At 48.2% G+C, this 140,335-nt stretch overlaps 4 protein-coding genes, 1 long non-coding RNA gene, 3 other non-coding genes and 1 pseudogene across 12 annotated transcripts; 1 reads left to right on the forward strand and 8 right to left on the reverse strand.

Moving 5' to 3' along the window:
* Positions 1-4,386: 4,386 nt before the first annotated feature.
* Positions 4,387-7,468, reverse strand: LOC119820361. The gene is made up of 5 exons (XR_005286489.2): positions 7,329-7,468; positions 7,005-7,076; positions 6,863-6,918; positions 5,302-5,387; positions 4,387-4,562 (listed from the first exon to the last, which is right to left on the reverse strand). It is a non-coding gene; the product is annotated as an uncharacterized LOC119820361 (long non-coding RNA).
* Positions 6,454-6,585, reverse strand: LOC119806094. Its single transcript, XR_005284126.1, has one exon. It is a non-coding gene; the product is annotated as a small nucleolar RNA SNORA9 (small nucleolar RNA).
* Positions 7,469-19,160: 11,692 nt separating the features above from the next.
* LOC119806077 lies at positions 19,161-19,261 on the reverse strand (annotated as a pseudogene).
* Positions 19,262-19,912: 651 nt separating this feature from the next.
* Ccm2 (CCM2 scaffold protein) lies at positions 19,913-80,179 on the forward strand. 3 transcript variants are annotated; one of them, XM_038342178.1, is made up of 10 exons: positions 19,913-20,040; positions 48,008-48,181; positions 64,802-64,885; positions 65,331-65,514; positions 69,982-70,118; positions 71,544-71,679; positions 76,450-76,507; positions 77,039-77,177; positions 77,852-77,990; positions 79,543-80,179. In XM_038342178.1, exons 1-10 carry the CDS (start codon positions 20,011-20,013, stop codon positions 79,821-79,823), a joined length of 1,362 nt encoding a protein of 453 aa, XP_038198106.1. In that variant the 5' UTR covers positions 19,913-20,010; the 3' UTR covers positions 79,824-80,179. The 3 variants fall into 3 exon arrangements, with proteins under 3 accessions (XP_038198106.1, XP_038198117.1, XP_038198112.1); XM_038342184.1 differs by lacking the exon at positions 19,913-20,040 and adding an exon at positions 37,312-37,410; XM_038342189.1 differs by lacking the exon at positions 48,008-48,181 and having other exon boundaries at positions 19,933-20,040.
* A 35-nt stretch (positions 80,180-80,214) lies between these two features.
* Nacad (NAC alpha domain containing) lies at positions 80,215-89,050 on the reverse strand. The gene is made up of 9 exons (XM_038324310.2): positions 88,984-89,050; positions 84,507-86,428; positions 82,835-84,419; positions 82,600-82,709; positions 82,451-82,522; positions 82,079-82,225; positions 81,829-81,972; positions 81,582-81,704; positions 80,215-80,445 (listed from the first exon to the last, which is right to left on the reverse strand). The coding sequence occupies exons 1-9, from the start codon at positions 89,048-89,050 to the stop codon at positions 80,215-80,217; spliced, it is 4,401 nt and encodes a 1,466-aa protein (XP_038180238.2).
* A 9,072-nt stretch (positions 89,051-98,122) lies between these two features.
* Tbrg4 (transforming growth factor beta regulator 4) lies at positions 98,123-106,687 on the reverse strand. 3 transcript variants are annotated; one of them, XM_038329197.2, is made up of 13 exons: positions 106,583-106,687; positions 105,911-105,992; positions 104,401-104,860; positions 102,865-103,191; positions 102,092-102,263; positions 101,680-101,837; positions 101,195-101,305; positions 100,943-101,005; positions 100,584-100,728; positions 100,093-100,335; positions 99,853-99,964; positions 99,626-99,740; positions 98,123-99,136 (listed from the first exon to the last, which is right to left on the reverse strand). In XM_038329197.2, exons 3-13 carry the CDS (start codon positions 104,803-104,805, stop codon positions 99,035-99,037), a joined length of 1,953 nt encoding a protein of 650 aa, XP_038185125.1. In that variant the 5' UTR covers positions 104,806-104,860; positions 105,911-105,992; positions 106,583-106,687; the 3' UTR covers positions 98,123-99,034. The 3 variants fall into 3 exon arrangements, with proteins under 3 accessions (XP_038185125.1, XP_038185126.1, XP_038185127.1); XM_038329198.2 differs by having other exon boundaries at positions 106,579-106,661; XM_038329199.2 differs by lacking the exon at positions 100,943-101,005.
* On the reverse strand, positions 101,931-102,061 carry LOC119806087. The gene has a single exon (XR_005284120.1). It is a non-coding gene; the product is annotated as a small nucleolar RNA SNORA5 (small nucleolar RNA).
* LOC119806088 lies at positions 102,439-102,575 on the reverse strand. The gene has a single exon (XR_005284121.1). It is a non-coding gene; the product is annotated as a small nucleolar RNA SNORA5 (small nucleolar RNA).
* A 10,487-nt stretch (positions 106,688-117,174) lies between the features above and the next one.
* LOC121677180 (whey acidic protein-like) lies at positions 117,175-118,608 on the reverse strand. The gene is made up of 4 exons (XM_042055055.1): positions 118,521-118,608; positions 117,966-118,100; positions 117,490-117,651; positions 117,175-117,293 (listed from the first exon to the last, which is right to left on the reverse strand). The coding sequence occupies exons 1-4, from the start codon at positions 118,606-118,608 to the stop codon at positions 117,175-117,177; spliced, it is 504 nt and encodes a 167-aa protein (XP_041910989.1).
* Positions 118,609-140,335: the final 21,727 nt, after the last annotated feature.

A 140,335-nucleotide genomic window follows, 5' to 3' on the forward strand; every position in this document is an offset into this window, starting at 1 on the left:
GAAATTCAAGGTCGTATCTTACTGTATAGCAAGTCTAAGATCAGTCTTGGCTATGACACTTTGTATCAAGAGGTGCTGCTGGGAAACAGGGTGTGGTGGCACATGCTTTTAGTCCCAGCACTCAGGAGGCAGAGGCAGGCAGATCTCTGAGTTTGAGGTCAGCCTGGTCTACAGAGTTTAGGACAGCCAGGGCTGCACAGAGAAACCCCGTCTCAAAAAAGAAAAAGAAAAAACAATCAAAAAAGTGTTGGGAGGGACTGAGGCTGGAGGGTTGCCACAAAATCAAGGCCAGGATAGTCAACACAGTGAGTTGAAGGCCTGCTATAGCAAGACCTGGTCTCAAAACAACAGAAAACTTTGCTTAACACAAGAGTTTTGAGGGTTGGTTTTCACCCTTGGTAGCACCTAATAGAGATCCCCGCCCCGCCCCACCCACATCTCCCCCTCTATTTCTTCTTTCCTCCCTTTAACTCTGGAGCCCAAGCTGGCCTTCTGCCTCAGCTCCCCAGCGCAGCCAGGACTGCACTAGCCCCAGCAGAAAGGATGATTCTTTTCATTTTATTAAAATCCCCTTCTTTTCTGTGTATGAGAGTTTTGTCTGTATGTATACAAGTGCACTGTGTGCATGCCCAGTGTCTGCAGAAGGCTAGGGAGGTAGGCAGCTGTAAGCCGCAGTCCTCTGGAGCGGTCAGGGCTCTTGACTGCTGAGCCATCTCTCCAGCCCAAGAGAAATTTCTTCATGTGGTCATGGTTACCCAGCTGTATGTCTGTCACCCCACAGTTCGACATTAGCCAGGGGTTGCCACAATAGAGTTTAAACCATAAAGACTTCCTGCCTGACCCTGCAGATGAGCCAATGGTTGGTGCCATGGGCTATTTTGATTGCACTCTGACACTCCCAAGACTGTCCAATAAAGTTATACCTTGGATCAGGGAGCAGAGTCAGTGACTAGCTGACCAGAATTGGCCATAGAGAAGCCAGCCAGATGCGGAATAAATTGGACACACAGAATGGGATAGAGGTAAAAGGCACGTGGTAGAACATAGATTGATAAATAAAGTTGTAAGAGCTAATAAGGAATAAGTCTAAGCTATAGGCTGTGCATTCATAATTAATAAGAACTCTCGATGTCATTATTTGGAAGCTGGCTGGCAGGACAGAGAAAGATTTGTCAAAGGTGGTGACCCAGCACCATGCAATTCCTCACCGCGTTAACAATGGCGGGGGCGTAGCCTTCTAGCTTTAGTAGGACCCTCTTGCATGTGTTCAGCTTTGTTTTTCATCCAGCCTCTGAGATAAGACCACACCTCTTGGAGCTCTGGGGCCTGATCTTAGCTCTCACAGATCTCAACCCACAGTCGCTGCAGAATACACTTTGTGAAGATGTGTCACTGTGATTGGTTTAATACAGAGCTGAATGGCCAATAGCCAGGCAGGAAGAGGTTAGGTGAGACTTCTGGGGACAGAGAGGACTCAGAGAGGAAGAAAGGCAGAGTCACTAGCTTGATGCAGAGAAAACAACAGGGGTAGTGTGGGGAGATGAGGTAATGAGCCATGTGACAGAATGTAGATTAAAATTAATGGGTTAACTTGTTATAAGAGCTAGTGGGACAAGCCTAAACTAAGACTGACCTGTCATAGTTAATCATAAGTCTCTGTGTTATTTGGGAGCTAGCAGTACAGAGAAAGACTTGCTACTCATTGTTGAGTTTATAGATGAACAGTGCATTTAGAAATGGTTGGGTGGCGCTCAGGTTTCTTTGAATAGTTCTGATTGCAAGGTCTGCCCTAGGAGGCCATCTCTCTCTGCTCCCTTCCCTCATGCTGGGAGGTCAGATGGCAGGCCCCCATGTTCCCAAATATGACTTATTTGCGGGTCAACTTTGAGAGTTCTTATATTCACAAATCCCTGATCATTGTATTTCCTTTTTCTCCCCCTCCACCCCCCGTTTCTCTCTCTGTCTATCTTTCCTTTTTGTTTTTCAAGACAGCCTCTCTGTGTATTCCTGGCTGTCCTGGAATTCTCTGTAGACCAGGTTGGTCTCAAATTCAGATATCCACCTGCCTCTGCCTCCTGAATGCTGGAATTAAAGACATGTGCCACCACCGTCCGGCAGATAATTTTATTTCAATCATTTAATTTGATATTTAAAATTACTTGATAATGCAACATAGCTAATGAAATTGTAAGTTTTTTATCCCCTATGTAGTAAAAGCAAGTACCATTAGTGATAAAATGAGCCACTGGCCAAAAATACCCCAGATCCAATAGCAGGGCTCTGGCTTCACCTTGGGGTGGTATAGGACTCTTAGACAGCCAGGCTGCATCCTTGTAAGCCTGGCATGGAAGCACTTCATCCCCAGCTTTTGGTAGTCTTTGGTAGGGTTTTCCCAACCTGGGGACTCCCACCCTTGGGTTCCATTTCCCAAAACCCCAGGCCTTAAGAAGATCTGGAACTTGTGCTGATTCAATCAAGAACTGACGTGGCTGAGTTCCAGTAAAATCTGAGACACAGAACTCTGTAATCGATAAAAATTTCACCTGTCATGATATAGTGTATTTTCGGGTTTTTCTCCTAACCACTTAAAAATCCCAAGACCGTTCATAGGTTAGAGACTGACCTGTGGGTGTAGTATTAGACTCTGGCTGCTTCCGCTATCAGTGCATGACTCAGCCCTTCCCACCCTGGTGGCTTGCACAACCACGTTTGCCTGACTCCCACGACCCACAGAGGAGTTACTCTCATTTCACTTTATTGAAGCCAAGGAGATGACATCACATTTAATTCCTTCCTGGACTGAACCAACTCTGGGCTCTTTCGTCACCCGGCACCAAATCCAGAGGCTCCAGCTTTAACAGAATGGCTGGTCACTCTGGATAGGTTGTAACCAGTTTCCTCATGGCCTAGTCCTTATAAAGGCCTTCAGCTAACATGAAGACACCACTCAAGTCTGCTGGCGACTGAGGAAATCCTGGTAGTTTTACTGTTATCTAGCTCAGGGTCAAATTGGCCATCTATTATGGTGTTTGCTTCTGGTCTTTGCAGCAATCTTACCTAAGTACCTGTTTCCCCTATGAAACTGAACCACAGCTTTTGTGCCTGTATGCCTGTATGAGGGTGTTGGATCCTGGAGTTACAGGATCTGTGTGAGCTGTAATGTGGTTGCTGGGAATTGAACCCCAGTCCTCTGGAAGAGCAGCCAGTGCTCTAAACCACTGAGCCATCTCTCCAGGCTGGCCTCGAACTCAGATCCACATGCCTCTGCCTCCCGAGTGCTGGGATTAAAGGCGTGTGCCACCACCGCCCGGCCTCTAGTTCTTTTAGTTTTAAGGTTTGTATGGGGTGGGAGAGTGGGAAACATGGAAAGGGGATGAATTTTGCCTTCTGCCTGCATGTACGGCAGTAATGTTTCCTATCTTCTACTTGGGTTTGTGTAGTTTTTGTTGCACACAACAGGAACATGGGGTCTGGCATCTATGGACACTGTTCAATTCATTATGCCAAGTCATGAAACCTGATTTTGTGTGCCTTGGCTTTGCCTGTGGAGGGCGTCAGATCTTGGAGTTAAAGTTGAAAGCTGCCATGTGGGTGCTGGGAATTGAACCAGGTCCTTCAGAAAAGCAGTCTGTGCTCTTAACCACTGAGCCATCTACCCAGCCCTGAATCCCAATTTATTCACTGTACCCTCAATGGCAAATGTTGCCAGGCCTTGCCCACATTTTCTGACATCCTTGTGAACTAGGCCTGTGTGCACACCTATGGGTAGACTACATTACTTTCCAGCTGAATAGATGTCCCTCAGGGAATCTCTTCCTGGCTTCCTAGTTAACTACTGTCATTCCAAGAGGCAACATGAATGGGTTTTTAAAATCTTTTAAACGGTGCTGGATCCCCTGGAACAAGTTTCAAGGGGCTGTGAGCATCACATAGGTGCTAGGAATTGAACCCAAGTCCTCTGGAAGAGCCGGGGTGGAAAGGCACGGAAACACCAGTAGAGGGTTATCACACCCTCTAGAACTGGAGTTACAGCTGTGAGCTGCCCAGTGTTGGTACTGGTAGCATATCATACCCTTGAGCGCTGAGCCATAACTAAGTTTCAGATCCTTAGGTCTCAGGCCACAGTTCCTCTGCACCTCATCCTCCCTCCCACTTAGCCCCAAGGTGACCACTCCAGCATGACTCGTTTACTCAGCCAAGTCCCAAATGGCTACTCCAAGTATATCCAAGAATGACGGTACATGCAATCACTGCACTGAGAGGGCACCTGGGCAGTGAGACCCTTCCTCAAAACCACAAAGTGCTTCAGTGTTTAGAAGGGCAAGGCACCTTGGTTCACTCGAACTGAGTCAGTTTAACAGAAAAATGAACACGGAAAGAAGATGATCATAGATAAAACTGCATTTATTGTTGTTTCTGGAGACTGGGCCTCTTGTAGCCCAGCCAGGTAAGCCTTGAATGCACAATCTTCTTGCCTCCACCTCCCAAGAGCCTGGATAGCAGGTGTGCTTTTCTCCTAGCTGCCTCCAGTACCCATGGTTCATTACACTCAGATGTTCCACCTGCAGAGAGCAGAAGCGCCACGCAGTGAAAATTAGGCAATATCACAAAACCAAGGGCTGCTCTAAGTGCCCACTGCCATGAGGGGCAATAACAAAGCCTGACCCAAATTCTGGATTCTTACTGCATCCAGTGAGCCAAAAGGCCTGTGGCCCACATTTTGCAGCAGCCCACACCCATTCCAGCTAGACATAATCATGACCTCATATACACCATGCTAAATTCAAACCACAGAGGCAATCAAATGTCAGGGCCCAAGTCCAGATACAGAAGTTTTGAAATCGTCTTGTAAACTTTAACACAGTTAGTTGAACTTTCTGAGATTCAATCACATGGTTTACGGAAAGGCCACAGGGGATTTTGGGGGGGAGTTGGTGCCCTTTTTTTGTTGCTGTTTCTGTTACAGCTGTTCTCTAATTCTTTGTAGACCAGGCTGGCTTCAAACTCAGATCTGCCTGCCTCTGCCTCCTAAGTGCTGGGATTAAGGCGTGCACCTTGCCTGGCTGTTTGTTTTAAGCCAGGTGACTGGCTGACGGACATCTACCACAAACAGAAGCAAAGCCTAGGCCTGCTGGTACAGGCCCATAATCCAAACTGGGAAGGGGAAGCATGGGACAAAGACATGACAGAGTCATCCTCGGCCATGGAGACGTTGAGGGCAGCCTAACTTACAGGAGACACTTCCTCAAATCAGAAACAAAAATCCAGAAGTGATCTGGTAGTGTCTTCTTGCATTCTTACCTCTTCCAAAGTTCCATGAAACAGCCTGTTAACAGCCATGCGTCACCTCAGGTCTCTTCTGGAGCAGGCACCTTGGGTTCCCTAGGCTGAAGAAGAGTCAGTGAGTTGGAAGCCTCAATCGTAAACTAAGGACTGTCTACATCACTCAGCAAAAGCTCCCACACTTCCCTTCAACTCTACCCCCCCAACTTCCCATCTTCTCCGGGAGGAACTCTGGAAAAACAGCACAGGCTGTGAGGCTAGAAATACCAAACCACAACCTGACAGTTCCTGCAGGGAAACCCCTGGACACACAGGACTTACATGGTGGAAGGAGAAAGGCAACTCCTGCCAGTTGCCTTCTGACCTCTCCACGTGCCACCCATGGCTCACACATGCACATAAAATAAGTAGAATGCAAGCCCTGGCCCAGGCATTGGTGGAACACGCCTTTAATCCCAGCACTTGAGAAGCAGGCGGATCTGAGTTGAAGGTCAGCCCGTTCCACAGAGCTAGTTCTAGCATAGCCAAGACTACACAAACACTGTCTTGGGGGATGGGGGGACAATAAACTAAAGATTTGGAACCAGGGCCTGGTATGGTGGTATACACTTTTAATCCCAGCATGGAGGAGGCAGAGGATCAGTGTTCAGGGTAATCCAGGGCCAGTGAGACCCCTGCCATAAAGACACACACTTGTAACTCCAGAACTTTGAACCGTTGAGGGTGAGGCAGCAGGACTGGGATTGAAGGCCTTCTCACAAACAAAACCCCCCAGTACCAATGCCCTCCTCTCCAGGGAGGGCCTTCCTTAGGTGTTGGTGTACTGGCCAGACCCCCCCATCTGCAGACACTCAGCCCTTGACTTCCTTGCCTTCTAAGAACAAACCCAGGACCCACATGCCTGCCTCTCCCTGGAAAGCAGAACCACGTGCCACATCTGGAGTTTCACTTAAGCACTGGGACCAAACTCTTGGTCTCCATGCTGTGTACTTTGTAATTGTTTTAAGAATTTAAGTTTGTACTAACCCTGGAGCACGGAAAAATATTCAATGACTTATTTGCCTCTACACCAGAATTGTGCAAAACCTTCCCACCACAGTCAAAACAAGGAAGTGCAGCATTTGTCGATTCTATTCACAAGGAATTTACCCACGTGGCAGGAGTCTGCCATATTGTCTGAAATTTCTATAACCTTGCTCTGGAGAGAGCAGGGCAAGGCCTCAAACCACTTCAAACTGTTCTGGCAAGCACTGTAGGAATGCACAGGGTCACTGCAGACCCAAGCACGCTGGAGGCTTGCTTAACTCATACAGCCCACACTGCAGTCTCTAAGACCCAAGTGCCCAGACAACTCTGCAGGGGAGAATTAGTCCTGAAGGTGAATTAGATACTGAGTTTGGCTCCTGAGGCCCCAGATTACCTGTGTTGGCTGAGGGAGCACGGAAGGCTATCAGGAAGTGGGTATCTTATTTACAAGATTAGATGATATAGGCTGCTACATCAGTCTATGTGACACTAATTTTAGAACACTGTTCCTAAGCAGTCATGACCACAGAAATAATCTATGTAACATACATACCCAAACAGGAAAAATGGCTTTTTCTTCCTTATTCTTCTCAAGATGTATTTTTGAGGCTGGAGAAAAATGAGACACATTAAGTTAATCCGGTCTGGGTTCAGAGAAATGAGGGTTCACCTCCAGATTTTCACAACTGACTTACCAGGACATCTTCCAGAAGAGCTCAGTCAGCCCTTCCGCGCTGTGGATCCATCTTCCTGGCCTCGATTTCCACCTGAGAAGGGGGACAAGGCACATTCAGCCCCGGCCTGAGCCTATCACCCAATTCTAGCCCCTCGAGGCTTTCTCCGGGGACAGACTCTCTCGAGGGGAGAGCCTCCATGCTGCGGCAGAAGTCGCCAAGGTCTGGAAAGAGTACCCCCGAAGTAGGCCTAACTTACCCCGTGGCACGTGTCTTCCCGGGGGAAACCGTTCCTACCCGGAGCCTGACCTCCTGCCTCCCGCCACCGAGCCCTGCGATCCCTACCTGGCCTCAGGATAGCCTGGCATGGCCCCTGGTCCCTGATGGCGGTAGATGCAGAAAAGGGAAGGAGCACAGCACACGCAGGTGAGAACAGAACACACATGGCTGCCAGCCGCGCACGCGCACTCGTATTTAGCGTCATCGACAGAGCCGCGAGCCACGCACACGCCTAACGTCATCGCGCAGCCCCTCCCCGAAGCCGGGAGCGCGGGCTCCAGGATGATGACGTCGGCGGACCCAGGGCGTGGCCTCGAGCGCGGTTTTGGGTTTTGAGTGTAGGGCCCGCCCTGGTGTGGCGGGCGGTCGCTGGTGATCCTCAGGCTCTTAGGCCAGCTTCTTTATCTTCTTCGCTTTCCGATCCCGGTGCCACAGCTAGGGACTGGAACGGGACGGAGCCCAGGAAGCCCCGGCTGTGCCGTAGGGGCGGGTGCCCCGGCTGGGCAACACGTGGACGCGGGGCCCTCGAAAGACCAACGTTTGGGAAGCTGATGTGCATGGACTAGCAAATACAAATGAGAGGGGCAGGAAAGTAAACCCTTTCTTACAGAATTTTCGCTTTTAAAATATATGCCTGCCTTTTTTTTTTCTTCAAACACGGACTGTTTCATGAATTTGATAGTTGAATGAAAGAAAAAGGAGCTGGGTAGTGGTGGCACACACCTTTAATCCCAGCACTCGGGAGGCAGAGGCAGATGGATCTCTGTGAGCTCGAGTCCAGCCTGGTCTACAAGAGCCAGGACAGGCTCCAAAGCTACAGAGAAACCCTGTCTCGGGAAAAAAAAAAAAAAAAAAAGACTTTATTCTTGGCCCAGGAATGTGTATCAGCAGCCAAAGGCCCTTGCCACTGAGTTCAAACCCCAGAATCCATACGGTGAAAGGAAAACCAACTCCAGCAAGTTGTTCCCCCATCTCTGAAAGGACTCTGGCCAGCTTGAGCATGGGTCTGACAGGCCTTTCCCATTCCCTCTGCTTTGCTATGTTTGTTAGATTCCATTCCTAAAGCTGGCTCCAAGGTCTGTTCCCTTATTTGGCTACTTCCTCCTCCTGAGGCTGACTACGAAGGTCCAGCAATCAAAGTATTGAAGTTAAACTATCAGAAGCCCCCTTTGATAAGCCCCCTAGTTAACATGCCCAATTAAAATTAAACACCTTATCCTAATACAGGGTTTCCCTTGTACTGCAATTTTCCTGTGTCACGTCTGTTTCCTCTCTATCCAGAGGCAGTCCTTTGTCCCTCTGGGACAAATACCCCTACCCACTTTCCCTTTTCCTTCTCCCTTTTTCCTCTATTTCCTGTGTTTGTCTCTTATTCCCTGCCCTCTGTCCCTCTGGGGGAAGTAAATCTTTATGCTGAGAACTTGGTCTTGAGGGTCCTGAACCAATAACTTTTCCTTTCAATCTCTGCTTCTGTGCTGTGAACTCTGCATGCCCACCCACATATTACATACATGTGCGTGCACATACACACACAATACATGTAAAAATTCTTGGGACTGTAAGGATGGCTCGGTAATTAAGAGCACTTGCCAGCTAGTTGGTGACTCACGTCTTTAAACCCAGCTCTAGGGAGGCACATCTGTGAGTTCAAGATCTACAGAGCGAGTTCCAGGACAACCAGTGCTACACAGAGAAACCCTGTCTCAAAAAACAAAACAAAAAGAGCACTTGCCCCTCTTACAGAGGACCCAGGTTCAATTCCCAATACCCACATGGTGGCTCACAATTATCTTCAGCTTCAGTTGCAGGGGATCTATACATCCAAGAGGCTGGGATTACAAACCAGGCCCAGCTGGAAGTCATCTAAATGTAGCTGTCAAGGGACTAGAAGCTCCGTCCTTCAATGTCTTGGTGACAAGAGCTTGTTCCTTGACTCCAAATTGCAAAACCTGACTGTTGTAGGCCAACAAGATGACTCACTGGGTAAAGGCACTTGTCACCAAGTCTGATGACCAGAGTTTGATCCTTGGCATACATGTGGTAGAAGGAGAGGACCAACATCCACATGTTCTCTGACTTCCCGTGTCCAGTGTGACATTCACGCACACATACATTAAATATAAGTTTGTGGCACACGCTTTTAATCCCAGCACTTGAGAGGCAGAGGCAAGCGAATCTGTGAGTTCAAGGCCAGCCTGGTCTATTTTATGTGAGTATTTTAAGGTTACTATTGCTGTCATAAAACACCATGATCAAAAGCATCTTGGGGAGGAAAGAGTTTATTTCATATACATATAACAATTTATATGAACATATAAATTGTTCATATAACAGTTTATTTCATATTCAACATTCATATTCAATATTCATATTCAATATTCCTATTGCTGCCAAAACACCATGATCAAAAGCATCTTAGGGAGGAAAAGGTTTATTTCAAACAGCTTGTTTCATATTCATATAATAGTTTATTATCAAAAGCAGCAAGAGTAGGAACTCAAGCAGGGCAGGAACCTGGAGGCAGGAGCTGATGCAGAGGCCATAGAGGCTGTTGACTGACTGCTCATCATGGCTTGCTCAGCCTGTTTGTTTATAGAACTCAAGTCCACCAGTCCAGCGATGGCACCACCCACAATGGTCTGGGGCCTTCCCCATCAATAATCAAGAAAATACCCTACAAGCCGGACAGTGGTGACAGCACATGCCTTTACTCCCAGCACTCGGGAGGCAGAGGCAGGCAGATCTCTGTGAGTTCGAGGCAAGCCTGGTCTACAAGAGCTAGTTCCAGGACAGGCTCCAAAGCCACAGAGAATCCCTGTCTTGGAAAACAAAAAAAAAAAAAAAAAAAAAAAAAAAAAGAAAGAAAGAAAGGAAAAAAAAATACCCTACAGCCAGATCATGTTTTGTTTTGGTTTTGTTTTTTTCGAAACAGGGTTTCTCTGTGTAACAGTCCTTGCTGTCCTGGAATTAACTCATTAACTCTGTAAACCAGGCTGGCCTCAAATGCACAGAGATCCACCTGCCTCTGCCTCCTGAGTGCAGGGATTAAAGACGTGTGCCACTACCGCCCAGTGCTATAGTCAGATCTCGTGGAGACATTTTCTCAATTGAGGTTCCCTCCTTTTAGATAACTCTGGTATGTATCAAGTTGACATTAGCCAGCACAGTCTGAATGTTTTGCTTGTATGTTATCTGTGTATGATGTGTGTGCCTCCCAAGGCCAGAAGACTGCACTGGATCCCTTACAACTAGAGTTACAGCTGGTTGTGAGCTATCATGTAGGTGCTGAGTCAAATTCTGGTCCTCTGAAAGAGCTGCCATCTTAACCACCAGCCATCTATCCAGCCCCTGGTAGTCACTTCTCATCAGGAAGGGATATAGCCTAGAGTATTTGCCTAGCATGCTCAAAGCCATATGTATATTTAGCCCTCAGGTCCTCATAAGCCAGGTATAGTAATCTATCCCTATAAGTCCAGACTATCGTCATCCACATAATAAGTTTGAGGCCAGCCTGGGACACATGAGATCTTGTCTCAGAAATAGATGTTCTGTACATGTGATAAATTCCCATTTACTTAATGAAGGCTCAGTCCCTTCAGAGCCAACTAGAGTAAAGGCTCAATGAGTCTGTATTTTCTGATTTCAAGACCTAAAAAAATAATGAGAGAGCTGGGCAGTGGTGGCTCACGCCTTTAATCCCCACACTCAGGAGGCAGAGGCAGGCAGATCTCTGTGAGTCTGAGGCCAGCTTGGTATATAAGAGTTGGTTCCAGGACAGCCAGGGCTACACAGAGAAACCCCGTCTTGAAAAGCCGAGAAAAGAGAATGAGAACAATCTCTAGATCACAATGCCCTCTCCGAAGCACAGCCACTCTATATGGTCCAGGTAAAGCAAGGGGGAACTGAAGAACCCTGATGCCACACTGTAATGAAGATTGAACACACTGGCTGACTAGGAATGTTCAGCTCACATTGCCAACTTAGCTGGGGCTATCTTTATTTATTTGGTTTTTATTTGATTTGATTTTTGGAGATGGGGTTTCTCTGGGTAGCCCTAGTTGTCCTGACACCACTGTCCTAGTGGTGTCTCTGTAGACCAAACTGGCCTTGAACTTGCTGTGACCTTGAATTACTGATGCTCCTGCCTCTCTGCTTCTAAGTGGATTACCTGAGTGCCCTCTCAATGCCTGGCCTCTTTTGTTCAGTGTAGATAGAAATTAAAAAGTAGGCAAAGTGTAGCTTCCTTAGTGTTTGGCAGTTCAGTGAGTGGCAGCAGCTCTCAGCTCTTAGTGGCTCTCTGTGCTCTTCCAGCATCCAGAGCTTGAATCTGCAGCCTTCCTTGCAGCTGGGGCCAGCAGCTCTTCCTGCAGTTTTCTAATAGACTCTTTTTTTTAAAAAATATTTATTTATTATGTATACAATATTCTGTCGGTATGTATGTCTGCAGGCCAGAAGAGGGAACCAGACCCCATTACAGATGGTTGTAAGCCACCATGTGGTTGCTGGGAATTGAACTCAGGACCTTTGGAAGAGCAGGCAATGCTCTTAACCGCTGAGCCATCTCTCCAGCCCCTCTAATAGACTCTTCTGGGAGCTTCTGTTTCAGCTGTTGGAGGCTAGCTGGCAACCACTCAGGGCTAATAATAGTCCTGGTTGTTATCAACTCCTTAATCTTAATGAGAGCAACCTGCTCTACCTGAGATAGAAATCACAAACAGGCAAAGTAAAGCCTTCCCAAGGAGGCTTAACCGTGATTGATGCTTCAGTGTAGAGTGGAGGTGGCCCTGGGTTGTCCTGACAACGGTAGTGAAAGGATACTGCATGTGTTTGGTCACTCGCTCACTCTGGTATCTTGAGACAAGTTATCACTCTGTAGTCCTGGAGGGACTGAAACTCACCAAGCATTGGTCTCAAGCTCAAATCAATGGCTGTGGGGCCGGAGAGATGGCTCAGAGGTTAAGAGCATTGCCTGCTCTTCCAAAGGTCCTGAGTTCAATTCCCAGCAACCATATGGTGGCTCATAACCATCTCTAATGGGGTCTAGTGCCCTCTTCTGTCCTGCAGGCATACACACAGACAGAATATTGTATACATAATAAATAAATAAATATTAAAAAAATCAAATCAATGGCTGTGTGTGGTGGCGCACACCTTTAATCTCAGCACTGGGAGGCAGAGGCAGGCGGATCTCTGAGTTCAAGACCAGCCTGGTCTACAGAATGTGTTCCAAGACAGCCAGGCTTGAGACCCTGTCTCAAGCAAGCAAGCAAGCAAGCAAGCAGAAAAATGAACAACACAACCTTCATCAATCCTCCCGCCTCAGTCTCTCAAGTGGTGGGATCATAGGTGTGGGTCCAGCAGACCCAGAAGGAGTACCTATGCACACTGTGTGAATATATGCCACTATGATTGCTTTAATGTACAAGCTGACTGGCCACTAGCTGATCAGGATAAAGTTAGGTGGGAAAGCCAAACTGAGAATGATGGGATGAGGAAGGGTGGAGTCAGGGAGATGCCAGCCAGCCACCGAAGAAGCAGGACATGCAGAAAATGGGGTACCAAGCCATGAGCCACATGGCAAAACACAAATAAGAAATAGGGGTTAATTTAAATGTGTTAGCTAGTAATGGACCTGAGCTATCAACCAAGCATTTATAATTTATATTAAACCTCCAAGTCAGTTATTTGGGAGCAGGCAGTCGGGACAGGAAAACTCAGCCTACAACCATGCCTGCCAATTTGTACAAGTGTACTCAACCTCTTGTCCAGACCATTACGGGTCTGGTGGTATCCCCTCATGGACTGCTATGGGGGCATCTAAAGTGGCTGCAGAGGGGCAGAGTCACCTGGAAAAGCAAAAGGCTATCTAAAGGGCCACAGCCAAAGCAAATCTTTCTTGGCAGTGGTGGGGTATCTGACGAAGCCGTGACTGGAACAAAGTCTCTCAAGATGGCGGTGAGGCATTTAGGACCTCTGAGACTTTCCTAGTGGTGTTTTGACCAGACCAGGGCAGAGAAGCTCCTCTCAGCTGCATTTCCACATGCACATGTGGCTGCACATGGAGGGATGAGAACCATGCCGTAGTCATTAGCTCTTGCTGACCCCGAGCCTTGGCCATAGGACCCTTTTATTTTGCCTTACCTGCAGAGATGCTTATGAAGGAATGTCCCCAACATGGTTAAATATAGTATGGCAGAACTAGGAATGAATACTCCAGGAACCGGAGGGTGGAGAAGCCACATCCAGAGAGTTAGTGGAAAGGTGGCAGAGCTGGGTGACAAAGTCCGACAGCCACATTTACCAGGAGTGCATCAAATTGGCTTGGTTAACCTGCTACAGCCAAGAAGAGCACCTCAAAGAGGACGGGGGTGCTCTCGCTGTGGGGAAGTGGAGCAGATGTTTGAAAAGCTTGGGCTTCTGAAAGGAAGAGAAGGACTTGCCCTCATGAAGGGGCAGTCTGGTAATTGGATAACTCGGCCATTTTTTCTTCAAGAGGTTTAAACAACGAAACGGGGTAGGGAATTTATTGGTAAGAAAGCAGGATCCGGTGGATGGAGAGGTGGCTTGGAGGGGAAAGGGGCTCGTTGCCAATCCTGACGACCTAAATTGCATCCCTAGAAACCGTATGGTGGAAGGAGAGAACCGACTCCGCAAACTGTCCTCCAACTAGGAAGTAACACGTGCTCTGCGGCAAAGCACATGTGTGCATGTGTGCACATACACATTAACTAAGTAAATGTGCTAGAGGGAAGGAAAGGAAAAGGAGGAATCAGCCAGGGTGATAATGCCAGTACTGGAAAAGAGAGGCGGAAGGATCAACAATTCAGTGTCAGCTTTGGCCATCTGTCAGGCTTGAGTTTCGCCCTGGCTCAAAAAGGAAAAGAAAATCACTGAAAAACAAGGCTATTTTGCAGCGGCACCTTGGGAGAAATGAGACTGTGTTATGATTCTAGCTGTTTTCAGTGGTGTGTTATGACATCAATCCCTTAAACAATCAGACCATTTATACATTTGAGAACCTGACCCACAACCTGCAGTAGATTGCACAAGAAACCAACCCTCAGTTACAGTCATTGGCACAGGAAGCCAGTTTGTTGTAAGTCAGACTTATAGAAAGCCAAGGGCTCTCTGGTAACAGCCAAAAAAAGCCTATAACAAAAAAATCTATAACTTCTGCGCCACCTCCAAATATGCAGAACCTGATTAATAACTGGCAGCTTCCCAAATTTGTGGCCTGTCTTCCAACTTAAGACCAACTACAAGAAGACAAATATGCTCTCCTAATCTAATGTGTGAGGTACCCCCAGTGGACAGACCCTAACCAGACGTGTGAACAGGTGGCCACAGCGGACAGACCCTAACCAGATGTGTGAACAGGTGGCCACAGCAGACAGACCCTAACCAGATGTGTGAACAGGTGGCCACAGCGGACAGATCCTAACCAGATGTGTGAACAGGTGGCCACAGCGGACAGACCCTAACCAGATGTGTGAACAGGTGGCCACAGAGGACAGACCCTAACCAGACATGTGAACAGGTGGCCAGAGTGGACAGACCCTAACCAGATGTGTGAATAGGTGGCCACAGCAGACAGACCCTAACCAGATAGGTGAGATGTACATAGCAGACAGACCCTATGTGTGAGGTACCCATAAAGGACATATCCTTATCCTAAGATTCTTTCTTTTTCTTCTCTCTTTCTCTCTCTCTCTTTCTCTCTCTTTTCTGAGACAGGATTTCTCTGTGTAGTCCTGGCTGTCCTAAAACTAGCTCTATAGACCAGGCTGAACTCACAGAAATTCACCTGCCTCTTCCTCCTGTGTGCTGGGATTAAAGGCGTGCGCCACCAGCGCTCGGCAGATTCTAAGTTTCTAATCAGGGCTTTCTCTTCCTCCCTCTCTGCCTTGTTCTTGCTTTATTATTTATATATTTATTTGTAGACCTGTTATGTAACCCCGGCTGGCCTCAAACCTCAAACTCAGGGCAATCCTTCTCTTCAGTCTTTTGAGTTCTGGGGTTATAGGTGCAAACCATTAAGGTGTTGTGGAATATTATTTTAGCTATATAAAGATGTGTTACATTCGTTTATGCTGCAGAATATTACTTTAAATATGTGAAGGTGGGTTATATTGTTTATGCTGTATTTGTTTAATGATATAAGGATGTGTGTTTAATTATGTAATGATATATTTCATTTGTTTCACCTTGCCTACCTAAGGTACCTGATTGATCTAATAAAAAGCCGAATGGCCAATAGCTGAGCATGAGAGGGATAGGTAGGACTGATAGGCAGAGAGAATAAATAGGGAGAGAAATCTAGGTTCCAGAGAAGAACAAGGGAAGAAGGAGGGGAAGAGAGCAAGGGAGAAAGAGAGGGTCACACCTGGGGCAAGAAGCCAGGCAACTGCCAGTCAGACAGGAAGAGTAGTGAAAGTAAGATATACAGAAGGAAAGAAAAGTAAAAAGCCTTAAGGCAAAGGTAGATAAAGAGAATCAGGTTAACTTGAGCTAAAAGAGCTAATCAGAAAAGAGCCTAAGCTAGGCTGAGCATTTACAATGAATAATAAGTTTCCATGTCATGATTTCAGAACTGGTAGGTGGTTCAAAAAAAAAAAAAAAAAAAAAAAAAAGCTGGTACGCCAAGGCTGTTGTGTCCCCTAATGCTCGCAGGTGTCCAGGAAAACCAGTGATGTTGAGCACACAGGATTGTCTTCTCAAAGGAAAGGATATAAAACCTGTTCTTCCCTCCAGAAAGCTGGGAATTGGTGATCTTTGTTATCTGTTGGGCTAGGCCACATCAAACTCAAACAGCCAGGACTGGAGATACCTGGTAGTCTAAATGACTCTTACAGCCAAGGCTCCCCAAGCTCCCACAACCAAGCTCAGAGATACCCAAGAGTCTAAATGACCCTTACATTACCTGTACAGCCAGGGACTCCCCCAAGCTCCCACAACCAGGACCAGAGGTGGCTAATGTCCAAATTGACCGCGACGCTATTTATAAGACTAAGACTGGGGCAGATCCTTCCTTAGGTCACTAAACTAGTACAGGTAGCCTATTTTCAGAACCCATCTTCTTGGGAGAAATGACGTGTACCTTGAGTTTAATCTTGATGTACTTATCTCTATCTATCTATCTATCTATCTATCTATCTATCTATCTATCTATCTATCTCAGGGATTGTATTATACCAGGATACTTTTTCAAAATTTTACTGTATTTAAATATACTGGCAATAAACCCCCTGGCATCAGACTCTTTAGAAGTTTTTTGTTTGTTTTTGTTTTTTTTTTCAAGACAGGGTTTCTCTGTGTAACCACCCTGGCTGTCCTGGAATTTGCTTTGGAGACTAGAATGGCCTTGAACTCATAAGATATTCACCTGCCTCTGTCTCCCAAGTGCTGGGATCCCGAGTGCCACCACTGCTTGGCTTATATGTTTTCGAAGATTTATTACTTTTAGTTTGTGTATATGAGTATTTTGTTCGCATGTCTGTAGCTGTATGTACCATGTGCCTGGTGCTTATGAAAGACAGAAAAAGACATCAGATCCCCTGCAAATGGAGTTGTTTACAGCTGTGGGCTGCCATGTAGGTGCTTGCAACTGAACTCAGGTTGACTGGAAAAGCAGTATGTGCTCTTAACCCCTGAGCCACCTCTCCAGCTCCAGACCTTGATTAGTGATGTGGGAGGGCCCAGCTCGCTGTGGACAGTGCCACCTTTGAGCAGGTGGTTCTGGATGGTATAGAAAAGCAGGCTGGCAAGCCCTGGGGAGCAAGCCAGGAAGCAGCGTTACCCCATGGCCACTGCTTTGGGTCCTCCTCCAGGTTCCTGCCCTGACTTACCTCAACGATCTGTAACGTGAGTCCCAAGATGGTTTTGGTCACTGTTTTATCCTCACAATAGAAAAGTAAATATTACAACAGCACCACATTTTAAATTCTTGGGAAAGGAGGCCAAGAACCTGGAAATCCAGGACCCTGACCAGTAGTAATAGACTTATTTCCTTTTACAGATTTCTGTCTGTGTTTTGCTAGTGGGGGCAGGGGATGTCAGATTCTGCTTACAATGTCAAAGAAATCCTCTGGCCTTTAGCATGTCTCAAGAGCATGTATATTTCCACCGTGTGGCAGATCAAGCAGGGGTACGGGAAATACCCTTCTAGTCTTCCTCCTGTGCTAATCCATACACACAGATGAAAGTATATTTAGTCTTTAACCATTTAACAGCAGGTGCCTGGTACTTAAGACATTCTACAATCTGCCATCAATGTACCTTTCCACATATATCACTCTTCATTTGTTTTGTTTGAGATAGGGTCAACTAGCTGGGTGGTTGTGGCGCATGCATTTAATCCCAGCACTTGGGAGGCAGAGGCAGTATGTGTGTCTGATGCAGGTTTGGGTCCAAGATTGGCAGATGCAATTATTCAGAGAGGATTTTTGTACATAGTGTGTGCAGAAAAGGATCGAGGTTGCATTATTAGAAGAGGGTTGTGCAGAACCAGATGGAATCTTGGGCTATGAAAGTATTTCCTAAGCTTGCTTGCCTCAGTTCTGTTTATAGCTTTGGTCAGAACTGGGAAGAGAAGAATCACATTCATTCAGAGTCTTCTCTACAATTTGTGAAAAGATGAAATAAAACCCAGGCCATAGGTGCCCAAGAGATGGTTCAGTGGTTAAGATGAGAACACTACATAGAATAAGCAACCGTGGAGTACTCAGTAACAAATGGGACATCTACATCACACCCTCCTTGAGGCTCAGGAACCATCAGCAAAGAGGGAGCACAACGATTATAAAAGCCAGAGGTGCAGGGTGTTAGTAATGGTGGTGGGGCACGCCTCTAATCCCAGCACTCGGGAGGCAGAGACAAGCAGATCGCTGAGATTTCTAGGCCACCCTGCTCTACACAGCATGTGCTAAGACAGCCAGAGTTACAGATACTCAGTCTCCAAAAGGAAAAAAGAAGGCTGGAGGTTGTAGAGAGGGTTGTGAGAGTGCCTTCTGGACATAGCAGGACTCCTGCACTCACAAACTCAAGCAGCTGTGGATGTTTGAGTAAGACCTGCACCAGACCAAAACAGTTAACATTCTAGCTCTGAGTGAAAGGAATTCATGAGCCTCTCCCCACCCATAGTGGAACTATTGAACGGAAGGGGAGGAGCCATATTTATTTGAGGATGTGACTCCCTATTGCAAAGGAAAAGTGCACGAGGCCCTGACAGAATCTATTACAATTAGCAGGCTACTCAGTATTTTAAAATAAATATTGGCTTCATTTAGCATTAGTTTACCATCAGCCAAGTCCTTACTGTGGGTTGGTGTAACAGCCAAAAGTAGAGGCCTGTCAGGGGTGCAGCATGCTTTTGAGATCCCCCCTTCTCTTAAACTGTTCTATGGATGTTGTTAACTATATACGATGACAACTTATTTCTGAGTGCCCTTGCTGTTGTAACTCTTATTTTCCTGAGGTATCAAAGCTAGGAGAGAATAAATTTTTTTAAAAAAAATTTTCTTGGCCTGGGTATGAGATTAGCGAACATAGTGGGTTAGGTGCACCATAGAGTCCGTAACTTTCCAGGGGGCCCACAGCCATAACCCACGAGCTGCCGCTCGGCTACCATGTCTTTAAATTCATTGTCATTAGGCTTTAAAGTGAATCCTCCCTTCTTAGAGATGCGGATCTTCTGGCCGTCAAGGAAGTTGGCTGCATCAAGCTTGATCCTGCATAAGTCTCAACCACACGCTCCTTACTGCAAACGGACAAGATGACTTGGCCAATGGGTACCGTGGCCACATTACACTTTCTAGCTTCCCAAATGCATCCTGCATATGTGCGTGGCTGGAGCCTAGGCTGGAAACAACATAAGCTCGGAAACATTAATATCCATCAGAGTACCATCTTCAAGGTCCCTTAGGACGACCCACGCAGACAACAGGTTGCACACACTACCAAGGAGGCTGCTGTTGGCAGTCATTGTACATTTCTAGATTCAGTTTTTTTCTTCTAAGTTTCTTGTAGCCACGGATGACCTTGAACTCCTCATCTTCCAGTCTGTAGCAGTCAAGGGCTAGGATTACACAGGAGTGTGTCGCCACACCCAGCCAGAACAGAAAGTTACTAGAAAAGGGTTTCCTTGTGGCTCACAGTAACAAGCAAGAAAAGCCAAGTGGCAGAGCGCCCAGAACCAGGGCTGAAGAATGGCCCTGCCCCTTCCCAGGGGCTCGAGGCCCGCCTGCCTGGCCGCGAGGCAGGCTGGGAAGTCGGTCCCTCTAAAGATGGCGGCAGAATTGAAAAGTTGGAGCCACTCCCGCGCGTGCTCTCGCGGCCGTGAAGGGTTCGGGCGAGCTGGAGTGGAGGGGGACGCCCTTCCAGAGGGGACGGAACGGGGCGGAGGGAAGGCAGGCGTGCTCCCTCGGCTCCGACGAGGCTGTGACCCTGAGCCTCTCCGGGAGCACTCAGGGGAGTCGACTTCGGCCGGCCGGACGGCGCCCTCCGCGGCCTCGCGCCTCCCTCGGGCCGGAAGTGCGGGCGCGCCGAGGCTGTGGGCGGGGCAAGAGGGGGCGGGGTCTGTGCGGTGGGCCGGCTCCCCAGGTCCGGAAGTGCGGGTGGGGCGCGGCCGGGGCGGAGACTGCGGGCGGGCGGGCGGCGCGGTGAGCGCGGGGGTGGCGGGCCCAGAGTGAGCATGTAGCGGCCGCTGGCGGTGGGGCTCCCGGGGCGGGCCGCGGGGGCCGCATGCGGCGACATGGAGGAGGAGGGCAAGAAGGGCAAGAAGGTGAGCGCTCACCGGCGCGTCCTGCCGCTGGACCGGGGCGTGGGGTGGGGGGTCCCTCCGGGAGGGCGGGCGGCGGAGCGGGCTGGGACCGTGGTCAGGTGGGCCTGCGGCTCGCGGAGGAAGTGCCGCGCCTTTCCGGGGGAGGGGGTCCCTTTAGCTGCTCGCCCGGGGCCGGCTCAGACGGCCAGCCAGGGGGCCCGCCTTCTCCGCGCGACGGGCTGGGGCCGCAGAGGAAGTGGGCCCAGTGAGGGGCCAGGAGGTGGCCTGGACTGTGAGGTGACCGGCGAGGCTTTTTACTGCCCACTTGGCTTTGTTTTTGGATGTCCAGTAAAAGCAGAGATGGGCTCAGCTTCTCGGGCGGTTTGCTCGTCTACTGTCGCTCGTACTTAATACCATTGAGTGATTTTAGTGACGTTATGTTTGGCAGTAAGATTTAGGACATGGTTCAAGAGACTCCTTCGTTTATGTAGTTTTAAAATGTGGCTTTAATTACAGGCTTGAGTAGTTGATAAAGAACGTTTTAAGGAGCCTGAGAAGACCATGTGGGGATGAACTGCCATTAAAGTGGAAAGTGGGGTTTGATAAAATGTATCTCTTTCAAATAAATGCTTTGCAATCTTAATGTTTTGCCTGTCATTTTCATTTTGGTTAATGTGTGTACTTTATGGACAAGTTTAAAACAGACGTTGAAGTCTTAGCTCTGTCTTTAATTGCCCGCACTACTCATCACCTTGCTTTAGGAGGTGCCCCATTTATTAGAAAGTCTTCCTTGGAATGGAGTGTAGCCAGGTGGCCTTCAGGGAGTCCAGACCAGCGGCGCTGCCCCCACTGTCTTACTGTTTTAAGACAGAAACGTGCACTTGCCGTTCGGATGCCCTATCAGTTTGCTCCCTCCGAAGACAGCTTAAGGCTGGCTAAGAGCCCAACAAAGTGATTCGGTCTACAAGTGCTCTACAGAAAAGGGGGAGCTGAGTAGTGTAAAAGGATTTAGCTAGAAAGGAGGGGTGCTGTTTAGGAAGGACCTGGCTTAAGTGTGGATGTGCTAAAATTGGTGCCAGCTCATCTTTGCACTGCCAGTAGCCTAGAACCCTGGGGACTAGTCACCTACTGTATTTGCTCCACAAGCTTAAGTGCCCATAGGACACTTGGCCCACATTCTTGTCTGGACACATTGGCTGGCTGACTTTTGCTGTTTTGTGGTATCGTACCAGCTTGGACGGAAAGCTGAGGAGCAGAGAGATGCAATTGGACTTCCCTGAGCTTTTGGATCAGTAGTAAGAAGATGTTAAGAGTTGTGGGTAGTGAAAAGAACTATGGGTATAGACAGTCTGGTTAATCTCATTGTCTATTAAGGAGTAATGAGTTGTGTCAGGACCTACGCTTGCAGTTGTATGCTTTCTGCCACTTTAGTTTGTCCCCTGTAAGCAAGAGACGGCCTTTGGGACATGGATTTCTATGTAGGCCATGACTTAGCACAGTTTACCAGGTCTTCTGATCAGACTGGCAGAACCTTCCTCTTGTCCATTTATTTATTTATTTACTTATTTATTTATTTATTTACTTACTTATTTTTGAGACAGGGTTTCTCTACTATGTATCCCTGGCTATCCTGGAACTTGCTATCTGGACCAGGCTAGCCTAACACTCACAGGGAGCCAACCTCTTGAGTTACAGGCGACTGCCACTGCACCTGGCTTCCTTGTGTGCTTTTTAATATGTGATGTCTCCTCCAGTTTAGGAGTTTGTTTCTCATAATGATCAATTAACCAGAGATAACTTGTATTAAATTTACACCCCCCCCCTTCCGCCTCCCACTCCCCACCCCAGATGGTTTCTTTGTGTAGACTTGGCTGTCCTGGAACTCTCTGTAGACCAGGCTGGCTTTGAGCTCAGAGATTCACTTTCCTCTGCTGAGTGCTGGGACTAAAGGTGTGTGCCACCACTGTTCTGCTACAGAGTTCAGTCTTAATAAGTTTTCTTACAGTTTGGACATGCAGTTTGCTCCTTCAGTAAGGTACAGATTTGAGCCTGAAGATGTAACTGAATTGGTAGAGTGCTTGCCTGCCAGACCTGCAGCCGTGGTTTGGATCCCAGTGCTTCATAAAGAGGCATGACAGTGCCTTGTAATCCTGGCACTTGGGATGGGAAGGTAGGAGGCTCAAAAGTTCAAGGACATCTTTGGCAGCTTACAATGGATGGTGGCCAACCCGGGATATAAGAACTTGTCTCAAAACAACAAAAGCTGGACTGCCAGGCCTTTCCCAGGTCTGAAATACTTAACTTATCAAGCAGTGATTGAGGTTCATTTTACTCTGGCCTGTTCTTCAGACAGAAATCAGTGAACTGCTAGTGATCCAGAAGACCAAGTAGATGTCACGGAAGTGGTCCAGGTGTTGTCTGCCCTTCTTCAAGCTACTGTAGCACACAGAAGTGCTAGCAGGATATATAGTTCAAGCAATCTGCTGAATCCCTGGTGTGTCCCATGAGCCCATAGTAATGGAGATTCCAGAAAAGCTAGAGAGCTTTAGAGCTAGCTGGTGTAGAGCTGGATCAGTCCCACCAATCCAGAGGATTGAGTGCTCCAGACAAACCAGCTGCTTTAGTTGTGGGCCCTGTGAAGGAACCTGTCTGTGGAGTGTCTGGGATTTTTCTCAAAGTACTTGATTTGGATTTGGTGATTGAGACTATATTAAAGTTGAATTTTAATTAAAAAAGTTCTTAATAATTTTATTTTATGTACATTGGTGCTTTGTGTGCCTTTGTGTGTGAGGGTGTCAGACCCCAGGTAACAAAAGATACAGACAGCTGTGAGCTGCCATGTGGGTGTTGGGAGTTGAACCCAGGTCTATCTCTCCAGCCCCTTTAGTTTTGTATATGTGTGCTTATCTGGGTAGGCTCGCATGTATGCAGGTACCCTCTGGAGCTGCACTTAGAAGCAGTTGTGAGCCAGCAGACAGGGTGCTGGGAATTAAACTGGAGTCTGCAGTAGCAGTAAGTGCGTTTATCTCCTGAGCCATTTTCCCAGCCTTGAACAAGGCACTTATTTACATTATTTACAGAATAGTCTCAGATGTGTATATTATAGTACTATTCTGTTGTGATGCAATGTAAACCCCATACCACTTCTTTTGGTTTTTAGGGTTTCCCTGTCATATAGCCCTGGCTATCCTGGAACTCACCCTGTAGACCAGCTAGCCTTAAACGCAGATCTGCCTGCCTCCTGAGTGCTAGGATTAAAGGTGTGAGCCACCATCGCATGATGATCTTGAACTCTGATATTCCTGAATTCACTTCTGAGGACTGGGGTTTTAAGTGTTCACTTGGGGATTAGATCTAGGGCTTTGTGTGGGATAAACAGTTAATCGCTATCAATTAAGCTATATTCTGTTTTACCACCGTTTTCAAAACAGGCTCTTATTAGCCCATAGGTTGGACTGAAACTCATTTTGAAACTCAGAATGACTTTAACCCATTCAACTTCTGATCCTCCCGCCTCTACCTCCTCAGTATTGGAACTACGGGCACACACCACCATGTCTGGATTTATGGAGCATCAGACTGAACCCCCACTCCTTTGTGCATGCCAAGCAGGTCCTCTGCTAACTAAGCTATTTTCTTGACCCCGTAACACTCTCTCTCTCTCTCTCTCTCTCTCTCTCCTCTCTCTCTCTCTCTCTCTCTCTCTCTCTTTCTGTCTGTTTTGTTTTGGTTTTGGAGACGGCCTCACGTTCCAGATGGGTTTAGAACTTCCTTACCCCGTCCCCGTTCATGCAGTGTCGGGGATCCGTCCCACGACTTTGTGCATGCCAGGCAAGAACTCTACTCTTGGATCCTCTTCTTGAAGCAGGGTCTGGCTGTGTAGACTTGTTATTCTGAAGCTTCCTGGCTTCAAATCTGTGACAGTCCCCCTCTACGTAGGTGTTGGGATTACAGGCATGTAACACCTGGCTAGTAATTACTTTTTTAAATTACTGTTTTTAATTTTTTAGGTTTATTACCGTGTGTGTTTTTGCCTAGTGTACACTGCATGTGTGTGTACCTGTGCCCAAGGAAGTCAGAAGAGGGCATTGGATCCTCTTGATCTGGAGTTACAGACAGTTGTGAGTTCCCATGTAGGTGCTTTACTTAGTTGTGTGTGTCCACTAATTGGTATATGGAGGTCAAAGAACAACCTGCAGGAGGGAATAAGAGTCCCAGAATCCTCTTTGGATGACTTGAAAGTGCCTGTATCTCCAGTTCTGTGGGCTGTGACGCCTTCAGTTGGCCTCCGTGGACACACACACATACTGATAAGTGCGTGTGTGTGTGTGTGTGTGTGTGTGTGTGTGTGTGTGTGCGCCGAAGCTCACTTGGCCACAGGAGCTTGACGTCAGGTCTATGTACACTCAAGCTGCTGTTCTGTACTAGTCTGCTTATTTATCCACTACATGAATGTTGGTCAGCACCACCAGCGGCAGGCACAGACACCGCACAGAGCAGCCGCTGGGTAGGAAACGGAGCCAAGGGCGAGTGGGAGAAGTTCTGATACAAATGATCAGAAAAGCCTTCCTGTTATAAAAACTTCAAGTACAAAGGCATCCCCCTTGCCTGACTTCAAACAGGATTGATGAGTAGGCAGCCTTTTTTTTTTATTAATTTATTCTCATTCCTGCTTGTACAGGTGTAGGCTGAATTCTGCTCCCACCTTTAGTTCAACCCCACACAATCTCTTGAGGTGACTGTATAAGGAGGGAGAAATATTTAAAGAGGTGCCTAAATGTTTCTTCTTTTCTTTTTGGTTTTTAGAGACAGGATTTCTCTGTAGCTTTGGAACCTGTCCTGGATCTAGCTCTTGTAGACCAGGCTGGCCTCGAACTCACAGAGATCCACTTGCCTCTGCCTCCCAAGTGCTGGGATTAAAGGCTGTGCACTACTACCTCCTGACTGCTAAATGTTTCTTGTTAATTGTTTTTAAGGCAGGATCTCTAGCTTAGGCTGCCCTGAACTTTGTTGTCCTTGAAGGCCTGGAAGCTGTGGAGACTTCTCCCTTGGCCTCCCAAAGAGCTGAAATTACAGCCGTGCCCCACCGTTCTGGCAAGAGATGCTTAAGTGTAAATGGGGTACCTGATTTGATTGGTGTTTTTATGAGAACATTTAGGACAGTCTGGGACCCAGGAAGAAGATACCATCCATCTACGAGCACAGGAGAAGCCCAGGGGCAGCGGCTCTGCCTACAGCTTGACTCGAGTCTCCAACTCCCAGAGTTGGGAGAAAATAAGCTTCAGCTGATCAAGCCATTTTTAGTTTTTAAAGATTAATTTATTTATTATGTATACAGGGTTCCTCTTGCATGTATACCTGCATGCCAGAAGAGGGCACCAGATCTTTATGGATGATTGTGAGCCACCTTGTGGTTGATGGGAATTGAACTCTTGAAGACCTCTTGAAGAGCAGCCATTTCTCTTAACCACTGAACCCTCTCCAATCCCCCATTTTTTTTTAATTAACTTTGTTTTTGGCAGTACTGGGTATTGAACCTAGGACTTTAAACATACTAGGTAAGTGCTCTCTATGCCACTGAATGAACATCTAGGTTTTTTTTTAAACATGTTTTTTTTGTGTGTGTGTGACAGCCCTGGCTGCCCTGGAACTTGCTCTGTAGACTAGGCTGGCCTGAACTCAGAAATCTGCTTGCCTCTGCCTCCTGCCCCCTGAGTGCTGGGATTAAAAGTGTGTGCCACCACCACCACACAGTTTTTTGTGTGTGTGTGTGTGTGTGTGTGTGTGTGTGAGAGAGAGAGAGAGAGAGAGAGAGAGAGAGAGAGAGAGAGAGAGAATGCCTGTTTAAGAGGTGTACTTGTTCATGTGGTGGGAGAGTTGAACTGTCATCCTCTGTCGCTTGCACACTTGCAGGGTCTCAGTGAGCTTGAAGCTGTCTGTTTCAGTTAAGGCTGGCTGGCCAGTGATCTGCCTGACTCCAGACTCCAGCTCTTAGGTTACAGATGCGCACCTCCGTGCCTGTTTTTTGTTTTTTGGTTTTTTTTTTTTGTTTGTTTGTTTTTTTGTTTTTTCGAGACAGGGTTTCTCTGCAGCTTTAGAGCCTGTCCTGGAGCTAGCTCTTGTAGAACAGGCTGGTCTCGAACTCACAGAGAGGCAGGCGAATCTCCGTGCCTGGTTTTTTCATGAGTTGCCAGGGATCTGAACTCGCGGGATCTGTGCTTGTGCAGCAGTCATTTCTCCCACTGAGGCATTATCCTCAGTCCCTTAGCAGGGTGTCTCGAGGTTCACTCTAGAGGACACTTTGTGGCTGGGAGGACTGTGTTCCTGGAAGGTTTCTGAGGAACCAATCTGCATGGTTGCTCTGGACAAGCTCTTGTATTTTGTAAAGATCAGAGATTGCATCTATTTGAAAGACTTTGAGACAGCATTTTACTCTGGCCCTGGCTGCCCCAGAATTTACTCTGTGTTGCCTAGACTGGCCTTGAACTTGTAGATCTATCTTCAACCTCCTGAGTGCTGGGATTGAAGGCATGAACCATCATAGATGACTGCAGTTCCTTCTTTATGACCATGGAAACAGTATTTTGGGTATCGACTCTGGGAGGAAACAGTTTTTATTTTTAGGGGTCTCTAGAGGAATGGCTAGCTATGACCTGCGTAAGTCACACTGTCGTTGGAAGACTGGATCCCCCCAGTTTGTTTGCTACTGCTACACTTGTCCCTTAGTCTGAGAGAAACAGGGTTTGCTCTGTTGCTGATGAGAGAGGGTCTCACTGTAGCAGCCCTGACTGGCCTTGAACTCCAAAATACGCCTGCTTGGCCAAGCAGCAGTTCTTCATCGCTCACTCTGCAGACGTGAAAGCGTTTGTGTTTGGATTGTCCAGAGAGCCAGTAGAGGTTTGGTTTTCGGTTTCTGGTGCTGAGGGTTGAAAGCCCAGTGCCTCAGGAATGTAAGGCTGTGTCTCTATCACTGAGCCACACCCCCAGCCCAGTCCTTTTCTTGTCCTTTCTAGTACAAATAGGAATTTTTTTTTCCCTTAGGTCTGTGCTGGTGCCAAGAATGTGACATTTTTTTCCTCCCAAGTGTACCTGATTGGTAACAGTTTTTTCTTTGGCTTGGGTAAAGAGTTAGGCATTTGACTACTGGCATTAGTGTATACAATGAAAGTAATCCTCTTCAATGAACACAGTAGGAAGCTGGACTTTGGCTTTTGTTTGGGGCTTAAGTTGATGTATCATGTAACCCGGGGAGGTGGGAGCTGAAAGTGAGCAAACTGGTCAGCCTGCCTCACGGGACATCATGTGTGGTGTCATTTGGGTACAAAGCACATTTCATGTGCTTGATTACTTGTAACATTGACAGGAAAAAAGAAAAAAATGTTTGTATCCATCCTATAGTTTAATATTCCATGAAAGTTTTTTCCACAAATCTTTAACCTACTTTGTGTGTATTGTGACGTGAGCCCTGTATCTTCTGTGACTTACAGTATTCAGTCTTCTTTGTTGGTTTACTTGAAATGAATATGTTATTAAGGAAGCCTAGGGGCTGGGCATGGTGGTGCACACCTTTAATCCCAACACTTGAAGGCAGAGACAGGTATATCTCTGGAGATTGGAGGCCAGCCTGGTCTACATAGTGAGTTCCAGGCCAGCCAGGGTTACCTAGTGAGACCCTGTCTCAAAAGGGGGAGAGCCTGGAGATGACCCATTGGTAAAGAAAGAACACTGGCTGCTTTTCCAGAGGACCCAGTTTCAGTTCCTTAGAATCTACACGGCAGAAGCTGTCTGTAACTCCAGTTCCAGGGGATCTGATGTTCTCTTCCTAGCCTTCTTGGGCACCAGGCAGGAATGTAGTACACAGACATACATGCAAGCAAATTACCCTGGCTTATAAAAATAAATAAAATTTAAAGAAAAAAGGAGATGACCAAGATTGGCAGGCTCACATGTCAGAATATGCCCTGGGTCTGACTGTTGTGTCTGCTGTTTGCTAGCTCAATAGCTCCTGGCTTGGCAGGAATCTGATGTCAGACCCTGGCCAGCTACTTTTCTGAGACTCCTCACAGTGTTGTCTGTCTTTATCTCCAAACCTTCAGAGTGCCTGTGGCTCATTTGCTTTCATTTCTTCAACTCAGCCACCATGGAAGCATTTATTTTATTTTTAACATTTATTTATTTTTATTTCATGTGTATGAGTGTTTTTCTTGAATGTCTGCTCACCATGTGCATGTAGTGCCCGTGGAAGCCAGAAGAGGGCAACAGGTCCCCTGAACTTGAGCTGGAGACAGTTGTGAGCTGCCTTGTGGGTGTTGGGAAGTGAACCCACATATTGTGCAAGAGCAGCCAGTGCTGGAGCTGCTAAGCTGTCTCTCCAGCCCTCCAGTGTTCTTGGGCTTAATTGCACCTCGATTTTTATGGTGACTTGAACTCAGGTTCTCATGTTTACGTATTCCTAGCTCTTCCCTTACTTTAAAATTTAAAATTTTATTTTATGTGTATGATTGTTTTACCTATGCCTATATCTGTGTACCACACGTGTGCCTGTTGCTTGCAAAGACCAGAAGAGGGCATCCAGTCCCCTGGGACCGGAGTTACAGATGCTTGTGAGCACCATGTGGGTACTAGAAGTTGAACCAGTCTCTACAACTCCATATCCTGTTGAGTTACAGTCTCTCACAGCTCAGGCTGGTCTCAGGTTCACTGGGTAGTTAAGGCTAGCCTTGAACCCTGAGCCTCCTTCCTCTACCTCCCAAGTTCTGGGGTTGTAGAATATACCATTACACATGACTTTGTTTTTTGTTTTTTGTTGTTTTTTGAGACAGTGTCTCACTAGGTTGTCCCTACTGTCCTGGAACTCACTGTAGACCAGGCTGACCTTTGCCACCCAAGTGCTGGGATTGAAGACATGTGTCACCGCACCTGGTTTGTTCTTTTGTTGGATGGTGGTGGCAGAACAACAGGATCACCTCTAGCTGAGACGCCCTCTAACTTTAAGTGAGAATGACCTTGAACTCTTGACCCTCCTGACTACACCTTTCAAGTGCTGGAATGACCTAGGCTCTGTAGTGCATATATGTACATCCACTATCTAGATTCTACCACTGACCTTGGCTGCATTCCTTTATCCCACGTCCAGTTTTCCTGCCCAGGCACTGACTGTTCTGATTCTTGGGGTGCATTTCAAAGGATTTTACAGACATCACTTTACTCCAGAATGTGTCAGCATCATTGTTATTCTATTTACTCTTTTGGGTTTTCGGGACAGGGTTTCTCTGCACAGCCCTGACTGTCCTGGAACTTGCTTTGTAGACCAGGCTGGCCTCCAACTCTGAGATCTGCATTCCTACCAAGTGCTGGGATTAAAGACATGCACCACCACACCCAACTTTTCCTTTCTTTCTTTCTTTCTTTCTTTCTTTCTTTCTTTCTTTCTTTCTTTCTTTCCTTTTTAAATTAGTTTGCTAAATTTTATGTGTTTTGCCTGCATATATGTCTGTGTGAGGGTGTCAGATACCCTGGAACTTGAGTTACAGGCAGTTGTGAGTTGAGTTGGGTTCTGGGAATTGAACCTGGATCTTCTGGAAGAGCATCCAGTGCTCTTAACCCCTGAGTCCACTCTCTAACCCTTATTTATTTATTTATTGTTTGGTTGGTTGGCTGGTTTGTTTTGCTTTCGAGACAGGGTTTCTCTGTAGTCCCACTTCTAAATGTCCATTTCTAATAGTACCATACTGGGGACCAAACATTTACCGCACTGGACATTTGGGGAGAGATTGAACATCTAAACTATACCAGACCCCAAAATTCTACTGAGAAATAGATCACCACCATCCCTGGGAATATTCTTTCATGCCCCTGAAGGTTTTGTTGGTAGTGCTATTCTGAGACGAGGTACCATGTAGCTGAGGGTGGCTTCAACCTTGCTATATAACTAGGACCTTGAGTGTCTGTTTTTCCTGTTTCATGACACAAGTGTTTGTTGCCATGTTCCAGGATCGAACCAAGGGTCTCATGCTTCTAGACAAATATTCTACCAACTGAACTATATCCCCAAACTTCAAATAGGAATTTAAACTAATTAATTTTTTTTTTTTTTTTTTTTGAGGCAGGGTTTCTCTATACAGCCCTGGCTGTCCTGGAACTCACTCTGTAGACCAGGCTGGCCTTGACTCATGAAGGTCTGCTTGCCTCTGCCTCCCAAGTATTGGGCTCAAAGGTGTGAACTATCGCTTCTGTTCTTATTTATTTTTGAGATAAGGTCTCACTGTGTGGCTCAGGCAGACCCGAACCACTCCCAACAGTTCTGTCTTGGCCTCCTGAGTACAGGGATTACAGTTGTGACCCACCATACCTAGCCATATTCAGCTTTATGAGATAATACCAAACTGTTTCCCACTGAAATTCTTCTGTTCCTCCTTCCCCTCTTCTTTGCCTTCCCCTCCCTCCTCTTCCCCACTTCTTCTTTTGTAGCTTCTCATTATACAGGACGCACTGGCTTTAACTAGAGCTCTTTCAGCCTAAACTTCCTGAGTTTGGGACTTAAATGCCTGGGCTAGTTGTCTTTTAATTCCCATTTACATTTAATGTGTGTATGTGAGTTGTGTTTGTTGCTTTTCTGTTGTATTTGTGGTTGTAGAGATCAATCCCAGTTTCCCTTCTTAACAGGAAAACTCTGCCTTGCAGCTGTGTTTAAACCAAAGGTTTGGGTTGACTGGCTTGCCTGCTGGGCTCTTTTCTGTTCTTCCTCATCATACTTCCTCCTTTCAGATCTCTCTTTCTCTCCCTCCCTCTCTCCCCTCCCTTCTCCTTTTACTCTCCTTTCTCTTCCATTCCCACTCTCCTGGAGTCTTTTGGCTTTGGTTTTCTGCTTATTTCCTTCCCCAGTATTTTAGTTGATCTTTGTTTCCTGTTTTTAGGGTTGAGCACTAGGTACTGTGTTCTAGTTCTGCTGAGCTGTGTGTGTCGTCTTTAGGGATTAGGGCACTCAGCTGTAGTTTGTGACAGACTGCCGTAAGTTGATGTTTTTCCGTCACTTTTCTTGTGCAGTGTTAGTGGTATCAGTCAGTTAAACCTCATTCTGTGCTTGGAGCAGTTTCCAAGGTGTTTTACTTCCATGTGTGTTGCAGTTCCAGCATTATGTCAGTGCTGTTATTTTTTGAGACAGCGTCACAAGTGACTCACTATACAGCCAAAGCTGGACGGTCCCAAATTGCTCCTTCTGCTTCCACCCTCCCCCAAGTGTTGGGGTTACAGTTATGTATCACTGTGACTGACTTTATTTTTCCTTTAAACAATTGACTTTTCAACTTTTATGTTGAAATTTTAAATTTATGTATCATTTTCCTAACACACAGAATACCCATATATCTTCTACCGAGATTCCTCGTTACCATTTCAGAGCTAGTTAAGAGTAAGTTGTAAGGCAGAGGTTGTACATGCCCACAGTTCCAGCACGCCCGAGAAGGGGCAGTGAGAGCACAGGTTGAAGCCGGCTCGAACATAATGAGACCCTGTCTCCAGAACAAAACAAAACACACTGCAAAGTGACAGAGCAAGGAGACAGCAGAGAGAGCGAGCTGCAGACACGCATGACCGTCTCTCGGCACAGGGACACCCGTCATTGCATCGCTGACACCACAGCAGTCAGGAAGTTGGCAAACATTCCCTGTTAGCTCCAGCTTGCCGGCCCCATCTGCTAGTTGCTTCCTTGACTGTTCTTCATTGATCCAGTGCATAGATCGTACAGTTGGAGGATCATTTGGTTCACATGCCTCTGAGCTGCTTGAATCTGAAGTAGTTCTGGGTCTTTTTTTTAAATTAAAACTATTCTCTGACAATTTCTTACATCTACATAATGTATTTCTGAACCCTTCCTTCTTTAAAGCACCTCTATTTATGTGTGTTATGATCCACTGAGTTTACAGAATACTTTCAGTTATGTGTACGTGTGTGTATGGGTGTGTGTATGTGGAGGCAGTGGCTGCGAAGTCTAGAATAGAGTGTCACAGGTGGTTGTGAGCCACCCAGTGTGGGTGCTGGGAACTCAACTCCAGTATTCAGGAGAGCAATGGTTTTAGTTGCTGAGCTAGCTGACTTTCCATTCAGAGTTTATTAGGATTGCGTGCCTGAATGTGGATGTAGGGTTATTTCCCGGAGCATAGGGTTCTTACCAGTAGCTATAGTACCGACCCCTCACGTCTACTAACCCCCGTAACTCTTCACTAGGGTGGGGCCTGAGTTCCTCACCAGGAATGGAATGTTGATGAGGTCACCACAGCTGCTGTGAGTTAGTTCAAGGCCGGAAGACCACGTCTCACAGGGCCCCTTACCTTCCTGCTCTCCATTCCTTCTGCTTCCTCCTCTGCATCGGTCCCTGATCCTTAGAGGGGTGATAAAGATGACTCTGTTTGGTTTTGGTTTTTCTAGTCAGGATCTCTCTGTAGCTTTGGAGCCTGTCCTGGAACTTGTTCGGTAGACCAGGCTGGCCTCGAACTCACAGAGATCCGCCTGCCTCTGCCTCCCGAGGTTTGAGATAACTGTTTTTTACAAAATAGTTTCTTTGAGAATCTTGTACAGTGAGTTTGACTATATTCGCCCCTTTCCCGGCTTCTCCCATGTTCTACCTCCTTCCCTGTCCTTCACCTTTCTTTCTCGTCCACATCAAGTCCAGTTTGTGCTGCCGTGAGTGTGTATGTAGCCTTCCCCTGGGTCATGGCTGACCTACAAGGGGTAACACTGTTAGAACGGTTCCTCCCTCTCCCAGCAGGTATAACTTGCCAGTAACCCCTCTTGCTAGGTAGGAGTGGAATTTCACGCCCACCTTCCCTCTCCATGCCGGGATTTGGTCTGGCTTGAGCTTGCACAGGGACCGTCCCTGTTGTCACAGTTGCTGTGAGTTCATGTGTGCGGCTTCCCTGTTGTGTCTGGAAAACAGGGTTCTTTGTATCCATTCACCGATTCTGGCTTTTACAATTCTGCTTCTCCTTCCGCAATGATCCCTTGAGCCTTGGGAGGAGGGGTGCAGTCCAGATGTTCTGCTGAGGGCTGAGCATTCTGCAGTCTCCTGTTCTCTGCACGTTGTCAGTTGCCGTCTCTGTTAGTCACCGTCTTCCCTCCAATGAGGACTGAGATTCGCTAATCTGCGGTGGAACAGTAAATCACTAGTTTAGTGCTATGCTCTTTATTATTAGCACACTGATAGCAGTTAGTTCTTCTCTAGGGCCTCCTGAGTGCTGGGATTAAAGGCATGTGCCACCACTGCCCGGCTTGTTTTTTGTTTCTTAAGACAGGGTCCCACTGTGTCACTCTAGCTGGCCTAAACTTTTATGTAGACCAGGCTGGCCTAGAACTCACAGAAATCTGCCTGTCTCTGCCTCTGCCTCCTGAGTGCTGGGATTAAAGGCTTGAGCCTTCAGTCTGGCTTGGTAGAGATATTTCAAATGGGAATCTAAATACACCTGTGATTGAGGCCGAAGAGCGTCTGACCTTGACTTTCACCCACTCCTTTCCCAGTTGGAAACTGGTGAGTTTCTGAGAGTCTCACAAAGAGGTCACTCTAGTGCCTTGGCCAGAGAGGCGGCTCCTAGAGACCTGCATGCATTCAGTTCCCAGCTCCACAGCTGCCTCCCAGTACTCTGTGCAGGGAGAGCCGCTGCCTCTGGCCTCGTGGGTGCGTGTAGTCACAGGGCACACTCCTAAAAGTAATAAAAGTAAGTCTTTTAAAGAAAAAAAGATGGCTTGCCTTGTTTATTCAAAGCAAGTCTCAGCTCCCTTGAAACTTTTTTTTCTTGCCGGCTGGTAGTTCTTCCCGTTGTTCCTCAGAATGACTCTGGCCTCGTTTACCCTCGCCCCCAAGCTCCCAGAAACTCCCTTTGAATAGTGTATTTTAAGACCGATCACCACAGCACACTTCGTATAGGAGGCTAGAAAGGTAGCTTGGTGGTTAAGAGCGCTGGCTGCCCTTCCAGAGGACCCAATGGCAGCTCACAATTGTCTGTAATTCCATCCAGAGGATCCTATATCCTTTTCTGGTATCAGGCACCAGACATGTTCTGGGTACACAGACATACATGCAGGCAAAACACGAATACACATAAAATAAAATCAACAGGGACTGGAGAGATGGCTCAGAGGTTAAGGGCACTGGCTGCTCTTTGAGGAGTCCTGAGTTCAGTTCCCAGCAACCACATGGTGGCTCACAACCATCTACAATGAGATGTGGTGCCCTCTTCTGATGTACAGGCAGACATGCAGACAGAACACTGTACACATAACAAAGTAACTCTTAAAAAAATCCACAAAAACAACCTTCCTGTAAAGACCAGGAAGAGATATTTTTATTAGACTTCAGACCAAAACGTAAAACCCAGGTCATTAAGTAGATATTTAGGTATAAAAGAGAAAACAAATTTCTGTAAGTTTCTTTATGTTGAGATTAAAAGACTATAGTCACCGAGTGAGCAGTGGTTTGTTGTTTGTAATTTTTTGAGACAGGGTCTTGCTGCGTATCTTCAGCCAGCCTGGTTGTCTGGTCTTGAACTCACAGAAATCTGCCAGCCTCTGTCTCCTGTGCTGGAATTAAAAGTATGTACTACCATGTCTGGTGGAGAACACAGATTTTCTTGTATTTTCGCTTGTGAGACTAGCCTTCAGCAGCTGAGCCGTCTCTCCAGCCCAGAGCACAGTTTCCCGAGTAGGATTCTGTTACTGAGAATGGGATTCCTTTGCTGCTGTCCCTCACTGTAACCGAAGCTGGCCTTGAGCTTCCGCTCCTCCGGCTGCCTCTCGAGGGCTGAGATTGCAGGTCTTGCCATAGTTCCTGGCCTAAAGGTTTGCTTGTAAAAGTGATCATAGTGGGACACTAGGGGTGGAATGCATATTTAGGGGTGCAAGGGCCCTGGGGCTTCAGTCCCCAGAACCACAAAATAAAAATGAACATTTGTGTTTTTGGAATATAAGCAGCAGACAGATGTCGGCCAATCCCATTCTGTCCAATTCCAGGCCTCTCATTTTGGTCCTAGCTCTGTTTTTATCATCCTAATGAAGTTTTTGTGACTTCTAAGATAGTCTTCTTGTTCTCTTTATGTAGCAGTCTGTTCTTGTTGTGTGGTGTCGTCCTCAGCTTGCCCTGGGCTCCTCTCGCTGTCTGCTCTGTAGCCTTTCTCTGTCATGCTGGTCCACTGGCTTGTGCAGGATGGATAGTATTCATTAGTGGATTAGTGTGAGGAATTAGTGATAATTACCTTCTTAGCCGTGGGTGTTTTCCTGGGAGGGGCCCCCTGGAATAACAAAACAAGGTGGCCTCCTGGTGTCTCACTTGCACACACACACACACACACACACACACACACACACACACACACACATCTGTTCTGATGGTCAGTGTCACCTGCTTCCTTTCTGTAAAGGCAACATTTCGAGAGGAGCCTGAGAAGGCGACTGCTCTGTGTTTTACAGAGGTCATGACAAATGAGAGTAGGCGGGTTCAGAGTGGTATGGGCGCAGACTTTATTTTTTTTTATTCTATCATTTATTTATAGTTGCCTGGTGGTGGTGGCTCATGCCTTTAATCTCAGCACTGAGGAGGCAGAGGGGCAGGTGGATCTCTGAGTTTGAGGCCATCCTGGTTTACAAGAGTGAGTTCCAGGACAGCCAGGGCTGTTACAGAGAGAAACCCTGTCTTGAAAAACCAAAAAAAAAAAGGTCATGGCAGGCCAGCTGGTGTCAGGTGCTGAGTGTGTGGGACTGCACTCCTACTCTGAGCGCTTTCTGAGTTTTGGCACAAAGGTGAAAGACAGAAGTAGTCTGCAGTAAGGGGTTTGGAAACTAGGAAGGATTAAACTTTATTTGTTGTAGGTCAGTGAAGCAATACTTTATAAAATTGCCCCTTTTATGGACAAAGAGAGATTGCATGTGTTAGCCTTTTGATTTGGTTCAACCTGGAATTAATAAGACAGTGACTGCCCCTTCCCATAGGATGGTTTAACTTAGTGAATTTTCAGCTTTATGATGGCACAGAAGATACCCACACAGTTGTTCGCAAGAAGTTTTCTCTTTCAGTAGATTATACAGAATGCTGCTGCTGGGTTAGGGTTAGGTGGTGCTGTCTGATGGGGCTGATGTTGGTGTTCTGAACACAGGGCAGACACAGCCACACAGGGGGTTAGGTGCGCCAAGTGCATTTTGACTTAATTTATTATGGATTTATTGAGGACTTAATTTGCCATAGGGCTAGGAACATCTGCATTTTTATTACATTCATTTATTGGTCTGAGGCTGTCTATATCTATCGATCTATTTAGATATATCTAAATATATATGTATATAGATAGAGAGATAGTGTCACACTAATCAGCCAGTTAAATAGCTTTTCCTATTTGCAAGCCATTCTGTAATACTCAGTTGTAAGGGTCTTTTTTTCCATGTTATTTTTGTTTTGTTCTTTTGAGACAGGGTTTCTCTGTGTAGCCCTGGCTACTACTCTGTGTAGTTCCAGGAACTCACTCTGTAGACCAGGCTGGCCTTGAACTCAGAGATCTGCCTGCCTCTGCCTCCTGAGTGCTGGGATTAAAGGCGCTGCTACCACTGCCTGGCTGTAAGGACCGTTTATCAATAACAATTTTAACTTCTCCTTTCCTGGATGAGGAAATTTAACTGTGAGGCAATTAAGACAAGCTTGTTTATGGACACACATTGCTTTGTTGCAAGTTGGTGACTTAAGTTTGAGAGTCTGCTGGCCTGGGCAGCTCTAGAGCGAGCACTTAGACACAGATATAGCCTTCACCTGTGCACACCTGGACATGCCCCTGCCTCCGTAAAGGTCTGGCTGCTGTGGACAAGTGCTGAAACAGCATGGCAGAGCAGGCTTGTCCTTGTCCTGCCACCAGCACCGAGGGCCCCAGGTCCCCTCTGGTAGATATAGGCCTGCGTGTCTGCTTCTGCCTGTGTGGCTTTGGCACTTGAAGCTGCAGAATGGCCAGACTTCTGAAGTAACATCCATCGTTTGATTGCCCGGAGTTGGCTGGAAATGGGACGCGGGCTTCCTGTGGACTCCCACTGCCCTGAGCAGTGGAGCAATGTTTGCCGGTTCACTGTGTGACTCTTTTGCATGCAGTCTTCTTGGAATTGGCCAACAGCTTCTGGGTGCTGTTGCTCTTTAAGCTTTCTAAAAACTGTAAACAACTTCAGTAAGCTTTGCAGAAGGAAGCTGTGGTTTCTGGTCTTCCTGTGCGCTCGTGTTTTTTCAGAGGGAGGGCTTAGCTTCTGACCGTATTTTTCAACCAACTCAGAAGGGCTAGGAAATACACGGCAACTGTCGGCAGAAGGGGAGGAACCAGGATTCCTCCAAAGGACTTCTCTGAGTATCCCAGGAGATCTCCCATGGAGAACGAGGTAGGTTCATACCCAGTGTGAAAAACAAACATCCGTGCTGCTTCCAGATGTGCTTGCACACTGGGACCATGACCTGCTCTAGGGTGCTGGGTGGAGTTCATTCACCAACTTCCCCAGGCTGAGGCTGGAAGACTGTGTGGTGGCAAGGTTCGGGCCTGCGTGTGAGGAGCTGGCTCGCTCAGCTGAGGTCCAGGCTGTTGCACTCACTCGTCTTAAGGGATGAGAGGCCGTGGGTTTTATGTCTTCCAGGGAAAATACTTTCCTGTGGACTTCTAGGCCATTGAATTCTAAGATCACAGTTGAAAAATGGTGGTGGGGAAAGGTTGAGAAAGTGGGGGAACTCAGATCTGGAAAGACGTGTGCCTGGAGTTTATCCATGAGTGCACAACAGAACTAGGCCTCCAGCACGGACCCAGACCCACCCCAGCATAGCCCTCTGTGGATTTATCAGTATAGCAGAAGGGTAGAGGAGGCAGAGATCCCTTTTGATCCCATTCCTCTTGAACTTGGGAGTCCTGAGATAGGGATGTATGCTAGGCATGTTGTGCCCATTGGTCCATATGCCAAGGTTCTTTTTCCATTCGTAGGGGCTGGAGTACTTACTCCCTCCCACCCCCGCCACCCCTTCCCTTTCCCAGGGTCTCACATACAGCCTTTCCCAGGCTGATATTAGTTGAGGATGACCTTGAACATGTGGTCTTTCTGCCCCCATCTCCAGAGTGCTGTGATGGTAGACTTGTGCCGCCTCACCTGATTTTTATGAAGTGCTGGGGATTTAACCAAGGGCTTTGGGTGACTGAGCTACATCCTCAGGCCTTAATTTTCTCAAGGCGGGGGGTGGGGGAGGAGGGGGGCGGGGAGCGAATCTGTCCCAGGTTTTGCAAAGAGCACTTGACACTGGCTGCCTTCCGTGAGGCAGCATGGTCAGTAGAAGGAGCTCCTTGTTTGTTTTTTGGGGTTTTGGGGGCAAGAGTTCACTGTGTAGTCCTGGCTGGCCTGGAACTCACAGAGGTCTTCTACCTCCAGAGTGCTGGGATTAAAGGCCTGTGCCAGGCTCCAACTAGGAATTTTGTTTGTTTGTTTGTTTTTTGGTTTTTCAAGACAGAGTTTCTCTGTGTAGTTTTGGAGCCTGGAACTCGCTCTGTAGACCAAACTGGGCTTGAACTCACAGAGATCTGCCTGCTTCTGCTGGGATTAAGGGCATTCACCAACACTGCCCGGCAGGAGTTTGTATAAAATGGAGCCTGGGCAGGATGAGATGTGGGAGGAGTGACAGAAGGGATCAGCTCCTGTTGCTCTCCCAGAAGCCCGTTCTCAGACACTCACATTGACCTCTGAGCCTCTTGCTTCTTTTGGCCTCTCATCCCTCCCAGGCCTGCTCTGACTGTCTGTCTTCCGGTTAGATTAGCGGAGGGGACAGTACCTTCACTTTCGCTGTACAGTCCTGTTGTGTGGTATGTGACAAGCATACATAGGGCCTTTTGCTTTGGGCATTAAGGTAGTCTGCCACCCCCACCCCCACCCCAGACAGTTTTTCTGTGTCACAGCCCTGGCTAGCCTAGAACTCACTCTGTAGACCAGGCTGGCCTCGAACTCACAGAGATCCACCTGCCTTAACACCCCGAGTGCTGGGATTAAAGCCGTGCGCCACCACCGCCCGAGGAGGTAGTGTTAGGATAAGATGAAACCTACCAAATAGTTGATAGTGAAGATTAAATCACAAGCGCTTGCAAAACTGTTGGCACCTCTTTGTACCTTCATTTGCTCCTTTCTTCTAGATTGGGCTTGCTAGCGCTTTGTCCAGATAATGTGTTGAGTTTAGGACTTCATACTGAACCCAGTTAAAATATGTGGCTGTATTATTTACTTCCATCCTCAAAAAAAGAACTCACTTCCCAGGAGTCTTTTCATGTGTGTGTGTGTCCATGCCATGGTGCATGTGGAGGGCAGAGTCACTACATGAGAAGATCAGAGTGAGTTAGTTTCAGAGATCTGTGTATTTTTGAGATAGGATATCCCTATGTACCCCAGGCAGGCATCAAACTCAAAATCTGTAGTGAGGGGCTGCGGGTAGGCCTGCTTTTCATCCTGCCCGGCTCCTGGCCACCGGCTAGCTTATGCCCCCAAATAATGACACACAAATTGTATTCTTTTAAACACTGCCTGGCCCATTATTTCCAGCCTCTTACTCACATCTTGACTAACCCATATCAAATAATCTGTGTAGCACCACAAAGTGGTGTCTTACCGGGGAAGGATTCTAGTGTACGTCCATCTTGGGCTGGAGCTTCGTTGCATCTCTCTCTGAGAGGCAAGGCAGTCTGACTAACTTAGGAGAGGTGTGGCATCTTACTGATCCTTCTACCTCACTTCCTCTTCCTGTTCTGTCTACTCCACCCACCTAAGGGGCGGTCTATCAAATGGGCCAGGCAGTTTCTTTATTAGCCAATGAAATCAACTCAAACAGAAGACTCCCACATCATTTCCCCTTTTTCTGTTTAAACAATAAAAGAAAGGCTTTAACTTTAACATAGTAAAATTACATATAACAAAATAGTTATCAAGTAAGAATTAGTTACAATACTTATATCCATTTTATCTTTTATCATAACAAAGGAAAACTTTAACTATCTATCCATTCTTCAACTCCATCAAAGACTCCAGAAGGATATAATATTACCTAAGTAAATAAGAAGTAAGCAACTTACAAAACTCTAGAAATGACAGAGACATCTCGCTGCCTGGACAGTCACCCAAAGTTCCTCTGTACCGTTGGGGCATCCATCTTCGGCCTTCAGGCCCATAGTTTCCAGCAGACATTTCCATAAAGCAAGAAATTTCAAAGACAGTTCAGTCACTTTCTGCTGTGTCCTGCAGAATGTCTTGCAGACTCTTTCATGAATCAGGAATCCCGAAAGATCATCTCACTTTTAGGCAAGTTCAGCAGTCCTCTCTCTGAGGGTTCTCTATGTCCAGTTTATGCAATAGTCCAGGCAAGAGCAGTTTCTTGCCCAAATGGCTATCAAACTCAATAAGGATCCTCTTTGATGCCCATCTTCCTTTTGAAGTAGATTGGTGCTGCCAGGAGCAGACATGTCTCATTGTCATGAAAAGTCCTAAGTTATTAAAACATTAAATGCCATATTTTGCAGTCTTTGAAAGATATGAAGTATGCCTATCTAACTGAAATATATCTCTATATATCTAGAAAATCTAACTAACATGACTACAAGTTTTACTATTATCAATGATTATTCATTAACAACCTATATTTCCTAATTATACATTACATTTTTAAATGAATTACACAATCACAATACCGTAATCAAGAGCAGAAATACATATACATATAACAAAATTGACCTTAAAATCTATACCAATATAAATTATTCATATCTATATCATATCCCCCGTTAAATGTAAAAGAACACTTATAAACAATATTTGGGAACATGGACGTAGTTATTTCTCTCCAAACTGCTTCCTGCTGAATGGGGACGCTGTTAATCAGATCTTTCATGGTGTAACCTGTGTGCCAGGTTCATCTCAGTCATCAGTTGGGTGAAGTAATTTTCTGAAGTTGTTCACAGCAACCTTTCAGGAGGGCGTGGTCTATCATACCATATTGGGATAGAAGCAATCCACAGTATCTCATCCTCTGTGAAAACAAAAGAAGAATCTCTTTTCCAAAGTATCATATCCTTAGATCCAAATTCTGAAGTCAAGGTATTTTCAAAATATCTATCTTGGATTAGTTCAGCAGCATGTGTAAACAAATATCTTTTAGCAGCTGCTGCTTCTTCCTCAGCATTCAAACAATTCAAAGCGAGAATAATAGTATACAGTATCAAGATTCTCTGTGTATTTTCCATCTTTACGTGGCTTTACTTTAACCTCTATTTCGTTTATTTTTACTTTTACTTTTTGAGACAGGTTCTCTGTATATCTTTGTCCTGGAATAACTCTGTAGACCAGGCTGTCCTTGAACTCCGAGATCCTTCTGCTTCTGCCTCCCCAGTGCTGGGATTAAAGGTGTATGCTACCACACCTTGAACTCACAGAGATCTGTCTGTCTCTGCCTCCCAGGCATTGGGATTAAAGGTGTCTTCTGCCACACCTTGAGGTCACAGAGGTCAATCCACCTCTGCCTCCCAAGTGTTGGGATTAAAGGTGTGTACCACCACAACAAACTACTTCCTTTTTTTCTTTTTCTTTTTTTTTTACTTTTAAGAACTTTAACCTTTAGCCTGCATATATTTTTAACACAGTGTAAACCACTTAGACATTTTCTTCGACTTTGAATTTTTCTTTTACTGTATATCTCTCTTTCTGACTACATGAGTCTTTACCAAACAATATCAGTATTACTAAAGCCTTGACTTTGGCGGCTAGATCCAGCCCATTCCCTATCTTTCCAGCCTCATGGCAGAGGTACCAGCTGTAGCCATGTTTATCACCACAACTCTGTGGTGGTTCAAGGTCCCTGACAGCAAGCAAGCTACAACAGTGTTAAACAACACTCAAAAGCTCCATAGTCAAGACCGCCTGCTTGAAAGAGTCAGAGTTTGCTCTGGCAGAACGGCCCAGGATGGCCCAGAAAGCTGGCATTTTAAAACAGCACAGCTTTTTTCCTGCTACGGCTGAAAACCGAAAAACACATATTCAGGACCCAAGAAATTGCTGCTACCAAGAAGCCATGCTTTACTCTATTCTTTCCCAAGCTTTCTCAAGCTTTCTGTGGATTCAGTTATCCACGTTGGGTGCCATTCTGTAGTGGGGGGCTGCGGGTAGGCCTGCTTTTCATCCTGCCCGGCTCCTGGCCACCGGCTAGCTTATGCCCCCAAATAATGACACACAAATTGTATTCTTTTAAACACTGCCTGGCCCATTATTTCCAGCCTCTTACTCACATCTTGACTAACCCATATCAAATAATCTGTGTAGCACCACAAAGTGGTGTCTTACCGGGGAAGGATTCTAGTGTACGTCCATCTTGGGCTGGAGCTTCGTTGCATCTCTCTCTGAGAGGCAAGGCAGTCTGACTAACTTAGGAGAGGTGTGGCATCTTACTGATCCTTCTACCTCACTTCCTCTTCCTGTTCTGTCTACTCCACCCACCTAAGGGGCGGTCTATCAAATGGGCCAGGCAGTTTCTTTATTAGCCAATGAAATCAACTCAAACAGAAGACTCCCACATCAAAAATCCTCTTGCTTCCAAGTGCAATGTCACAAGTTGTACCAGCATCATGGGCTGTGCTGCCATGGTTCTCTGGGACCAACATCATGGGGTGTATGTCCATGGTACTCTGGGACCAGCATCATGGGGTGTGCTGCCATGGTTCTCTGGGTAGCTGTGATGGGTCTGTGGTGGTGGTGTTTAGGTTTCTAACCACGGCCCCCCTCCCACACACACACCTTTTTTTTCTTTCTGTGGCACTAGAGAGTAAAACAGTTTCATGTTTGCTAGTGAGGTAATTACTGTGCTGCTGAGCTACAAGCCTATTCTTGTTTCCAACTTGAACTATTTTTGGCCTAAGATGGCCAATAGTGAAAAAAATATTGTCAGGATCCAAGGGGCTTTTTCAGGGAGAATCTAGAAAACTTTGCGCAATGTGTCGAAAAACTTGATTCCTGTGTTCTGTGTTCCTTTTCCCAGCTGTGTGTCTTGGACTCTGGCTTGCCCCTTCAGCCCTGAGGACTCAGTTTCTACAGGAAAGACTTGGTCTGGAAGTCTTGCCCTATGCTGGGATTCCACTCACCTTGCTGCTTTTCTGGGTCCAATAACGCAGTGAATGAATAATAGCAGTTGCTACATCTGCCTTTTAATCTCTGTGTATTGATCTGCAGGACATCACAACAAATTAATGACTCTATGACTCTATTAATGAATCTATTAAAGATTTTGGGATCTTGACTCTGTACATCAAAATATTAATTATTTGTCTGTTTATTTATTTATTTGGGTTTTTTTGAGACAGGATTCCTCTGTGTAGTCCAGTCTGTCCTAGAATTTACCGTGTAGACCAGGCTGGCTTTGAACTCACAAAGATTCTCCTGTCTCTGTGTCATTGACTTTCTAGACAGAATTTCCTTTTACATGTCCATGTTAATAGCTGGTGTGGTGGCTCTCACCTGTAATAGCAGCACTCAGAAGTCTGATGCAGGAAAGTTGGCACAATTCTGTTCTCAGCCAGCCTGAGCTACAGAATAAACCGTCTGAAAAGAAACCGACTGAAAACAAACTGATAAACAAGCCAGCAAAACAAAAAGCAGCTTCATATCTGAGATGCACCCCCCCTTTTCCTGTGTAGTACTAGGGATGGAACCTAGTGGTTCTCTCGTTCTAGGCAAGAGCAAGAGCAAGGTGTTTTATTTTGAGATCCAGTCTGACCTTGATCTTGCGTGCTTCCTGATCTTCTGGCCTCAGCATCACACTCCTCTTCCTTGTTCAGGAGCGTCTTTGTTTCTGGGATGTCTGAATGCTGTCCTCCCGTCCTGCTGTCCTCCTGTCCTGCTGTCCTCCCGTCCTGCTGTCCTCCCGTCCTGCTGTCTTAGCTGTGGAGAGCTGAGGCCGCACTAACACGTTGATCAGCCCTCTCAGAGCGCCAGTCACTCTATCGTGATGTCACGGTGAACTTCTCAGTCTCAGTGTTCTACATTGTAAGAACGAATTACAATCATTTGAGGCATTGGAGAAAAAGAAGTGTGCAGTACTTGTATCCAGGCTCAGCTCTAGGGTCTACCTTCACACAGTGTTTCCCTGTCTGCACAGCTGCATTGAAGGTGGATGCTTGAGACTGATGGCAGTACTAAGCCTGGTGTCTGTCTAGACCTTTCCCTGTGCTGAAGTTCTGTATATAAGAGATGAGCACTAGACATTACTGTATAATAATTGTAACACTGTCCTGCAGTAAACGTATTTCAAACTTACGAATTGTTGATTTCTGGTTCTCCATCTACTCCTTACCAATCACAGTTGGCTGTGGGTAACTGAAATCTAGGAGAGTGAGGCCATGGGTGGGAGCGGGGCCGTCATTGCAATCCGCCGTGTCTGTGCTTCCTTAGACCTGAAGGCCCAAGTCCAAGAGGCACTGGAGTTGCCTCCACATGACTCAGGCTTGGAATTTAGGGGCGCTTTCTTTGGCTAGTCTGTGAGTGGACCAGGGGTGACATTGCTTCCATTCAGCTCTCCTTGTTCCTTACCGCTTAGGGTAGCACAAAAACAGGGTGGTTTAACATCACAGTAGGCCTTCAGCGTCTGCTCAGCTGCTGCTGTTTTGGCTAGAGTTTAGTTTCTCTTGCTCTGCTCCTGTCCTAGTTTTTCTGCTTCACTATAGCCCTCTTGAGGGAAGAGACTATTCTGTCCACAGCCGCCTTGGATTCCTGATCTAGGGTCTGCATTGGGATTATTATTTATTGAAGCCTGTACTGGTTACTTACAGGCCACATACTGGATGCTGGAGGTCACACAGCTGCCAGAGGCAGGGCTGGGCATACAGCTTAGTGGTAGGGCACTTGGCTGGGCATGTGCAGAACTGAAAGAATGGACTCTCAGACAGTGAGAGGCATATTTAGGGGCATCGGGCTGGCCTCATTTCTTTGCCTTGTGGAGTTCTAGCCAGTGTCGCCTCATTATAGTCTGTCTCTTGGGCTGGGATTACGAGACACACCCAGGGTTCTTGCCAACACAGATTCTGTTTTATGAGCTGCGTATCGCTGTTGGAGTCACAGGGAAAGTGGCCTGTTGATTTGGTGAGAGCTTCTTGGTTAGAGGTTGATCTTGGCAAACTTCTGGTTTCACAGTTGGTTTCCTGTTGCTTCCATGTGTAATTTAGTACTGAGCTGGACTAACAGACAGCTTCTGGAAGCCCAGACTGACAGCTGAGCCGTCTGTGTATGGGAGCCAGCCTTCGGTCACTGTCCGCTACAAGGAACTGCTGTCAAGAGAAGGAGCTGTGGGGCTGCAGGGGGAGTGGGTGGGGACGGACACTCTGTCCTGACCAGAGTAAAGCACTGTGCCTGTGCTTGGTGCTTCCGGAGGGTCAGGCTTATGGACCCTGAACACATGGGTGTTTAAGAACTCAGGAAGAAGCAGCAGTCAGGAACACACATTTGGTATAATTGGAGTACCGTCTGGTCATAGCTCTCTTCACGGGGGAGATGAAACATGACACATGACTTGTACATTGTTCAAATGTGTCACTAAGTTTGGGGGTCATCTCTAGCCCACAGTTCACTGTCAGGTTGTCTGATGAGTCTCAAATGACCATTTCCCACTGTTCTCCCGTACGAACCCCACACTGAGGTCATCCTGTCCAAGTGCCCCTGCCCTGTCCACCTCTTGTCTAAACTCACCCTGGGTCTGAAAGAAAAGCCTGTGGGAGCTTGAGGAGAATGAAACGGAAGGATCCCAAAGATGGCCTGACTTAACTTATCTCAGAGACTCTTCTAGAAGTGCTTTCTGTCCTCTCTGCTGTTTGTCATCTTCTGCGGCTCTCGGTTCTCATGACTTTGTCTGTGTTTACATCTTTTCATAGTTTAGGAGTGGGCAGCGATAGGCAGCATTTCTTCATCCTTCTCAAGAATGTACTGTTATGAAATATATTTTTTTTCAACGGAGGGGCATGGCATATAGCTCACATGATATAGTCCCTGCTCAGCGTGAGCAAAGCCCTGGGTTCTGTTTTTAGCACTGCAGAAAAACAAAAAAGGACAAACCTGTAATCCTAGGACTTGCGCTTGGGAGCTGGAGACAGGATGTAAGCTCAGAGTTCTCAGCCATACAGTGAGTTGGAAGCCAGCCTGAGCCACAGGAGACCCTGTCTCAAAAGCAGCTGAAGTTCCTGTGCTCATCACAGAGTTCCAGCTGTTATAGTTCCTAGCATCTTATTTCACCCTTCACCACGGCAGCCGAGAGCTGCCGTGTGTGTGTGTGTGTGTGTGTGTGTGTGTGTGTGTGTATGTGCATGTGTGTGTGTGTGTGTGTGGTCAATGAGAGAATCAGCTCACGTGAGTGGAAATACTTTATAGAGCTCTGGGCCACAGTCCTACTCTACCTTGGGTGCACGGATGCAGAGGTGGGTAGACGCTGGCCCCGCATTATTACTCAGTCTGTGGTCTGAAGCTTTGATGCCAGGCTACAAAGAGCATTTGAAGAGGAGATGGGTTGTCAAGTAAAACTTATTTACGATGTGTCAGATCATCGCTCAGCTTTCTACAGCTTGCTCACAAACTGCTCATGATGACTGGCAGAGGCTCACTTTAGAGACAGTAGAGCTCAGCTGACTGTCTTGTGTGGGAAGCGGGGTAACTCAGACCACATCAGAGCGGGTGAGGGTTGAATCTGAGGTCCTGAGTTGGCGGGAGCTTGTGGGGAGAATGGCATGGTGGCAGTGAGCGTGCAGCTCTAGCACCAGGGCTGTTTTGACTGCTGAGTGGGCTTCCTGGATCTGTGTCCATTTCAGTGGACCAGTGGAATAAACCCAGATGTCAGAGGGTCAAGGATATGAAGCCAAGGGGCAGGGAAGCTGTCCGTGGCAGGAGGCAGCAGGCACAGGAAGGGTGTCAGGGTGGGTTTCTGAGGCTGGGTCTGGGTGAACCTTGTTTGCTTATTGGTTTCTCGCTCAGTGCTAGAGAGCCGAGCCTGAGAGTGAGGCTGGGGAGCAGCCCCCATGTAGGGTCTCCTGGGAGGGAGCCCTGGACCCAGTGAGTCCTGTCTGATGATTTAGTATATACATTTTTTGTTTGTTTATTACTAGTTTGGGGAGTAAGAGGTGGTTTCTCAGCTGCTGTTTACTGCATTGGAGAGAAAACAGCTAGAACGTCCTTTTCTTTCTTGCATTGTTTATGGCTTTGGTTTCTGTGGCCTCCTGCAGAGGACACATTGAAGTGTCTTGGTTTCTCGAGTGAAGAAATAGCCGGCAGTGCCATCTTTCCGCAGAGCTGGGGATAGCTTCTGTTTGTGGTCATGGTAGGAAATACTAGGTTTGCTTCCTCGCTCCCTAGCTCGCAAGTTCTTTTTGATTACATGTAGGTTTTGTCTTCAAAACCCAGGTACTAACCTCACATCCAGCAGGATGTGGGGCTGTGAATGTAGGTGGCCAGCTCGGAGCCCTAGCAAGAGTGAAGGAGCCACGCCAGTCCCTAGTCTGGCGTGAACTTGAGCTCATTTGCCCTTGACTGTTGGAAACGCCTTTGTGGGTGGCAGCCCCTGCCCACTTGCTGTCTCAGAGCCGTGATGACCTGGCCAGCACAGAGCTGGGAGGAGTCGGAGCTCTGCTGTGTTGTGTCTTCTGGGGACTGTCCCCTGCCTGTCTTCACACCAGTGAGAGTTGCCATCAGAGTGTTAGAGGAGCCATAACAGGCCTGTCTGTCTTCCATGCTGTGTCTGCTTGGACACTCCCCTACCAGGCGTGTGAGCTGGCTATAGAGCCGTGCCGCAGCCTCGTGTGTTCTTGGTCCTTCCTCACGGGCTGCTGTGGTCAGTCCCCGTTTTCATGGCGACTGTGCTAATCGTTTGGGGCACTTCTGTTTGTTAGTAGGTCACAGCACTAATGTGTGAATAATGAACTCCAATCATTGCCATTTCTGCCTGCAGCCTGGAATTGTGTCGCCATTTAAACGAGTATTCCTAAAAGGTGAAAAGAGTAGAGATAAGAAAGCCCATGAGAAGGTGACAGAGAGGCGCCCTCTGCACACTGTGGTGCTGTCATTACCTGAGCGCGTCGAGCCAGACAGACTGCTGAGCGACTATATTGAGAAGGAGGTGAAGGTAAGTCATCATGGGCCACAGGGCACTCCTGCCAAACGGTCCATTGCCAGCTCCACATCAGTACCTTAGCCTGTGCCCTACCCACTCTCTTGCCTCGGGATAATAACTGGAAAACCCCAAACCAGCTTGTCCTTAACTCTGGTTTCTGATCCTTTGTGGTAGTGTGCTACTTTGTCTCTTTTAAAAAAATATTTATTTATTTATTATGTACACAATATTCTGTCTGTGTGTATGCCTGCAGGCCAGAAGAGGGCACCAGACCCCATTACAGATGGTTGTGAGCCACCATGTGGTTGCTGGGAATTGAACTCAGGACCTTTGGAAGAGCAGGCAATGCTCTTAACCTCTGAGCCATCTCTCCAACCTACTTTGTCTCTTGAAAAGGCTTGTAGAACAGGGAAACATGTCTTCCCCATTTGCAGAAGACAACTTGTGCTTGTTCTAGACCCAGGAGCCATTGCATGTTCAGGGCTCAGATCCTTAGCCTGACTGCTTGACGTCGTATGTCTCAGGGAGACCGGTCAAGCTGTGTGATGACCCCTAGAATGGAAATAAATTAATAAAATTATATGAAGCTGTAAGCTCAGAGAGAGCAGGAGGGGTGACAGGCTGTGGGAGCCCATGAATGGAAAGAAGGAAGCCAGTGGAGGTGAGGGAGTCTCGTTAGTGGACCCAGCTGGATTGGGTCCCTGAAGAGGACAGGAGGATCAGGAGGCTCGCGGGGTGACTAAGTACCCCAGGGATGGATTAGTCAGCCCCTTCCACACTGGGAAGTGGGGCCTTGGATGTATTGATACCTGGCACAAGTGAAGAAGCTGGGGAAGTCAGAGCCTGTTAGGGATGGTGAGAAAACAGAAACCCTTTTCATGTTCAGGCATCCAGAGTGTCTGTGAACAGGTCTCTCCCGTAAACAGTCTATAGTCAAGTGTGGCTTCCCCTTGATGGGGAAGCTGGGGCGTTCCATGCTACCCTAGGAGTTGCCCCTCAGTCAGCTGAGGGAAGCCTGCCCAGAACACAGCTTCACTCAGCTCTTCAGGGCCTCGCAGAGGATAAGTACACATTCGAGACAACTTTTAACCTAAAGACTGAGCGCAAGAGAATAACCACCAGTGAGAAAATAGTGGCCCGAGAGTAAGAGCACCTGTGGGCGTTGTGCGTCGAAAAGCATGTTGGATGGCTTCATTGGTATGAAGATCGCAGTGTGGGAGCCTACGCATACATCAGTGTATCAGTACCGTGTTCGTGATGTCACTACAAAGTAAATGGGGCTGCTGATGGCCGCTGGTGATAATAAATTGGGTTTTTGGTTGCTTAGAAAATTTTTTTGATGGACTAACATTATACGTGTGGATGTTCTACTTATATGTCTGTGTGCCATATGGATGCAGTACCCTTAGAGGCCAGGAGAAGGCGTGGGATCCTCTGGAACTGGTGCTGGGAATTGAACTCAGGACCTCTGGAAGAGCAGTCAGTGCTCTTAACGTCTGAGCCATCTCTCCAGTCTGCTTTGCTTCTTTGAGACAATGTCTCACTGTTGTATCTCAGACTGTCCTTAATTCAGGATCCTCCTTCCTCAGCCTTCCAAGTGACAGAAGGCCACTCAGAAATGCTAAAAGTATAGCATAGTAAACACACAGGCCAGCAGCATAGTTATGTTAGTTACTTTGCTCCTTGTTTTGACACAATCCTTGATAAAAACAACTTAAGGGAGGCTTTATCTTGGCTTGCAGTTTGAGGGTGCGTCATCCTAACAGGGAAGTCGTGGCATCCACAGTCAGGGAGCAGAGGGAGATGGGTGCTGGTGCTCAGCTCACTGTCTCCTTTCTATTCAGTTCCCATCCCAGGCTGTGGGATGGTACTGTGCAGCCTGCAGGTAGGGTCTTCACACTTTACCCAGCCTGGAGACTCCACAGACGTCCCCACAGTCTGTCTGCTGGGTAATTCTAGTTCTGTCAAGTGACAGTAGTAACATCACAGACATTTAGTATGCTTGTCAAATACTATGTGTGTGCTGTATAGCTGTTGTATAGCTATTAATATATTCTGGCTTGTTCATGTCACTGTGACGTTAGCATGGCTGCAAAGTTCGCCGGTACTAGGAAAATTGGATGCCTTTATGATTTTAGGAACCATTGTTAGATTGGCTGTCATTGATCAAATCATCATTAGGCACTTGGCTTGTGATTCATAGTCTCAAGAAGACAAGAGGACATATTGTTAATAATAACAAAGATTCTGCTTTTGTCTTTTTAAATTAATTTTTATTATTTTTAATTTTGGGGGTATGTGTGTACACACTTGTGTATGTGGCTGTGTGCTGGTGAGTGCAGGGCCTACAGGGGTTAGAGGCATTGGATCACCTTGGAGCCGCCTGACGCGGGTGCTGGGAATGTCAGTCCTCTGAGAGAACCCAGCGAGAGACCCTGTCTCAACAGACAAGGTGGGCAGCTCCTGAGAAGCAGCCACCTCTGACCTCTTCACGTATACACATACTCCCCACACACTCACATGCACACATGCATCCACAAATACAAACAAACCACAGTGTTGAGGAGAAAGTAGAGAACAGCTAAGTAAATGGAGAGACATGAAAGAGAAATGTTGTGTTGTATTGTATGCTGGAAGGTTCGGCTTAATTCATGTCAGTTCTCAGGTTCACAAGCAGGGACCAGCCCTTTAAAGGCATAAACTACACAGGGCGCCCAATATGAAGCAGGTACCTAGATGACAGCACAGCTAGTGACGTAAGATCAATCAGAAATTGGCCTGTAAAAGCTAGAAAAGAGCGACTAAAACAGTTCTTTCTGAGCAAACAAGAGAATAAAGGGAGGAGTCAGCTGCCCAGCGTCAGGTCGTGTTGGAGTGTTCCTGCTCCCAAGACGGCAGACAGCTGCCATGGGCTGGGGAACAACGCTGTGAACCTAGAAGTAGCCACACAGGTATGCCGTCCGGTTCTTGCAGGGTGCAGGAGCCATTCCATGGAGGAAGAAGGATCGTGTCAGCAGCCATGCAGGAGCAGTTGGACGATAGAGACAAAAAGGGACCTTGCTCAACACTTTATACCTTCACAAAAGTCAACTTAGAGGGGACTGTGGGCTTACGTGTCCACTTGTAAAGCTGGTAAGGGCATTGTAGAGGAACAGAAAACAATTCATGGTGTCAGAATAGGCAGAGTTCTTAGATGACACCAGAAAAAAAAAAAAAAAACAAAAACTTCTCATCCAGACTTTCAAAATGCAAAGACTTCAGTCTGTATGTGAGGATAAAATAGCAGTAGAATGTTTCCTTAGTGTGCACAGGACCCTGGGGTCTGTCTTCATACCACAAAAGAAAAGGTGAGAAGACATACTACAGACAGAAAGAAAATATTTGGAACCATGTATCTGACCAAGACTAGTATCTAGAATACCTTTCCAGCTCCAATGTTAAAGCATTCCAGCTGGACCCTGCAGGGAAGGGCATACGGGAGGTGGTATTTAGGGATGAAAGGATGCCATAGTGGATATCGGCACACTCCGAGGATGCAGAGCACGGAGCTCAAATCCTGATGTCAGAAGGGAGTCTGCCTCTTTCTTAAAACGCCAATATTAGTTATTAGCTATTCAACACTTGCGCTTTTAATCCTTTTATCTGAGCTACATGATTTTATTTGTATGAAAATGGTATCTGCATATTCAGAGTAGTTTTTACAGGCACGTGTGTATGTGTGCCTGTGCACATGTGTGTGAGTCAGTGTCGGAAGCAGGTGGATCTCCATGAATCAAAGCCAGCCTAATCTACGTAGGAAGTTCCAGGCTACCTCAGGGTACATAGTGACCTTGTCTCCAAAACAGACAAAAAGAAGTAAAAGCTTACTATGTATAGCTGGGGAGGTGGTGATTCCAGATGCTCAAGAGAGTGAGGGGAAGATCACTTGAGCCCAAGAGTTCAAGGCTATCCTGGGCAGAGGGACAAGAAATGGATTGTTGGTGGTAATTTAATTTAAAGTAGCAAATAACCATCTAGTCACCGTGGTGCACATCTTTAATCCCTGCACTTGGAAGGCAGAGGTAGATAGATCCCTGAGTTGGAGACCAGTGTGGTCTACATGGTGAGTTCCAGGACAGCCAGGGCTACATAGAGAAACCCTGTCTCAAAAAAAAAAAAAAAGCCAACTAAATTATTAAATAAATAAAGTGGTAAATAACACAGGCAAGTAAAAAGAAAAGAAAAACAAACCAAAAGAAAAAACAGGCAGTGCATGAGCAAGACTAATTCCTGAGCATTGTAGATGAACCAGGCAGTGGTGGTACACGCCTTTAATTCCAGCACTCGGGAGGCAGAGGCAGGTGTATCTCTGAGTTCGAGGCCAGTTTGGTCTACAAAGCGAGTGCCAGGACAGGCTCCAAAAGCTACACAGAAAAACCCTGTCTTAAAAAACAAAAAAGAAAAAAAGAATATGTGTAGATGGCAGAACTCTGAAAAATGGGTAGATTAAAGGGGGAAGTAGGAACTGGGCATAGTGACTCAGACCTCTAACCCCAGCTCTTGGAAGGCAGAGGTAGGCAGATATGAGTTTGAGGAGACCATCATGGTCTACATAGTGAGTTTTGGACCAGCCAGGGCTACATAGTGAGATCCTGTTTCAAAAGGGTTTGTTGGGGGACTCATGATGTAATTGAAAACTGGAAGATGTTTTAAAATGATAAGTGAAAACTAGCAGTATAAACTCATTTTTCAAAATGGCCATGTGCCAGAAGGTAAGCTCTAAGCAAGGTTAGAGTGGCTTATAAGATTGTCTGGTTGGCTGGGCTGGAGGTCTTCATATTAGACTACACACAACTGGGCTTTTTAGTTATGCACATCATTTGTTACTCTAACACATATGCCAATGGTAAGGAAATGCTTCTCTTTACTCCGGTGGGCTGCCCTTTCTTCCTTCCTTCCTTCCTTCCTTTTTTTTTTTTTTTTTTTTTTTTGGATTTTTTTTGCGATAGGATTTCTCTATAGTTTTGGAAGCTGTCCTGGAACTAGCTCTTGTTGAGCAGGCTGGCCTTGAACTCACAGAGATCCACCTGCCTCTGCCTCCCGAGTGCTGGGGTTAAAGGTGTGTGCCACCACCGCCCGGCACCAGTGTGGTTCTTTAAGGAACTATTTAGGCTTTGAGTGAACGTTGCTAAAGTGGGTGACCTTGGTGAGTGCTAACTTCACACAGCAGTAGTGTTTATCATCTTCACAGACGTTCTTGCATAACGCTCACAAAACCTTTTCCAAGTGAGGCGTTTCCCATCCCATGCTGACCTCTGGCTTGTGTTGGTGTGCTGCTCGCTCGTGGGGCGTGGGTGTCGGAGTGGACTCCAGGCCTGCGACGCGGCTTCCATTTCTGCGTGTCCCACAGGCAGGGGGACTGGCTTTGCGCCACCGCTCTGCTCTGCAGTTTCGGGCTGAGATGGGCTTTAGGGGTTCCACATGGCCTCTTCTTCTTGAGTAACTCACAAGTCGGGAGGCCAGTGTGAGGATTATGTCCTGTGTTCAGTAAGTGGTGGGTAACCCGTCACCAGCTCTTTTTTATCCAGGGGACCCTAGAAGGTAGACCGATTCTCGCAGTGACTCCCCAACTTCTGCATGTCCACACCACACACAGGGCTTGTTGGCAGTGTCTGTCTCTTAAGTGTCAACATCAGCTATAACTTTTATTCCAGAAACCTTTGAAGATTACCATTTTCTCAGTTACATGTGCCCAGGTCAACAAAATCTCTTTAGAACTGGGCAGTGGTGGCACATACCTTTAATCCCAGCACTCGGGAGGCAGAGGCAGGCGGATCTCTGAGTTCGAGGCCAGCCTGGTCTACAAAACTCCCTTCAGAAAGTTGGAGTCCTTCCCCTTCAGGCTTTGCCTCTCCATCACCATAGGGTTTAAGAGCTGCTTCAGAACTAGGAGTAGTCAGGTTGGTACTTTGTTCTAGAAGCCCTCTGCTTGCCCATTTCTGTATGGCTTATAAATTACACAGTGGACCGTTGGCTCCATCTCTCTTGCTCCGAGGGACTGCACCATTCAGTGAGCCAGATGCTCAGGTGTCCCGCTGTCACGTTGACTTTGCTGCACGTTACCAGCCCAACTTGCCTGGCCTGCCCTTGGTGAATTGCTCCTGCCTGGCTTGTGCAGTTCCTGGCCTGTGGCCTCTCTGTCCTGGGGGCCCAGTTCTGTGTGATCATACCCCACAGTTAGTTTCCCATGCAGAGGCTGGCCCTCCCAGAGAGCCTCGGGGCTCCCATGCTCTTCCCAAATGCCCCAGTGCCATGGTAGTTAGAGCACCTTCAGGCCTCCTGAGGGACTGGTGCATTTCCTGGTGGGGTTTGTGGGTCCTTCCCAGCATACCCACATTGTGAGTACTTTGCTCTGTGGTCATCTGTGAGAGTTGTATCAGCTGGGCGCTGGTGGCGCAGGCCTTTAATGCCATCATTTGGGAGGCAGAGGCAGGCAGATCTCTGTGAATTCGAGGCCAGCCTGGTCTACAGAGTGAGTTCCAGGAAGCCAGGGCTACACAGAGAAACCCCATCTCAAATAAAAAAACAAACCAAAGGTATTTTTGCTGGTTTATTCTGGAATATTTTTGTTAATTAAATTTTCCCTTTGGCAGTTACATACATGTATGTAATGTATGCTGAGCATTCCCATCTTCTCCTGTCCTCCTCTGACTACCTTGTCTACAGCCTTGTCTTCACTAGACATCTTTTCTTGTTTGTTTGTTTTGAGACAGGGTTTCTCTGTATAGTCCTGGCTTCCTGGAACTCGCTCTATAGACCAGACTGGCTCTATAGATCAGACTCACAGAGATGTGCCTGCCGCTGCCTCCTAAATGCTGGGATTAAAGGCATGCACCACCACTTCCCATTAAACATCTCTTTCCCACATTCTTGTTTGTTCGTTTTGTTTTGTGACCCACTTAGTTTAACCAGGGCCACCTGACTGACGATGGGTTTGGGGTTATCTGTTGAAACTGGTGGGCGCAGCAGTGGGCACACAGCTGAAGGCAATGACTGTTCGCTCCCAGAATCTGTCGGTAGCCCATAGTTCAGGGGTAAGGAGCGCTGCTCCACCCACGACTGACAGTTGACAGAGCCCATCTTGTGCAGACCCTATGCAGAGCACTGAAGGTGCTGTGAGTCCATGCTCACAGTGATCACACAGAGGTCAGAGGTGGCACTTCACCATCTTCTGGCTCTCACAATTTTTCCCTCAGCAGCAATGTTCCCTGAACCTTAGGAGTGTTGTAAATGTCTTTATTTTAGCCATGAGTGCTCAACAGCCACATCTTATTCTCAGCATTTTATTACTGATAAAATGTTGTAGCAATTTTCCCTCCCTCTGTACACACACAAGCACACAGAGCATAGCGAGCAGGCATAGAGGGCCTTTGAGGCATCTTTACAGTCCAGCTCAGGACAGGTGAGATACTCAGTGGGTAAGACACTTACCATTAATCCTGGTGACTTGAGTTGAATTCTCGGAGGCTAGCTGACTAAGAGAACGAATTCCTCCAAATTGTCCTCTGATATCTACTTGTGCCTTGGCATCATATGCCCCCCCTCCACTACAACCCTAAAAAATAAATGTAGATATGGTGTTATTTTTGTTTTGTTTTGAGGCAAGGACTCACTATGTAATCTTGGTTGGCTTAGAACTCATAGAAATCTTCCTGCTTCTGCCTCCCAAGTGGGATTAAAGACATGTGCTACCATGCCCAGCTAGATACAATATTAGCAGAATTAATCTTGAGTGTGTGCTTATGTATATGTATGTGTTCATGTGAGTGTGGGTGCCTGTGTATGGTCAGACAGCGACCTCAGACGTTGGTCCCTCATTGTTTGCCTCTTTGTACTCCAGTGAGCTTGCAGAAATTCTCCGCTCTCACCTCCCATCTTGCTATAGAATCCCTGAAGTTATTACTCCCTGCTAGATGTAGCTTCTGGAGATTTTAACTCAGGGTCATGTTTGCATGACAAATGTTTTTGCCTACTGAACCATCTTCCCAGCCCCTTAGTCCAGAAAGCCCCAAAGTCCCTTGAACTACTGACTGTGCTTTTACCTCTTGACTGCTGGAATTACTGGTATACTCTATCATGCCCTGCCTGAGACACCCTTCCGCCCCCATTCCTTTCTCCAACATTTAGTAGAATTTACTATGAACCTTTCTGAATCTGGCTCTCGGTTGTTACTGAGTCTGCTTCTTGGGATGTTCATTGGGATGTTTCAGATTGTCTGTTTTCCTGTGAGCTCCTCCTTTGGTAGATTGTTTCTATAAGCAGACATTGTATGCGGGCCTCTTTTAAAGGTAAGGCATATTTACGACCCAGAATGTGTTCACTGGATGGATGTCACATAGGAGCTGAAGAATGTGTAGTCTGCTGTTGCTGGATGGTGTTGACTGTAGCTGGCAGACTCATCCAGTTGAGTGATGGTGCTGAGTCCAGCTCTGTCCCTCTGATTGCTGGGGGGCCAAGGGTCAGGACATGTGAATGTGTGTGCATCTGTGGAAAGTCCAGAGGTCAACATCAGATGCCTTCCTTCATTGCTGTCCATGTTACTTCTCTGAAACAGCATCTCTCACTTGTCCTGGAGCTGATCTGGCTCGCCTGACTGGCCAGCAAGCCTCAGTGATCCTCCTGTGTCTGCCTCCTCAGCTGGAGTACCAGAGTGTTCTTCCTCAGGGGTGCTGGGGATAGAACTCAGATCCTCTAGCCTGCACGGTAAGCTCTTAGCTACTGAGCCATGTCTCCAGCTCCCTTCTGATCTTTTGCTTGCTGCATCTGTCCACTTCTGATTGAGGTTGTTGAAGTCTCAGCCATATTAGAGTCGTCTGCTTTCCCTTGTAGTTCCAGTGGTTTTTACTTTCACATATTTTGGCACATGGTTAGAAACATGGCACAGGAGCCGGGCAGTGGTGGCACACACCTTTAATCCCAGCACTCAGGAGGCAGAGGCAGGTGGATCTCTGTGAGTTCGTGCTAGCCTGGTCTATAAGAGCTAGTTCCAGGACAGCCAGGGCTGTTACACAGAGAAACCTTGTCAAAAAAACAAAACAAAACAAGCAAAAGAAGCATAGTGCATGTGGATTACTATGTCTTATTGAAGAGATGGCTCCTGACTCGGCATGGTCGTGCACTCCTTTAATTCCAGCACTCGGAAGTCAGAAACAGGTGGATCTCTGTGAGTTCCGGGCTACATAGTGAGAGCTTGTCTCTGAAACAAAGCAAAAAGAATTGGCTCATTTATCAGCTTGTCTGCCTCTTTTATCTCTAATTTCCCTCCTGTGCTGCTAGGGCTTAAGCCCACGACCTCTGGAGCACCAAGTGAGTGCTCCACCGCTGAGCTCCACCCTCCAGTTCTATTGTTCTTATCCAGAGTCTTTCCTGAAAGTAGATGCATTGGTTTTCTTCTGTTGAGCACTAGCTCAAGATGACCTTTTCTGTTTTCTCTATCTGTGTGCATCTTCATAATCAAAGTGGTTCTCTTGTGGAGAGCAGAACTCCATTTTACTTTACTTTAAAATCCAGTCGGAGCCAGGCATGCTGGTGCTTGCCTACATCTCAGCACTGGGGAGGCAGAGACAGGAACGATCTCTGTGCTAGAGGCCAGCCTGTTCAGGTCAGCCAGGGAACGGAGAGGCCCTGTCTCAGAGCAAACAGACAGTGGCAACAATGGTAATAAATAAAATCCAGCCTGACAATATTTGTCATTTTTTTCTAATATGTATGCTGTGTATGGTATGTGTGTGTGGTGTGTGTGATATGTGTGTGAGTGGTATGTGTGTGATGTGTGTGTGGTGTGGATGTGGGGTGTGTGTGAATACACTTGTGGTCTCACAAAGGCCAGAGAAAAGAGCATCAGGTGTCTTGCTTTGTCACTTTCTACCTTATTCCCTTGAAACAAGGTTTGTCACAGAACTAGGCTGGCAGTCGGCAAGTCTGACAATTTTTCTTTCTCTACCACCCACAGCACAGGGGTTACAGGCACCTGTGGGGGCATGCCCAGCTTTTTATGTTCGCTCTGGGGATTTGAACCCAGGTCCTTGTGCTTTCAAAGCGAATGCTTCTACTTGTTAAGCCATCTCCCCATCCCCAGTGTGTGTGCATGTGTTTGTGTGTGTGTGTGTGTTTACTGGGCATTAAACCTAGGACCTCACACATACTATATCCCTAATGTCCAAAAGTAAATAGTGATATAGCTAGATTAATACTTTACTGTATTTAACCTTTTTCCTTCCCTTGTTTTTTGTTTTCTTTCCCCCCTTTTTCTGCTTTCTCTGGTTTTTTTTTAAATATTTATTTATTTATTATGTATACAATATTCTGTCTGTTTGTATGACCGCAGGCCAGAAGAGGGCACCAGACCCCATTACAGATGGTTGTGAGCCACTATGTGGTTGACTGGGAATTGAACTCAAGACCTTTGGAAGAGCAGGCAGTGCTCTTAACCTCTGAGCTATCTCTCCAGCCCCTGCTTTCTCTGGTTTTATTTGAGCATTTTGTACAGTGTTTTTCTTCTCTGACCATCTCACATATATATATTTATATGTTAATTTAATTCAAATGTATTATTTTAATTTAATGCCTTGGTATAAACATTTCTTTCCAGCTTGCCATCCTGTCTGCCAGTTCCCAAATACCTAGCAGCCACTTCCCAAATAATTGACTCAGAGGTTTAATATTACTTATAAATACTTGACCAATAGCTCAGGCTTATTATTAACTAGCTCTTACATTTTAAGTTAGCCCATATTCCTTATTTACACTCTACTACGTGATGGTACCTTTTCTCAGTACAGCATACCCATCTTGCTCTCTCTGCCATCTGGGCAGCGTCTCCTAACTATGCCCTTCTCCTTTCCATCATCCTTAGTTTGGTTGCCCACCTATACTTCCTGCCTGGCTACAGGCCAATCAGCGTTTCGTTAAACCAATTCGAGTGACAAATCTTTACATTGTATAAGAGAATTATTCCACAGCACTTTAGAATTTGCAGAAAGCATTTACAACTAACCTCATTCCACTTTCAGACAGTTCTGTCCTGTTTCATGTGTCACTATGGCCATTTTATTACTGAGGACAGCTTGGGTAACACTCATCAAGAAAACACCAAAAGCGATTCAGATTTTGAAGTTTTTCTGGCATTGGAATCTCTGTATAATGTTTTATGGGTTGAGCGTCCCTGAAACTCCCAGCCACTTCACAGTTTGGAACTTTCTAGCTTTGTGTTGACATTCAGTGTTCAGTTTTCAGTGAGGGTGCTAGTCCTGTACTCAGTCTGCCCCATCCCAGTAACAGTTTTGTGCTGCTTGCACCCCTTAACCCATAAGCTCCACTCGTCTAGTGCACGGTTGCTGTTATTTCCAGTCAGCTGCTGCTGGGGCTATTAAAATAAGAAAGTAGAAGATTTGACTTTACCTTCTTTACCTATTCTTTGTCTTTGTAGATCACAGATTCTCATCAAGTAATTTTCCTTTTCTCTGAAGGTCTTTGGAGATCTGCTTATTTTATGTGTACATGTGACTGAATATATATGTGTGTGTGTAGTGCCTGGAGAAGCCAGAAGAGGCGTTGGATTCCCTGGAAATGGAGTTGCAGATGGTAATGAATTACCATGTGGGTGTTGGGAGCTGAACCTAGGTCCTCTGCAAGAGTAGTCAGTGCTCTTAACTGCTGAGCCCCTCTGAAGTTCTCCCCCTCCCCCATTTACTTTTATTTTATGTGCATTGGTGTTTTGCCTGCATGTATATTTGTGTGAGAATGGCAGATCTTGGAGTTACAGACAGTTGTGAGCTCCATGTGGGTGCTGGGATTTGAACCCAGGACCTCTAGAAGAACAGTCAGTGCCCTTAACTGTTGAGACATTTCTCCAGTCACCTAACATTTCTTCCCAAGTACATTCATTTTTTTTTTTTAAGATGGGTCTCACTAAGTAGCCTTGGGTGGCCTACAGAGCTGCCTGCCTTCACCTGCCTCTGAAGTACTGCGATTAATGGTCTGTGCACCAGACCTGGCCTGCTTTTGTTTTTAAGACAGAGCCTCGGTCCTAACTCAGACTGGCCTGGAACTCATAGCTGGGCCTGGTCTGCCGTGTGCTGCTCCTCCTGCTGCAGCCTCTTAAGTGCTGTGACTACCCCTGGCTGCAGCTCCATTCTTAGTTCTTCCTCTGCTGAAGAGTAATTGTTCTGGATTCGCAGTTACACCCTGGCAGCTTTTCCTCTGGAATCTTTAAATTCTGCACTCTTGTCTTGTATTCTGAAAAGAAGCTCAGTGTCATTTTTAACTTCGGCCATTTTTTTATAGAGTGTTTTTTCTTTGTGGCTTCCTTCACAATCTAACCTTTGTTTTTCTCTTCCTGGAAACTGAGTATATGTTTATGTGTAGACTTTTTGCTTTCTTTCCTACTTAGTGTTCTGATCTTTCTGGCTCTGGGTTGCTATGTTCACCTTAAATGGAGAAAGTTTTAGGCATAGGTACTTTAAATATTTCTTTTGCTTTTTCTCTGAAAACTTTCCCTTTAATTCATGTGTGTACATGTGTGTCTGTGTGAGCATACGTGCATGCAGATCCCGAGGTGGGTGGTGGAAACTGAGCCAGTGCTCTAGCCACTGGGCCATCTCTATTCCCCACCCCTCCCAGCGTTCTCCTCTCTCACAGGACACCTGTAGTTGTCCTGCGGTTCTTTCTTCTCTTGTTCTCCCTTCCTGCTCTCTCAAATAGTCTGGCCTCAGAGTCACCATGTAGCTGTGCCCTCAAATTCCGGATTCTCCTGTTTCTACCTCCACAGTTCTGAGTTACAGGTGTGTCCCTATTTCTCTGGCTCCCCTTGATTTCAGTTTTGGAATTCTCTTTTGATATATTCTCAAGTCCACGCCCATTGATTGCTTATTTGACCTTCTTAGACTGTCCATCTTCCTGCTTCCATTGCCTGGCTCCTCCTGTGTTGTACCATTTTCCATTTCATCTTTTAACATGCTAACGATGGTGGTTTGAAATTCCCAGTCTGACAATTACTGTGTCTCTGCCTTGTCTGAAATGCTACCATTTGTGGTCACTCCCAACTGTGGTCCTGCCTTTTTGTATGTCTTGTAAGTCATTGAACTCTAGGCATGATGCTCCAGGTATAAGGAATTTAGGTATGGGGCAGAGGGATTAAGTGTGAGGTTTATGGTAGTCTGCTATAATGGTAAGTAAGCTATCCTGACTGTTGTAAGTGTACACGCCAGCAGCTAAAATTTCCTTTGGTGTAGTTCTTGCTAGTTGGAAGGAGCCTTTGTTGATGGACGAGAGCTGTGTTGATTGATAGTCCTGTGATTCCCCGATGGATGAGAGCTGTGTTGATTGATAGTCCTGTGATTCCCCAATGGATGAGAGCTGTGTTGATTGATGGTCCTGTGATTGGGCCCCTGGGCTGTGAACCCAGTGTGCTTTTTGATTTTGTTTTCTTCTGTTGTCAGTAGGATGAACCAGAGGCTAGAGGAAGTAGGAGTTACACATTTGCTCTCTTGTAGGTAGGTAGGGTAGGCCTGGGAAAATGTTTTCGTTGAGGGAAATACCTGTATTAGGAATGACAGAATGCTCTGTTTATACTTTCAGATTTTTCTCATTTCTTTTTATTTTGTTTTTTGGGTTTTCAAGACAAGGTTTTTCTGTGTAGCTTTGGCTGACCTGGAACTCGCTCTGTAGACCAAGTTGGTCTCGAACTCACAGAGATCCACCTACCTTGGCCTCGCAAGTGCTGGGACTAAAGGTGCATGTCACCATTGCCCAGCCCCTGGCAGTTTTCTTGTCGTGATGAAGAGAGTAACTTTCCCAGGCTCCTTATGTGCTGGACCAGAAACTGGAAGTTCACTTTTACTCCCCTTTAAATAAAGAATCTTAAATATATGAATTAGTAAATGAGGAATGTTTAGTCCAGGGATTCTCTTCTATGAAGGAATGTATTGGTAGGCTGTCGGTTTGTAAGAACTGGACATGGAGGGTTACCTGGAGTTGTGGAAATTTGCCGTGACTCAGACTGCTGCTGGGTGCTGCAGACATGTATTGTGACCAGGTGCCTCCGGGCTCTGCTGCCGTGCTCCTTCTATGCTGTAATGGAGTGAATCCTTCAACTTCTGGGCAATTGAACAAGGAGCTCCAGAGATGAGAACTTACCCTGCAGGAGTCACCTAGATAAGCTCCAGTTAGTTCAGGTGTGGACTCTGAGATCTGGGAGTCAGCTCTGCCCCTCAGGTGCTTATGAAACCAGTGAGGCGGCCCCCAAGTGAGGCGGCCCCCCGGTGAGGCGGCTCCCTGGTGAGGCGGCTCCCCAATGAGGTAGCCCAGTGAGGTGGCCCCCCAGTGAGGTGGCCCCCCAGTGAGGCGGCCCCCCAGTGAGGTAACTCTGGGGTAGAAGCCCTTGCTTTGCCAGACTGATGGTGAGTTTGATCCCTAGAACCAGCAGTGGAAGGAGAGAGAACTATCTCCCAAAAGTGATGATCAACACACATGTACCATGATGTGTGTGCAGACATCCTACATACACCTAAGCACACACACCGTACACACAGACAGTAATTATAGAATAAAAATGTAAAAGATATGGCTATGGGACCTGGAGTCACTTTCCCGGCATGCACGTGGTGGCTCACACTGTCTGCATCTCCAGTTCTAGGGGATCCAGTGCTTTCTTACGGCCTTCGTACAGGCAAGTACAGGTACACACACATGTGGGCAAAACATTCAAAAATATATAATTTTTAAAAACACTTATGTATGTTTTATATGAGGAAAAAAAAGCTCAGACTGAAGGTTACAGCTCCAGATAGACCTGCCGTCAAGAGGATGACAGAGCAAAAGGATGGGACTTGTTCTACGATTCCACTTCCATCCATAGGTTCTGGCCCGTGCCCATAATCGCAAGACTGGAAGCTGAAGCAGGAGGGTTGCCCAGGGGCTGGGGATGTGGCTCAGTAGGTAGAGCTCTTAGTCTAGCATTTGCCAAGCCCTGTGTTCAGTCCCCAGCACTGCAGAAACCAGGGGTGGTGGCCTGTGGTGCCAGCACTCAAGAGGTAAAGACAAAAGAATCAGAAGTTTAAGGTCATACTTGGCAACATAGGGGAATTCGAGGCCTACAGGATTATATGAGACCCTTCTCAAAACAAAAAACAAAACAAAAAGACAGAGGGAGTTTAGGCCAGCCTGGATTGTGTAGTGAGTTCCAGGCCAGCCAACCAGAACATAGCGAGATCCTATCGAGAAAGAGTGGAAGAGGGGGTGGAGGAGATGCTCAGTAGTTACGAACACTCGTTGCTTTTCCAGATGACCCGGGTTTGCTTGCTTCACAATTGTCTTATCACTCCAGTCCCACGGAGTTCAGTGCTTTCTTTTGGTATCCGTGGGTACTACTAGGCTTGTGTTTAGTGTATGAACGGAAGGGAGAGGGGGAGAGCCTGCAGGGGCTGGAGGTGTGGCTCCGGCTAAGAGCAGTGACTGCTCTCTCAGAGGATCTTAGTTCCTTTCCCAGCACCCACAGGGTGGCTCACAACTGTTTTAATTCTGGTTTCAGGGAATCCGATGCCTTCTTCTGACTTCATAAGCACCAGACACACATGCAGGCAAAGCATCCATACACGTAAAACAAGATCCCGCTTCTGCTACAGTGTCGTTCATTCATTTCTAAGGGCCGAGGCTCTGTGAACTGATTACTTCCCACAGCCCCACCCTTCCACACTGTTGTTTAGGGGTTAAGTCTTGGGGGGGTGTATTCAAGCCACGGCTTCACCTTTCTCTTTGTGCATGTTCGTCAGCTGGGCTGACCTCTCTCTCTCTCTCTGTCTCTCTCTCTCTCTCTGTCTCTCTCTCTCTCTGTCTCTCTCTCTCTCTCTCTCTGTCTCTCTCTCTCTCTGTCTCTCTCTCTCTCTCTCTGTCTCTCTCTCTCTCTCTCTCTCTCTCTCTCTCTCTCTCTCTCTCTCTCTCTCTCTCTCTCTGTCTCTCTCTGTCTCTCTCTCTCTCTCTCTCTCTCTCTCTGTCTCTCTCTCTCTCTGTCTCTCTCTCTCTCTCTCTCTCTCTAATTTTTAGTGGGGCTATGCATAGTGCCTCAACAGTGACCAGGAAGCACCTGCCATCCCTGTTCTATCAAAACTAGTCTTGAGGTAGCTATGAAAGATTTTTGATGACAATTGTGAACACAAAGCAGTGGGAAATGTGAGACGATTTCTACAACTGCTGAGACTTCAGTAAGAATATAGGACTCAGGACTCTCCGGAGATGTGGCTCAGTGGTTAAGAGTACTGGCTGCTCTCCCAGAGGACCGGGGTTCAATTCCCAGTACCTAGGTGGCAGCACACAGCTATCTGTACTCTGGTTCCAGGGGATCCAACACCTTTACACAGACATACATGCAGGCAAAACACCAATCCACGTACAAAAACATAAATTATCTAGTTCTAGGACAGCAAGGGTTACACAGAGAAACGCTGTCTCGAAAACCAAAGGAACAAAAACACTTTTCCACCAGCATGGATGGCGTGTGGGCCTGTAGCCTGGGGACAGGCGCTGGCTGGTCTGCGCTCTGATAGCAGCGGTTGTCTGGCTCTGTTTCTCACAGCACTCTTTCTCCCTCTCTTGCAGTATCTAGGTCAGTTAACATCCATACCCGGCTACCTGAACCCCTCCAGTAGGACTGAGATACTACATTTCATAGACAAGGCAAAGGTAACGGCCCCTCCCGCGGTCTCTGCTCTTTAACCAGCAGCAGCCCCTGGTCCCCTTAGTCTTGACTTCAGCCTGAGGGGTGACCCGGCTCTATCAGTTTCTGGGTGTTCTTGACTCGACGACAGAGACTGTTTCTTAGTCGAGCCTTTAATCTCTAGACTTGGTTTCGGGCTGCTTCCCAAGCTCACCTGATCTAGAAGCTATTCTAGATTAATGCATACTGTAAGTCTGAATCTAAAAGGTAGTTCCAGAAGAATCTCCCATGTGATTGGAACATGTCGACATCCTTGGAGTGAGTTTCACTGTACCAAGGGGAGCAGCTTTTACTTTACCTCTCCTTCGCTAGAACCAGTCATGTGTGGACATTAGCCAGCACAGCGCTCCCTGAGGAGAGGAGAGCCTGATACAGTGGCCCAGCGTTTCTGATGCCTATGGTTCTTTTCAGCGGGCCCACCAGCTTCCTGGACACCTGACCCAGGAGCACGATGCTGTGCTCAGTCTGTCTGCCTACAATGTCAAGCTGGCCTGGAGGGACGGGGAGGACATTATCCTCAGGGTGCCCATCCACGACATCGCTGCTGTCTCCTATGTCCGAGATGATGCTGCACACCTGGTGGTCCTGAAGACGGGTATGGATTTGGGGGTAGTGGTCTGGAGGTCGTGAATCCTGAGGAGGATCCCTGGCTTTCGTGGCATAGCTTCTGCAGCTCCAGGCTGAGTGCTGCCCCCTGTTGTGGCTATAGATTGGCTTTCCTGCTGTGAGCTTCTGTGGCCCCAGGGTCCCTGTCATTTTGAGGGACTTTGGAGACTTGAGGAGTGCAATATTTAGGGGGTCAGTGTTCAAATAAGGCCTTTCTTGGGCCAGGTATGGTCAAAGGCATATGAAACTCTGAGTTTGAGGGCAGCCTGGTCTATAAAATGAGTTCCAGGGCAGCTAGGACTGCATAGTGAGACCTGTCTTTCTCCTGTTGAGTCCTTGGTCCCTGCTCTCATAATTGATGTTGTCTCCACTGCTCAGGGACAGTGGAGCCCCAGAGGGAAGGGTGGTGGCCGAAAGCTATAGCAGGGACTTGATCCTGCCCAAATTTGTTTTGTTCTGATTTTGAGACAGGGTTTCCCTACATAGCCCTTAGAACTCACAAGAGATCCGCCTGCCTTGGTCTTCTGAATACTGGAATTAAAGGTGTACACTACCACATCCAGCCTCCAGCCCACGTTTTGTGCCTCAGTGCTCCCAAAGCTGGGACAGCAAAGACAGTTCTCCCCAGGCTGTGGTGCTGCCCTCGTGTTCAGAGACAGCAGGGTATTCTTTTCCATTTGCTGTGCTCCTCTGCCGATGCACACAGCGCCCGCCTTCCTGGACGCTAGAGTACAAGCTCCTCCCAGCTTCTGGGCCTCCACTCTAACGCTGAACCCAGTGAGAAACAAGGGGAGAAGCTGCCTTACCTGTGTTGCTGCAGGCACACTGGCCTAGACATGCTAGGGCACTGTGAGTGGTTGGGATGCTCCTGAGTGCTGGTAACAATGCACAAGGGGTGAGAACTGGTCCAGCCTGTTGCGTGGTGTAGGAGGAGCGTGCCTGTCTTATGATGTTAATCCTAGTGCGGTGGCCAACTCCAGGCAGCTGAGAGGGCTGTGAGGAGGTTCTAGCTGCTCTGCCCTATCTGTGTAGAATAGCTCATTCTTTGCCCAGCACATTTACACAGCACACAGCTTCATACAGCTCACATGTCCCACACCACACATACTACACGCATACAGCTGGTATCACACAGCCATACACTCAGATGCCCTTGTCTGCCCAACCCAGTCATACCCCACACACATTTGACCACGCTTGCAGTCACACAGACACTAGTGCTGTTACCAAGGACTTCTGAACACGGTCCCCTTGAGATATTTAGCTCCCAAAGCATGAAGGTTTATTTTTGTTAAGATCTCATAATTGTCTCCTCTGACCTGGAATTCACTCTGAGGTCCGGGTAGCCACAAACTCAATAGCAGTCATACCCAGCTTTCTGAGTAATGGGATTATACAAGTGAGCCACCATTCCCAGCTACAAAGGAAAAGGTTTCTTTGGCTCATGGCCTCTGAGGTTCCAGTCTGTGATCAAGTATACCCATTGCTTCTAGGCTTATGCCACACCTGCCAGACGACAACAGTAGGGATTACGTGGCAGAACCAAGCTGCTTAGCTTATGGCCAGAAAGCCCAAAAAGAGGAAGAAGAGGCTTAGGCCCCATGGTTTCCTTTTAGGGCATGCCCTGTGATCATAGGACCTCCTGAAAACTTCCCCACTTCTCAGTAGCGCCATCCTGGGGCCAAATCTTTTACCACACATTTAGCATCCAAATCATAATATTTCTTCTTAGAGTTGTCTGTTTCATGCTAGACACTAAACTGGGTTGGACAGTGTGAAATTGTCACTAACCATTTTAATCTTAAAAATGTCAATTTAACATGACTCAAACTAAAAAGCATCTGACGTGAAGTATAATATCATTTAATATCTATAATAAACCTAAGAGGATTCCATGAATCTCATGTTACATGTGGGTGATGGTCTTGAACTAGTTTGTTCTGGCCTTAGGCCCCAGACACTCTGTCTAGCATCACCAAAGTGATCCTCTGGCTCTTAGCCCTCAGAGACAAGGAGGGAGGAGGCTGGTTCCTGACCAGGTTCCTGTGTTGTTTTAGGCTGAGAAGTGGTCCCTGTGTTTCTTGTGCTGCAGGAATGTTTCTCTGCTTGAATTGTTAGAATAAATTGCTAAGGAAGAGAAAATAGAGAATTCCCTCCACATAAGGAACTTTCTGAAAACATGAGAAGAGGTACTACCGATATCTGTTCCTCTCACCAGCAGAGAATGTCCCAGCGACTGGTCTCATTTTGGCAGGAGCGTGTGTGTGGCCCCTCTGATTCAGGCTTCTGAGCACACTTGTGGTTTCCCCATACAGAGCCAGGAGATGAACTGATGGTGTCCCTTCGGCACCTCCTTGCACGTGTCACCTCCGTGTGCCTCTTCGGTCCTAAGGGTGCTAGTGTTTGGGGCGGTCTAGTGTGGAAAGTGGGTGAAGCAGAGAACCTGTGTATCTGCCAGAGTGTTTTGAATGATGCAGGAGGGACAGGTGGCAGATCTGAAGCTGGTGGCACAGAGCAGCCTGTGTGGCTGTGTCTCGGCCTGCTGCCCAGACGGTAGAAGTGGCATCCTCACAGATAGCACCTGCTTGGTACCCACACTTCACAGCTGCCCACAGAGGACCAGGAAGCCAGTTTATAGTGTTACAGAAATAGAACAAGTCAGACTAGTTTTGATAATACTATCTTAGTCTGTCCTATGTGGGGGGTTGTGTATCCAGGCACACATATAGTCTGTCTCTCTGTGGGGGTTTGTATATACATGCACACATATAGTCTATCCTGTGTGTGAGGTTTTGTATACACACACACACACATACACACACACACAAAATATGTCTGTATCTGTGTGTGAGGTTGTGTATACACACACACATATCCCAGCTGAGCTACATACATCCACTCGCCTTCTCTATATTTTTATCGTTTTATATTCAGTTAAATTTGATAATTTACTGTTTTGAGACAGTGTTTTATCCTGGCTATGCTTTTTTTTTTTTTGTTTTTGTTTTTGTTTTTTTGTTTTTTCGAGATAGGGTTTCTCTGTAGCTTTGGAGCCTGTCCTGGAACTAGCTCTTGTAGACCAGGCTGGCCTCGAACTCACAGAGATCCGCCTGCCTCTGCCTCCTGAGTGCTGGGATTAAAGGCGTGCGCCACCACTGCCCTGTCATGGCTAGGCTTTGTTTGTTTTGTTTTGTTTTGTTTTTGAGACAGGGTTTCTCTGTGTAACTCTGGCTGTCCGGGAACTCACTCTGTAGACCAGGGTGGCCTTGAATTTACATAGATCTTCCTTGCAAGTGCTGGTATTAAAGGTGATGAAAGGTGTGCACCATCACTGCCCAGTGGTAGACTTTAAACACACTGTCTAGCCCAGGCAGGCCTTGAACTCACAGTGGTCCTTCTGCTTCTTGTCTCTCAAGTGCTGTGATTACATAGTATATTTTATAGTATATAAATAGCATGTTTATTTTGTTTCCTGGATCTAATATGTTGCTATGAGAGCATGTGAACAATGTGAAAATGACTGAGCTGTTACTACTTAGGTCGAGGTCAATCAAGCTCTGGGTGTGGTTTGCCCGTGCACAGCTCAGTCCGCAGTCTCACCTGGGTGTCTCTGCCTGTGTTTCCCCAGCGGTGCCTTCTGAGCACCCCTGAGGAGAGTGACAGCGAGGCCCCCTCTAAGCTTAGCTTACAGTTCTCACCCTTGCCAGGCTGGTCTCCCTGCGTGCTGCTCTCAGGCTGGGCCCACTCCCTGGACAACTCGAACCCCAGTGCACTTTCTGATGTGTGCAGTGTGAGGGTGTGGCCTTGGCCTCTGGCCGTACCCCAACTGGACCGTTAACATGCTTTCCGGTCCCCTGCCTTAAGTTATCCATCTGGAGGAAGAGGGTGTCTTAGGTCTGGATTATTTGTGGTCTGTTGTCTGTTAACGTGAGTTCCTGTCTTTTATGTGGATCTAGGCAGTTGGATACCAGCTGGCATGGTTTGGCACATAGTGGCATCTGAAGGTGGTGCTTTGGTGCCCGGAGCTCTCACAGGCTAGGTGTCTTTTTAAAACCTGGTGTGCTGGATTTTATTTGTTGACTTATATTTAATTAAATATTTTTATTTTATGTATATATATATACACATACACATATACATTAATGCTGTGGAGGTGTGCACATGTGCCGTGGTGAATGTGTGTGCCGTGGCATGCATGTGGAGGTCAGAGGAAAACTTAGTGGGGTTGATTTCTCCTTCCACCATTGTGTGGGTTCCTGAGCATGGAGCTCAGGTTGTCAGGCTTGTATGGCAAGTGCTTCCCCCTGAGACATCTCACAGGCCCCGGGAGTGAGTGGCCTGCTGGTGCCCCACTGAGACATCTCTCAGGCCCCGGGAGTGAGGGGCCTGCTGGTGCCTCAGCTGTTCTCAAGCCTGCCCCCCATGTACCTCACTAACCGGATGTGTTTACTTCTAGCCCAGGACCCAGGCATCTCTCCCAGCCAGAGTCTGTGTGCAGAAAGTTCTAGAGGCCTCAGCGCAGGTTCTTTGTCAGAAAGCGCCGTGGGGCCTGTAGAGGCATGTTGCCTGGTCATCATGGCCACAGAGAGCAAGGTGAGACCTCCTTGTTGTAGACCAAAGCCATCCACAGTCTCTTCCTGTCTTTAGTCCAAGCCTTGCCCATGACCCCAGTTCACAGCCTGGTCCTGCCTCTAGCCCAGCCCTTCCCAAGATCAGATGCCACCCACAAGTCTGCATGACCCCGCTACACCCCTGGCCCTAGCCAGCCTTTCCTCCAACTCTGTCCAGCACTACTTCAAGCACTGTCCCTTCCCACTGTTTCTCCATGACCTAGTCAGTGTCCCCAACTATAGCCGTAGCAGTCCCCGGTCCCAAGGGTTCCTCTTGTGTCTAGACCCGCCTCACCCTCCTCCGCCAGCTGTGCTCCTATGCTGTCCCTTGCCACTCCTCCACACCATCCCTGAGATGTGGCCAGCAGAGCTTTTGCTCACCTGTCTCCTCCTCAGGATGCTTCTCTCTGCCCCGACACTGATGGACGGTGATGGCTACAGGCATGGTGACCCGCTCCCCACACCTGCCTGGTGCCGTGAATAAAGTTAGCATTTCCTCAGCACACAGCAGCCACAGAGGCACACAGGGAGGCTGTGAAGCCCCAGGAATCACTTGGTACCTTCCACTTCATTTCTGTCTCTTACTTTCAATGGCTAATGGTGACTGCCTTCCTAAATATCCTCTAGTTCACCTTATTTAACCTTGGTGCTAGTGATGCTTTCAATTTAATACTTTCTTTGTGGGCTGGAGAGATGGCTCAGCAGTTGAGAGCACTGGCTGCTCTTCCAGAGGGCCTGAGCTCAATTTCCAGCACCCACATGGCAGCTTACAACCGTCTATAACTCCACTTCCAGAGGATCTGACACCTTCACGCAGACATACATGCTGGCAAAATACCAATGCATGTACAATAAAAATGTTTTTAAAATATAATTTCTTTGTTATGGACAGCTAACTCATGCACTGTAGAGTATTGAACAACATTCCTGGTTTTTCCTTGTAATGATCAAAAATGTCCCCAGATACTGTCACATCTAGGGTTCGGGACAAAATCAGCCCACTAGAGAAGCCCTGTTTTAAACAGCACACTGTTACCAAGTGACTCCACTACTTCTGGAAAGGCCTCTAAGGTCGGAAGTGAGACCAATGATGTCTTTTCTCTCTTACTTGGGAATAGGAATTTTGAACATGTTGATGGCCAGGAAGAGAAGGCAAAACTGATGCCAACAGTGTGTCTAGCATGGTCTCCAGACGCCTGTGAGGCCACACCTAGGCCACAATCTGTTTTCAAGCATTGGTTCTGTTTTTTTGTTTTGTTTTGTTTTGTTTTTTGGATACCTTTCTGGGCTGTGAAAGGCACCAGGTCCATGGGAAGCGACCTCATGGGAACCCTAGAGACTGTGGGAAGGTGCTGCCTGCAGCCTTTTGCCACTGAGGACAGCTGCCGCTCTTCACTCCTCGCTGTAGGTTGCCGCGGAAGAGCTGTGCTCCCTGCTCAGCCAAGTCTTCCAGATTGTTTACACGGAGTCTACCATCGACTTTCTGGACCGAGCAATATTTGATGGGGCCTCCACACCCACCCACCACCAGTCACTGCACAGCGGTATGTTGAGTGAAAGTGGGGGTCGTGGGCGCTTCATCTGGAGGTACAGGCTCCCAGTACAGGTTGCTGTGGAACTGGGGAGGCTGAGCATGCTTGGAGGAGCCTCCCTCTTGATATACCTGGACTGCTCTCAGTGTGTGGTCCCTTGCAAGACCACAACCAGACAGCCTGAGGTTGCCCTGGCTTTGTGAGAGACTGAGACCAGGAAGTTAGGGAGGGGCAGGAAGGCACCCAGGAGGGTCTGCACTTCCGCATCATCCATGAAAGCTGGCTATGGTGCTGTGTGGATCTCTTCTTGGTCCGTAGATACTTCCTAGTTGGGTGGTGACATATACCTGTAGTCCAGGACCCCAGGAGATGAAGACAAGGTTGCTACAAGTTTGAGACCCGACCGTTTCAAAATAGCACGCTTTGAATATAAGTTAGTTTTCTCATTGCTGTAACCAAATACCGAAAAAGATGCAGTTTGAGGGAAGAATGGTTCATTATCTTTCCCTCATGGTGGGAAAAGCATAGTAGCCGGAGGGGAGGGCATGGTGGCAGGGGCAAAAGTCTGGAGGTTGCTTGCATCCACGGTCTGGAAGCAGAGAGAGAGAAGAGGAAGTGGGGCCAGGCTAAAGCATCGGCAAGGCTCTGCCTTCTCCAACAGTGCTGCTAACTCGGGGCTGAGCACCCAAACACATGACAAGTGTTGAAACATCCTATGGAAATGTTTCACATGCAGACCAGTTTGTGCCCCTGGCGCCTCCCGGTATGCTCATGTCAGTCGGGTGCTGCAAAATGAGTTCATTCTGAGCCCTGAGGTCCCTGCGGTTCTTGACAGTCAGCACTGTTCAGAAGTCCAGTCTCCCCAGACACAAGGCATCCCTTACCTATAAAAACAAAACAAAACCCCCAAAACCAGGTTACATAATTTGAATATACCTTCAAGGCACAGTGGTACAGGGTGAACATTTTTATTTCAGAAGGAAGGATGAGGCAGAGCAAGGAAAGACATGATAATTGTAGGACCAAAACCAAGTGGAAGCACCAGCTCCCGCAGCCCTGTGTCTCGGGCTCCAGCTCTTCTGCCTGCGGCACAGCCTCTTTCCTAGACTGCGACATCAGTGATGGAGCTGTCTTTGGCAGACACACTTTAGCTCCAGCCTCTACAACACCCTGAGGTCTCTATTGTAGCTTAGACTTTACCTTCATGGCTTCATGGCATCTCAGGGCTTCCTGCAGGGATTCTGACCTCACTGCCCATTGATTGGCCTTAGCAGCTTTCTGGAACCACAGAATAAGACCCTGTGACCTCTCAGTTTTTCCATTTTTCCTTTCTATATCAGCAGTATCATGTGGATGATCCAGTCAAGTCCTACCCCAGCTTGGGATGGAGCTCGGGCTCCACGACCACGGTTTCAACAGCATATACTGTGCAAGGCAGTTGTTTCAGAGGAGCAGGGAACCCCTTCGGCCTTATTGAGGTCTTCTGGATTCAGAGCACATTTCTTTCTATCTTGCTTCTTGGACAGAGTGGTGAACAGTAACCTCACGGCAGCTTGAGGCTCTCCACCTTGAAGTTTCCTATTAAATACATTAGTTCAGCAGCTTAAAATTCTCAGGACCCGCCGGGCGGTGGTGGCGCACGCCTTTAATCCCAGCACTCGGGAGGCAGAGGCAGGCGGATCTCTGTGAGTTCGAGGCCAGCCTGGTCTACAAGAGCTAGTTCCAGAACAGGCTCTTAAAAAAAAAAAAAAAAAAAAAAAAAAGCTGCAGAGAAACCCTGTCTCGAAAAACCAAAAAGAAAAAAAAAATTCTCAGGACCCCAGCAGTGTACTCCAGATTCTTGCCAGAATGTAACCTGAATAACCTCTAACCTTGGGGTTTTTTTGTTTGTTTGTGGTTTTGTTTTTTGTTTTTAGTTTTTTAAGACATGGTGTTTGTGTAACAGTTATCCTGGAACTCACTTTGTAGACCCCATGCTGGCCTCAAACACACAAAGACTCACCTGCTCTGCCTTCCAAATGCTGGGATTTAAAGGTGTTCACACCACTGCCTGGCTTCTAACCTAGTTCTTTTTGTTGTTGTTGTTTGAAATAGGGTTTCTCTTGTAGCCCTTGCTGGCCTGGAACTCAGAGATCCACCTGCCTCTGCCTCCTGAGTGCTAAAGATGTGCACCACCACTGCCCAACTAACCTAGTTCTTACCAGAGCCTATTTCATGTCTGAAACTTTCTGAGCACAATCTTCACCATGTGTATTTCTTTCACCATCTGGTTTCCCCAACCTTACCAGAGTGGTCCATTAAACCCTAAGTTCTAGACTCTGCTACATTCCTCCTGCAGACCAGTTTCAAAGGCCTAAGAACTGCGTGGTCAGGTTTATCTCTGCAAAGGCCCCATGTCTGATACTATATTCTCTCAGTGTTCTCTAGGGCACAGAACCCATAGAAAGGTGATTTATTGGATTAGCCCACACAGTACAGGCTAGGTAGTCTAGCAGTTGCTGTCTGCACACTGCAAAGACCAAACCCTGTACTGCTTGGTCCATGAGCCTGGATGCTTCAGCAGTCCCAGTATGGTGCTGAAGGCCAGGGGAGCTGGGCTCTACCCTCAGCAACAGGGTAGTCAGACTCACAGGAGGAACAAACATGGCAGGTGAGGAGCTGCTTAACTCGGACTTCTTTGTATTTGGGCCACAGCCACTGGAAGTGTTACCCACTTCTGGGGAGGATCTTCCTCCCCTTCGTTGATTCTGTAGGAAATACTCTCACAGACGGACCCAGAGGCATGTCTCATAGTTGATCTCAGGCCCAGTCAAGTTAGAAACTAAAATTAACTGTCACAGTTCATTGTGGGCAAGCTCACAATCTTAGTCAGGGTTTCTGTTGCTGTGGAGAGACACTACAACCATGGAAACTTTTTTTAAAATTTATTTTTATTTTATTTGCATTGCTGGCATGTATGTGTGAGGGTGTCAGATCTTGGAGTTACAGACAGATGTGAGCTGCCATATGGGTGCTGGGAATTGAACCCAGGTTCTATGGAAGAACAGTCAGTGCTCTTAACACAGCTGAGTCATCTCTCCAGCCCCCAACCACAGCAACTCTTACAGAGAAAACATTTAATTGTGGTGGCTTGCTTACAGTTCAGAGGTTCAGTCTGTTTTCAACATGGCAGGGAACACAGCAGCATGCAGACAGATACGGTGCTGGCTATGTCTTCATTAGAAGGCAATAGGAAGTGGACTGAGTAGCTCACTGAGCAAAGTTTGAACATATATGAGACCTCAGAGCCCGCCCCCACAGTGACACACTTCCTCCAACAAGGCCACACTTACTCTAACAAAGCCACGCCTCACAAGAGTGCCACTTCCTTTGGGGGCCATTTTCTTTCAAACCACCATACTCACTGGGATAAGCACACATGTAGTGCGAGGGCTTCCTTCGGCCAGCTTGTCCTGAGACCTCCCTGAGGACTGCACATACCCTGCTCCTTCCTGCTCAGTTCTGCCTTGCTTGCTGGGTCCTACCTGATCTGACAGATCCCAGGGTGTAATGTCTTACACAGCACAAGCTTACCCTGTCAGAGGGCTCCCCCTGTCAGAAAGCATGCCCTATCAGAGCTCTCTCAGAGTTCAGTACAAGCCTTGTGACGCTGAAGCCTTTCTAGATGCTCCAAAGGTTCTATTTTCCCGATCTTTCCAGCTTCTAGAACAGTGATTCTCAACTTCCTAAAATGTTGTGACCCTTTAATACATCTCCTCATGTTGTGGTGACCCCCCACCACAAAATTATCATTTTTTAGCTACTTCATAACTAATTTTGCTACTGTTATGAATTGTAATGTATATATCCGATATGCAAAGTGTATAGGATCACGACCCACAGGCTGAGAACCACTGTTGTAGAGGTTTCTTGGACCATGGTGAGACCATGCGGTGGGAGGGCAGGACGTGACACAGGTCTAGTGGGCATAGTCCTGGACATAGCTGCTGCGACCCACCTGCATAGCTGGGCCCCATATCTTCAGGTTTCTAGAACTTACAAAAGAGAGCTTCAGCCAGGACAAAGCCTTTAGTGCGCTGTGTCCACCCCACAGCACGGGCCATCTTCCTGTTTCAGGGTCTGCTAATTAGTGACCTTCATTATTTTGCCTTGCACTGTTGCAGTCCCAGTCCCAGGAGAGAAAGCGACATCTTCAGGTGCCATTGCCTACGCCTGGCCCCTCTTGTATCACCAGTCGCCTGCTCCCTGTTAGTCTCTCTCAAGACTGCCTCTCTGAGCGCCTCCGTCACTGCCTGTCCTGGTGGTGGGGTGACTTCCTCGGGCTTGGAGAAGCAGAGTGCAGTCTTAACTACACAGCCTCTTCCTCTGCTATCCAGGGACTCGGGATTCTGAGGCCTCAGCCAGGTACAGGCTGAGGCTCAGCTGACTCTGGCTTCTGCTGCGTCCCCTGAGACACATGACGTTATCCCTCTGGTTTAGTTGAGAACATGATTGACATCTCCAAAAGCAACTGTTATTTCCTTGGCCATCTGTGAGTCCTGTGTGACTCCATCCCAGCCTCTGACAGGACGTGTGTTTGACAAAAATCCTCAGGAGAGATGTGGGTTCGAGTCTAGGAAGCTCCATGATGAAGTTCCCAAGGCTGGGGCAGCTACTGTTGCCTATAGATGTGGCATTGGGGTTACCTGCAGCGAGTGCTCGCATTAGGGCCAGCTGGGTACTTGGGACTGAAGCTCCTACCCAGTACTCGAAAGTCCCCTGTGTCTTGTGTCTTTTGCACAGATGACTCTTCCACGAAAGTGGACATGAAGGACACTTACGACGCTGAAGCCAGCACCTTGTGAGTACATGTACCGAGCTCTGGGTCTGGCTCATCCATTTCATGGTCTTGTGTGTCTAGTCTCTGTCTCGGCAGCCCTACGGGTTCTCTTCAGCTCCTCTGAGTCCAGCGCCCCAGATGCCCACCTCTAGAGCCCTGCCAGTCCTTTCTTCTCCGTATCTTCTGTGGCCTCCGGAAGGGCCGCTGGGAAAGGCTCAGAGTGTGGTGACCTGAAGCCTGTTAGCTCAACCTTCATCCTCCCAGCCGTCCTGCCCCTCTTTGCTGACCCTCCCAGGACCACCAGCTGAGCAGGCCAAGCCTCCTGTCCTGGCCCTTCTACTGAACTCCCTCCTTTGCCTAGAACCCATCAGCTCCATTGTAAGGTTGATCCCAGGAGTCAGCTACGCCCAGGCAGTTCTTCCTTAGTCTCTGTTCTTTGCTTCTATGGTCATGTTTGTAAGCAGGTTGACAGGCCTCGGCCCTAACTGGGCACATGAGGTTGTGTAGTGAGGAGCTGAGTGGTCAGGGGCCACTCACCGTTTGCCTTTGCAGCTGCTTCTCTGACTCCGGAGATGTGGGAGGCCTGCCGCCCTTGCCCTTCTGCATGCAGGCCTCGCCCCACAGCAAGACTGTCAGCGAGAGTGAACTGAGCACGAGCGCCACGGAGCTGCTGCAGGACTACATGCTCACGGTGGGCAGCGGTTCTGTCACTTGCCGGCTTTTGCTGCTGTCGGTCTGTGGGGGCGGGGGTCTGTGGGAGCGGGAAGAGTCTGTGGGGGGGGTTTCTGTGGGAGCGGGAGTCTATCAGCCCGAGTTGGTGCTGGGCTGTTTGGCCTGGACCATGCTGGTGCAGATTAAGAACAGCAGCTTCATCAGTGCCTAGGCCTGATGCCTCCTTTTATTTTAGATTTGAAAAGTCAGCCTTCTAGATCTGTTTACCCCCAGGTCACGTTTACATCCTTGCTACTCCATGCAGAGCTAGCTAGTTTCCTTCCCTTCAGCCCTACTGAGGACCTATCTGTGCTGGGACAGCAGATCTGTGTTCCTCCTGGTTCTCTGGGTAGTTTGTATGCTGGGCCTGATGACAGGGACATATGGTGGGCATTCTGACCCCATAGCAGGTACACATGAAGCCAGACATGACCAGGGGCTGATACCCAAGTATTGAACCTTGGCCACTGGGGGGTGTGGCAAGGGTGGGCTCCAGTTGTTACACAGCACACACACTCACACACTTACCGGTGCCAGCCCTCACTGCTCTGCACTCTTCCCTCATATACGTACGCGCGCGCACACACACACTCACACACACTCACACACACTTACCAGTGCCAGCCCTCACTGCTCTGCACTCTTCCCTCACAGTTACGTACTAAGCTGTCATCGCAGGAGATCCAACAGTTTGCAGCATTGCTCCATGAATACCGCAATGGGGCCTCCATCCATGAGTTCTGCATCAGCCTGCGGCAGCTCTATGGGGATAGCCGCAAGTTCCTGCTGCTTGGTGAGTGTGGCTCGGGAGGGTCCCTGGTCCCCTCTGGGAATGTGCTCCATCAGACATGTCTGTCACCAAAGCTTGTCTGAGGCCTCAGGATTGGCATAGCTGTGTTCTCACTCTGCTTAGCCCCTTGAGCTGAGCTGGATTGACCGTGCCAGGAAGCGTGAAAGGGTCCTGAGACGGGGTCTCAACAAACCCTCCAAGTCAGGAGTGGTTGCTGAAGAGTCAGGGGACTCTTGAAGGGGGTTTTGAGGAGCATGTAGGAATTTGGTGAGTGTGAAAGCAAAGACACCATCTAGATAGAAGGATGAGCCGTTGTCAAGACCCCTGCAGAACCCACCTCATTCTGAGCCCAGCACTGGCAGGATCACTGACGCATCGGCCCCACACCGGGAAGGGACCTTGGTGTCTGTGGTTTCCCATTCTGCCAGCACTCAGAACACAGTGAGCTGGCAATAGCTCACTGAGATCTGTGAGGGTCTTATCTGTGCTCTCAGTGAACCAAGGGAGGTCAGCTGACCTGGCTCCTATTGGCCTAGTGAGCGTCAGCTGCCTGCCTGGGGCTCTCCACTGTTGGGAGGTGAAGGACTGGAGACTAGTCTGAGCTCCTCACTCCCAGCTCAGATATCCAGCAAGGCTCAGGTTCCAGGTCCCTGGCACCCAGCCCAGAATGTACCTTCACAAGCCTGAAGCCAGCTCTTTCCCAGTTTGTTCTCAGCTGCATCTTTGCCAGCTGTGGGTATAGAGGTAGGCGTGAAGGGCCCAGCCATCATCTGAGCACTCGGGATACTGAGGCAGGAGGATAGCTTGAGCTGAGTAGGAAGACTCAGAAAAGGGGGGCTAGAAAGTAGTTGAGCTGTGGGTATCTGCTGCTCAGAACCCTGCATCAGGCAGGCAGTTCTGCTAGCCTCTAGGCCTTTCTACCACCTCCTGGCCCTCACCGAAGCAGGCCGTTCAGGGTGCTTTTTCATGTGCTTGGTTTATTTTAGTTTGGGTTTATGATATAGAGCCTCATGTAGCTCAGACTGGCTGTGAACTCCCTGTTTAGGGGAGGATGACCTTGAACTCCGCTCCTCCTTCTTCCTGCAAGGCTCCACCACAGAGGATTGCTGTCTGTAAACTCACCCATTGTGTATGTGGACTGTTCATCCCATCTGGGCAGGCCCAGGCTGCCTGCCCTCATCAGGGTTCTGGCTCTCGGCTTCTGGACTCTGAGACGCTGGTCTTCCTGAGTAGGGCAGCTTCCTGGTTGAGAAAGTTCCCCTGGGTTTGGTTACCGGCTTTGGCACGAGTCCTGGCTCTGAGGACAGACGTCATTACAAATGGCTTTGTGGCCTTGGCTTTCTGCCCTATAAGATAGGGGCTTTGAAGGTCAGAGGCCCCTGACCTGTGTCACGTCTCAAAGCCAAAGAGGGTGAGATTGACAGATACCAAGCTATCTATAGCTGGGGGCTCTTATCAGAGTCAGATTTAATTACACCTGGCTCCAGGGCATAGCTTGTATGGTGTGAGGGTCCTGAGCTCCCCTGAGACGTCACTCTGGGTCATATGTTGGCAGGTTTGAGGCCCTTTATCCCTGAGAAGGACAGTCAGCACTTTGAAAACTTCCTGGAGACCATTGGCGTGAAAGATGGCCGTGGCATCATCACTGACAGCTTTGGAAGGCATCGCCGTGCCCTGAGCACCACCTCCACCTCCACCACCAATGGGAACAGGACCACAGGCAGCCCTGATGACCGGTCAGCGCCGTCGGAGGGAGATGAATGGGATCGCATGATCTTGGACATCAGTAGTGATATTGAAGCGCTAGGCTGCAGCATGGACCAGGACTCGGCGTGATGGGTCGTGACAGTGTCCACTTGTCTCACACAGCCATCCCAGGCCTTCCTGGACCTGGCTAGGAGCTAGGGAGGTGCTGCAGACACAGGAGGCTCCGGTGGCCAGGTCCTCTACTGTGAAGGAGTGGAGAACTGCCACAGGACATATGCCCCGGCACAGGGCGGAAGCCTCTGTGTCTTCCTCGGGGGCCCAGCAATGCCTGTAGCATATCCCCACTCGGGGAGGGCCAGTTGCAGCTGGCAGGAAGAGCCAGTTCTGTCGGCCTGGCCCTGGACAGCTGATATTTTGCACATGATTTTCCTCTTCTAACTCTCAGAGACCTTAAAAAGAAGTTTACTACAATGTGAATAATTTAATCTCCAGTTGTCAAGCATTTTTTTTTCTGTTCCAGTTAGCTGAAAGCCATGTTGTTGTGGGGGTGGGGGTGCACTCCATCCTGACCCTTGTCTGTTGGACCATGAGTGCCCACAGTGTCTGATTGGTGCTTCTGCTTTGACTCTGTGAACAAGGGACAGGAGCAGACACTTTGGGAACCTCTTACTCGGCAGGGCTTCCTTTCTTTGCATTCTCTGTACAGATCGTCTCCAGGACAGTAGCAGCTCTGGCCCTTTGTGAAAGCCTCCTGGATGATCAGAAGTGAGGGTACAAGAGCTGAGGGTGGGGCTTCTGAAAGGCTGACGTGGCCCAATGGGCCTCATTCTGTCCCCTTCCCCAGTCAGCTCTTCTCCTAAGCCTTGCTGAGTTCCTTCTGGCCTCTACCCTCCAGAGCCCTTAAAGCTCTCCTAGCCACCGGAAGGAGGGAAGTGACCTGGGTTCAGGCAGCCCTAGAAAGCCAGGCTGAGGGGACAGCTTCCTATGTTGTCCACACTGGGGGAGGAAGTGCTGTGTCCTGGGCAGAAGAGCTGTGTGAGGACCAGGACCGTCTCTGGCCTGGGGTGGTTGTGGTAGAGCCCCAGGGGCCCTGTGGATACCTCAGTTGTCTCCTGGATAAGCTAGAGTATCCCTGGGGTTCTCAGCAGTATCATGGCCTCAGGACAGTATTTAACAGAATTTTCCTGTCATCTGCTATCCTGGGTCTGGTCATGGGAGCCTAGGCCAAGGCAAGAGAGTCAAGACAGTTGGGGTGGTCTCTTGATTGGCATGCAGCTAATTCTTTCCTGGATGTGTAGAGAGACCGAAGACCAAGCTGTAGTCCACCCTGTGCCCAATTATGCCCTCGTGTTCCCATGTGCACATCAGCAGGGTGTGTGTGGAAGGGAAGGACCCGGACAGCCACACTTCTGCGGCCAGAAATGTAGGAGGAAAGGACAGGCAGGACATGGCCATGCTGCTGCAGCTGGGTCTGAGAGCCAGAGAGGGGTGAAGGAACCCTGGGGGTGATGAGGGATGTCGTGGGTACTGGGGAGACACCAGAGGGCAGTTAGGTAACAGCAGAGAACGATGGGACACTAAAGGGTGATGGTGGCATGGTGATGACGTACAGATGACAGAAGGCAGTGGGGAATGCCAGGTTCTCGGGACACTCGGGCAGTGAAGGGACATCACCCAAGGGTGATGAGACTATACCACACAACCGAGCGGACTCCAAAGGGTGATGATGTGACACTCATTTATTGGACAACAGGCTGGGGAGAGGCAGAGCGGCCCGAGCTTCCAGTCAGTAGCTACATTGTCAGTTCCTGCAGAAGAAGAGCCAGGTTAGAAGGGGCCTTTTCTGCAGGCCCGCCATAGGGGCATCTGGGCTGCGGAAGTGCTCACCATGATGGCATTGACGATGTCGCTGTGGTTGTCTCTCAGTGCCCTCACGGCCTTTGCCCTGGACACGTTGGCCTGGGCCATCACCAGCTCGATGTCACGAAGTTCCAGCCCAGCCTCCTCTACCTGGTGGAGGGAACAGGGAGGTGGCTTAGCTGCCTGAGGCCCGTGAGCAGGGTGCTGCCCAGGCAGAATCCCATCCTGCCCTTATTCTGCCCCCAGTCAAGTGTTGGGAGCTTCTAGGCCTCACCTCCTCATCTTCCTCCTCCTGCTCCTCGCACTCTGGCCTCACCCGGGGTCCAGGTGCCAACTCGGGGACCAGCGCTGAGGACTCTGAGGGCACCTTGAACTTCTCTGCTGCAGCTTTGTGTACTTGCTGGGACAGGTCCTCAATCTGCAGTATAGGACAGCTGTGTGAACAGAGCTCACTGACCCTGCTGGCCTTTCCCCAAACCACAACATGGCCATAGCCCTGGCCTTAACATGACAGCGTGACAGACCTTGGCCTCACCAAAGACCACATAGGTGTCGGAAGCGGGGCTCTTGAAGACATCTGGCTTGGCAATGACAAACAAGATGTTCTTGGACTTCTGGATGGTGATCCTGGTGACTCCCTGAATCTGCCGTAAGCCCAGTTTCGACATTGCCTGAGGTGGAGGGCAGGAGACTCAGACCACTTTACCTGTAACTGGGTGGCTGCCGTTCCCCGTCAGGCTGACCTCCCTCTGTAAGGGCCTCCTCAGGACATTCCAGTGTCAGGGGTGGGGTTACTAGATTTAACTCAAAGCCACAGGCTATGAGGGGTGTTCGTAAGGGTGCCTCCCTGAATACATGTCCTCTCCCAGGGCTCTCTAGGGGAGCCCTCAGCTGACCTTTCGAGCCTTCTTCTCGCTGCGGCTTTGCTTGGCTTTGGCAATGGTCTCCTCATTGCTGCCTGCTGAGCCCTGTAGGAAGGTGAAGGCTAAGCATCTGTGGGGGCTGGGGAAATGCCCAGAGACCCACCCCTTTCTGGGACCAGCACCTGTGCCTGGCACTGCGCTTTCTGAGGTGGGATATCCTGCTCATCCAGCTCAGCGGACGACTCCCCGTGGCTATCCGAATGCTGGCCAGAGCCTGGGGCTCTCTGTGAGTCTGGGGGAAGGAGTGAGGTGTGAAGGCCTCTTGCTGTTGCAGAGGGTCCTCCAGTCCCATCATCCTCTAGTGTCTCTCTAGGAGAAGTCTAGCTGGCCCAGGCCATGACCCCCACATACCCTTACCTTCCTCTGGGCTGTCTTCATCCTCTTGTTGCTCATGGGCTGGGAACCCTCGAGGGCCAGCTGGGTTCTGGGTCCCAGAGGGAGGAGGCACTTGGCAGGGGCTTGAGATGATGCAAGCCAGGTCTTTGGCATCTGTGGGGTTCACCTTGGGGTTGAGGGTGGAGTGAGGTGAGAGGCTGACACGCTGCCGGGCCCCCAGAGGCTTTGTGGATCCTGAGGCAGTAACGGCAGCAGGTCCCAGGGCTCCTGCCCGAGGCATCAGACCACGAGAGGCTGGGGGTTCCTCTTCCACAGAGACTTTCTGGGGAGTGGGACACAAGCAGGAGGCTAGGGGCCCTGGGGATGTTTGGGATGCCCTGTCGAGGGCACTGGGAGCAGGAGGGTCAGGGTCCAGGAACCTCTTCTGGGATGCAGTGGGCAGGTCACTAGTGGAGTTTACTAGGGAAGGATTAAGGGCACCTGGGGTCCTCTGAGACCGTTCTCTGCTACCCAGGCCTAGCATGGGCTCCAGTTGCAGGAAGGGTGGTGCACACCTGACAGTCTCTTCAGAGTAGATGCTGCTCAGTGTGCATGTGGCCCTTGCTGGGGACCCTGGGCAGGAACCTAGCCTGGCTTGCACGGATAGAGCCGCAGGAAGCCTGGGGCCCAAGGTGTCCTTGCTGCTCAGGACCCTTCCCTCCACGGCTGAGGTCAGCTGTGTCTGGCTGACCTCAGAGCCCGCAGCAGAATGTGCCTTGGAAGTCTCCCCTGTACCTTGGGATGCCGATTTAGACACATTTCCATGCCCTGGTGCTTTGTGGCCTCTGCCCCGCTTGTTTTTGGCCCCCAGGGCCTCTCTTTGAGGTGAGTGGGTCTTGACCCCATCACGGGCTTCAAGACATGCTCCTTGCTTGAGTGCAGATAGGCTCTCTGCTACTTCCTCTCCCGCACAAGATGCAGGCTCAGAGGTCTTTGTGCTCAAGGTGGGACATGGCTCTTCTGGAGCCCCAGAGTTATCAGCTTTTACAGCTGGCTCTGAGCCATTCTGTTGGGCTGGCTTTGGAGCTGGGAGTGCTGAGTCTAGAGGGGGTTCTGCATCCTGCTCCTTGGGCACTGGCTTTGGTCCTAAGGCCACGCCTGACTCCTGATGGACCTCAGAGGCTGAAGGCTTCGTCTCTGGGGTATAGCCTGTTTCTCTCTGCAGAGTCTGAACGGTGTCTTGGACTATCAGCTCTGGGTCAGAGGTGGAATCTGTATCTTGGGGGGATGGAGATGCCATCTCAGGGGTGTCCTGGGCTGATGTGGCATTGCCTTCAGCCTGCTGGGACTCCAGTGTGGCTGCAGCCACAGGTTGTAGTTCTGAGGTTGAATCTAAGCTTTGCAGGGGTGAAGATGATGTTACTGGGGTAACCTGGGGTATGATGTCACCCTCCTCAGCCTGCTGTGGTCCCAGTGTGGCAGCAAGCACGGGCTCTCGGTCTGAGGTGAGATTTGAGCCTTGCAGGGGTAGACATGCCATAGGAGAGTCCTGGGGTACTGGGGCAAGCCCTTCATCCTGCTGGGACCCCAGTGTGACCAGAGCCTCAGGTTCTGAGCCTTGCAGGGGTAGACATGCCATAGGAGAGTCCTGGGGTACTGAGGCAATCCCTTCATCCTGCTGGAACCCTGATGTGGCCAGAGCCTCAGGTTCTAGGTCTGAGCCTTTCAGGGGTGGGCATGATGCCACAGGGGAGTCCAGGGGTTCTGTGATGCCTTCCTCAGCCTTTTGGAACCCAAATGTAGCCACATCTGTACTCTGTAGGAGTGTAGGTGATGGTGCCACCGGGGCACCCTGCACTGCTATGACACACCCCTCATCTTGCCGGAGCTTCAGAGTGACTACAGCCACAGACTCTGGGCCTGAGGCGGGATCTGCACATTGCAATAATGGGGCTAAAGTAATAGGGGTGTCCTGGGGCATTGCAGCAGCTTCCTCAGCCTTCTGGGGTCTCACTGAAGCCACAGCTACATACTCCAGTGTGGAGGGAAGGCCCAGGACTCCTTCCTTCAGGTTATCAAGAAGGATTGGACAGGTGGGGCTTGTTTCTTCCTGCAGATCTAGAATTGGTTGTGCAGGGACAGGCTTAGAGCCTAAAGTCATGCTCAGCCCCTTCTGGCAGAGCTGGGGCAGTGCGCTGGGTGCTTGCTGAGCAACCGCATCAACTTCTTCGTTCCCTCCCCTGGGGGTGACTGTGGTAGCTTCCTCCTGGGCGTCTGGAGCTGCTCGCATATCAGGGAGGGGCACGGTAGCTTCAGACTCTCTGCCTAAAACTGGAGCCTCTTCTGCTAGTTCTGCAATTGATTCCTGGCTATTGGTGAGACGGGCTTCGTGCTCTGTCCCCTGAACTGTGACTCTGCTTCCGTGCTCCTGCTCTGTGCTCTGGGCACTGGGCTGGGCATGGGGCTCCCCACTGTACAGCCTGTCGTCATCTGCCCCGGCATAGGAAGCGGAGTCCGAGTCTGAGGAGGCGGCCGAGGTATCGTCCCGGAAGGCGAAGGCCTCATCCATGCCCTCGATGATGGACAGATCTGACAGCGACTGCAGGAAGGAGCCAGATGTGCTGTCATCCTCGCCCTCTCCCGCCAGGTCTCCATCTGGGGTGGCAGCACCAGCAGCTACCTCCTCTTCCTCCTCCTCCTCCTCCTCCTCCTCTTGGGACAGGGGTGTCACTTCCACAGCTTCCACCTGGAAGATGAGGCTACCCCGGAAGGGTAGTAGGGCGGCAGGGATCATCGGGTCGTTGGCCAAGAAGCTTGGGTCAAAGAAATGGCCCTCCTGGCTCCAGGAAGAACTGCTGTCGGCTGAGAGGCTAGACTCGGAGGACGGGGGCTCTGGAGGGTCTGTGGGGTGTGGCTCTAGTTCGTCTACCACAGACCCTGACGGGGAGAGGCCCCAGTCGGAGGGAAAGTCCAGCCCTTCAGCGGGGGCCAGCAGGCTGAGGGAACAGGAAGGCGATGAGGCCCAGCTGTCCCCATCTGCTGTGATATAGGAGCCTGAGGGTGAAGCTGGCGTTGAGTCCAGTACCTCATCCAGCAGCTCGGCCTCCAGGTCCCAGGCATCCCTGTGGGGCCCATGGTCAGGGAGCAGGCCATAGATGGTCTTGGTGGGAGTGGAGGGGGGTGTGAAGTAGGACTCAAGGTCGGGGGGAGGGGAAGGCACAGGAGGATCACCCTGAGAACACAGCTCCGGAGGTGGATGCAGGGCCATGTGCCCACCCTCCCGGTCCCTGAGCACTGGCCAGGCTGCCCTGGGTGAAGGGATGACCTGGCATGTCTCCTCACCCATCACGATGCGGGGCTCCAGGGTGGTAGGGAGAGGGACGTCAGCAGACAAAGGCTGGAGAGGTAGGCCCTCAGGGAGGACCCCTGGACTTGGGCTGCCCTCTGCTGGGTCCACCCAGGTTGAGGCAGCCCCACTGGGCCCTGCATCCCAGCTGGCTCCCTCAGGCTGGGGCCGGGCACCTGGTTTGCTGGGCAGGAATGTGAGAGCCAGAAGGCTGGGCCCTGGGGTCAGGGCATGGGGCTCCCGTTGGTCCCCTTTCAGGATGGTGGCATTGGCTGCATCACATGAGAGATCTGTGGAGACAGGAAGGGACACGAGATGCCTACTGGACACATCTCAGAGCCACGCCAGGTGAAGAGCTGAACATGGGACAACAGGTTTCCATGGCTAAAATTGCAGAGGAAGGCTGGCCAGGGACGGTAGCAGAGATGAGGGTGGTGGGGAGGCTTGAGAAAGACTTCCCAGTGATGTCAGCAGAGCAGGCAGCTGCCTACAGGCTTTATACGAAGGGGAGCCATGAGGAATGTGTACTAGAAACCCAGGCTTTTCTTGGGGACACTTCAGCAAAGGTACAATCAGCCATTGTCTCTGTTCAGAGTCCAGTTTGCTATTTCAGCTTGATTCACCTAGGCTTGGCAGGAACAGGACTCTGAGAATCCACTGGACAATGTCAGCTCCTCCCTGTGGCAAGGACTAGGGTCCCACACACTACAGCTCTGGAACATTCCAGCTCTGCTGAAAAGCAGGAGGTTATGCCTCTAGCCCATCTCTCCCCTACCCTTGCCTATACTCGAGGCCAGCCTCAAGTTTCCCGGAGCTCTCTACAAAGCCCTGCCTGCAGCTAAGTTTCTGGAGAACGGAGACGGACATGTACCAGCATCTGAGCTGTAGCATCTGCTCCAAAGGGCAGTGATGGGAAATGATGGTGATCAGGTGCCCATGGGAACAGGACAACTGAGAGAAGGCTGGCCTCGTCCTCTCCATGGTGGCAGCCACTCATGCTAAGATTCCTCTACCATTCTGGGAGCTTCTGGTCTGTCTTGGGTCCTTCTCTAAGCCTTTTCAGGCACAGATACTCATGGGCTGGCTGGCATACCCTCAGCTGACATGCCACATTACAAACACATGCCCATACCACGATGCCCCATGAATCTAAAAGTACTTAGGGACTTAGGAAGGCAGCAGACAAACCTCTCCAGATGGCAGCACCCATACCACCTCCTAACTTTCTGGCTGCTGCTGTCTTACTGGCCTGTATATCACCACTGAGATCACAGCACAGTCACTGAGTCCCGTGGCTTTTAGCTCAGCCCCACCAGTGTACTCCGGGTGCTGAAAGCGTCATTTTGTAAGCCCCCCCCCTTTTTTGTGACCTCTGTAATAGCTCCTCTCTCACCTGGACCGTGGCCAAACACACATTGCTTTGAAGTATCCACTTAAAGCCTTCCTACTATCCCCAGAGCCCAGGCCGAGTCCTGCATGAGAGGGGGAGGGGCAGTGCCTAGGGGCCTGCCGCTCTGGCAGGCACACAGCCAATGCTGCTGGCTCTACCATGCTCACTGGTGACAGGGCAACATGGCCTGCACCGCACCGTGGCTTTGTCTTTCTCAGTTGCTGGGTAGATCTCACTCAGGATGAGAGGGAGGCTGAAGAGGAGACAGCCACTTCCCTGATATCTGCTCTCAGCCGTGTCAGGGCACTGGGCTCTTCGACACTGGCTGGACTCATCGGCCTGCAGCTGGGCTACCAGGGCAACCAGGGGTCCTGACAGAAAGGGAAGGGGATCCTTCAGGTCCCTTGAGGGACACCTGGCACTGGAAGTGGGTGTGGTTAGTAGCCACCACTGGGTGTCCTGAAGGCAGGTTCTTGCCATCTCTACTTCTTAGTGTGGCCTCAGGGCAGAAGAAGGGCAGAATTGGGCCAAGGTTAAAATGGAAATAAAAGGCCAAAGTTGTGGGGGATTTTGGGTGGTGTGGTTTGTTTCATGACTCATCCAAAGTCACCAAGCAAGCCAGAAAGGAACCAGCCTACCACTGGGTCTGGGTTGCCTGTTCCCCAAGAAGAGTAAGGTGGCATCTGTGTTAGCTCTCAGTCAGGCCTCTGGCCCAGCACTGGTGCCATCCCCATTCTTGCCCATCCTGTCCCCAGATGACTTCTTGCACACAGCAAGGTGCCCTTGGCTTTATCCAAGCTCCACACAGTTCATCTCCATCAGGGACCATTCAAGCTTAAGAGTACCCTCAGGCCTGCAAGTGGACTGGCTCCCACCAACACAATGTCCCTGCTTCTCCCTACAGATTAAGACCACTGCTGGCCACGACACCTCCCCAGGCCTCACCTCCCAGACTCAGCTCTGCCAGTGTCCTCTGGCTGGGCTCCCATCAGTCTTATACCTCCTTTCTAAGTCTAGCCGCTTGCTGCCCTGGACACCTAAGGTACTTCTAAGGACCCTCTGGTGGTCACTGGATAAGCCTTCAGTACCCTCTGGGACTCCAGCTTCCAAACCTGCCACCCACCGTCGGTCCTATGGCCCCATAGCTCTCTGTGGACAAAGAAACGCGATGTGGCACACAAGCTCAAGCAAATGGGACTCGTTCCAAAGAGCACCCCCCTCGCGCCAGCCCAGAGTGAAAGACACTGCCCTTCATGGCTTCAGGTTTGGAGGATGATTCCTGCGGCCTCCAGGCTTTCATGAAATCCTGGGGGTGGATGTGGGGGAAGGATGCAATGTGGAGGGAAGAACCGGTCTGGAAATATAGAGGAGGGGACTTTTAGGAGGCTGAGGGATGGAGAGAGAGAAAGCCAGAGAAAGGTATTGGGCCAGAACGGGGAGCCGCTGCGGTCTCACCTGTGCGGGATCCTGGCCCTCCTGCCTCAGGCAGCGGCAGTTCAGCACGCGCAGCCTCCCCCGGCATGGCCTGGACGTGTGCCTGCCGGTCCCCCGTCTCTCTGTCCCTCTGTCCGTCAATGTGCTCGGAGTAGCCAGCTCGGCCACCGCCCCTCTGCTGGGGGGGGGGGGCGTGGATGACGTCAGCGTTGCCCCGCCCGCCTCTCAAGCCGAGTGAGCGTGCGCCACCGCGCCAGGCACTGCGGAGTGCCAGAGGGAGGGCGCTCATTCCCCACGTTCATCCCATCACTTCTTTCACATTGCTGAGTCTAGGGCCAGAAGGCTGCGCCCTGCCCCGCCTTTCCAGCAGCATCCAGCATCCACTTGGAGTCCGGGCTCCTCCCAAGGTGACATCGTCTCTTAGCTGGAAGAGGCAAAAGGTGCTGCCGGAACCAGGGGTGCAGGTTAATCTGGGGAGATATGTATTTTGCAGAGTGGGCAGGGCTACTTTAATGAGTGATGGCCCAACCTATCGCTCAATGACTGGGCAGAGGACGCCGGGAGTCCAAGGAAGGAGTTATTACCTCCAGGCCCCAGAATGAGCTGAAACAGCAGCTCGGGATTGGCTGGTCGTGGCAGTCAGTCTCCATAGCAACCACCTCCTGTTTCTGTGGCAACGGGAGATGGAGTTGAGTGCGCCAGGGAAAGCGGCGCCAGAGGAGCTTCTGGGCTGATCTTTTGAGTTCTAGCTCGGCGATCGGCTTTCTTTCCTTCACCCTTTGGATCTCTAGGCCAGAAAAGAAATGCACCTCACGCTATTCCCGGCAGGGCCTGTGCCCCACCTCCAGAGATGATGCTTACCATTTCCCTTCCTGAAATATGCTATTGCTTCCACACCGGCTGTTGCACTGCCCAGTTCATCCCCCCTCCCCTCCCAGTGCCAGGCACCAGGAGATGAATGAATGACACATTGTCGTCTTTGAGCTGGAGTTGGGGAAATGAGCAGTTGTCGAGGCAAGAAGGGAGGGAGCGCCCGTGCACAGGATCTTTTGGGTATACAGTCAGCCCAGGAAGCTGGCCAGGTGCTGTTCCCCACTCCCTTGCACCTGACTTAAGATGCAGCCCTGTGCATGAATGTACCTCTGGTACCCTTACCCACCGTGTCCAAACAGCTCAGCATCTCCTGCAGAACTGCCCCAACCCTCTCTGTTGCTGGCAACTCACTCATCTTTCCGCCCGATACTGATATTCCTCCCTTGCCTTTATACGCTCCACTTAAAGATGCTTACCTTATCTCCCAAGTTGTTTCCTCCTGTGGATTTAAAAAACCCCACACAAACAAAGACAGTTGTATGCCAACCGCCACCATGCTCAGACTGCTCCTTACCATGTTGTCAACATCACAGAATTTCCAGAAACCAGAGTATTTTTTGTGAGGCCTGATACCTGCAGCCCAGAAAAGATGGTATTGTCTTGTCTCTGTCCCCTCCCCTGCCCCCCAAGGTCAACTGTAAATTGAAGAAAACTAAAATAGAACTCTCAAAGATGAGAAAACAGCCTCGATGTAGCGGAGAACCAGGTGAATGTCAACAGGAAGGCATCCTGCAGTGCCTTATCCGATGGGTGGAGGCCAGGCCTGGTGTTTCTTTACCGCAGCCTGCCGGCAGGAAGACCATGTAGCCTTCTTCATTCCATATGGAATCAAGGCCCAGCCACAACAGCAGAGGCTGGTAGGACAAGGGAACCTTCTGGGCACCATATTCGTTCCCTTGCCAGCCCTATGGATGTCCTGATGGGACATTGGCAAAGAAAATGCCACTCAGGAAAGTCAGACAGACACTCAGGAAATGGTGGATGAAGGATCGGAGTTCAGGGTTATCCTTAGCTACATAGTGAATTTGAGGCCAGCGTGGACCTCACGTCTCATTCTGCCCCCTCTGAAACAAAAACCAAAACCAAGAAAGCCGAAAAGCCAGGCATGCATAGTGGCCGGGCTGGTTAGTTGTGGGTTTTTGTTTTGCTCTGTTTTGTTTTGTCAACTTGACCTAAGCTTGTCATCTGGAAGGAGGGAACCTTGAAAGACTGCCTCTATCAGATTGCTTGTGGGCAAGTCTGTTGGGGGGGGGGTGTTCTCTTGGTTAGTGATGTGGGAGGACAAGCTCACCGTGGGCAGTATTACCCTTGGCAGCTGGTCCTGTGTTCCTGGGTGGTGTAAGAAAGCAAGCCAGCGCATAGCTTTGCTCCACCATTTCTGTCTCTGCTCATCCTTGGCCTTGGCTTTCCTCAGTGGTCAACTGTGTTCAGTACATGTAAGCTAAACAAGCCCTTTCCTCCCCTCCCCCCTTTTTTTGAGACAGGGTTCCTCTGTATAGCTCTGTCCTGGAACTTGCTCTGTAGACCAGACTGGCCTCAGACTCAGAGGTCCGCCTGCTTCCCGAGTGCTGGGATTAAAAGCGTGCACCACCACTGCTCACTGCCCGGCCCAGTTCTTTTGGTTATGGTGTTTATCACAGCAACAGGAAGCAAACTCATCCAACAGTTGGTACCAGAAAATGGGTCTGTTGCTGTGATGGACTGAGCGTGCTGTTTTGTGGGAGGATTGTGGAGGTATCTGGAGCTTTGGGTTAAAAAGGGTCATTGGATGCTCAGAGCTTAATGACCTGTCCCAGAAGTTTGGGAGACAGGAATGTCGAGGGAGGCACAGATGACAGAGGCCTGGCTTGTGAAGTTCCAGACAAAAGCAAAGACTCTACTGGGGCCATCAGTGTGATGTTTTGAATTAAGAATCTGTGGTTTCTGGTCAGCTGGGACTGAAGAATCAGCCATGATTTTAACAAGAGATCAGCACCACTGAAGTGAAACTTTTGCTTTACTGGGACAATTGACAATGGTTGACTGGGGCTGGGGGTGGGGGCGAAAGGCCGTGGTTAAGAGACCAGTCTCACTGAGTCAAATCTCAGAGAAGTATTTTCTCAGGGTCAGCACACAGAAGCCATGGTCCAGTAGGGTCAAGGCTTAATTTCAGGCTGGCAGTTGAGTTTAGTAATATGTAAGAGTATCCCACATGGCTTTGAAAGTTTTCTACTGGTACTGAAGACACGAAGGGTTTGTGGAGAGCAGCTGAGAACCCAGTGTATGGAGACACACCAGGTCTGTGGGAACACAAAGAACAGCAGTGGGGCTGGATGTGGTGGTGGCACATGCCTTTAATCCCAGTACTTGGGAAGCAGAGGCAAGCAGATCTTTGTTTTGTAAGTTCGAGGCACCCTGGTCTATTCTTAGCTCTAGGACAGCCAAGGCTGTAACACAGAGAAACCCTGTTTTGAAAAACCAAAAACCAACCAACCAACCAAAAACTAAACCAAATCACACCAAAACCCAGCAGTGGGCGGAGTGGCCCGAGTCTATAAGACAAGCTTTGAGTACTGCAGAGCGCATGATGTAAGACTCTTCAGGCCTGTTAAAGCCCAGATCACTGGAAGTCTAGACGTTAGACACCCAACTACTTATACTGCTAGAGTTTGGTTTTACTTGGATCTGATTGTAACCGTGGTTCTTCCCTCTTGGAAGAGGAAGTATCCTATTTTGGATTTTTACAGGAGCTCAGAGTTAAGAGACTGGACTTTAGGTGGGTTTTGTTTTTGTTTTTTGAGACAGGTTTAACCACGCTGGCTGTCCTGGAACTCATTCTGTAAACCAGGCTGGCCTCGAACTCACAGAGGTCTGCCTGTTTCTGCCTCCCAAGTGATGGGTTTAAAGGCATGTATTACCACTGCCCAGCTGAGAGTGCACTTTTAAAAGACTGAAGTTTTCAAGTGTTTGGATTTTTTTCAAATTTTTATTTATTTTTTGAGACAGGGTTTCTCCATAGCTTTGGAGCCTGCCCTGGAACTCGCTCTTGTAGAACAGGCTGGACTCGAACTCACAGAGATCCGCCTGCCTCTGCCTCCCTAGCGCTGGGATTGAAGGAGTGTACCACCATGCCAGGCCCAAATGTGTGTACGTGCACATTACTGAATATGTGGAGGTCAGAGAACAGCTCACATGAGTTGGCTGTCTCTTTCCACTGTGCTGGTCCCAGGGATTGAAGTCAGGTTGTCAGGCTTGGCAGAAAATTCCTTTACCAGCTGAGCCATCTTGGTAGTTCCAGAAAACATGTATTTTTAAAATGCCCTTAGATCATTCCTCAAAAGAGACCACTTTTCTAGTCCATAAAACAGTACCAACATATTTAATAGCAGGGCTTGGTAGTACATTCCAGGACAGCCAGGGCTAACCAGTGAGACCCTGGCTAAAAAAAACCAAAAGGAACTAGGTAGTGGCGATGCAAACCTCTAATCCTAGCACTTGGGAGACAGAGGCAGGTGAGTTCTAAACCAGTCTGGTCTACAGAGTTCGTTCAGGGACAGCCAAGGCTACAAAGAGAAACCCAGTCTCAAAACAAACAAACAAATAAAAAAATCCGAAGTGAAGAAGAAGAAGAAGAAGAAGAAGAAGAAGAAGAAGAAGAAGAAGAAGAAGAAGAGCAACAACAACAACAACAACAACAACAACAACAACAAAATACCCATACCATCATGAATGCAAAACAGAAATAAAAAGATAATAGGAAAAGAAAAATTCATGCACAAAGCAGGGTCTGAGGCTATGTCCATAATTCCAGTTTTTGGGAGGCAGAAGCAGAATTACACCAAGTTCAAGGCCAGCCTAATATACATAGTGAGTGCCAGGTCAACCAGGACTACCTAGTGACACCCTGTCTCCAAACAAACAACAAAACCTGCAAAAAACTAGATTGGAAATTTCTACCAAAATTTTAAAGTGAAATTAACATAACTTTGAAAATTTTCTCCCAGAAAAAAAATTTCATAATTTGTTTTCCAAATCAGATAATTTGGCACCAAACCCAACAAATACACCAAACATAAATCTTTGGGGAAAAATAAGTAAAAGCCTTGCCTTGTTCAATGGGATAGTGTGGCGGGGGCCTGATCTTCAGACGCCTACTGCATACTGAAGGATGGCTCCACTCAACACCTTTCCCTTGAACTGCTTCTCTTCTCCTCCCTCAACCTCGTACTTGGTGCCCAAACCCCAAGAGAGCAGTGTCTAGAATGGTTCCCACGCCAGGACGTCTCTGAGGGAGTTTCAGATATAATCAGAGACTCACCGCCTGCTGTGAAGCAATGAGGTTTAAGTGAAAACGGCCCCACCGGCAGTTGGTAGGACTGTTAAGGAAGGATTAGGAAGTGTGTCACTGGAGCAGGCTTTGAGACTTCAAAAGCCCTCAGCCATCCCCAGTGTGTTCTCTGACCCCTGCTTGGTGTGAGCTCTTAGCTGTTTTTGGTCCATTACATCAATGACACCACACTGATTAGACCAAGCGAGATAAAGGTAGCAGCTACTCTCGTTGGTAAAGCTTATGTGCACCAGGGAGTAAATTCAACCAAAATTCAAGGACTCAGACAGGAACTTCCAGCAGCTTGTATATATCTTGACTCATTACCCAATATATAATCCTATATATGTAATATATGAAATATGGGAGTATGGAATACAGGAGATCCTTCCTTTCAGGGGCCCCGGTGTTGCTGTGTCCTGTAATTAAGTCCAATGGGAGGTTCCAATCCAATCCAAGTAGGATGACAAAGGGCCCAGAGCATTCAGGGATGAAAGGAAAGAACCAAGACCCGCTGAAGTACTCGCAGAGGGTGAATACAGAATGGGGAGTAGAGGGAGGTGATTACAGACACCAGCTAAGGACACATGCTGCCACAGAAACAAGGACTCTGAGTGACGTGTTTGTCTAGTTTGTGCGCATACACAGAGAAAGACATTTGTGTTTATGTTTGATGGTTAATCTTGGTTTTCAACTTGATCGAACATGGGACCAACTAAGAGACACTAAACAAGCTGTGAACATTTCTGGCCTGTCCAGATGTACACATAATACATAATAGCCCCACTCACGAAGACCTATGCCGTGCCTGGTGGCTCACCAGAGGTCAAAGACCAAGCAGCAGCCACAGGAGCAGATGTACCCACACTAGCCAGAGGAAAAGCTGATGTGGGATTCCCCTCTGTATGCTGTGAATGTTTTATTTACATTGGTTCATAAAGAAGCAGCTTTGGCCTATGACAGAGCAAAATACAGCGAGGCTGGAAGAGAGTAGGCAAAGTCAGAGAAACACCATGTAGCTGACAAAGGAGGACGCGGGAACCCTACTGGTAGGCCACAGCCTCATAGTGACATACAGAATAGTAGAAATTTAAGATGTAAAAGCTAACTAGGAATACACCTAAGCTATTGGCCAAACAGTGCTATAATTAATAGAGTTTCTGTGTGATTATTTGGGTCTGGGCAGCCGGGAAAGGAACAAGCAGTCTCCGCTTACAGAAAGCAGTTTGTCTGTCCACATCTGTACCACATCTGTTGCTGCTGTGCCCACCTTTCAGTAACACTGGAACTCAGCATCTTCAGCCTTCCAAACTGGACTGAAGACAAGTGGCTCTTCAGGAATTCTCTAGATCTTGAGCGCCAGATTGAGACAGTTCTAAACCAGCCTGTGTGCTAAGCAGCTCCCGCTGACTACCTAACCTGTGAGTCAATCTAATCCATCTGCTGTTGACTACTTAGACTGTAAGTCGATCTAACAAACCTATCAATATGTGCTGTTGGGAGGAGGTAGCAGGAAGAGCAGGTGCAGAAATTCAAGGTCAGCTTCCAAGGGCAGGAGACTAAGAGAACACAGAAGTGACAGTCCAGGTTTCTAAGGTAACAGACAAGAACAACTAACACAGGGCTGCTCTCTCAGAGGCTCCCCTTGGTTCCCAGAATCAGACAGGCAGCTCATTCCTGCCTCCAACTCCAGCACTAGATCAGGACCCTGCACATGCTCTTGTATAATTAAATCTTAAACACAAAATATGCCTGGTGTACTTGCACACACCTTTAACCCCAGCACTAAAGACACAGGTGGATCTCTGAGTTCCAGGCCAGCCTGGCTCAACACAGCAAGTTCCAGGGCTCACCCTGTCTCAATTCCTCTCTCCAACACCTCCTGCCCCAAACTGAATAAACAGCACAGTGCCACTGGAACCAATCATTCTAAGCCTTTGGCCATACACTAAAGAAACAAAACTACACAATAGTGATGAAAGCTATCAAAGACCGACAAAAGTCAGAGACATGTTTGATTGAGTTTCCTCAAACTGTTCCACAGACTTAGTGTAATTTCTAAAATCCCATGTTTTTGTAGATGCAAACTTAAACTCAGTGTAAAGACACATGAATCACAACAACTGAAGCCATCTTAAATAGGAGTCATTAAGTAATTTGTTTTCAAGACAAGAGTTTCACTATACAGTTCTGGCTGTCCCCTGGAACTCACTCTGTAAACTAGGCTAGCCTTGAACTCACAGAGATCCACCTGCGAATAAAGTTGAGTCACTATTCTTGGCTACTTAAGGCAAAGTGATAGCTCAGGCTAGCACAAACTGCAATCCTTCTGCTTCAGCCCAGCCCCTATAAGTGCTGGGTATGACGCATCATGCCTGGCCTATGGCTATTTTACAGCCATGGTAATTGTGAGTATGTAACACTGTCACAAGGACAGAAAGTTTACCAAGAGCAGAACTCGGACACATGCGAACTTCTTGCAGAAGTACAAATATAAAAATCAATGGGGTAAGAGGGCTTCTCAACAAAGGATTCTGGAGCACCTGGATGCGCCCAAACACAAGTGCAAAGACTGGGGAGATAGCAGATTGCTGATGTACCTGAGGACCCGAGAATGATGCCTGCATGCATGCTTGCGTTCCAGCTACAGCGGGGAAGAGACAGAAGGACCTCAGGGCTTCTTGGCTAGCTAGCCAGGCCGACCTGGCAAGATTCAGGCCAGTACACAACTTTAATCCTAGCACTTGACACCTGGAAAGCAGAGGCAGGTGGATCTCTGAATTTGAGGGCAGCCTGGCCTAGGGTAAGTTCCAGGACATCCAGGGCTACACAGAAAAGCTGTCTCAAAACAACCAAACCATGGACAGTGCCTGAGGACCACCTCCTAGGCTTGTCTGTGGCCTGCATGCTCAAGTGCATATTAATAGGTGCACAAAGCTAGGTAAAGGTGATCCTTAAATTTAACACTTTTAGGAAGAGAATTTCAGGGCTCTTGGGGCTAAGCACAATATTTTTTAAAAAATATTTTTAATGTACACTGGTGTTTTGCTTGCATGCATGTCTGTATAAGGGTGCCAGATCCCCTGAACTGGAGTTACAGACAGTTGTGAACTGCCATTGGGTGTTGGGAATTGAACCCAGGTCCTTTGGAAGAGTGACCAGAGCTCTTAACCACTAAGCCATCTCTCCAGCCCCCTAGGTACAATTCTCAAGACTTGACACTGAAGTACAACCTATAAAAGTGAGTCTAATGAGTAACTGAATTTAATGGAAATTTTATACTCTGTAAAGATCCCAGTTAAAAGGACTAAAGAAACTGCAATATATTCATTAGGAGAAAATATTTGCCAATTGCAGTCAACAAAGGACCAAGATCTAGAATCCATAAAACAAACCGAGGTTGGAAGTGTAGCTCGGTAGAGCACTAACCCAGCACACAGATGCTGGGTCTGATCCCCAGCAAGAGACCCGCAGGAACTATTCAGACAGCAGAGGCAGAGCTCAGCAGCGCAGAGCTCCTGCTGCTTTTCCAGGACTAGAGTTTAGTTCTTGGCATCCACACCAACTCCAGAGGACTTGATGCCTGTCTCCACAGGTACCTTCACTTATCTGCATATACCCACATGAAAACAACACCTACACAAAACTAAAATCAACCCTAGAAACAAATAGAAACACCATCAGTAAGATGTTAGGTGTTATTAAATGAGATAATCTAAAAAACTCATTTCCCTAAATCCAATCCCAAATCCTGTATCCTGAGTCCTCCATGTAACATTCTTAGACTGAAGACAGTAACAATGGAATTCTGATAGGCCAGGTCTTATGGATCCTGTGACAAGAACACCCCCCACCACACTGATTTTTGCTCATGTCAGCACTGTAGTGATTTTGCAGCACAGCCCTACCATGGAAGAAGTCACCTGAGTATTAACTGGTGCTGTTCAGGTAGCTCTAAAGAAAAGCCAGTGGTCCGTGTGGTAAGCAGCATGGATCTTTATTTTTTCAACACCAACAAGCAGCCCCAACTCAGACAAGCTGTGGCCAGCTGTTCCTTTCCTGCAGCCACCTGCTTCCCCTTCACCTGTGGTGACCAGCAGGCTTGTGCAGGACAACAGAAGTCTAAGCCACACAGAGGGTGAGGACTGGTGCTTTGGAAGGAATGCAGAGTAGGACAAGAACCTCCTTCGTCTTCAGACTCCCCTTTGGGCAAGCCTTGTCCATGGGGGTCTCCTGTAAAGGTAGATACTCTGCTGCTATCCAACAAGTGCTTAGGCTGCCATCTTGAGCTGGTGGTTCCTGACTTGTCTATATGGTTAAGGCTGCCATCAGAGTGATGGTCTGGCCACGAACCTTGTAATGTCAGCCAAGTGAACTTTTCTCTTTTCCAAATGCTCCCAGACCAGCAGTTACCATTAGCTACTCTGTAGTCACATGGGCACGGAGGGAACCTCTCAGGACCATTAGTCTAGTGGGGTTCCAGGGAAGCTCCTCATTCCTGGAGTCCACGTGTCCAGGACCCAGGTTTTGTTTCCCAAGTCAGCCCTCTGCTGTGCTGCACCACACAGACATTATTGGGGAGCTGGGGGAGGAGAGCACAATGGGTAGAATCCTGGAGGGCTAGGGAAGGAGCTAGGGTCTGTGTGTCCAAAATGGAGGGGGGCAGGGATAGAGGAGACGGATAAAGAGCCTAGGAGGATACCTGGCATCCAGCAAAACCACAGATTTCTTAGGTCCACCTGTTCCCTGGAGCTGCTGGCCATCCCATTGCTCTGGCCAAGGTCCTATAGAGACAGTTCATTCTTCAGGGTGACAACTCTGGCTTGCCAGCACTCACTGCTGGGCCACTGAGCAGTCAGGTCTCTGGGATGCAGCCTGAAGCAATGGGAAAGGTCATTTGGCTAACTCCTCAGCCACTGCTTTTCGTATCTTGTCCTTGAGGTAGGCGCCTTTCTGCCATTCAGACTTGAGATCCAGCCATTCATAATATGGGACCTGGAAGAAAGTGGTGGAGATAGGTCACAGGGGCCGTGGAGTCCTTTCCTGTCTTCACATGGCAGTAGCTCCTCCTGTTCTGTCAGTGCTGGTGCCTGACAGATTAAATACCCAGCCTTTGTCCTCAGGAAGAGCACATGGAGAGGTCCTGGCTCTGACAGGGGCAAAGAGATTGCAAACCAGAGAGATCCATCCCAGCAGGGCATCTGAAGAAAATGTGATAGAAATTCTATGTAGCCCCGAAAGCTCTGAGCTCTCTCTGGAGGAAACCCGCGCCCTTCACATGCACAGAGCACCGAGCGCTCCTGTGCGGCAGCTCCAGAGTCCCGCAGCAGTCATGAGTAGCTCCCGAGTAGCACTCGGGGCACCCACAGGAGAGAAGAACCTGGCATAGGGTCCAGAGCTGGGCCCCTCTCTAGATCCTTCTAGCTCTTTAAACAGGTATGGGCATTTCCCTCTGCAGTGGTCCCTTGCCCAACAGGTACTCACATCTACTACTAGGAAGCCTGCAGCCAGTACATGTCGACGAGCCAGGACAAAACGGCCCAACAGATCCTTGCTTCGGCTGTTGAAGTTAGGGAACTCCCAGCGCAGGAAAGCGATCCTAGCAGGAGGCAAGGGTGCTTACAAGGCACGCTCTCAGATGAAGACAGGAGTTAACAGACAGTCAAGAGCAGTACTGCTGTATCCTTTAGCAGGGATCCCTGGCCTCCTACCTTTTAGCTCCTGGGGGCAGTGGCCGGTTTCCTACTGGCTGGGCAAGGTGAGGAGCAACAAAATCTCTCAGGGGCAGAAAGTGGCCATCGGCATCCAGGAGCACCTCTGCATCTGGGGGCGGGGCAGGAATGGGATGAGAACTTGCAGGTGATGCCTTAGAGACCCCACAGTGTACACACAAATAAGCAGGTGCCTGCAAGGTTTAGACCCTCCCTTCTCTAGCAGAAGGGACCCCTTACCCAGTACCCAGCCATACTGGGTGACCACGTCCAGGCTGCCCTGGTCAGTGCCCCCCAGCAGTGCCTTCAGTGTCTCCTGCAGCTCCTTCTGTAGCGGTGTCATCTTGGTAGAGGACGAGGGACTGAGGGCTACAGCTGAGGCTGGCAGGAAAGGGCCTTTATATTCAGGGTGCTCCAGCAGGGCGGTGGTGTTGATGTGGACCAACTTCTGGAAGGTGCTCTGCTCCTTTGGAGACTTGCTCTCTGGGAGAATGAGAGAAAAGGTGGGCTGACGTCCAGCAGCAGGTGCAGAAGTGGGGATCACAGGAGATATTACACGGGAAGGCAGTGGTGCCTACTCAGGGGAACTTAGGCTGGGGCTCCAAAGTCAAGATCTGTAGGTCAACTGTAGGGAGTTGTTGAAAACAGCCAGAGGTGGCTCCAGTTTCTTCCCTGGCCGGTAGACAAGGAAGTTTCCATGTTACAGGATGTGTGTGGGACAGAATCCTCACCTAGAAATTGTTGGTGAAGTCCAGGATTGAGAACTGTTTGCAGCTCCGATTCTCGAACCTGCTGCAGCACACACAGTGCCCATACCAGGTCCACCTGCAGGGCTGGCTCCAGGCTCCCCAGCACGGAGTCCAGCTTCTCATGCACCTGGGCAAGGAGAATAAAATGGAGAAAACAGGCTCAGCCCAAGTACTGCAACATCCTAGAAAAGCCTGCAGCCAAGCCCTGGTCATACTGGAGCCAGAGGCAGCTACTGGAAAGCAAGACCAACATTCTGACTGACTAAGGCTGGCACCAATCCAAGCCTCATGTACAAGGAGCCCAGAAGCCCAGTATCCTGGTGCTATTTAGCTAGGCTTACCCATATCTGCCCACCAGCAGGGACCCAAGGCCTCAAATCCCGTGTGATGCTCTGCAACAGGCACTGTGATGAAGGAAGAACTTTTGGCCACTTAGGTGGCGATATAGCTGTTGTCCCTGGCTGGCTGCGCTCAGAATCATACCAGGCAATGCCCTCCAATGGTCCCTAGAAATGCCCTTTCCTCCCATACCAAATATTGTGCCCCCTCCCCACCCCTGCCACTCTTAGACAGTGGCAGTCCAGTGCTCATACCAAGGTGAAGAACTGATCCTCCTGCTCAGGATGGAAGTTCAGACGGGCAAAAGCGAGAAGAATGCTGGACAGGTGGGACAGGGAGACGTCCTGGGCTTTGCTCAGCAGGTGCTAGGCCAGAGTGACAAAGTAAGCACCCCAACAGCAGCTGTCCCTCCTTCCGAGAGCCCAGACTTCACCCAGAAGCAGCTTCCCAGAACCCAACTCCAGACAGGTGTTTTAGAAACTCTTTGACTCTAGGGACAAGTGCAGGGAGGCACCATGTGTTCACCCAATTCCACTCAGAGTGGTCAGCAGCCGGGAGTACAAAGGTGCTCCCCACAAACCAACAGGCAACTGCTCTGAAGTGCTTCAGTAACGAAGTATGCATTTACCACCCACCAAGAAGCATTTCCAGCTTGGCTTCGCTTCCATAACCAAAGCAGTTCCCAACGAAGGCCTGCAGAGCCTCTACACAGAGAACCCTAGAACTGGCCCTAACTCACCTGAGTAAAGGCTTCAAACAAGGGCAGGTTGAGCCATTTGAGGAAGGCAAAGGACTTGGCACAACGGGACACCTCGCCAAATGTCATGCTGGGAATGAAGGGCAGGAGATCAGCAGCTAGGCGCTGGGACACTTGGGTTTGGTGGAAATTGAGTTTACCTTTGGGATGGAGCAGATACCAGAGATTAGATGTGGGGAAAGGCAGTGCCCCACACCCACTGCCCTACCCATCTCAGACTTGACCTCTAGGTTTGGTGTCTGTGACTAACTTTATCCCGGAACCAAGCATGGGGAACAGGGTTCAGGAGTCACAGTTTCTATGGCAGCCTTCTGGGCCAGTGCTTGCCATCATTGGGGCAGGCACTGAATTTGACACGGCTGCAGTGTCCATGACCAGGACTCCCTCTTCTCACCGTAGGCGTAGGCCAGGTCCAGGAGCATGCCTTTCGTCAGTGAGAAGGGCTTCTGTACCAGGTGGTAGGAGATGGCCCGCAGCAGGGGCACCGACCGCCGGCTCTGTGCTGCCAGCGTCACCAGCACTTTCCGTAGCTCATCAGGGCCGAACTGCTCCACCAGCTCCAGGCACTGTCAACCACAGCCGCGCAGGGATCAGCTGAGGTGGTTGGGACGAGCTGGGGGCAGGGGTCCCATCCAGTGCAGCCCCTGTGAGATAGTAACTGGGCCTGAGCTGACTCAACACAGGCCTGGCTGCACAGAATCAGCCTTTTTGCCTGCCCCAGAGACTCCTGGGCCCCGAGTAGAATGTCTGCAGCCAAATTTATCCCTAGGTCCCAAGGGCAGGGGACATAGGGCCCATGAACAGCAGAGCTTGCTGTGGCAGTCATCTGGGCCAGCTCCCACCATGAGAAGACAGGAACTGAATTTGACTTGACTGCAGAGATAGCAACATGGAAGGGGCAGCGGACAGAACTACCTCTACGAGTTTTATCTAGAAGCTGAACTATACATGAGATAGCTCAGGTCTAACCAGGATTCATGTGTTAATGTCAGGTGTTGGATTTATGTGCCTAGACCCCTTCCCACATAACACCCGAGACTTCTAATATAATACTGACTTCCCATAAGACCCGAGAGGCTTCTAGGGCTCCAAACTTCCCTTTCTGCAGAAGACTGTCACCCACGGAGTAGGCCCAAAGCCCCAGAGGGTCTGTTCTCAGCCCCGTACCTTGTCTTCTAGGCGGTTCATCAGTGACTCTGACAGGTGTCCTGCCTTCATCATCATGGTCACTACTGTGCGGCTGTCGCTGATCTCTGTCCAGCGCCTCTCCAGATGCATCAGCAGCTCAGCCAGCAGCTCCTGCGAGTGCTGCTGCTGTTGCATGAAGGAGGCACAGGACTCAGCCAGGTGGGCCAAGTGCTTGTACTTGAGCCTCCGCAGCCGCCAGCGCACTTCCTGTTCCACCGACTGCAGCTCCTTCGAGGTCTGAGGAAGCATGAGCATGTACAGGCTCCGCAGCAGCTTCACAAGGGTCCCATGCCAGATCGAAGTTATCTACACAGAAAAGGACAGACAAGGACAACATGAAGCCAGCTCCAAGGGTATTTAATTAATACAACTACTCTGAGCAGCTAGTCTCATCCCAGCCTCATAGGAACTGTTTCCTGAGTCTGCTCTTGCAGCCTCCAAAGAAAGAGCTATGGCTGGGATGATAATTGGGTGGGTAGAGTGCTTGGAGCTAAGCCTGATGAATTGACGCCTGTAAGGTGTCCTGAGTTCAACGTGTCACACAACCTCCTTTTGTTTCTATTGTTACTGTTCCAAGTTACTGTCACTTACTATTCTGTTCCAATAGAGTCTTGAATCTTAATAATCACCAAACAAACACACCACATCTGGAATTAAATCACAGACTAAGAGGCTTATTAAGTTTATTTATACATTATATACTTGGGAAGAAACACTTGAATCTGATGTGATACACACAGCACAAGCTAGGTAACATGCCTAATTACAAGACTATAAGAGTTCTTCTTATACTACCTAAGTTCAAGGCCAGCCTGGTCTACAAAGCAAGTTTCAGGACAGCCAGGGCTACACAGAAAAACCATCTCGAAAAAAACAAAACAAAACAAAAGCCACATCTTATGTAGTGGTTTAAAAACGCAAACGGTTTTAAAGCACTTAGCCCAACTCTTCTCACACTGAGATGAGGGAACGAGGCCAGTTTAGTTAAGGCAGGATTGTACTTCCTTAGCCGATGGGATCCAGGGAAGCAGCTCTGTGAAGGAGTCTATCCTCATCAGGGGCAAAACTGGCTGTAGCTGAGTGCTGCTGGAGAACCATGCAAATAGGCTGTATCTTTTCCTCCTGTTCACGCTCTGAGGATCTGAATGTGACTAGAAAATAGCCCTGGGTTCAGGGGCCCACCACTAGTCACACCACACCACCTGACTTCAGGGTGGTGTCAATGGGCAATCAGACACTGGGGACGAGAGCAGAGATTAAGGACAAAGCACCAAAGGAACTGAAAAGAACCAGGCTCATCTCCTCTAGTTTGATACCAGGTGTTGGGTTGTCCTTGACTCAAGCATTTACCCAACAGGCTCCTAGGAGGAAGAACAAAAAGTACAGGCAAGTTCTTTGCAATCTAGAAGAAGAAATACCAGGAATCCTGTCTACAGCTGGTGCTAGCGGTGAGGGACAGAGGTAAGTCTCCTTGCAAGGATTCCACAGACCTAAAGAGAACATGTTAGCGCTCACCTGACTGTTGACCCGACTGACAAGCTGCTGAAAGCGAGCATCCTCTAAAAGCAAAGCCTTCTCCTTCGGCTTCTCAGACAGCAGGTAAGAGAGCCGGATAAGTATGAGGGCCGCATGGTTGTGGTGCAGGCGATGACCCCCACCCTGCAGCTGTAGCAGTTCCTCCGGCCTGGTGGCTTTCTCAATGAGGCCTTCCACCTCTTGGTGCTCTGGGTAGGGCGTAAACACTTGCTCTTTTCCCAGCAGCTCCGTCAAGGAACCCGAGGAGGGGGAACTGACTGAGGAGGTCAAATGCTTACAGGCCACCCCGGCAAGTCTCAGTCGGCCAACTGGAGCAATGGCGGGGACTAGACGGGTAGCTTCCCTCATCAGGCACGCACACTGCTTCATCAGGCGGACCGCCATGATGGTGGGAGCGGGGAGAGGGAGGAAGACTCCTAGCAAGCGATTCCAAGGTCCTGAATAGAGAGGGGAGTATTACAGAAACTTAGAAGAAAACCATGGCAATGACACGAAGATACAGTCACCCTATACACCTGGCCTCAATCCTCCCCTGTTCTGAACACCCATTACATATATAACAGCATTTTCTGAAGCCAAAGCCCCGAGTTTCTGTTTCAGCATACAAGCGGTCAGATGCCACAGCTCACATTCCAGCCTGGGAGGCGCCAGCCCCAGCTGCACTTCCAATTGCACCCAGATCCTCAGGTCCCCCTCAATGCTTCCTGGATGCCAATCTGGGCATTTTTTTTTTTTTTTTTTAAATTTCAAAGGTATCCAGGATCAAAAATTACTGGCTTAAAGAAACATGACAGGACAGTCTAAGCCAGCGATTCTGGGAAACCTCGGATATATAACTCATGTTCCTGAAATGTCTGGGAAAGCATGCGAACACTTGATACAGGTGTTAGGTCTGGAGAAAAGCCAGCCCCAATTGTGTGTGTGTGTGCACAGGGGGCTGAAGAGGTAGCTTGGCAGTTCATAGCATTTTGTTATTTCCAGATAACCAAAATCCAGTCCCCAGTACCGTCATTAAGTAAGTGACTCACAAATGCCTGCATCTCCAGCTCCAGATATCTAACTCCCTGGGTTTCTGTGTGTGTCATGCTCTCACACAGAGACACACAGAAAAAACAATTTTAATGGGATCTTTTTCTTTTCTTCCTCTTTTTTTTTTTTTTTTTTTTAATGACAGACTCTTATACAGCCCAGCCTGGCTAATTATTTTATATCGCTGAGGATGCCCCTGACCTTCTATTCCTCTTGCCTCCTAAGCCCAAGGATTACAGGCAGCCTACTTGTAGGTCTTACGTGAGTCAGGCAAGCAGGTGCAATGGAGTCACACCCCTAAACTTTTAGAAGCAAAACTCGCTGGCACCACCCAGAGTCACCTTCCCAGTTTTTATCCAATTCCCGCAAACCAGGATAAACCTGGAACTTTCAGCCCACAGCACAAGACTTGCAACTGCCTTCCCCACTAACCACAGGGCAGGACAAAACACACTACCTTTTTTTCAAGTTCTGGAAAACGCGACCTTCTTCGAGAACATGTTACATATTCATGTTTCAACAATTCTGCCCAGTCTTGTTCTCTAAAGTGAGATAGAAACCAGGTGAGACAAATTATTAAACCTTGATTCGAGTGAAGCAGAAAACACCTTAATTTTTTTTTTTTTGTTTCCGGGAATCGGGTACATGATCAGACTACTGCAGCTGTAAAAGGACCAGCGTAACTTACACTCACGAGGAAATAAAATATGGCTCATAAGGGGGAAAGCTGCCCAAGTTCAATAGCCACCACTTGATGAACCCAGGCAGCGAGGAAGCTGGCCAACCATATAGATTTACAAGACATTTCTAAGAGCAATTTAAATCGAATCTGCGTTTAAGTAAATATCAACCCTAAAACCTAAAATGCAGACCCACGACAACCTACTGGGAGGGGATGCAAGGGTCACTGCGGGTAGCTTTGCCTCGCCGGCTAGGCCTCGTGTGTGTCCAAGGCGGGCAGAGGGGCGCGTGCGCAACAGCAGGCCGGAACCGAATTTGCAACCGGCCAGCGCCCTTGGGTCACGGAGTCAAGAGCTCTTTTCCACCCCCTCTAGCCCCCACACACAGGAGCCCCGCTGGCCCTTACTAACTGCTGCCCTCCCCAGCCACCATTCCCGTCCTGGGTACCCACGCTCAGCAACCCGGGCTCTCCATGACACGAGACCGGTGCAGCGATCACCCTCGCTGACCTCCATTCGCCGAACGGTCTCCACGCGGCCCGGCGCGCTCGAATACGTCACCAGCGCGCCGCCGGAAGCGTGTACCGGGCGAGGTCGGCCGCAGGCCACGCCCTCGGCCTTTTCCCGGCCCGGTACACCATTGCCGAGTACAGGCTTCCGGTATAGGGAAGCATAGTGGGAGGCGGATGGTGGGAAGCTCAGGCGGAACGGGAGGAAGGGACTTCTGCAAAGCAGGATTCGTCTAGCTAGAACGTCCTTCCTGTGCGGCCTTTGGGTGGCGACTCCAAAGTCTGTCCGTCTCTTGGGCTGAAGAGCGCTGCCAAACGGCGACTAATTACAGAGAAGCGAGTTGTAGCTCCGAAGGTCTTTTGGAAATGTAAGCTGTTTGTCTAGGTTAAACGACGAAAGCACACCACATACGATGACACACCTATAAAGTCCAATGCTGGGGGCCGAAGCAGGGGTCTGAGGCTAGCCTGTGCTACTGTTGAGGCTGATTCAAGAAGCTGAGCAACATGAGGGGTGCACGCCTTGAATCTCAGCATTCAGACGGCAGAGGGAGAAGGAACTCTGTTCGAGGCTGAGGCTAGTTTGGTCTACATAGCGAGTTCCAGCACAACCAGAACCACATGGAGAGACCCTGTCTCGGAAAACTCCTACCCCCCCTCCCCAAAAAAAAATCAAACAAAAATCCAATGGGACTGGGGAGATAGCTCTGCTTGCTATACAAGCACGAGCGCCTAAGTTGTTCCCCTAGAACATTAAGAACAAAAGAAAACAAACTACAAAAGGTTGGATAGGCTGATGAGGTGGTGAGTTTTCCTTGTAATCCCAGTGCTGGGGAAGCAGAGACTGGATTTCTGGGACTTGCTGGGTAGCCAGTCTGGGCTACTGGAGCTCAGGCTAAAGATGGCTTCTGAGGAATAACACCTGCTATTGACCTCTGTCCTCACAACTGAAGTCTGTGTGGATGCCCACATTCCACCCTTTGGCCCCATAAACTTGTAACAATATCATAGTGCTAAATGCATTTAGTCCTACTTCAGAAGTCCTCATAGTTTATCACAGTCTCAACAGTATCTTAAAGTCCAAAGTTCAAAGTCTCTTCTGATACTCATGGCAATCTCTTAACTGTAATCACCTGTAAAAATCAAAAAGCAAACCACACACTTCCAACATATAATGGCACAGGAGATTCATTACCATTCCAAAACGCAGGGAAGGGAACATATTGAGGAAGTACTGGACCAAAAAAAAAAAAAAAAAAAAAAAAGACCAAAATGCCAACTGGGCAAACTCCAAACTCTGCATGCATCTCCATGTCTGATGTTAAAATGCTCTGGATTTCCAACTCCATTCAGCTTTGTTGACTGCAGCACACTTCTTTCTCTCAGGCTGTTAGCAGCTCTCCTCAGCAGGCATCTCCAACATCTTAGGGTCTCCATGGCACTGCGGGCTTTAATTTCACAGCTTCAGGAAATGACTTCTTTACTAAGCCTCCACTCAGGGACACCCCTGACACCTGCCTGGCCTCTTTGGCATTCTTTAGCCACAGAGGACAATTCCATATCCTGTGTTTTTCCCCCTTATCACTAAAGCAGAATCACATAGCCAAAGTTGGCAAGTTCTGGTGCTTACTGGGGCTGGTACATGACCCTCTCATTCAGTTATGTCTTTACCAGCTTTCTGTCCTTCGTTACCTAAGCTTGGCTGTCCTGAAACTTACTCTGGCCTCAAACTCAGAGGTCTGTCAACCTCTGCCTTCTCAGTGCTGGAATTAAAGGTGTGCCCTACCACACCTGGCTCTAAACTGTTCTTTAATTCCGTTTTACAAGTTGGAAATTTAACTGGGTGGGGTCATGCCCTAAGATCACCATTCCCTGTGTTCCATTTCTTAATCTATCTCCTTGAACATAGGATTTTGCTCCATTCCACTTCCTGATGCTCCTTTTCTCCTCAAAATTTACATTCTGTAATTTATCCTGCTCAACACGTTTGTTTTTATTATAAATATTTAAAAGCATGAACACCAGCAACCACATGACAGAGTCTACACTAGGCTGTTTTGAGATTTCTTCTGCCAACCGAATTACTCTAAAACTCTTCACTTTAGTCTCAGGCAGACTCTTCAGACAAGGGCAAAAGGCAGCCACTTTCTTCACCAACACATCACAAGAACAATCTCTAGGCCACATACTAAAATTCTCCTCTGAAACCTCTTGATCCCTACAGTTCATCAAATCACACTCAGCACCACTGTCTTCCATCTTCCTACTGGTGTGGCCCATTAAGCAGCGCTTAAAGCAATCCGTTTTCCTAATCCAAACTCCCAAAGTCCATTTATTCCAAACAAAAGCATGGTGGGTCAGGCCTGTCACGGCAATACCCCAGTCCCTGGTACTAACTTCTGTCTTAGTTTGGGTTTCTATTGCTGTGAAGAGACAGCATGACCACAGCAACTCTTACAAATGACAACATTTAATTGTAGTGCCTTGATTACAGTTTAGGGGTTCAGTCCACTATTATGATGGCAGCACGCAGGCAGATGTGGTGCTGGAGAAATAGCCAAGTGTCCTACATCTTACAGGCAACAGGAAGTTGACTGAGACACTAAGCAGTACTCTGAGCATAGAAAACCTCAAAGCCCTCCCCCACAGTGTCACACTTCCGCCAACAAATCCATTCTAACAAAGCCATACCTCTTAATGTTACTCCCTATGAGATTATGGAAGCCAATTATATTCACTCTACCCCAATTGACTTTATGAGTTTTTCTTCCTGTACTGTATACTGTATGTATTTTGTGTGTGTTGTGTGTGTGTGTGAGAGAGAGAGAGGGGAAAACTTGTGGGAATTGGCTCCTTCCATTGTGTGGGTTCTGGAAATTGAATTCAGTCAGGTCAAGTACCTATACACACTAAGCTATCTTGCTGGCTCTAATTTTGTAAAAAACAAAACAAAACAAAACAAAAAACAAAGCAAAACAAACAACAACAAAAAACAAAACAACAACCACAAAAATAAAACAAAACAAAAAGCTTTTTAAAATTTTTGTCAGAGTGCATTGCTTCTTTTCTTTTTAGCTAAAATCAAGTGTAAACTCTGATTCTTGTTTCATAAAAGATTGCTGAATTACCCAGGAAAGATTCTTTTGCTTTAGCCTTCCCAATAGCTGGGATTGTAGGGCCATGGTAGCTTATCTTGGTTGTTTTTGTTTCAGAGTCACGTGATGAAAACAAAATTTAACTCAAATAGACCAGAGATATAAAGGTATGAAACTCTTAAGGGAAAAATTATCTTTGATTAGACAGTAGTTTCTTAGATAGGATTCTTCCTATGATTATGGGTTCCCTGTGAAGGTAGGTTCCTGGTGACTGTGGTGTCCCTTAAGTGTAGCTCACCATGAGTTCTACTAGTATACTTCTTTGTTAGTTCTGAGGAGGGTCTTCCCAGAGCAGGATAGGAGGAAGTGAACCATATCTTGGGGTTCAACCATCCCAGCCAGTCCAGTGGTGGAAGTTACCTCTGGCGGTTTAGTTACTTTTCTGTTGCTAGCCAAAACACCATGACTAAGGCAAGCATTTAATTTGGGGCATTTAGTTGAAGGTTTACTTGTAGTTTCAGAGTGAGTCCATGGTCATCATGGCAGAGAGCCTGGCAGCAGACAGGCAGGAGCAGTAGCTGAGAGCTCACATCTGTTCCACAAGCCAGAGACAGAGAGCCAGAGGCTACCTGGGAATGGTGGGGCTTTTAAAACCTCAAAGTCCTCACCAACCCCCATGACATACCTCCTCCATTAAGGTCACATACTCTAATTTTTCTCAAACAGTTCCTCCAACTGCGGACCAAGTATTCAAATATATGAGCCCATGAGGGCCACTCTCATTTGACACCACATCTGGTAAACCGGACTGGGTTCTGATCCATGAAGGCACAGGCTCAAGTCAGAGCGTGAACCTAAGAACAGTGTTGCTTCAGGAAAGGGCTGACAGTGGAGTCCCGTGTGTTCAGTGAAAGGTTGGAGCCTCTGTAGTCGGAGTACCTCCACTCAAGGCTCCTCAAGGGGGCCGTACCCTCACCTCATGCCCTTACCAAGTCACAGTTCCCTGGAGCCACAGGGACTGGCCAGGTGCCAGCAGAACCGATGCCAGCTTTGTGTATAGGAACGGGTTCATTTTTCTCTGCCAACTAAATAATTAAAAGACATGAAAGACATGTTAGTAAGAATCTTGGGGAATCCCACCCGAGCCATCATATGGCACCTGGAGAATCAAGGTTCCTTCTGCGGGTTCTTACTTATTAATAAAAGAATTTACGAACACACACAGACAGAATCTGAGGACAGTTATTAGAGTTCATAAAAGAAAACTCCAGGGCAAGTGAGCCATAAATCTTGAAGCTGCCTGGAAGAGAGGAGGGGAATGGAGAAGAGAGGGAACAAGAGCCATGCAGTTTGAGCTGGGCATTATGCAGGTAAGCCACCTGGTGGCAGGCATTCCAGTGGTGAGGAGCAAGAGCCATACAGCTTGAGATGCAGGTCATCCACCATGACAGGCAACCTTCTGGTGGAGAGTAGAGCTTTAAGAAAAGGTAGGGGCTCAGCCCAGTGCACTGATGTAGGTCTCTCTGCCTTTGCTTCCACCAGTTGCTGGATGAAGGCTCTATGGTGACATTTAAAATAGTCATCAATCTGACTACAGGGCAAGGCCAGTTCTGGTACCCTCTCCACTATTGCTTAGGGCCTTAGCTTAGGGCTTAGGTCCTTGTGAATTCCTGGGAATTTCTCTAGTGCTAGGTTTCCTGCTAGCCCCATAATGGCTCCCTCACCAAGGTATCTCTTTCCTTGCTCTCCGTCTCTGTCCTTCCCCCATTTCAACTATCAAGTTCTCCCTATTCCCCTTCTTCCCTTCTACTCCCCAGTTGCCCCCTTCTCCCCTCACTCCCATGCTCCCAATGTTCTCAGGAGATCATGTCTATTTCCTCTTCCCGGGGTATCTATACAAGTTTCTCTAAGGGTTCTCCTTGTCACTTAGCTTCTCCGGGATCATGGACTAAGGCTTGCTATCCTTTGCTTTACAACTAGTATCCACTTATGAGTGAGTACATACCATGCTCATCTTTCTGGGTCTGGGTTACCTCACTCAGGATGTTTTTTTTCTAGTTCCATTCATTTGCATGCAAATTTCAAAATGTCATTTCTTTCTGCTGAATAGTACTCCATTGTGTAAATGTACCACATTTTCTTTATCCATTCTTCGGTTGAGGGGTATCTAGGTTGTTTCCAGGTTCTGGCTATTACATAGTTGAACAAATATCCTTGTGGTATGATTGAGCATCCTTTGGGTATATTCCCAAGAGTGGTATTACTTGGTCTTGAGGTGGGTTGCTTCCTAATTTTCTGAGAAACTGCCATACTGATTTCCAGAATGGTTGTACAAGTTTGCATTCCCACCAGCAATGGAGGAGTGTTCCCCTTACTCTGCATCCTCTCCAGCATAAGCTATCATTGTTTTTGATCTTAGCCATTCTGACTGGTGTAAGATGGCATCTCAGAGTTGTTTTGATTTGCATTTCCCTGATGGCTAAGGATGTTGAACATTTCCTTATGTATCTTTCGGCCATTTGAGATTCTTCTGTTGAGAATTCTCTGTTTAGATCTGTACCCCATTTTTAAATTGGATTATTTGGTATTTTGATGTCTAATTTCTTGAGTTCTTTATATATTTTGGATATTAGTCCTCTGTCTGATGTGGGGTTAGTGAAGATCTTTCCCCATTCAGTAGGCCGCCTTTTTGTCTTATTGACTGTGTCCTTTGCTTTACAGAAGCTTCTCAGTTTCAGGAGGTTCCATTTATTTATTGTTGCTTTCAGTGTCTGTGCTACTGGTGTTATATTTAGGAAGTGGTTTCCTGTGCCCATGCATTGAAGGCTACTTCCCACTTTCTCTTCTGTCAAGTTCAGTGTGGTCAGATTTATACTGAAGTATTTAATCCATTTGGACTTGAGTTTTGTGCATGGATCTATTTGCATTCTTCTACACATTGACATCCAGTTATGCCAGCACCATTTGTTGAAGATGCCTTCTTTTTTTCACTAGGCTGAGCTCCCAAAGACCAATCAAAGGGTGGGAGGAGTGAGAATACAAGCAAAGAGGTCAAGACCATGATGGGGACACCCACTGAAACAGCTTACCTGAATTAATGGGAGCCCACCAACTCTGGCCTGACAGGAAATGAACCAGCATAGGACCAAACTAGGCCCTCTGAATGTGGGTAGCAGTTATATGGTTGGGGCAGACTGCGGGGCCACTGGCAGTGAGACCAGGATTTATCCCTACTGCTTGTACTGGCTTTTTGGAACTCATTCTCTTTGGAGGGATACCTTGCTCAGCCTAGTTATGGGTCCTAGTCCTTGGTCCTGCCTCAAAGCTGTGTGCTAGACTTTGTTGACTCCACATGGGAAGCCTTACCCTCTCTGAGGAGTGGATGGGATGTAGGATGGGGAGGAAGGGAGAGGGAACAGAAGGAGGAGAGGGAGTGGGAACTGGGATTGGTATATAAAATGAGAAAAGATAGTTTTTTTAAAAAAAGCTTTAATAACTTTTTATATTTGCTTGTATATAGTACTTCATAAAAAGTTTGAACAAAAACAAGAAACAGAAAGAAAGAAAGAAAGAAAGAAAGAAAGAAAGAAAGAAAGAAAAGGGAGGGGTATTTTGGCTCAGATTCTGAGGGTGCAGTCCATTATAGAGGAGAGGGTTGGCAGCAGGAGCCAGACACAACTAGTCATATTGTTACAGGTGTGGATCTATGTCTAGAGGAGCACCTGCTGATATTTCCAGCTTCCTGGGCCCCAGAACAAGGAATTGGACCAGAGACACTTAGATAGAAATAGAGACGTTTTATTGAGAAAAAGAAAAACAGCCCGGAGAGATGGCTCAGAGGTTAAGGGCACTTAGTGCCCTTGCAGAAGACTAGAATTTGGCTTCCAGCACTCACATGGCAGCTCACAACTGCCTGTAACTCCAGTTCCAAGGGAACTGCCCTCCTAGTGCATGTAAACTTATGTAAACAAACATAACAAATAATAAATAAATCTTAAGCAGGGTGTTGGTGGCACACGCCTTTAATCCTAGCACTCTGGGAGGCAGAGGCAGTTCAAGGCCAGCCTGGTCTACAGAGCTAGTTCCAGGACAGGCTCCAAAGCTACAGAGAAACCCTGTCTTGAAAAACCAAATAAATAAATAAATAAATAAATATTAAAAAAGAAGTATGTAAAATAAGTGTTAAAAGGTGAGAGAGAGAGAGAGAGAGAGAGAGAGAGAGAGAGAGAGAGAGAGAGACTTCTGAGAATGGAAGTGGGCTAAAGAGCTGGGGCAGACCCCATATTTAAAATGTGAGTTCCCTAATGGCTTGGCCTTTATAGGTCATTTGCATAAGTGCTTCCTTCTCCAAGACATCTCCCTAGCTTTGTCTCAAGCCTGCAGTTTTGTTATATGCTGTTCTGATGGGGAGGGATTTCCAATCTTTCTATTAACTGACTTCTCCCCACTCCCTCCCTCCCTCCCTCCCTCCCTCCATCCCTCCCTCCCTCTCTGTATGTGTGTGCACATACCTGTATATGCAAATGTGGGGCCATAAGAGAATGCTGAGTGTTGATCAGAGTCTTACTGAAACTGAAGCCTGCCCCTTTAGCTAGGCCTGCTGGCCAGCAAGTTCCCATATGCATGTGTCTCACCCTCGGTGCTGGAGTCACAGGCCATGTTACTGTGTAGCCATGCACAGCTTTTATGTGAGTGCCAGAGATTTGAACTCAGGTCCTTTTTACCTCCACAGGATGTGCTCTTACCCACTGAGCTGGCTCCCTAACACCTTGTGCTAATCATGGCCCCCTTTCTGCTGCCACTGTATTATTTCTACAGTCAGGAAGCAGAGAAACATGAATGCTGATGGTGAGCTGGCTTTTTTTGAGGGGAGTATAGATAGAAGTTTCTGTCCTACCCAGTCCCACAGCCATTCAGTCAAAAAGAAATATACAGAGGCTTATATTAATTATAAAGTGTTTGGCCTATTAGCTCAGGCTTATTATTAACTAGCTCTTACAACTTAAATTAATCCATATTCTAACTTATGTTTATGCATGTGACTTGATACCTTTTCTCAGTGTAGAATTCTCATCTTGCTTCCTCAGTGTCTGGGTAGTGACTGACTCTCTGCATTCTCATTCCCAGAATTCTCCTAGTCTGGTTGCCCCTTCCTGCCTGGCTACTGGCCAATCAGCATTTTATTAAACCAACACAAGTGACAAATCTTTATAGTGTGCAAGAGCATTATCCCACAGCAGGGGAGGATGGGAATAGAGATAGGGTTTCTCTGTGTAGTCCTGGCTTCCCTGGAGCTCATCATGTAGACCAGGTTGGTCTCAAATTCACAGAGATCCTCCTGCCTCTGCCTCCTGAGTGCTAGGATTAAAGGTGTGAGTCACCATGCCCCGTCTTAACTTTCTTCTTTATTCAGTATGGTAGTCCAGTCCCCAGAATGGCACCTCCCTGCCCCCTAATTCAGATGGGTCTTCTCTCTCTGTTAAAATTTTTAAGAAACATCTTAATAAGTGCACTCAGAGGTCTGTTTCTATGCTGATTCTAAATCTAGTCAAATTGACAATTAAAATTAATAACCACAACAGTTTTTGGGCTTAGTCACCTGCACAGCAGCTGAAAAGTCATTTAGTGGTGAGAACCAGAGAAAGGAGATTTGTTCAGTGCAGCCACACCGAGAAAAGGAACAAATAAAGAGACCCTCGGACTCTACAGGTCCACCTTTGAGGTCCTGAAGTGAAGTTTAGACTTCACAGAGGGCAAGAGGTATGTACAGCTGAGCAGCCCTGGTCAAGATGTGGTCCTGCTCATCACCGGCCCATCATCATCTGTGTTGCAGTTTATCCAAAGGCAAGGTAGTCTGGGAAGTTGTCAGCAATCTGCGCAAGTTTGTGTTGCTGCCATACAGATCATGATCAAAAACTGCTTGTGGGGAGGAAAGGGCTTATTTCGGTTTACAGTTTTAGTCCTTTTTGAAGGGAAGTCAGGGCAAGAATTCAAGGCAGGAATTGAAGCAGAGATCATGGAGAAATGGCCTTACTGGCTTGCTCATCTTAGGTGTTTAGCCTGTTTTTTATACACCCTAGAGCCACCGGGGATGGCATCACCCACAAAGAGCTGGGTCCCCCACATCAATTACTAACTAGGAACATGCCCCATTTCTGCAGGTCAATCTGAGGGGATCTCAAATGTGGTTCCCTCTTTGTATATGACCATGGCTTGGGTCTAGTTGACAACAAAACAAAGCAAAAGCATCTAATGAGTGCAAGAGGCAGGTTCCTCCTCTGACTGGACCAGAGCTTCAGTTCTTTTCCTCTTCCAGAGCAAGACTCCTGAAGAAATTCCAGTCTGGACATCCATTGTCTCAACAGCCAAAGGGAGGGATGCCACTGTCTCTTTTGAACATCTCTGCTTCTGCCAACACACTTCCAAAGGGACAGTGGAGTGACTGAGTCAGGAGTGTGGTGTCTGAAATTGGAACTGAACCCCTTACTCACGGAGTCTGATGTGAACCCAGGCTGACTGTGTCAGGAGTGGCATGAGCTAGGAGTTATGCTGCTTGTGTCTGAGTAGGGCACACGACGCTGGCTTGGAGCGGTGTCAGTGTGTGGCCAACCCTTTCCTGCACACTCAGTGACTATGCCTTGTTCATTGCACACTCAGTTACTATGGCTTGTTCATTGCATACTGCCGTCTAGCTTGAAGTCCCTTGCCCACTTAGCTTCTGCCTTGTCCCAGGGCTGGAATTGGCCACACTTTTGAAGGATTCAGATGCAGAAGACCTTTCTCATACCCCTGGCGCCAGGTGAGGAGGCCTTTCCTGGTTCTGAGATCCACTGTGGTACTACAGTCTTGATGGGGTTTGGCTGTGGCTCAGCAAACCCGACTCAGTATCCCACCCTCCCATGCATGCTCTTCACCATTGGGGAACACCTGCGGCTGCCTCACCACCCTGGAGAGCCTAGGGTAAGGCAGCCCTGGGTTTGCTTTGTCATTCCTTCAGGATCTCAGGACAGACAGACAGACAGACCGACAGAGACATAGAGCCAAGTGGATTTTTATTAGCAGCAGATAGAAGGCATTATATTCTCTCTGGGTCCAGGAGTGAAGGTTCTTGCTGAACAAGCCAGGACTGGTCACTCCTGGCAGACAGGGATCCCAGGGCAGGCTGCTCACTGAAAGATCGGCTGCTCTGTAGGAGAAATGGGTGGGGATGAAGAGGGGGGAGTTACCTCTGCTTCTAACCTAGTCATACCCATCATTCCAGGGACCTGAAGGGAAGGCACCTTTGCTGGCTTTGCAGGTGAGCATGTACAATTCTTTATATCACCAAATAGGCAGGTGGGTGAGACACCCTCATCTACAAGAGGGATGCCCAGGTCACAGGTAGACATGGACAGTTGGATTTGAGCCGATGTCTTGCTCATGTTCTTAACTTTGAACACTTCACTGTTCCCTCAGGTCAAGTGCGAAAGGTCCAGTCTGGATCATAAACTCACCAGGACCAGCTTTGAGTGGCAGAGCTGTCTGCTTTTCCAGGCCCTGCTCATTGACACTCATTCCTACTGTGAGTAGCAATATCAAGTACCCATAAGCCCAAACATGTTGTGTGTGGTTTGGCCAAGACATTCTCCTCCTACTCTGGGACCTAGTCCTGGGGCTGTTTTCACGTTGCGTCTGTTCTTGGGCCTGATGGAAGGCAAGGTGATAGCAGAGGAGGCCTAGGGAGAAATGGGGCTCCAGGGCCCCAAGGCTGCATACCTGCTTGTGGGCTCTTACACTGCATGGCACAGCCATATTTGCAGCATTTCTTGTTGCCAGTACAATCACTGTCCCTGGAACATGAATCTTTCAGCAGACATGGGCCAGTGGGGATCAGGTTGACTGGATTCCAGGGGCAGTGGCCAGCCTTTGGAGCATCAACTGGGGAGAGATGGTCACTCTCTTACCACCCAAAGCCCTTTCATGCCCCAGCTTTTCTGAATCCACCTTACTGACCCCCTGACTAGACCCCATTCTGTGACCCCATGCTGAGGTCCTTCCCCTGGTATTAGGCAGCACCCTTGGTAGCCCAGAGATCTCAGGACCCAGGTTGGCCAGGAGGTTGCAGGGAGGCTCTGGCAGGTGAGTGGGTCTCACAGAGCTGGTGCGTGGGTGCAAAGGCCTGCGTGTCCTCTTCAGGCAGACTCTTGACCCTGCTGGCCCCTCCCCACTACCAGAACTGGACAGATCCTTACTGTCGACAGGAGTCTTGCAGATGGCATTGCAGGAACTGCGACAACACAAGGCATTCTGGGCACACTCTGCTTTGGTACGACAGTTGATACACTCTGGGTTCTCACTGGCGCGGGCTTCAGGGCACATGACCTGGACTGCACAAGATGGGAAGAAAAATGAGGGTCTAGCTGTCACCCTCACTTCTAGGGCCTCTCAGAGGAGGCGTGAAGATGTGGATAGAAACTATAAGAAGCTCTGAGAGCCTTAAAGGTCAAAGATCTGCCAGAATTGTGGCCGGGGTGATAGAAGCGTGAGAAGGCCGCTGTGACCATTAAGAAGCATGTCACAGGCTCATGGTCACAGGCAGAACATTGAGGACCTGACTAGAAGTGACCAGGGTGCGAGGGCGACTCCCATCAACCCATCTCAGGGCCCTGATTTCCTGCCAGCATGGATTCTCCCCCAGGGGAGCCCTTGTTCTTCGCCTCTTCATTACCCTGGGCAGAGAGGGCTGAGATCAGCCCGGGGGACACTCCAAACCGCTTCCAGCAGTAAGGTGAATAGCTGGGGCCTACCTGAGTCAAAGACTTGTTCCCGTGGATTCTGAGCGAGGGCCACTTCCAGGGCCAGCAGGCCAAGAACGAGGCTGATGAAGCAGCGCATGATGACAATGGCAGGCAGGTGACTGATAGCAGCCTGAGTGCCTGGGGTGCATTTAAAGGACCCACAGGAGGAAGACTTGGGGGGTGGGGGTGGAGGGGCAGGCTGGCATAGCCGTAGAGGGACTAAGACACTTCCTTCTTGGATCCACAGACAGAACAGGACAAGGTTGCCAGGAGCAGGTGTCACAATGAAGGCCACAGTTTTTAAAAAGTTCTTTGTAAGGGTGATCATTTTTTTTCCATTTAAAAGGTATTACATGTTTATTATGAAAATGAAGAAAATCAAGGAGCAGAGAAGGAAGATATAGGATCTGTAACAAATGTGAAAGTGCCACTTTGAATGGTTGGGTTGGCACCCTTCACGGACAAAGGACATTCTGAGCTCCAGATTCATACAGAGTCACACAGGAAACAAGACAGGCGGTGCTGAGCAAGCCTCGGGGGTTGGGTTATCTCAGGGTGACTTAGTCTTCTCCTGGTGCTTTTCTGGAGTTTTCTAAAATTTTCTGTCAGAATGAGGAGACGCTTGCTCCATGCAGAGTGGAGAGCATGACATCAAGAAGGAGCTGCCTGTGCAGGGTGCATTGGAAGGCCGATTCCCGGAAGGGCCCATACTGTGCCAAGTGTGTCATGGGCCAGGATGGGATGTCCTGCTGGGCACTGTGCCCCTGTTGCTTTTGGGACATTTCCTTGATTCTCCCGCAGGGACGTGTAATGACCCAGAGCGACTGTGTGACTGTGTGCTTACTGGCTGTCACTGCCAGCCCATGGTGCGGGCCATACTCCTTTGTTGGGCCAGAGTCTGTCACTGGTGCCCCGTGGCCTCTCAGCTTTGAACTCAAGGTCTAAGACTGTAACCACAACCTCTCACTCCAGGCCATTGCTACCAACCCCAAAGGAAAGCTTGTGCCTACTAATGGCCTCGCACTAGTCCCTTGAGCCCTCAGCCTTAGCAGCCATCACTCCGCTGTTTCTGCATTTTTCTGTTCTGGCCACGTTACATACATGGGACCCGAAAGGATGCAGCCTGTCAAATGTGACTTTTATTACTGAGCATGCTTTTGAGGTTTGTTGGCCTTGTGACAGGTGCCAGTGCCCCAGGCCTGTGTATGGGCCAGTGTTCCACAGTGGGCGCACACACACGTTGTCATCCCATCGCTCCACCGTCATCCTCACAATTAGGCCACTGTCAGACCACTGCCACGCTTGCATTATTCAAGCCTAAGTCAAGCCTCTCACGGCTCTGCTTCTATTCCTGTTCCCACTTCCGCCTCTGCTGGCACAGAATGAGGGCCACCAGGAAAGAACTGGCCAGGGTTTCTTGGCTGCTTGAGTTTCCCAGAAGGCCTTGTGCCTTGGGAGTTAGAGCTCTGTTCTCTCTGTATCTCCCTGGGGCTCTGCACACGTGGAGCCAGGCCTGGTGCACTCTGCCCTAGGCACGCTGGCTGTTATTCCTGCCTGTGCACCACTGTCCTGCTTACTTACAGACACAGGCTCAAAGGGAGGAGCACTGAGAATCTCAAGATGATGACTGCAATTCTAGACACGGGTGACTGCAAGGGTTTGCTGGTACGAAGCCAGTAGGCCCCCAGGTCCCCTCTCTCAGCTCTCTCTTGATGGCTCCCATAGGCCTCAGAGCCCCTCCTCTGCTCCCACCTTCCTTCCCAGGCTCAAGTCTGATGGTGAGATTCTGCTGCTACCCCATGCCTCTCCAGGTAGTTCAGCCCCTCCTGGTTCATGCCTGGGTCCTTGTCCTCTTGGAACTCTTGTGTGAACCCTTTCTTCTCACTCCTCACTGGCCTGTGAACCCCTCTGGATATGTATCCTGTGTGCAATGAGTGACTGTGACCTGAGTCTTCACTTGAGGGGTCTCCATGATCCACACTCCCTGGTGGAGCCCTGGTCTCCTCCCACCCAGTACAGCAGCGAAGGAATTCCAGCTTCAGAGAGAACAGGGAGTTGGTAGCCTGATGCAGCCCACCCTGTGGCCTGCAAAGGCCAGGGGTTCCTCAGCCCCACGATCCTGCTTCAATTGACGTGTGTTGTGAGTGTACACAAGTGTGTGCAGGTGAGTGTGCCTGTGTGTGCTTGAGTGTGTGTATGTGTGAGTGTGTGTATGTGTATGTGTGTGAGTGTGTGTATGTGTGAGTGTGTGTATGTGTGTGAGTGTGGGTATTTGAGTGTGGGTTTGGGTGTGCAGGTCTCTCCAGGTCCTCTCATCCTCCTTCAGAGCTACAGACACATCAGGAGGAAATTTGGGCCACTCAGAAGGGAAGTGGCCTTGCCTCTGGCCTTGGACTCCAGCCCTTATTCCTGGAGGATTGTTCCTTATCCTTTTTAGTGATAATCAAGACATGCTCAGACATGGATATATGGTTCAGTTTGTTTTTTAAAAAATAAGCCGGGCGGTGGTGGTGCACGCCTTTAATCCCAGCACTCGGGAGGCAGAGGCAGGTGGATCTCTGAGTTCGAGGCCAGCCTGGTCTACAAGAGCTAGTTCCAGGACAGGCTCTAGAAACTACAGGGAAACACTGTCTCGAAAAACCAAAAAAAAAAAAAATAATAAAATTAAAATTAAAAATAAAAGTCTCCTCTCATATATTGCATCCCAACCACAGTTTTCCCTCCCCTCTCTCTCTCCAGTCTCTCACCCACATCTCCCCTCTCCCCCAGATCACCCGCCCTCTGTTCCCCTCAGAAGAGAGCAGACTTTCCAGAGACATTAATCAAACATAATATGCTACTATAAGACCAGGCACATACAATCAAATCAAGGCTAGATGAGGCAACCCAGTAGGAAGAAAAGGGTTCCATAAGTGGACAAAAGAGTCAGTGACCACTTCAACTCCCACTATTAGGGATCCTATAAGAATACCAAGCTACCTAGATCAGAACCCTACAGGTTTCCTGATCTCTGCGAGCCTAAGAGTTCAGGTCAGTTGATTCTGTGGACTGTGTTTTCAGGACTGGTGTTCCTGAGCCCTCTGGTTCCTCAGCTCCTTCCTCCTCCTCCTTTACAAGTCTGCCTAATGTGTGGCTGTGGACTCTGCATCAGCTCCCATCAGTTGCTGGATGAAGTCTCTGTTCTCTTCGATGAGGATTCTGCTAGGCTCCAGTCACAGAACACTCTGCAGGCAGGACACACTGTACATCGAAGGTTTTGTGACTGGGCTGGTGTCCCAACCCCCCACTCAAGGCCTTGCCTGGTTACAGAAGATGGCCAGCTCAGGCTCCGTGCCCCCTAATATTAGGAGTTTTGCTAGGGTTCGTCTTGTAGATTCCACGGAGTTTCCTTCGCATTAGGTTTCCTCCTTGACCCTGAAATGCCTCCATCCCCAAATCGTCACTTTTCCCAGTATATACTCTCTCCCATCCAACTTAATCCCTTCTGTTCCTGATCCAACCTGCCCCTAGTCCACCCATGAGATCTCTTTCCCCTTCCCAGGGCGATCCTTGTGTCCCCCTTAAGCCCCCCCCCCCTTGTTCCTTAGCCTCTCTGGGTCTGTGGATGTAGCATGATCATCTTTTACTTTACAGCTAATAACCACTTATAAGCGATTACATACCGTGTTTGTCTTTCTGGGTCTGGGTTACCTCACAGAGAATGATTCTTTTCAAGTTCCACCCATATGCTTGTAAATTTAATGATGCCATTGTTTTTAGCAGCTGAGTAATACTCCATTGTGTAAATGTACCACGTTCTCTTTATCCATTCTTCGGTTGAGGGACTTCTAGGTTGTTTCCAGTTATGGGCTATTATGAATAAAGCTGCTATGAACATAGTTGAGCAAGAGTTCTTGTGGTAGGATGGAACATCCTTTGGGTATATGCCTAGGAGTTGTGTAGCTGGACCTTGAGGTAGAGTGACTCCCAATTTTCTGAGAAGCTGTCATGTTGATTTCCAAAGTGGCTGTATATGTTTGCACTCCCACCAGCAGTGGGGTGTTCCCCTTGCTCCACATCCTCCACAGCATAAGTTGTCACTGTGTTTTTGATCTTAGCCATTCTGGCAGGTGTAAGGTGGAATCTCAAAGTCCTTTTGATTTGCATTTCCCTGATGAATAAGGATGTTGAACATTTCTTTCTTTTTTCTTTTTTTTTTTAAAGGATTTATTTATTTATTGTGTACACAGTGTTCAGCCTCCTTGTATGCCTGCAGGCCAGAAGAGGGCACCAGACCTCATTACAGATGGTTGTGAGCCACCATGTGGGTGCTGGGAATTGAACTCAGGACCTCCAGAAGATCAGGCAGTGCTCTTAACCTCTGAGCCATCTCTCCAGCCCTGTCGAACATTTCTTTAAGTGTTTCTTGGCCATTTGAGATTCCTTTGTTGAGAAGTCTGTTTATATCTGTACCCCATTTTAAAATTGGATTATTTGGTTTGTTGATGCCTAGTTTCTTGAGTTCTTTATGTATTGTGGATATTATCTCTCTGTCAGATGTGGAGTTGGAAAAAATATTTTACCATTCTGTAGGCTGCTGTGTTGTCTTATTTGCCATGCCTGTTGCCTTTCAGAAGCTGTTCAGTTTCACGAGACTCCATTTATTGTTGATCTTGTGTCGGCACTATTGGTGTTCTGTCCAGGAAGTTGTCTTCCATGCCAATGCGTTCAAGGCTATTTCCCACTTTCTCGTCTATCAGATTCAGGGTATCTGGTTTTATGTTGACGTCTTTGATCCACTTGGACTTGAGTTTGTGCAGGGTGATAGATTTGCATTCTTCTACATGCTGACGTCCAGTTAGACCAGCACCATTTGTTTGTTTTTTGGTTTTTTTTTGAGACAGGGTTTCTCTGTGGCTTTGGAGCCTGTCCTGGAACTAGCTCTTGTAGACCAGGCTGGCCTCGAACTCACAGAGATCTGCCTGCCTCTGCCTCCCGAGTGCTGGGATTAAAGGCGTGCGCTACCACCACCCAGCAGACCAGCACCATTTGTTGAAGATTGTTTCTTTTTTCTATTGTATATTTCTGGCTTCTTTATAAAAAATCAGATGTCCATAGGATCCATAGGTGTGGATTTATGTGTGGGTCTTTGATTCAATTGCATCAATCCATCTCAGGGATGGCATGTTTTTATGCCAATACCATGCAATTTTTATCACTATGGGTCTGTAGAAGAGCTTGAAGTCTGGGATGGTGATACCTCCAGAAGTTCTTTTATTGTACAAGATTATTTTAGCTATTCTGAGTTTTTTGTTTTTCTACATGAAGTTGAATATTGTTCTTTCAAGGTCTGTAAAGAATTGTGTTGGAATTTTGATGGGGATTGATTGTTGAATCTGTAGATTGCTTTCGGTAAGATGGCCATTTTTACTATGTTAATCCTACTGATCCACAAGTATGGGGCATCTTTCCATCTTCTGATATGCTTGCTTCGCTAGAGTTACCCCAAGATATCTTATTACTTGTGGCTATTGTGAAGGGTGTTGTTTCCTTTTTCTTTTTCTCAGCCCATTTGTCATTTGTATATAGGAGAGCTAGTGATTTTTTTTTTTTGGTTTTTCGAGATAGGGCTTTTCTGTAGCTTTGGAGCCTGCCCTGGAACTAGCTCTTGTAGCCCAGGCTGGACTTGAACTCACAGAGATCTGCCTGCCTCTGCCTCCCGAGTGCTGGGATTAAAGATGTGCACCACCACTGCCTAGCCTAGTGATTTTTTTTTTAGTTCACCTATATCTAGACACTTTACTGAAAGTGTAGGAGTTCCCTAATAGAGTTTTTGGGGTCACTTATATATACTATCATATCATCTATGAGTAATGGTACTTTGACTTCTTCCTTTCCAATTTTAATTCCTTTGATTTCCTTTAGTTGTCTTATTGCTCTAGCTAGAACTTCAAGAACTATGTTGAATAGATATGGAGAGAGTGGACAGCCTTGTCTTGTTCCTGATTTTTGTGAAATTGCTTTGAGTTTCTTTCCATTCAATCTGATGTTGGCAACTGGCTTTCTGTATATTGCTTTTATTATGTATAGGTATGTCCTTTGTAGCCTTGATCTCTCATAGACTTTTATCGTGAAGGGGTGTTGGATTTTGTGAAAGGCTTTTTCAGCATCTAAGAAGATGATCAAGTGTTTTTTTTTTTTTTTTTTTTTGGTTTCTTTATATGGTGGTTACATTGACAGATTTTTGTATGTTGAATCATCCCTTCATCTCTGGGATGAAGCCTACTTGATCATGACCAATGATACTTTTGATGTGTGCTTGGATTTGATTTGAGAGTGTTTTATTGAGTATTTTTGTATCAGTGGTCAGGAGGAAATTGGTCTGTAATTCTCTTTCTTTGTTGGGTCTTTGTGTGATTTGGGTATCAGGATGTCTGTGGCCTCATAGAAAGAATTTGGCAATTTTTCTTCTGTTTCTCTTTGGTGAAATAATTTGAAGAGTATTAGTTTAGCTCTTGTTTGAAAGTCTGGTAGAATTCTGCACTAAAACCAACTGTCCCTGGGCTTTTTTTTTTTTTTTTTTTGGTTGGGAGACTTTTAATGAGTGCTCCAATTTCCTTAGGGGCTATTGGTCTATTTAAATTATTTATCTGACCTTGATTTAACTTTGATAAGTGGTATCTATCAATGCATTTGTTCATTTCTTTTAGATTTTCCAATTTTACAGAGTACAGGGTTTTTAAGTATGATCTTATGATTCTTTGTATTTCCTCAGTGTCTGTTGTTATGTCCCCCTTTTTGTTTCTGATTTTGTTAATTTGGATATTTTTTCTGCCTTTTAGATAGGCTTTGTCTATCTTGTTGATTTTCTTAAAGAGTCAACTCTTTGTTTCATTGTTTATTTGTATTGTGTTCTTTGTTTCTATTTTATTGATTTTAGACCTCAATCTGAAGAAATATTTCCTGTCGTCTACTCCTCTTGGGTGTGATTACTTTGTTTTTGTTCTAGAGCTTTCAGGTGAGCTGTCAAGTTGCTAGTAAGGGATCTCTCCACTTTCTTTATGAAGACACTTAGTGCTATGAACGTTGCTCTTAGCACTGCTTTCATTGTGTCCCATACATTTGTGTATGTCGTGTATTCATTTTCATTGAATTCTAGGAAGTCTTTAATTTCTTTCTTTATTTGTGCTCTGAGCCAGTAGTAACTCTCAGTAGAGGGTTTCCACGAATCTGTAGGCTTTCTGTTGTTTTTGCTGTTGTTTTATGCAGCTTTAATCTGTGGTGGTCTGATAGGATACAGGGTATTATTTCAGTTTTCTTGTATCTGTTGAGACTTGCTTTGTGACTGAGTATGTGGTTGTTTTTGGAGAGTGTTCTAGGAGGTTGAGAAGAAGGTATATTCTTTTGTGTTTGGGTGAAATATTCTGTAGATAAATGCTAGGTCCACTTGACTTATAATGTCTGTTAGCTCTGTTATTTCTCTGTTTAGTTTCTGTCTAGATGACTTGTCCATTGGTAAGAGTGGGGTCTTGAAGTCTCCAACTATTATTGTGTGAGGTTTGATCTGTGATTTAAGCTTAGTAATGTTTCTCTTACAAATGTGGGTGCCCTCCCTCACATTTGGGGTCTAGATGTTAAGAATTGAAACATCATCTTGGTGGATTTTTCTTTTGATAAATATAAAATGTCCTCCTCCATTTCTTTTGATTAATTTTGGTTTGAAGACTATTTTGTTAAATGTTAGGATAGGTACACCAGCTTGATTCTTAGGTCCATTTGTTTGGACTCTTTACTCTGAGGTAATGTCTATTTATGATGTTGAGGTGTGTTTCTTGTATACATCAGAAATATGGATCCTGTTTTTATATTCAATTCTGTTAGCCTGTGTCTTTTTTTTGAGCAGTTGAGTCCATTGATATTGAGAGACGCTAATGAACAATTATTTAATTTGTTATTTTGTTGTTGTTGTTGTTGTTGGTGGTGGTGGTGGTCGTAGAGTGTGTGTCCCTTCTTTAGGTTTTGCTGGTGTGAGATTATCTATTATTTGTGCTTTCATAGGTATAGTTAACTTCCTTGGGTTAGAGTTTTCCTTTCAGTACCTCTTTAGGGCTGGATTTGTGGACAGATATTCTTTAAAGTTGACTTTGTCATGAAATATCTTGTTTTATCCAACTATGGTTATTGGAAGTTTTGTTGGGTATAGTAGTCTGGACTGTCTGTAAGACATCTGTCTAGGCCCTTCTGGCTTTAGAGCCTTCTTTGAGAAGCTGGATGTAATATGTTTATCTTTATATTTTACTTGGTCTTTTCCCCTTGTAGCTTTTAATATTTTTTCTTTGTTCTGTATGTTTAGTGTTTTGATTTTATGTGGTGTGGGAACTTTCTTTTCTGATCCAATCTATTTGGTGTTCTGTAAGCTTCTTGTACCTTTATGTACTCTCATTCTTTAGGTTAGGAAAATTTTACCTATGATTTTGTTACATATATTTTCTGGGTTTTGAGCTGGGATTCTTCTCCTAGCCTATTAATTTTCTTTCTTTGTTTCTTTTTAAGACAGGGTTTCTCTGTGTAGTCTTTGCTGTCCTGGAACTTGCTTTGTAGAATAGACTGGCTGTGAACTCACAGAGGTTCACCTGTATCTGCCTCCTGGGTGCTGGAATTAAAGGCATGCACCACCACTGCCAGGCTTATTCTTATTATTCTTAGGTTTGGTCTTTTCTTAGTGTCTCAGATTTCCCGGATGTGTTAGGAGTTTTTAGATTTAACATTTTCTTTGACTGATGAATCTATTTCCTCTGTCTTATCTTCAAAGCCCAAGAGTCTCTCTTCCATCTCTTGTATTCTGTTGGTGAACTTGCACCTGTCATTTCTGTTCACTTACCCAGATTTTCCATTCCTAGAATTCCCTCAGTTTGTGTTTTCTTTTTCTTTTTAAAGATTTATTTATTGTGTATACAACGTTCTTACTGCCTGTGTATTTCCATACAAGAGAGGCCACCAGACCTCATTATAGATGGTTGAGAGCCACCATGTGGTTGCTGGGAATTGAACTTAGGACCTCAGGAAGAGCAGTCAGTGCTCTTAACCTCTGAGCCATCTCTCCAGCCCCCCAGTTTGTGTTTTCTTTGTTGCTTCTATTTTGAGTTTCAGGTTTTGAATAGTTTCCTTCACCTATTTGTTTGTTTGTTTTTTCTTGACTTTCTTTGCATTCTTTAAGGGATTTATTAATTTCCTCCAAGATTTTGGTTGTCTTTTAATAGATTTCTTTAAAGGAGTTTTAAATTTCCTCTTTAAGGACCTCTATCATCTTCACAAAGTTGTTTTTAAGGTCATTTTCTTGTACTTCTTTGGAAGCTGCATTGGAATAATCAGGGGTTGCTGTAGTACTAGAGCTGGGCTCTGGTGGTGCCACATTGCCCTGGCTGTTGTTGATTGTATTCTTACACTGGGGTTTAGACATTTGGGTTTGGGACGACTATACACTAGGTCCAGATTTCTGAGTTTGTCTTTGTTGGATGGGTGCTTTTTCCTTTGGTTTCTGTTTACTGTTTGATCATCTAGTATTTGTGGCCTGAAGTTTTGGCATCTGGCATCACTTCTGATCTAGTAGGAAGTCCTATCCAAGTTGGGAGTTGGTCTTCTGGCAGTTAGCTTGATCTTTAGTGTATTGGGGGGGTCCTCGTTCTTCTAACTGGTGTGGCCTGCAGCTGAACAGTGGAAGCAGCTGAGCAGTGGAAGACCCTTGGGGTTGGACAGGGCCTGGCCTCAGGGCTGATGAGGTGGAAGGGGAGTGGTGGTGGTGGGATGGGTCTTTGGGAACAGAATCTAGGGAGTGGGGCAGCTCAGCGGGCAGGTGGGTCACCCGCCTGTTCAGACTGATGTGGCCTGCACTGAAGCAGTAGAAGTCGGCTGGAGTTGGAGGGAAGGACTGACCATGGGAAGGAGGATGAGTTAGGAGGGCTTGGGCAACGGAATGGATCTTGGGGAACAGAATCCAGGGGGCAGGGCAGTTCAGCTAGCATGGGTCAGCTTTTAAGAAGATAACCTTCTCTCCTTTTCTTATCCTGTCCACTTAGAGGTATTTTGGAAACCGGTTCCTCTATTGACACACAGATAGACTGTTGGATAGCAGGTGAGTCCGCACTGCACCGTGGGTGTGGCCACATATTTCTTGGCCTATCCAGGAAATTTAGGTTGTTCCTGACTTCTTTTTTTTTCTTAAACTATTTTATATAACATGTAATGTATACGTGTTTTGTCTGCCTGTATTTCTGTACACCACGTTGTACGTGCCTGGTGCCCATGGAGGCAAGAAAGGGCATCAGATCCTCTAGAACTGGAGTGGTAGACGGTTGTGATCTAACATGGAGGGCTTGGAGCTGGTCCTCGGTGAGTGCAGCAAGTGCTCTTTGTCATCTCTCTCCAGCCCCTGTCCTGATTCTCTGCCACCACAGATGTGCACAGGAGCAGAGGACTCTGCAGGGTACAAGTACAGAAGCACATTGTTGGGGAACAGGCTTCATGTTTTGTCCATGTGGCAGATCCTGCCTAGGATTCCCCCAGGAGGCTGTCCCGGTTCTGGAGTCCTGCTGGCGCTGATGGCACAGGTCCATCTCTGTAGCACCACCATTAAGCAATTCATCCTGCCCATGTGGATAGACTGACAGCTTCTATGCAGTTCCCACTATTAGTTGATTGTTATTTATTATTAGTATGTCTGTATTGTGTGTGTATGGGGAGAGGTGGGTGAAGGCACAACATGTGGACTATGTGTGTTTGTGTGTAGGTCAGAGGACAACTTTCAGGAGTTGTTGTGTGTATGGGGAGAGAGAGAGGTGGGTGAAGGCACAACATGTGGACTGTGTGTTTGTGTGGAGGTCAGAGGACAACTTTCAGGAGCTGCTTTTCTCCATCCACTGTGGGTGCTAGAAATCAAACTCAGCCACGTCAGGCTTGCACGACAACCCTTCTCCCCGCCAAGCCATCTTGCCAGCCCATTTTTATTTTATGTGTATGTGTGCGTTTCACCTGAGTATATTTTCTGTGTATACGTATGCAGTGCCGTGAGGGCCAGAGAGGGTATCAGATGCCCGGGAACTGGAATTACAGACAGGTATGAGCTACCACATGGGAGCGGGGACTGGAAGAACAGTCAGGGCTCTTAAAGGCTGAGCCATTTCTCCAGCCTCCACTATTACCTTTTATTACGATGATTTTAAATATACAAAGGAGTAGAAATCATTCAACAAACACCCACCTAACACCTGCCTGGATCCACAATGGAAAACCTCATGCCAGAGTCACATTGCCATTGCCTATGCTGCCAACATTCTTTTGATTCCAGCATCTTGTCATTCTATTCCTAAATACTTTTGTAGGGGTTGGGAAACCGAGGGTCATTTCCTACATATAAGATTCTCCTGTGTGTTATTAACTCAGCGATGCTCTTGCTGCTAACGGCCCAGGCATGGGGTCAGCCTTTTCCTCCCGATGGCTCCACAGGAGCCCCTCCCTCCCAGCAGTGCAGCACAGCTCTTCAGCCCCTACTTTCCTCCTACAGACAACCGTTGTGGGATGATCCTTTTGTACACTGTAAAGATGTGTTTCTGCCTAAGGTATCTTCTGATTGTTTGCTAAAGAGCTGAATAGCCAATAGCTAGGCAGGAGAGGATAGGTGGGACTTCTGGGGAGAGGAACTTGGGAAGAATCTGAGGTGCTTAGATTAAGCCAGACGCGGAGGAAGGACATGCTGTACCGAGAAGAGGTGACGAACCATGTGGCAGAATGTAGATAAATATAAAAGAGTTTATTAAAGTTTTAAGAGCTAGTTGGGAATGAACCTAAGGTAAGGCCAAGCTTTCATAATTAATAAGACGTCTGCATGTCATTATTGGGAATTGACAGTAGACAACTCCCACTGTCCCCTTTCTCTTCAGTCCCATGTCCCCTAAACCTAGCTGCCCTGGGGTTTGTCTTTGTCCCCACTCTACTTCAGACAAGACATTTCCCCACATTCCCAGAGCACTCCCTCCCGTAAGCAGAGGGGGCAGCAGCGTCTTCCACACTGGACAGGAGTGAGGATGAACCGCTGTAATCATAAAGAGTGAGCATGCCTCCAGTCGGAGAAGGCTCCACAGACAGCAGCAGACTGCTTAGAAAGGGAGTCTCTCTCCAGGCATGGTGGCGCACGCCTTAATCCCAGTACTTGGAAGGCAGAGGCAGGTGGATCTCTGTGGGTTCCAGGCCAGCCTGGGCCACATACAGAGACTGTATCACACACACACACACACACACACACACACACCCCACATCAGTTTTAGGGTACGACTGTGGGATGTAGACAGAGGGGAGGCAGAAGACTACTTTAACCACTTGCGGGAACCTGGCCTTGGACCCGGAGACACTGGTCAGGGGAGGACATGTGTTTCTGTGTGGTCGGGGAAGGTTAGGGAGGACAGAGCAGTGCTGGCTGGACAGGGAGTTCAGGAGGTGCACAAACAACCTCAGAGCCTGCAGGCAAGGAGGGGAAGCCAGAGCGTTCTAGGAATGAAGACATTACTCTGAATTCCCCAGGCCCAGCGGCAAGAGACATGGAGTTCTTGTGCCCTGGGGTGTTCACTGGCCCTTGGTTTGCCCGTGTTGAGCCCACGTTCTTCCAAGATGTGTAGGCTCTTTTATGCCTGCCAGCCCTGCATACCCAGGATGGGAAAAAGGCACCAGGTTGTTGTTGGCACCTGCTCTGCTCTTTCTGCCCTATGGGGTCAATCGGGCAGTATTTTTCTCAAAAAGTCTGAGCACAAGTCAGGGTAGAGGAGGCCGGACTGGTCCCTGAGCTTGTTTCTCTTATAGAGGTTGTTATGGTTCCTGGGTGTGCATCCTGCCATCATTGCTGGTCACGGTGCCCCGAGTGAGAGTCTGTTCCTTGTCAATGGAGTCCTGACTGTGTGTCGGGGCCCATCCTCGTTGCTGGGCTCACTGCCCCTTGTGCACACCCTAGGCATACCCCTTACCCGCCCATCCTGAGGTTCTCCCTCGTCACCCATCATATCCACGTATAGAGAGGTGTCTCTCCTTCTCCAAGGCAGCACCAAGGGTGAGTGTGTGAGACGCCGCAGCTGGCACTGGCTGCTCTAGGCAATGGCAAGGAGATGGCAGCTGCATCTGCCATCTCTGGACTCTATGGCAACAGCTTGTTCCTTTGTGGCTCATTAGCTAGCACTCGTCTGTGTTGGGGACACAAGGGGATGGGGTGCAGCCTCCAGGGTGCAGCTCCTCCTCAGCTGGAGAGGCCTCTGAAGGAACAGGTGTAGGCCCTTGCCTGAGGACCTGCGTTTGGTCCCCAGGACCCACATGGTGGAAGGATGGCTGTCCCCTGACCCCTTCTCCCCACTAAGGCACCTGTGTGACTGCATACATGCACATACACAAATAAATAAATAAAAAATAAAACAAATATAAAAATTAAAACTACTAAGTGAGTCAGCTGCCCAAAGACAGGTGGTGTACAGAGGGCGCAGGGGCCACGGAGGGTGTGCTGGCAGGCACAGGGTAGGCTCATCATGTAAGGAAGAAGGCAGGGCTGCTGAGGTTTGAGGTGAGAAGAGAGGCTGAGAAGGGGGGGCTGGGTCTCCTCTGGTGAGAGGAGTCTTAACTGCTACTGCCTCCTTCAGAAACCTGTGCCTGGGGTCACTGAGACTCAGATCAGGGTCCATGGAGAAATGAGGTGACAAAGAAGTGGCTTCTCAGCAGTCCCAGGAAGCCCTTTGCAGTCTAGGAGGGGTATAGGGATAGTCCTCCCAATCCTGCTGTGTTTAGAGGCAGACCTGGGACAGGCCCTCAGGCCTGTGGGTGCTGAAAGACAGGATCAGAGCACCAATGTGATCCCTATGTTGGAAAAGGGGCCCAAACATTCCCTCTCACACCACTCTTGAGGCACAGGGGGAGAAGTTCACTGGGGCTCAACCGGGGTCTGAGATGAGGAGCCTGGGAGAAGCCCCTGAATATTTCTTCAGTCAGGCACTCAGTCTGCTGAAATATTTCAAGGGCTCCAGCATCCTCTACAGAGTTAGCCAGATTACTGCCCTTGACACTTAAAAAACTATTGTTTTTTAGGGCTTGAGACATGGTTTGGCACTTAAGAGCCCTTGCTGCTCTTGCTGAGAACCCAGGCTTGATTTCCAGCACTCACACAGTAGCTAACAATGGTACCTAAGTCCAGTTCTAAGGGATCTGCCGCCTCCTTCTGGCTTTTGTGGGTACTACACACGGTGTACTTATATACAGGTAAAATACTCATGCATAAAATACAAGTAAAATCTTTAAAAAAAATCATCAGTGCCCCTTATTCCATTGAAAATTATTTTCAGGGGCTGGGAAGATGTCTCTTCCAGAGGATGGAGTTTGGTTCTCAGATCACATCTGGTAGCTCCAGAACCCGTGCCTCCTTCTGGTCTCTCTAGGCACCTGCACTGCATCCCTCCCCCCCCATGCCCACAAGTCTGTGGATGCCCAGTGGACCACAGATGCTCCTCCCATGAAGAGATCAGGACCGGCTTGGTGAGGACTGAAAATGAAGCAAAGACATCAAGAAGAGAAGATCGAAGGGAAAATAAAAGGAAGTTGAAGACGGTGGAAACTGTGCCACTAGGAAGCAGTGGAAGGGCTGGAGAGACGGCTTACTGGTCAGGAGCACTGGCTGCTCTTGCAGAGGACCCTGGTTTGGTTCCCAGCACCCACATGGTGGCTCACATCCATCTGTAACGCCAGTTCCTGGGGACACAATGGCTCTTCTAGTCTCTGAGGGTGCTGCAGGCCAGTAGTGCATATACACACATGTAGGCAAAACGCTACTCATATACGCTAAGTAGACACATCTTTTTGTGCGTGTGTGTGTAGCCCCGACTATCCTTGAACCAACTTTGTAGACCATGCTTGCCTGGAACTCAAAGAAATCCACCTGCCTCTGCCTCCCTAGTGCTGGGATCAAAGGTGTGCGCCACCACCGCCTGACTAAATCTATTTTTTTTTAAAGCATGCAGGAGACCTGGGTCATGACCCTAGAATACCAGAACAGGTCAGAGGTGCATAATTTCATCTTCAGTGGATGTTAGAAAGTGAAAAGGAGGGACTGGAGAGATGGCTCAGTGATGTGGGATTACCCTCTGTATGCTGCAAATACCATTGGTTAATAAAGAAACTGTCTTAGGCCTGTGATAGGGTAGAGCAGAGCTGGGAGGGGGGACTAAACCGAATGCTGGAAGAAAGGAGGTGGAATCAGAGAGAAACCATGGAGCTGCAGTCAGAGACAGACACCGGAACTTTGCTGGTAGGCCATGAGCCTCGTGGTAAAATATAAAATAATGGAAATGGGTTAAATTAAGATGTAAAAGCTAGGGCTGGAGAGATGGCTCAGAGGTTAAGAGCATTGCCTGCTCTTCCAAAGGTTCTGAGTTCAATTCCCAGCAGCCACATGGTGGCTCACAACCATCTGTAATGGGGTCTGGTGCCCTCTTCTGGCTTGCAGGCATACACACATACAGAATATTGTATACATAATTAATAAATAAATAAATAAATATTTTTTTTTTAAAAAAAGATGTGAAAGCTAGCCAATAAGAAGTTAGAGCTAATAGGCCAAGCAGTGATTTAATTAAAAGTTTCGGAGTGATTATTTCAGGGCTGAGAGGCTGGGAACAAACTAGCGGCCTCCTACAACAGCTGGGTAGTTAAGAGCTCCGCCTGCTCCTCCAGAGGACCTGGGCTTGATCCCCAACACCTACACGACAGTGTCTGCAGGCTGTAGTTCCAGGGATCCAAAACCCTTTTCGGGCACACGAGTGGTACACAGACACAGACGAAACACCCATGTACATTAGACATTTCTAGAAAAAGACAGAGGAAAGACTCAGAGGGAGGCGAGGAGTGCTGCAACCAGTCAGGCTCAAACCCCGGAAGTCCTGTTATGGGGTGCTTTTGTATGAATCCTGAAGATCATTCTATGGTCCGTTTCGAGGTTGCTGTTACTGCACTTGGGGGTCATAGTCTGTGCCCTGTGTCAGGTTCAGCCACCTCTCCTCAGTAAACTACCCCAAAGAGCCAGCTCAACAAAGACATTTATTCCGTGTGGTGACATTGGGACGAGGAACAAAAAGACCCAGCAACTTAGTTCCGCCAGCCCAGCCCATCTTCAGGGCAGCGGGACCAGGGTGGGGACATGCGAGTAGTCCCCACGAAGGTGTAGCCCTGCCCACCACTGACCTATTGGGCTTCAGCCTCACAGTGTAAGGGGGTCTGACAAGTAAGAACTGTGTGGAATCTCTCCATTCCCTGCTCCCAGCACGAGATTGCCAGGGAAGTTTCCCTTTCTTGGGGTCCACCGTTGCAGTAGTCCACCACTCAGGCTGAGACCACTGCCTCTCCAGACTATCTTCATTTCTACAAGACCAGTTATGCCGCCGCCCAGTAATGTGAGAGTGTGATTGCATGTATTTTTCTTTCATAATTTAATGTGTCGATAAACGAGTTTAAAACAAAATCTTACTTTTCTTTGCTGATATTAAAAGAACTGGGAGACAGCTTCTTATGCGGGGGAGACGATTGGTTAAGAGAGTTTCCGGCTTCTCCAGGGGGTCTTGAGTTCAGTTCTCAGCACTTTCGTGGCTCGCATAGCTCAGAATCACTTGTAATCCAGCTCACTGACGCCCTCTACTGACCGCTTCCTGGTATGAGAATTAACAAAGACCATTCAAATGAAGACAAGCTGTTGGTAGACAGAGGGACTACCACAAAGGGCCAACTGCCTCCCTGCAATGGCGGAGTCCCAGGCAGCCAGCGGAGATAGCTGAGGAGGGGTCCTGCTTGAAACTGTTTGGGAGGTGGTTTCCTCTGATTGGTCCCTGGTTGGAAGTAGGACTAGAAAAACAGAGAGCTGTCAGTTGCTAAATAAGTTCTGGTTATTTGGGCGGAGTGTTTACAGGGTTGGTCAGTTTTCTGCTCATGGTGATATGATGGTGTGGCCTCCTGCAAGTCTGGCTTACAGAGCCGGCAGATGGCCGGGGTCAGACTCCCCTTCTCAGGCAGGACATGGCCTGAATGATGTACAGGCTCTCTGTGATTCTAGAAAGTCAGAAGATAGAAGTCAAATCAATGGCGAGATTAGGAAGACAGGAACCTGATTTTTTTTTTTTTAAATTTTTTCGAGACAGGGTTTCTCTGTGTAGCCCTGGCTGTCCTGGAACTAGCTCTTGTAGATCACCAGGCTGGCCTCGAACTCACTGAGATCCTCCTGTCTCTGCTTCCCAAGTGTTGGGATTAAAGGCGTGCACCACCACCGCTCGGCCCCGTGGGCATCTTTGCCTTGTATTCTTGGAGAAAAGCTGCTGCTTTCTGCCTCCTTGTTGGGCAGGACAGGTACAGCAGGAAAGGAAGACCTGTCGGCTCGAACCCACACGGCCAGTTTATTGCTGGTGTTATCAACTTCTAATAGTTCCTGTCGTGCATTTTCTCTGCCAAGAAAGACCAGCAGCTCTGACATCTCAAAGCCACGCCTCCGTTTTTTTTTTTTTCACGCGGACTTCAGACAAAGCTGCTGTGCATTGCCTTCTGAGTTCAAATAAGCTTTAAAAAAAAAAAAAAAAAAAAAAAAAAAAAAAAAAGCCGGAGCGAAATTACAAAACGGCCAACTGCTCCCTCTACTGGCTCGTATGAGTTACTGCTGCCGCTTTATCAGTACTGCTTCAGGTCCCTCTTTCCAGTGCCAGCTTCCGCAGAGCCGGACTTTGGTCCATCGTCTCCAGGTCAAGGCCAAATCCTGAGCCCCAGTTCTTCTCTCCGCTTTCTCTGTGATACGTGTTCTCCCTGTTGACCCACCTTGTTGCGCCACACCTGTTTCCTGATGACCCTCTTCTGAGGCATGCCAAGGGAGCCACCCCTGAATCCTCTCTCCAGGGCTGTTCCTGGGGAGACATGGACAACTGTCTGCGGACCCCAGACAGATGAAAGGGGGAGTACCACCGAAGCCCATCTCAAGATGAACCATGAGTTCTAGCAGGGTTCCTTACAGGAGCAGAAATGACTCGGAGATGGCTGCATCACTACCTGCGTGGGAGACCATTTGCAAGAAGCTGGAAACCTGGAGCGCAGTGCACAAACTGTGGGCGGCTCAAAACCTTGTCCTTCCCAGGTGGCTCAGTTGGTTCGAACCTGTCAGTCTCTCAGCGTTCTTCATCGTTCGTCTCTACTCAGCGAGGGAGGGGCTCAGTGAATCTGTTCAGCTTCCGGGACTTCCTGAAGCTCTTGAGTTGTTTACCTTCTGAGCTTAGTGAGTTTCCTTGCAGGGTGGAATGTGTGTCACCTCCCCTTAAAACAGTGGCCTTCAACCCTCCTAATGCTGGGACCCTTTAATACAGTGACTCATGCTGGGTGACTCCCCCCGCCCCGCCATGAAACTATTTTCATTGTTTCTTCCTAACTGTAATCTTCCTATGGTTATGAAGCATTATATAAATATACATTAGACAGGATATCTGATATGCACCTTGTGAAAGGGTCATTGCACCCCCAAAGGGGTAACGACCCCCAGGCTGAGACCAGCTGCCTTGGAATAGCCTGTTGTTTCCCTCCACATCCTTTTAACTTTCCTCCACGATGGAAGGTTTTATTCCTGGAGAAAATTGCTACACAACGAGGCACAAACATCCTTTTCTTTGCTTGTAGCCCTGGGCAGGGAAGAGACTCCCTTCTCACATGGTACCACAGGCTCTTCCTTCTGCCCCAAGATATTCTTATCATCACAGTTAATGTTCAGTTTGCTGACATCAGAAGTGGAGGAGCCATTCAGGGCCGTGGCAGGCTCCAGATGCCGGCTCTGACCACTCACACCTGGCAACCAGCAGGACCAGGGTCAGTAAGCTAAAGGTCACAGAGCGCAGAGAAGTGAAAGAGGTCAGGATAAAGGGAAAGCGATTGCTAATTTTGTCCCTCTGGGGTCAAGGGGTTCTGTTTGAACACTTCCGTGTGACACACACACACACACTCCATATCATGGACACTGCCATAGCACACATTCACTTGTTACACACGCTCAAGCGCTGTACACACATCACAGACTCATAACATGCATGCACCTCTCCCATGGATATCTCACACTTGTGAGAACCACCCTGCACCGACAGGCGTAGACACAGATCAGCGCACACCCAGAAAGTCTCACTGAGTAAATATGAGAGAAGCGTCAGACCCCGAGAGGCTGATGCCCAGAGTTTCCCACTGTTGGCCATGGGAAAGACCTGGCCTTGTGTCTCTCCACAGGTCTGCTACAGAGTATCCACATAGTCACCCATGCAGCTCTCAACACCGGTAGGTGTTCATTTCAACCCCCTGATACAGTCAGTACTCTCATGGCCTCAGACGTGGACAGGCCCCACTGAGCTATGAGGAGTGCTGAGCCTTTTCCACAGGGGCCCACCTGGGTGGTCCTACTCCCAGCTCAGCTTGAAGGAACTAAGGCATGCATCATGCCCAAAGTTGCCAGCATTCTCCTTCCTCCTGAGGAAGCTATGTTATGGGTGGTGGAGCAGTCTCACAATCCCCACAGTCTAGGCCACGGAGACACCCTCGATATCGCCAGTGTGAGTTGTATTAGTTACTTTTCTGCTGCTGTGATAAGCATTATGGCCAAGCAAGTTACACAAGAGTTTATTTGGACTTACGGTTTCAGAGGGTTAGAGTCCACCATGGCGGGGAAATCCTGACAGCAGACAGCAGACATGGTGGTGGGGACAGCTGAAAGTTTACACTTGAACTGCAAGCAAGAAGCAGAAAAGAAGGGAGGGAAGAAGGAAGAGAGAGAGAGAGAGAACTCAAAATTGCACAAGTCTTTAAACTCTCAAAGCCTACTTCCAGTGACATACTTCTTGTAGCGAGCCATGCCTCCTAAGCCTCCCCAAACAGCGTCACCAACTGAGCACCAAGCACTCAAATGTCTGAGGCTTTGGAGGACATTTCTCATTCAAACTACCACATAGATTTTACATGAAGAGACTTCATGTATGGTACCCTAGAGCCCCGCCTGGAACCAAAGTCAGAACTGTGTATCCAGTCAAGAGCTGGGACACATCTCCAGTACAAAGTCTACTATATAACACACACTGTAAAACTGTTAACAGTTGTCCGGGAGTGGTGGTGTTGCATCTTTAATCCCAGCACTTGGGAGGCAGAGGCAAGGGGATCTCTATGAATTTGAGGCCAGCCCTAGAGAGTGCCAGGCCAGCCAGGGCTACACAGTCAGACCCTATCTTAAAAAAACAAAAATGTAAACAAAACAAAACATCCCCCCATAACAAAAGAATTGTTAAAGACAGCTGGTCTACCAGATACACAGACATCAATACAGGGACACAATAAGCATGAAAAGGCAAGGCTTATGATGCCTCCAAAGGGAGGAAGGGGAACTGCCTATCAAAGGATTCAAAACAATGGCAAATTCAGCAGAACTACAGATCATAAAACAGTGCCAGTCAGAAGCCCTGAGCCAAATATCAACAACAACAACAACAAAATCCCAGTAGAGAGTCACAGTAGAGAGTCCCAAGAGTTGTCCAGTTGATTGGGCAGAAGAATTTCTGAGCTTGAAGGGTAAGTCTTTTGAAATAAAACATAACACACACATATGAACATACATACACACAGATGCATGCACACACACAGACACACAGACATACAGACACACACACACATGATAAAGAAGAAAAGGATGAAGAGAGAGTACTTACTAAGCAAGTGAACCTTAAAATAACGAGTTGTCTTTAGGGTTGAGAGATGCTCGGCTGTTAAGAGCACCGACTGCTCTTTGGAGGACCCAGGTTTGTTTTCCAGCACCCACACGGTGACTCACAACTGTCTAGGACTCCAGTTGCAAGGGGCTTTAACACTATCTTCTGGCTGCCACAGTCACTGCATCCGTGATGTGCACGGATATATGCAGCCCAAACAACCATACACATAGAATAGAAGTAAAGACCCCTGAAAATAAAGAGTAGTCTAGAAAGAGAAGGCACATGGCATAAAAAGCCTATTCAGTGACTTCATTGCTGAACACCGTACATGTTGGGAATGACAGACAGAACAGGAGGAAGCTCAGAGGGCCTGTAACAGACTCAGTAAGAAAGATCCTCTTTGAAGCCCGTGACTGCCAAAAGCATGGCGAAGAGAGTCATAGGGCAGCGGAGACCTCGCAGGGTGGGAGAGTGGGTGATGCACTTATGTCTGTCTGTCTGTCTGTCTGTCTGTCTGTATTTAATTTATTTATTTAGGGTCAGGGTCTCGCCATGAAGCCCTGGGTGTCTCAGAACTCACAGAGATTTCTGCCTCTCAAGTGGCATTAAAGGTGTGCACCACCTGATATAATCATTCTAGATACATACAAACCATTACAAAGAAAACAGGAAGAGAGAAAAGCCAGGCAGGTTGGGTACACAGGATGGAACAGGTAATAAAAAGACTTCCAGCTAAGGGAAGCCTGAGACCAGCTGGCTTCCATACTGGACCTGACAAACTTTAAAATAGGAACCAACATTCATTCTTTTTTAAAATCGATTTTATTGAGCTGTATGTTTTTCTCCTCTCCCCTCTTTTCCTCCCCTTTCCCTTCAACCCTCTCCCATGAGCCCCATGCTCCCAGTTTACTCAGGAGATCTTGTCTTTTTCTACTTCCCATGTAGATTAGATTCCTGTATGTCTCTCTTAGGGTTCTCATTATTGTCTAGGTTCTTTGGGATTGTGGACTGTAGGCTGAGTTTTCTTTGTTTTATGTCTATAAGTCACTTATGAGTGAGTACATATTATAT

This window comes from Arvicola amphibius, chromosome 1 (assembly GCF_903992535.2).
Source record: "Arvicola amphibius chromosome 1, mArvAmp1.2, whole genome shotgun sequence".
Taxonomy (NCBI): domain Eukaryota; kingdom Metazoa; phylum Chordata; class Mammalia; order Rodentia; family Cricetidae; genus Arvicola; species Arvicola amphibius.

Excerpts from the sequence above, each read along its gene's own strand:
- Ccm2 (XM_038342178.1), top strand. The coding sequence starts at position 20,011 with ATGGAGGAGGAGGGCAAGAAGGGCAAGAAG. Across the intron at positions 64,886-65,330 it reads ATTTCATAGACAAGGCAAAG|CGGGCCCACCAGCTTCCTGG; the intron begins GTAACGGCCCCT and ends GGTTCTTTTCAG. Across the intron at positions 76,508-77,038 it reads GACGCTGAAGCCAGCACCTT|CTGCTTCTCTGACTCCGGAG; the intron begins GTGAGTACATGT and ends TTGCCTTTGCAG.
- Nacad (XM_038324310.2), bottom strand. The coding sequence starts at position 89,050 with ATGCCGGGGGAGGCTGCGCGTGCTGAACTGCCGCTGCCTGAGGCAGGA. Across the intron at positions 84,420-84,506 it reads CACCCCTGAAAGGCTCAGAC|CCCCTGCAAGGCTCAGAACC; the intron begins CTAGAACCTGAG and ends ATGGCATGTCTA. Across the intron at positions 82,710-82,834 it reads TGAAGACAGCCCAGAGGAAG|ACTCACAGAGAGCCCCAGGC; the intron begins GTAAGGGTATGT and ends TCCTTCCCCCAG.
- Tbrg4 (XM_038329197.2), bottom strand. The coding sequence starts at position 104,805 with ATGGCGGTCCGCCTGATGAAGCAGTGTGCGTGCCTGATGAGGGAAGCT. Across the intron at positions 102,264-102,864 it reads TGAACCGCCTAGAAGACAAG|TGCCTGGAGCTGGTGGAGCA; the intron begins GTACGGGGCTGA and ends TGTGGTTGACAG. Across the intron at positions 99,965-100,092 it reads CCAGTATGGCTGGGTACTGG|ATGCAGAGGTGCTCCTGGAT; the intron begins GTAAGGGGTCCC and ends CCCCGCCCCCAG.
- LOC121677180 (XM_042055055.1), bottom strand. The coding sequence starts at position 118,608 with ATGCGCTGCTTCATCAGCCTCGTTCTTGGCCTGCTGGCCCTGGAAGTG. Across the intron at positions 118,101-118,520 it reads GGAACAAGTCTTTGACTCAG|TCCAGGTCATGTGCCCTGAA; the intron begins GTAGGCCCCAGC and ends CATCTTGTGCAG. Across the intron at positions 117,652-117,965 it reads CTGCAAGACTCCTGTCGACA|TTGATGCTCCAAAGGCTGGC; the intron begins GTAAGGATCTGT and ends ATCTCTCCCCAG.